Source organism: Mus caroli, unplaced genomic scaffold (assembly GCF_978045245.1).
Source record: "Mus caroli unplaced genomic scaffold, Mus_caroli_1 scaffold_5, whole genome shotgun sequence".
Taxonomy (NCBI): domain Eukaryota; kingdom Metazoa; phylum Chordata; class Mammalia; order Rodentia; family Muridae; genus Mus; species Mus caroli.
This window is the reverse complement of record NW_028227260.1, coordinates 120,760,857-120,905,035: the sequence shown is the minus strand read 5'-3', so window position 1 is coordinate 120,905,035 and position 144,179 is coordinate 120,760,857. Positions and strand designations below refer to the sequence as shown.

Below are 144,179 nucleotides of genomic sequence, written 5' to 3'. Positions count from 1 at the left end.
GAGCCATCTCTCTAGCCTTCTTGATTCTTTTTCAATGAATTCATGAAGAAAAGAAAGTGAGAATGTAAATTTATAGCTAATGGTAGTATGTACAAGGTGATTATGAGAGAGTAATGACTGGATGTGAAAAAGGTTCATTTTTGGCCTGCTTCTAGTCTAAGGGTTTTACTTGACTTAAGGGACTGATAAAAGCTTGTATTTTATGTAGTCAAATTTTGCTATCAGTAGGCAGGCAGACTTGTATTTAGTCAACAATTTTTCTTAACCCTGCTGTGTTTGCTATTTGGCCTTCCTGTGTTCAGAGATGCTCAAGTTCCACATATTTAGAAGACAGCATCTTTTTTTTTTTTTTTTTTTTTTTTGCTTTAGAAGATGGAGTGGAACACTAATCAGAGAAGTGGATGGACTCTTGATATCTAATTGGTTGGCAGAAAGACTTGAAATCAGTTTAATTGCTTTCTATAACATATAACATTCCTGCTTTCTGTGGTACTTAGTGCCTCTAAGACATGAAATTTAATTTTTCCTATAGGAAAAACTCTTTTGCCCACTCTACAAAACATCATCCCACTCTATAGAATATTAGATTGCAGCATCTTCCATTCTTCTGTATTACTACTTCATCTTAATTTTCAGTCTTCCAAAATTTCTTTTTTTTTTCAGTCTTCCCAAATTTCATTGGCATATCTAGTCAACTGTCTCTATTGATATCTCTCTGAGTGTACTTTCTTTTGAAAGCTTGTTTGCTGAAATTATAGTTGAGTTTTTTAAGGAAAGGCGACCAGTGTGTGATCAATCTTCTATTTTTAGAAACACATCTATTTTCTAGGATCTTTTAAATAGAAATGCCCTCATTAATATTATTCCAATCTCTCTGTGTGTAAATGTTGCTTTCATTTGCCAGATGATGTGATTATCATCTTGGAGGCTTTTGAACAAGCTTACTCTTTCTAGTTCTTTCTGAACTCTGGCTGGCTTATTCAACTTTGCTGTTCTGGCTTAAACTTTTATCTAAGCTGATTGATTCAAATTGGCTTCTCTTGGCTTCTGACTGGATTACTCTGCCTCTGAAGTCCCTGAACTGAACTGCTTTAAACTGAACTCTCTCTCTCCCTCTCCCCCTCCCTCCCTCCCTCCCTCCCTCCCTCCCTCCCTCCCTCCCTCCCTCCCTCCCTCCCTCCCTCCTTCCCTCCTTCCCTCCCTCCCCCCCCCTCTCTCTCTCTGTCCCTCTCTCTGTAATCCCCCTCTTCTCTCTCTGATCTTGAAGTAGCCTCTCTTTTCACTCTGTTCTCCTGAGAGTTGGGCATATCTTGTCTCTGACTTATTCTGTCAAGTCTTTCTCTTATTTGTTACTTTGTCCTTCAATTACATATCATTGTTTGAAATTAAAGATGTGCACTAAAGGAATGTCTGTATTCCAGCCAGAGGGACAGTATATAGCATGTCTACATTCCAGTCAGATCACACAGACTTAGAAGGTGTTTTTATGTGATCCCTTGCCAGAGCAGGATGTTGCTGGATTAAAATTCCTCTGCATGTGTGAAAACATTATCAGTAATATTAGTTACTATGAAATTCTCGTATCCAGCAACTGATGTAATTTTGTTTTTCCTTACAGCTGACTAAAAATCCATCATCCACATTCTCTTCATTCAGTCATCTTGTATTTGATATCCCACTTGAATCTATAAGTTGCCTACCGTTAAAGCTGTAGAAATGCAGAGATACATAGGTATTTCCGCAGTAAGCTTACTTTAATTTTTAAAGCCCAGGGACACCCCAGTACAATAAGTGTACACCTACAGTGAATTAGTGTTAAGTATATTCACCATATACTAGAAGTTACCTTCCCATCCAACTGTGTTTTTGTACTGGTTAACCAACATATTATTACTGTAATCAGATTTCCCCTTGTCTTTCCTTTTTTTTTTTTTTTTTTTTGAGTTAAGATTCTTTACTAGATATTAGTTCAGGCAGATGCCCTGGTTCTGCTTAGTAGGGGGCACCTGCCAGGGCCACAGTCAGGAGGCATTCCCCGCTGCTCTGCTCCCCTGGAACCCCAGGGTTGTGGGAGGTGGTAACATTGAGGCCAGCCTCTTTCACCAGTAGCTTAGCATTCACCAAGTTCACGCCTGCCTGCTTAGATGCTTCTCTCAGAAGGCCAACAATGACTGCAGGGCTCAGACAGGTCCCAGCATTCTTCAGAGATGTTCCTTGTGTAACCACCTGGATGATCCCTTTAGGGGAGCCATCAGTGTGACCAATGCTTCTGCCTGACCAATCTAAGGCTTGGTGTGTGGAGAGAAGGCACTGGTGAGGGCCTGGGCATTCACGACGCCTGTTAGAAATTTCCCCTTCACTATGTTCACAAACTGAACTACGATTTCCTCCCCACAGTGGCTCTGGGCTTCCTTGGCACCCAGATGGGGACAGCTGATCACATTCTTATGGTCCACTAAGACCCGGTCCTGTGGTGGCTCTTCTGTAAACACGTGCAGTGCAGCCCCAGCACATTGACCAGACTGCAGGGCTCAGAGCAGGGCACCTTTATCCACAATGCCTCCTCGAGCACAGTTCACCACTCTGCACGCCTTTCTTGCACTGAGCAAAGGAGCTGTAATGCAGCAAGCCTGTGGTGGAAGGCAGGAGTGGGGTATGGACAGTTATGAAGTCACAGAGAGGCCAGATCTCCTCCAGCGGCAGCTGCTGAACACCAAAGGAGGCCGCGACTTCAGGAGAGATGATGGGGTCATAGCCTACAGTCTTCATTCCAAAGGACTGCATTCAGGTGGCCACCTCTCTTCCAATTCTGCTGAGGCCAAGAATTCCCAGTGTATTCCTGTTCAGTTCTGTCCCCATGAACTACTTCCGGTCCCATTTGCCATCTTTCATCAAAGCCTTTGCCTGGGGAATCTCTCTGGCCAGGCACATGATCATCCCACAGTTGAGTTCCACAGCACCGAGGCTGTTCCCTTTGGGGGTTTTCATGACTAGGATGCCCTTCCTCGTGGCAGCCTTCAGATCCACATTGTCCACGCCTGTGCCAGCCCTGCCCACCACCTGGAGCTTCTCTGCTGCGTTTATGACATCAGCAGTGACCTTAGTAGCTGACCAGATAATGAGGTCTTCACAGTCCTGGAGTTCAGCTATCAGCTCCTCGTTACTCAAGTTCTGCTTCTCCACCACCTGCAGCCCTCAATCTTGCAGGATCTTCCAGCAGGAGGGGTCCAGGCTGTCACTGATGAGTAGTTTGCACAGATTTGTGACGGCCATTGCTAGAGTCAGGCCTTAGACTCAGTTGCTCTGGGTGGGCAGAAGCACTTAGTTCAGGAAACTGCAGGCAGGGCTAGCTGGCTCCAGTGACTGGGCCTTGTCTTTCTTTCTTTTTGGTATTTTTTCTTCTTTTTTCTTTTTTTAATAGGTATTTTCTTCATTTACATTTCCAATGCTATACCAAAAGCCCCCCCCCTCACCCACCCACTCCCACTTCTTGGCCCTGGCGATCTCCTATACTGAGGCATATAAAGTTTCCAAGACCAATGGGCTTCTCTTTCCACTGATGGCCGACTAGGCCATCTTGTGATACATATGCAGCTAGAGACACGAGCTCCAGGGGGTACTGGTTAGTTCATATTTTTGTTCCACCTATAGGGTTTCAGACCCCTTTAGCAAATTGGGTAATTTCTCTAGCTCCTCCATTGGGGGCTCTGTGATCCATCCAATAGCTGACTGTGAGCATCCATTTCTGTATTTGCTAGGCCCCAGCATAGCCTCACAAGAGACAGCTATATCAGGGTCGTTTCAGCAAAATCTTGCTAGTGTATGCAATGGTGCCAGTGTTTGGAGGCTGATTATGGGATGGATCCCCAGGGATGGCAGTCTCTAGATGGTCCATCCTTTCGTCTCAGCTCCAAACTTTGTCTCTTTAACTCCTTCCATGGGTGTTTTGTTCCCAATTCTAAAAAGGGGCAAAGTATCCACACTTTGGTCTTCATTCTTCTTCAGTTTCATGAGTTTCACAAATTGTATCTTATATCTTGGGTATTCTAAGTTTCTGGGCTAATTTCCACTTATCAGTGAGTACATATCATGTGAGTTCTTTTGTGATTGTGTTACCTCACTCAGGATGATGCCCTCCAGGTCCATCCATTTGCCTAGGAATTTCAAAAATTCATTCCTTTTAATAGCTGAGTAATACACTATTGTGTAAATATACCACATTTTCTGTATCTATTCCTCTGTTGAGGGGCATCTGGGTTCTTTCCAGCTTCTGGCTATTATAAATAAGGCTGCTATGAACATAGTGGAGCATGTGTCCTTCTTACTAGTTGGAACATCTTCTGGATATATGCCCAGGAGAGGTATTGTGGGATCCTCCAGTAGTACTATGTCCAGTTTTCTGAGGAACTGCCAGACTGATTTCCAGAGTGGTTGTACAAGCTTGCAATCCCACCAACAATGGAGGAGTGTTCCTCTTTCTCCACATCCTTGCCAGCATCTGCTGTCACCTGAATTTTTGATCTTAGCCATTCTGACTGGTGTGAGATGGAATCTCAGGGTTGTTTAGATTTGCATTTCCCTGATGATTAAGGATGTTGAACATTTTTTCAGGTGCTTCTCAGCCATTCGGTATTCCTCAGGTGAGAATTCTTTGTTCAGCTCTGAGCCCTACTTTTTAATGGGGTTATTTGATTTTCTGGAGTCTACCTTCTTGAATTCTTTATATATATTGGATATTAGTCCCCTATCTGATTTAGGATAGGTAAAGATCCTTTCCCAATCTGTTGGTGGCCTTTTTGTCTTATTGACAGTGTCTTTTGCCTTACAGAAGCTTTGCAATTTTATGAGGTCCCATTTGTCGATTCTTGATCTTACAGCACAAACCATTGCTGTTTTATTCAGGAATTTTTCCCCTGTGCCCGTATCTTCGAGGCTTTTCCCCACTTTCTCCTCTATAAGTTTCAGTGTCTCTGGTTTTATGTGGAGTTCCTTGATCCACTTAGATTTGACCTTAGTACTAGGAGATAGGAATGGATCAATTAGCATTCTTCTACATGATAACCGCCAGTTGTACCAGCACCATTTGTTGAAAATTCTGTCATTTTTCCCCTGGATGGTTTTTGCTACCTTGTCAAAAATCAAGTGACCATGGGTGTGTGGGTTCATTTCTGGGTCTTCAATTCTATTCCATTGGTCTACTTGTCTGTCCCTATACCAGTACATGCAGTTTTTATCCCAACAGCTCTGTAGGACAGCTTTAGGTCAGGCATTTTAATTATGTTCTTCTCCCTTTCAGACAACTCTGGCTTATTTCAAGTTCTTAGTTGTTCTTAACAGATAACTAAGCCAAACAATAACAAATAAAAGCACATTAAAAAACAAACAAACCAACCAACAAAAAACATGAAATTTGATTTGTTTTGGCCAACTATGCCTGAACTTCAGGGCTTTCCATCCTATTTCTATCTCTTTCCCTGTGGTCGTTCCAGTCATTGTGAATTACTACCTTACTCTATTTTTATGAAATAAACATTATTTAGTTTCCACATTTGAGTGAAAATACTTGGTATTTGTCTTTCAGTGCTTGGCATATTTCATTTGATATAATGTCTTTCAGGATCATCCATGGTATTTTAAATATTCTTGTTTAAATTTTAAGGCTGAATATTTTTCTATTATATATGTATAACATATGAGCTACCTGTTCTCTCTGTCCTCATTTGTATTTATTAGTTTTTTGTGGTTTTGATGATAGAGAAGTAGGGTGTTGATAAGAAAGATTAATAATTACCAAGTTGATTCATGGTATATTCATACAGAAAGTAGTCTCTGCCCAAACTTTCTATCAATGAAAACAATTCTCTTCCTGAGCCATCTATACTGGTTAAAGAACTTAGAAAATAAAAGAACTTACTTAAATATCCAGGGATACCATAAGCTGTTGGAATGGTTGTTTACAAGCTTTTCTTCTTAGAACACATGTCTCATGAAGCACAAGTCATGAGTTTATGAAAGCATTTACTTTTGAAATGGCCTATAATAATTGTACAAGTATAGGACACATAATATGAGGAATGACTACAAGAATCGGTGATGGATATAAGGAAAGGAATACAGGTTGATTGTATTATATTTCAGGCTTTTTAGCCTTTAAAGAAACCTAATCAGAACTTGATAAGCTATAGTAATTCTTTATTCCATTAATGGTAGCTGGGCATACTACAAAAGTTTTCCTAGTAACAAGTTACTCCACTTTGCATTTTTAAAGAAAACTTTTAAACTGACATTTTACATGCAGAGGGAAAAAGCATACTAATTATAAATGGGCAACATAATGAAAAATTTCAAAATGTGCACATCTGTGTAACCACCACCCAGATAATGAGATAAAATATTGTAGGACCCCATAAGCTGCATGTGGGCAACTTCCCTGCAATTACCCTACCTCCCAGAGCTAACTACTATCACGGTGTTTACCAGCATCGATAATTTTTGTCTGTTTTTTTAAATTAATGCATGCTATATTTTCTTGTATTTGGTTTCCCTCATTTTTATGCTTAGGAGATTGATGTGCACTTGTTGCATGCAATCAGTAATCCTTTCACTTCAATGTTGCATTGCTCCCAATGTGGGAGTGCATGAATATTTATTTTTCCTAATGTTGATGGCATTTTGAGTCATTCCCACATTTTATCTATTATTAATTGTACTGCTCTAAACATCCTTGTGTAATTTTGTGTGTATGCACATATTTATATATTTCTACTACACACAAACATAGTCTATTGCTATTGCTGTTTCTTTCAATCTTGGCTTTGATATGCCTAATAGTTTCATACAGAAGAATTTAAAAAATTATAAGCTTTAAATGAGTTGCTTTTCTTCAAGGAGAATTTTTACCTTCTGTGAGGAAGCTGGACTAGTAATGGTTCATTTATCTACAGATTAAGCTCACTTATGATTAAGTTTCATGAAATGTATGTAACATTGGGCATTTATGATCTGCTCTGACTACTAGAACAAAACTCTTCAGAAGTCCTATTAATATACTGGAATGTTTATTTATAATAATCTCTCATCCTTGGCAGGCTTTGAAATCTATTTTAAAAATATTTTTCTAAACCTGCCTAGTCCTAAGAGATTGCTGAGAGCTATGCATGAATTTTGGAGCTGATAGGACCAGGTGTCTGGTGAATTAGCAAGTGTTTCAAGGAGTTTGACAGCATAGAAATAAGATTGCCCCAATGAGACCCTGGTTGTTTTGCATTGTTCCCTCAATTCCTAGTTATTTGATCAAATCATCACTTAAAAAATCAAGGTCAATTTTATAGAATGTGACACTAACCATTTTATAATGAAAAATTCAGAAATATTTACTATATTCATAATGTGAAGCCACTACTTCATGTTTTAAAAACATTTATACTACCTTAAAAAGAAACATGTAGCAAATATGCTTCGAATTATGTTTATGTTTTTAAAAAAATCTAATTATTTGAGACATTCAGGGATGAAAAATTTATGGATGACAAAGTCTAAAAAAGGCAAAAGTAGAAGTTTATTTTAAAATCATTTTTCTTCCATTAATAAATATTAATCATACATAATCATGTGCTTCAGTGTGACATATAAATCATACATGCATATAAATATTTTGATCACATTTATACTCCATTGTTCTCTCTTTCCCCTCTCTACTGCTGCTGATCTCTTTCCCCTTCCCATATATATATATGTATATGTATATATATATATATTTTTTTTTTGGGTGACTCAATGAGTTTCCTTAAGATTGCTTATAGGAACATGGATACCTTATCAATGGCTATACCTCTTTCATTAGCCATTAACCTACCATAGATCCTCAGGGATTGATTAGAGCTCAGTGAGATCTCCAACTTCATGAAGGAATGTTGTCATGCAGATAGTCACAGTCAGGATAAGCTCAAGAGTGCAATGGCTCTATCATTCCTGGATGACAGCATCCTACAGCATCCTATCTGATCTTCTAGTTCCCAATATTCTTGCCAGATCCCTCCTCTAAATTCTACAAAACTGTAGAAAGCCTGATATAGAAGTCTCATTTAGGGCTGAGCACATATCAGGTACTTATTTTCAGCACCAATAATGAGTTATTCTGCCTACATTAATCAGAAGCTTCTCTGACAAAAGGTGACAACAGCATTAATTGTTCAGACAGGCACATGATGTCTATTTGTATAGACTATGACTTTAGATTGAGGCTTTTAACCTGAGTGTAAGTAATTTGTGTTTTATTTGGGGATTGTGAGTATTCAATTTGTTTTAAAATTCAGAAAATTAGAGAAATAATTAAAAACTCAATTTTTGTATATAAACATTGCTGATAGTTTTGTAAAAACTGCAGAATTTTAAAAGTGCAAACACAATGAAAATTATGGAGAGTATTAACCTTTAAGAAGTGACTATTGTGCTTATTATAAAATTATGATATAAGTGTATGTACTTTCTGATATTTTTTGAGAATTGAAACAAAAGACTCCATTTTTAGTGCCTGATTTTTTATTGAAATTCTTTAAAGAGTTTTCAATGTTTATTTTTGTATGCAGTATTTTAATGGTAATCACTTTAGAGATATATAAATTATCTGTTATTACATCCACAGGCTTTTGTTTTGAAACCTTGACCTTACAAAAAGATAATCATAATAGTTTTATCACAATTTCTGTTCCAAATTATTCTAATAGGAATGAGTTTTCTAGGTTAAATTTATGAATATAATTTCAAAAGCTTTTAAATATATTTTTCTAAAGTATTTTTCATAGATTTTTAGAAAAATGATTCTTACACTAAGTGAAGGTTGCCTCCAGTTGTTCTCCATGAACTTGCATTCACTCATAAAACTCTAGATCAGATCTAAGGAACATTGCCAATAAGCGTGCATGTAAATATTATATAATTTAATGTGGATGATTAAGATTTTCCTATTTTCTTCTTTTTACTTATACAGAAAAGGCAAACAGTGAGCATTCTGTATATAGTCCTATCAAATGGGAAGACCATGAACTGTTTTGCACCTAAAAAGTCTGCAAAGGCTTTAAGAGTGAATGAGAGAATATAATTAAATTCATTTTATAAGTATCAATGTATTGGACAAGTTGTAACTATATTGCATTCACTTTTTTATTAGATATTTTCTTCATTTACATTTCAAATGTTATCCCTAAAGTCCTCTATAACCCTCCCACCTGCCCTGCTCCCCACTCCCACTTCCTGGCCCTAGCATTCCCCTGTATTAGGGCATATAATCTTCACAAGACCAAGGGCCTTTCCTCCCATTGATGGCCTACTCTGCTACATATGCAACTAGAGACACAAGCTCTGGGGAGGGGGATAACTGGTTATTTCATACTGTCCTTCCTCCTACAGGGTTGCAGACCCCTTCAGCTATTTGGGTACTTTTTCTAGCTCCTTCATTGGGGACCCTGTGTTCCATCTAATAGGTGACTGTCAGCATCCCCTTCTGTATTTGCCAGGCACTGGCATAGCCTCACAAGAGAGAGCTATATCAGGGTCCTGTCAGCAAAATCTTGCTGGCATATGCAATAGTGTTTGGGTTTGGTGGTTGTTTATGGAATGGATCCCCGGGTAGGGCAGTCTCTGGATGGTTCTTCCTTCCATCTCAGCTCTGAACTTTTTGTCTGTAACTCCTTCCATGGGTATTTTGTTCCCCGTTCTAAGAAGGAACGAAGTATACACACTTTGGTCTTCCTTCTTCTTGAGTTTCATGTGCTTTGCAAATTGTATCTTGGGTATTCTAAGTTTCTGGGCTAATATCCACTTATCAGTGAGTGCATATCACGTGTGTTCTTTTGTGATTGGGTTACCTCACTCAGGATGATATCCTCCAGATCCATCCATTTGCCTAAGAGTTTCATAAATTCATTGTTTTTAATAGCTGAGTAGTACTCCATTGTGTAAATGTACCATATTTTCTGTATCCATTCCTCTGTTGAGGGACATCTGGGTTCTTTCCAGCTTCTGGCTATTATAAAGAAGGCTGCTATGAACATAGTAGAGCATGTATCCTTATTAAAAGTTGGAACATCATCTGGGTATATGCCCAGCAGAAGTATTGTTGGATCTTCAGGTAGTACTATGTTCAATTTTCTGAGGAACCGCCAGAGTGATTTCCAGAATGGTTGTACCAGCACATTCACTTTTTATATTCATTCTTAGGTTTCCTTTCTCTAAAATCATATTCTTATGGTTGACTTAAAAACTTTGATAGTTCACTATTCAACTGGATTCTTTTTTTTTTCATTTAAGTTTTATTACATTATGATGAGAAAAGATACATAATTTCAATTTATCTGAATTTGTTAACATTTAAAAACATATTTTGAGTAAATGGACTTATATCACATTCTTCTTTCCCTTTTTTACCCCAACTCCTCCCAGATACCCCCTCCTTCAAAATATGCCATACCTTTTATTTTTATAATATTCTTTAAATTTATAAAATATTGTAACAATAAAAATGAATATTATAAAAGTTGTTTGATATAAAACAACAATCAATTGAACAGTCTATGTAGATGTTTGTCTGCAGCAATACTGAAAATACATACGTTTTTCTCAATATAAATTTTAAATAGCTCCAAATATATTAACTGTATGGTATTTTAAAATAATATATCACTATTAGTTTTTTTAATGAATATAAATAGACAAAGTCTTTTTGTTTGTTTTGTTTTAGGTAGAGCTTAAAATCTTGGCTTACTGTGGTACAAACACAAAATAAGAACAGCTTTTGGACATTGGCGTTGATTGTAATAAGGCTGTACTTGAATGTCCCTCACATCACCAAAGGATTTTACATCCATAGTAGGTAAGGTAAGAGTTGACAGTTCTGCTGCACCAAGAAATGTAGGCATGATTTTGGGATACAGATTTCCTGCTATGGTCAAAGCTATTTGACTTGAGTGATTGTTGTCATTCTCAGCCCGCAGGGAACAGACTACATTCATTTAAGAAATGGTGTGTGTATTAAGATGATCTATCCATGAAGTCATTCATCAGTTGTCTCAATGATCAATGTTTCTGCTTGGAGGGTGGCACAGACATTTGGTGAGGGTAAGATTCTGGTTCATTGGCTGTGATGATTTTGAAAAGCATTCATCTCAGAATAAGAGTAACTTATAAAGTCCTCTTTTTCAAAATTGATACAATAATTATAAATATCAAGCAAAGCATTCAGTCTCTCTCTCTCTCTTTTTTTTTTCTGTAATCTTACAAGTCACCTCCCATATTGTCTACATTTCTTTTGGTTGTATAAATAATTGCGAAATATGTAAGCTGTTCTGAAACCATAGTATAGTGTAAAAACATCAAATAAACAATCCTACTAATAGAGAGGCTGAGATAGGAGAAGCATGATTTCAAGACCATTATGTGGCAGACAGCAAGACCCTGTCATGTGCAACCAAGCAGAAAGTCTATATGGATTGTACAATATTGGGCCTATTTCACCTATTACCAAATTAGAGAAACCACAGGATGACAGTCGATAAATTTCTAATTCCTCATATATTTGAATTTCAATTGATTAGGATATGTTGGTAATATTAATTTTCATATTAAGAGGTATTAAGGAAAAGTGATTGTTACTTCCTATTAATTTTCTTGTTAGAGGTGGAATTATGTTTGTGTGCGTTTGTTGAAAGATTACTTCTTGCTTCTTCTAGGGTGTAGTTTCACTCCTTGTGTTGGTGTTTTCCATCTATTATCCTTTGTAGGGCTGGATTTGTGGGAAGATACTTGGCATGTTAGAGCTCCTGGGAGTGGAGCTGCCTCTGGGTGTTGTGGGGCTGGTTGCAGAGTTTATGCAGAAGGTATGCTTAGGGCACCAGTCCAGACAGACTGGAAGGAACCTGTGCCACTGGTTTGGTGGAATTCCTGGGTGCCTGGGTCCTGCCGGTACCAGTTACTTCTGGTGTTGGGGACAGATGTTGTGTCCTCCTCACTTCTGATCCTCTGCTCAACTCAATTCTTAATTTACATACAACATAATATTTTGTACATTGATCCTCTGTAAATACTCAAAACACACTAAGAACTCATAAATAATTACTAAGTTTTTACCTGGGGGATGAGGATAGTAGTTTCCAGGAAGATTAGTGTGTGTGTGTGTGTGTGTGTGTGTGTGCATGAGCATGGGGGGATGTTGAGCCAAGATGCTGATACCTTATCCCCAAAATGTTAAAACTGAGATTTATGTCCAAAGATTAGGTTTGCTATCAGCACTAGTCAAAGAAAGTTTCTTTCTGCAGTGGGCAACAGTGACTGCAGAGAATCAATACCCATTTCCCTCTTTAGATCCTTGCTTCTGTCTTTAGTCAACATAGTTTTTCTTCATTTGTATAGTTCACATTAGAGGCAACTTTGCCTTCCAGTTTCTGTTGGGTATCAACAAGTAGGTCAAAATCATGACTTGAGTGAGATGTAGTTTGTATTTAACTGATGGCTAATTAATTCTTTTAATAGTAAGCTTGCAAGTCTAATGTCTTGCTTATGTGTTAACAGTAAACGTATAAGGCTAATAGCTTGCTTATGGGTTATTGGAGATAAAATTGAAGTTCAAAGAAGTTAAGTAACTTATCCAACATGACTGTTAAGGAAATGCCATACAAAACCTGATGGTTCTTAGTGCTCACATACATTGGCATCATTTGTGCACCTTTTAACAATCTGCATCCCAAGGCTCCCCAGTGCATTTTGATTTAGTTGCTGTTTGGTGGAGCTCAGGAAGATGCAACTTAGATATACTCCATGAGACATTTTGGTGTGAAGTTATAGTAGTCACTAGGAACAGCAATGTTGAACAGAGAACACTGCTCTAGATATCTTTTTCTATGTAGTGGCATTGTCAATTTGTGCATATCATTGTCTCTAAATGTCAATTTTATTTATCTCCTAAATTTATCCTAAATTTTTCTGATATTGTGCAGATTCAAAAACATATATGTACTAGACATCCCCCTTTAGATTTCTTGCCTCTGTCTTAATTTGGCTTGTAAGGTTCACACCAAAAGGCAACTTTGTTTTCAGATTCTCAGGGGATACAACAAACAGAAGGTCAGCAGTTAGAAGTGAAGTACAGATATTTATTTCTCCAGCTCCCTCTCTGCTAGTCTGCCATGAATTGACAATGACTATTCCTAAGACAAAGGTCACAGCTCCTGTCAGATAGCAGTCTCCTATTTTAACAACCTGAAAATTTTCTTCAGTCCAGTAAATGTCCCACATTTTTGATTCCTCAGCAAAGAGGTGAAAGATGTCCAGCGATTGCTCTCTTTGATATAAGATGCCATTCTTTACTTAACATTAATCCCCCTTTTGTGAATAGTTTATTCATTAAACTTTCAATTGCCCTCTTCTATCATGCCATCCCTTTCCTCTTTGTATCTTAATGGGTAGATCCAAGCTAGAATCTTTAGTATTTCCCAGCATATAGTAGATTCTCTATTAGTATTTGTCATTAAATATCATTAAATATATTATATAATATATCCTTCAAATGTATTCATTCTGTTACCTATTTTGGCGTTTATCTGTACAACATATAATTCTTTCCTAGTAGATTTTGCTTTTTATGAAAGATAAGCAATGACAGTAGGGAAAACTTGAAAAGAGAAAACATGTTTTAGAGAATGTCCTGGAATAAGTATACGTTTCATCAATATGAAATGGACCTAGTATAGTACACTGGGTATATTTGTATTAGGTCAATTTATGGAATTACTGTGTTTTTTCCTGGTAATCATATGAGATAAAATTATGTGAAATGCTTACTGCAACTGAAACATAAGTGATCTCATGCTCCCCTCCTCTAAGTTTTCATCCCTGCTTTGATATAGGGGTGGTTCAAAGTTCCTACATCATAATCAGTTAACCATTGGTTTCATTTGTTCTCTAGATGAGATTTATTAGGCAGGAAAGGAGACAATATCTTCTCAAATGATTATCAAACACTAGTACAATGACTCAGCATGTAACAGAACGAACAGATAACGATAGCCTGCTGCTAAGACTGAAGAAATGAGTTCAATAACTGGAACCCACATGGTGAAAGGAAAGACCCTATTCTCAAAAATTGTTCTTTCATGTTCACACATTTATTATGGTATAGATATCTACCAATACCATAAGCACGTGAATAAATTGACAAATCATTCAATAATATTAAAAAATGATACAGATATAGAATATGTGATGGAGCTTCATCAGTTTTTAGGGAATATATGCTAAATATGCAACCTGTATTTTCTTCCATTGTATGATAGGACAGATAAATAAAATGATGCAAGATATATTTTCTAAATATGATTAATTTTTGTATTATGTAAAATGAAACTTGAAGACACTGACTAATTGGTGATATGGTATTTTAATTAATTTTATTATGAAGTCAATATTATATTTTTATATACCTATCTTTTCTTGATGGCTTTGATCTAATGACTAGGTCAAATTGATAGGATATGTAAATTTATCAACATTGATATAGAGCCAGTACTTCTATTAGTTCTAATTTCATGTCATACCTCATGTTTATTCTTTGAAATAAGAATATAAGTTTTTAGGTATATATTAATGATATAAAGAAAATTGTTTACTCTGCATATCAAAAAATATTCACTGTACAAAATGATTCATTAAAAAGTAGCCATTGCTCTAGGAGTTTGATTAGTGGGTCTCTGTAGAAGCTAAATGTAAAGCTAAACTTCTAAGAGTTACCACCTTTGAGTATCTACTCTATGAAAACCAATGGGAAGTAGAATTGTAGTAGACAAGTTATTACAAAACCCAAGTTTTATAATTACAAGTTATTACAAGGCATTCACTTGTAATAAAAATAATACATTTTAACTCACATTTTTGCAGTTCCAGTTCCTGATTGGGTCACTAGGCTGATTTGGGTCTATGGAAAGAAACATGTTAAGGTAGGAGCATTTGGTGGAGTAAAAGTTCTTATCTTGTGGCAGTAAATAAAAGGAATTGAGGAGATGTCTAGGTTCACAATCTTCCTCAATTACCTGAAGACTTACTGGAGTTTACTTTTTAAACCTTTCCCTTTCTCCAATTTATGCTATCACAGTGACAAACTGTTTAACACTTCAGCCCCTGGGAGACAGGAGATGGTAAGAGAAAGGATAGAAAAAGGAGAGAATGATAAAATATATATGCCATGAAATGAGGAGAATCATTTTGAGGGGAAGAAGTCAATCAATAAGCCAAGGGCTTAAAGGAGGAAAGAGAACATTAGAATAGGAGAAAAAATAAAAATGAAGTAAAGTTACATACTGTAATGGGTCCTACCATCTTATATGCAAGCATAAAAAAGGAAAAAGGAAATTCACTACACTTTAATAAAAATAATAAAAATGAAACAAAATTTGAAAATTTTTGTACAAGCTAGTAGTCTCAACCACTCAACAGTTTGATGTGTGATGCAAGAAAATCAAAATTGAGGTCATCCTAGATTACACAGGAGACTGCCTCAGTAAAATAGAAAGATGTATTCATCCTTCCTGACTCTTTGTGTTTATTTCAGTCACTCTCAGACATCCAAACTCCAGTTGATCCCTCATTTGCTTTATTTCTTTTATCTGAAAAACATTCCAATCCTTCTTGACTATATATTCTTACACCATTCTCATGTACTTACTACAACTCATTGTCTACATCACCAATATCTTAAAATCTTCCACTGTTTTAATCAATACTCTTTTCAGCCTTATCCTTAGCGAAAACGACGCAACCTTACAAATGGCAACCCGTATACTTTTTTTTAATTAGGTATTTTCTTCATTTACATTTCCAATGCTATCCCAAAAGTCCCCCATACCCTCCCCCCCACTCCCCTCCCCACCCACTCCCACTTCTTGGCCCTGGCGTTCCCCTGTACTGAGGCATATAAAGTTTGCAAGACCAAGGGGCCTCTCTTCCCAATGATGGCCGACTAGGCCATCTTCTGCTACATATGCAGCTAGAGACATGAACTCTGGGGGTACTGGTTAGTTCATATTGTTGTTCCACCTATAGGGTTGCAGATCTCTTTACCTCCTTGGATACTTTCTCTAGCTCCTCCATTGGGGGCCCTGTGATCCATCCAATAGCTGACTGTGAGCATCCACTTCTGTGTTTGCTAGGGCCTGGCATAGCCTCACAAGAGACAGCTATATCAGGGTCCTTTCAGCAAAATCTTGCTGGCATATGCAACGGTGTTAGCATATTCTTATCTGTCCTATATTTGTTGTGTTTCTTTCTGCTCCTCTTCCAAACACCCAATTTTTGTTGAACTAGTAACCAAATATGCCACCCTCTTTCTTAGAGTAATGTTGAAAACCCTGACTGCTTCTAAAGTTAGTACAATTATTTGTCTTTTCTCTCCTTACAAATCTCCAATAACTCCCTTGTCTCTCAACATGAGTAATAAAATTGGAACAACTTGCATGAAACTCTTTCCTTTTCCAACAATGAATTTACCAACTGACTTCCAATAACTTCTAACAATAAATGACGTATATTTATTCAAGCATCTACATAGATACTAGGTGTTACCTTCTATTATGTAGGCATGCACCTTCACATCTATTTTTAATAGAAATTAGCTCTTATTTCTCTTGAAAAATGAAATTTATCTTTCTCAGAGATAAGTTCTATCATTGTTCAAACATGCAGTGATTTATGCCATGTGAAAAGATGTGCAATATTAACTCAGCATCCTCTTCCAGCCTCCACTCCAGTTCTCTGCTTTCTTTTATTGCAGAATTCCTAAAATAGGCACTTCTAGTCAGTGACTTTATCTTCTAGTCATTTTTGAAAAAACTCCAATTAGAGCCTTATTTGTAACATTTATTTTTAAATTTTAAAAAGATTTCAAAATACATTTATGCATTTTTGTGTGGGGAAGGAGGTCACGCAGAACACACATGTGTCACAATGCCTGTGTAGAGGTAAGATAGTTGGTTTATTCTTCCTACTGTGAAGGTCCTATGGATGCAACTTGGGTTGTCAGGCTTGGCAGCAGGCATCTTTATTCTACTAAGCCATCTTGCCAACATGGATATTATTTTTAAAGCTACATGTTATATATTGTACAGTTTGATTTTATAAAACCTAAATATGCCTAGCAGTGGTGGTTCATGCCTTTTTTCCCAGAACTGGGGAAGCAGAGCCAGGCAGATTTCTGAATTCGAGGCCAACCTGGTATACAGAGTGAGTTCTAAGACAGCCAGGGCTACACAGAGAAACCCTGTCTCGAAAAATGAAAACAAAACAAAACCCCCACCTGAATATGATGAATGGTTACCATTTATAAATTAATATGAACATCACTTCACATAGTTATCCTCCTGTGGCAAGATCAGCCCTAATTTACTTAACTTACAGAAAATATTGACTATTAACTATAGTGGTTATGGTTAAGATAAGCTCCTTTGAGTTGTTAGTTTCCCTTATCTGCTACTTTGTATACTTTGATCTATCTCTCCTCATTTTACTCCCCAGCAATATCTTTTGTGCATACAGAATCAAAGAAAAAAAACTCACTCATCGGAGATATATCATTCTCATCTTTGGTCTTGCAAACTTTATATGCCCCAGTACAGGGGAACACCAGGGCCAAGAAGTGGGAGTGGGTGGGTAGGGGAGCAGGGCGGAGGAGGGTATAAGGGGACTTTTGGGATAGCATTTGAAATGTAATTGAAGAAAATACCTAATAAAAATTGGGAAAAAACACAAACTTTTGTTGTTGTTGTTGGTAAAAATACATGGTCATAATCTTGTTTGAGCCAATGGTCACATCTTTACTTCTTCATTCTCTGTTTAATTCTTCTCAGTGTTATGAATAAAGCTATGTACATAGCTGAGTGTCTTTGCGGCAGAATGGAACACACTTTGGGTATATGCCTAGGAATAGTATAGCTGGGTCTTGAGTTAGATCAATTTGTTATTTTCTGAGGAACCTTCATATTGATTTCCAAAGTGGTTGTACAAATTTGTACTCCCACCAGCAGTGAAAGCGTGTTTCTCCTTGCTCTGCAACTTTACCAACATGAGCTGTCACTTGTGTTTTTGATCTTACCCATTCTGACAGAAATAAGATAGAATATCAAAGTGGTTTGATTTGCATTTCCCTGATAGCTAAGGGTGTTCAACATTTCTTTAAGTGTTTCTCAGCCATTTGAGATTCCTCTGTTGAGAATTCTCTGTTTCTCTCTGTACCCACATTTTAATTGGATTATTTAGTTTCGTGAGTTATTTATATATTTTGTTTATTAGCCCACTGACAGATGTGGAGTTGGTGAAAATATTTTCCCATTCTCTGGGCTACCATTTTGTCCTATTGATGGTGCCCTCTGCTTTATAGAAGCTTTTCAGTTTCATGAGGTTCCATTTATTAGTTGTTGATTTTAGCGCCTGTGCTGTTGGTATTCTATTTAGGAAGTTTTCTCCTTTGCCAATGTGTTCAAGGCGGTTCCTCATGTTCTCTTTTATCAGGATCAGTCAACCTTGTTTTATTTTGAGGTAATTGAGCCACTTTGACATGATTTTTGTTGGGGTGATAAATATGGATCTATTTGCATTCTTCTATATGCAGAATCTAGTTAGACCCAGTACCATTCGATGAAGATACTTTCTTTTTTCTATTGTATACTTCTGGCTTCATTATAAGAATGTTAGTCAGGTGTTCTTAAGTGTTTGGATTTACATCCGGGTCTTTGATTCAATTATATTGATCAAAGGGTCTGTTTTTAATGCCAGCACCATGTGTTTTTTATTACTACTGCTCTGTAGTACAGCTTGAGATCAGGGATGGTGATTCCTCTGGGAGTTATTTTATTGTATAGGATTGTTTCAACTATCTTTGGATTTTTTCCCATATGACATTGAGTAGAATTGTTTGACTTTTGATGGAGATTGCATTAAATCTGTTGATTGCTTTTGGTAGGATGGCATTTTTTACTATGTTAATCCTCCTGATCCAAAACATGGGAGATCTTTTCATCTTCTGATATCATCTTTAATTTCTTCTTTCAGAGACTTTGAGTACTTGTCATACAAGTCTTTCACTTGCTTGGTTAGAGTTACACCAAGATATTTTATATTATTTGTGGCTCTTGTGCAGGGTGTTTTTTTCCCGATTTCTTTTTCAGTGTGTGTGTGTGTGTGTGTGTGTGTGTGTGTGTGTATGTACATGTATAAACATGTAAATTATGTATCCAGCAACTTCACTGCTTTTGGAATTGTTTATGTCCTATCATATCATCTGAAAATAGCTGTACTTTGACTTCTTCCCTTCCAATTTGTATTCATTTAGTCTTCTTAGTTCTCTTATTTCTTTACTCAGAGCTTCAAGTACTTTGTTGAATAGATATGGAGAGAGTAGACAGCATTGTCTTGTTCCTGATTTTAGTGGAACTGCTTTGGATTTCTCTCAATCTAATTTAATGTTGGCAATTGTCTTGCAGTAAACTGTTTTTGTTTATGTTTAGGTATGTCCTTTCTATCCATGATTTCTCCAAATCTTTTATTATGATGGGGTGTTGGATTTTTTCAGTATCTAATGAGATAATCATGTATTTTTTATTTCAGTTGTTTGTACGATGCTCTATATTGATCAATTTTCATATGTTGAATCATCTATGCATGTCTGGGATTAAGCCTACTTGATCATAATTGATTTTTTTATGTTTATAGGAATCTCTCTCTTTTTTTTTAGGTTGGGAAAATTTTCTTCTATGCTTTTGTTAAGAATACTTTCTGGGCCTTGGGGCTGGAACTCTTCACATTCTTCTACTCCTATTATTCTTAGGTTAGGTATTTTCATTGTATCCCAGATTTCCTGGATGTTTTGTGTCAGGAATATTTTAGAGTTAACAGTTTCTTTGACTGATACATCAATTTCTTCTATTGGGTCTTCTACATCTGAGATTCTCTCTTCCATCTCCTGTATTCTGTTGGTGATGCTTGCATCTGTTGTTCCTGTTCTTTTCGTTAGGTTTTCCATCTTCAGGATTTCCTCAGTGTGTGTTTTCTTTATTGCTTTTGTTCCTACCTTGGTCTTTCACGGTTTTATTTATTTCCTTCACCTGTTTAATTGTATTTTCCTGTATGTCTTTAAGGGATTGTTTTCTCTTTAAAGAACCTTGTTTGTATTTCCTGTATTTCATCATTATCTCTTTAAAGTTCTCCATCATCTTTATAAAATTGGATTTAAGGTCATTTTCCTGACCTTTGGTTGTGTTAGGACATTCAGGGCTTGCTGTAGTGGGATAGCTGTGCTTTGGAGGTATCATATTGCCCTGGCTTTTGTTGATGGTGTTTTTTGAGGGTCTTTATCCATCTGGATGGTTTTGGTCCCTGGTTGTTCTTATTGGTATAGTAGGTATTGGGAGGGGATGAACCTTGATGGTCCTGGTCTGACTGACCTCTGGTGGGTATACTTGAGATGTATGTTTCTGGACCCGCAGTTATGTATTGTTCAGGAACCTCAGGTCAAATCAAGGTGGACAGAGAGGTGGCAAGAGAATGGAAGTCTGCCACTCAATCCAACATCACTTTTAAACATGGGTACTTCCTTCTACAAACTCACTTTACTATAATTGTTTGGGATTAAAAATGTGCTCTAAGGGTGTGTCTGTATTTCAGCCAGGGGGATAAAGGTGTGTGCCAAAGGCTGAGCCACACCACAATTAGAAACAATTTTTGTTCAGCAAGTAACAAAATCTTGGTGATTACAGTGTGATCAAATATCCTCCAACACACACAAAACCCCACCCACCCCATACATATAAGTATACATATATGATAAATGTAAAAGAACATTTCTCTATATATGCTTCAAACATCCTTGGTATTATTACTTTTTCACCCTTTTTTGATATTGTCCTCCTGCCTCCACAATTAAAGCCTCTATCCATTTTCCCATTCTCTATTCATGTCACTTATATCCTGCTAATTTGCTACCTAGAACTTCTTGCTGCCTTTCTTCCCATGGCTGCATTTTACATTCCTGGCTTCTGCAGTTATTCAAGGTTATATACTCAAATCTAAAGAATTGGATCTAGGAACTATAGATGAGATAGAACATGTACTTGTCTTTCTGAGTTTGGGTAAAATCACCCAACATAATATTTTAAAATTTCCATCCATTTACCCACAATTTTCATGATTTCATTTCTCTTTACAGCTGAGTAGTATTCCACTGTGTATATGCACTACATTTTCATTATCAAATATTCAGTTAAAGGACCTCTAGTTTTTCCATTTTCTAGCTAATGTGAATACAGAAACAATGAGCATTGCTGAGCAAGTGTCTATGAAATAAGATGTTGACTCTTTAGAGCATATACTAAAGCATGGTATCTTTAGGTTATATGCTACATTTATTTTTATACCTTTGAGAATTCTCCACACTAATTTCCTGAGTGGCCAGACCAGTTTGAAATCCCAGTAGCAGTGTAGAAGGTTTGCTGTTTCCCATAAGGTTGCCAGCATTTGTTTTCAGTTGTTTTGTGATCTTAGTTATTCTGGTTAAGGTGAGATGAAATCTCAAAGTAGTTTTAATTTACATTTCTATAGTTACTAATGATGATGATAGTTTTAGAGATATTTGTCATTTTTATTTCTTGTTTTTGAGAATTGTGTTCAGATTCATAATCCAACTTCCATCTTAGATTATTTGTTTTCTTGAGTCTTTTTTGAATTATTTATATATTCTGGATATTAATTCTATCAGATGTATATCTGGCAAATATTTTTCCTACTCTATTGGTTTTCACTTCACTCAATAATTATTTCTTTAGCTTTGTAGAAGTTTTAAATTTTATGAGTACTTACTTTTAAATGTTAGTCCCAATTCCTGAGCAAATGGAATCCTATTCATATTTTCATTTCTTGTACCTATATCATGTCAAATACTGCCTATACTTTCTTCTAACAGTTTCAGAATTTCAAATTTAACATTGAGGCCTTTGATCCATTTAGATTTTAGTTTTGGGCAAGTTTACAGATTTTTAATTTAATTATTCTATATGCAGACATCCAGTTTTCAATGCATAGTTTGTTAAAATTCTTCTCTTGTTCATCCTGTGTTTGGGATATCTGTGTCATACATTTATGGTTTTAATGTTTCCTTGGGTGGTTTCCTTAAGTATTCTTTTTTTCTGTCTTCTGAATACTTTTAATTTGAAGTCTAGTTTGCCATAGATTAGGATAGCAATACCTGCTCACATGACCCCATTTGCTTGGAACATCTTTTTCTTCCTTTTACTTCAAAGCAGCTTATCTTTAAAGGGAAGATGACTTTCTTGTCGATAGCATAAAGGTCTTTGTTTCTTAATCCATTCAGCTATCCTGTGTCTTTTGATTAATGAGTTGGTGTTATTAATATTTAAAGCTATTATTGAAAATTTTATGATGATTGCAGTTATTTTGCTGGTTTCTTGCTGTTTGTGTTCTTAGTTGTGCTTTATTTTGGTAATTATAGTAATTTATTTTCCTTCTAGAGTCTATTAGCTATGAATAGTATTTTTATTCTCTTTATTCTGAAGTATTACTTCTAGTATTTTCCGCAGAGCTGATGGATATGAATTATTTTGCCTTGTTTGTATCAATGAATTATTTTCTTTCTTCTTAAACTATGGCTGATAGTTTTTCTAGGTACAGAATTCTGGGTTGATATCCCACGTACATTACTCTAGGTCTTCTGGACATTCATGTCAGTAAAGCTCAATGTGCTTCCATGTCTTGCTGAATGTCTCATAGTAACGCAAAGCAGAGTTTGACCGCTAGACCAGTTTGTAGTTCTATTAAGAGCATAATCCATCATTATGATCTCAAAACCTGTTATGTGTAGAAACTCTGAGAAAAGTCTTGAGAAGTTGCAAGTAAATCAAGAAATATTTGTGTTGCATAGATGAAGTAGTTATATCCAAATGAGAAGTTAGATCAAGCATTTTCCATAGTAGATATTAAAAAGGTTTGTTCTTTGCAACTAAATGAATCCCTAACTTTTTGGATGATCTTCTGAAGGCAAATCAGGCATCACTAACCCTTGGAGCAATACTACTCCCATGTATTTATTAAGTGGAACTTTTATGGTGACATCCACCTTAGTTACTGAGGTCTAAACTTTCTTGAATATTCAAAGGAAACATCAGACATATTTGGAGAGTGAGATTCTGTTATCTCAGTCTTGAAGATCCAAAGGCTACAGATATTATCTTCTCTGAAGCCCTGAATCCATTTCACCTCACTTGAATTTATTCTGAATAAACTTATGTAGCCTCCATGACCTTATTAGCATCCATACTACCATCTTGCTTTTTCTCAGGATTTAGCAAGTTCTGGTAGAAGGAAATTTAAATTGTAGTATTGCTAGATTGCTATCAGTTCTCAAAGTTATTTTTTGCAATATTTTAAACTGTAGTATCTCAGCTAATTATAGAAGTAAATCGCAAATGCCTTTGTCAGGTTTGTATTATTTCATCATCGGTTTATTGATAGAGGATTTATTAGCATTCTCAAGGTTATTTTAATTTTCCCTCCAAATGAAATAATACAAAATTCAACAATATTAACTGCTGATGGCATGATAATCAAATGATAGTTTTGTCTGATATCGTATACTTCTTCACAGAGCAATATGTAGCTTGTTATTTGTTGGTACCAGGACTATGGATTATTAAATAATAAATTAGAGACAGAGTTCCTAAATCTATCTTAGTGGTAAGGATTATATCTACATATTTTCAAATCTTTTTGTTAGAAAATTTTAAATTTTTTTTCTGTGAAATTCAATATAATTAGAATCAAATGGAGTTTGTTTAATTGAAGCTCTTCTAAGTGAGATACCCTTATCTATTACCCCTAAACCTTCCTTTTACAAAATAAGGTCTTGAGAGTACCTTAGTAGAGCCACTAAATTCTTTTTTACTTTGCAAAACACGGAGTATAGAACATTTTGTCCTATACAAGACTCCACAGACTTTTAGGTGGAACTTAAAAATCTAAGATGAAGAATGAAGCTGGGGAAAGGAATATTGGCAACCTTCTAAAACAGAAACTTGAGGGAAGTATGATTATATCTAAGAATCATTCTCACATCAAATATTAATACTTTCTTGAAAATAGGAGTTGAGGGTAGGTGATAACTTTAAGAATTCCAGTCACATCAAACGGAGAGGACAAATGTCTTTGGAAAGAGATAAAGGAAGATCATTGCAGGTTGTTAAACACAAGACTCAAAACTAAAGATCTTAAAAAAAAACAAATAGGGAATGGTAAGTACATAGATAGAAAACCAGAGTTAAAATCTGCACGTGTGTGTGTGTGTGTGTGTGTGTGTGTGTGTGTGTGAGAGAGAGAGAGAGAGAGAGAGAGAGAGAGAGAGAGAGAGAGAGAGAGAGAGAAAGAGAGAGAGAGAGATACAGAGAGAGAGATACAGAGAGAGACAGAGAGAGAGAGAGACAGACAGACAGAGACAGAGACAGACAGACAGACAGAGACAGAAACAGAGAGACACAGAGAAAGACAAAGACAGAGAGACTATGACCCAGGTTGAGAACTTCCATTAATAAACAGGAACAGACAATACTTCTCTAGAATATAAGAACATATACATTGTTTAAAATGAAATCTGAACATACAGTGGTATCAACTGAAGTGTCGAATCCCACAGAACTGCAAAGAAAAAATGATCTTCAGAATTAAACCATCTTTAGTGAGGTAGCAGACAGGATAAAGTTAAACAAATGAAATATGCTGAGAAGAGTCTAATGTGGAGACAAACCATCTGGCAAAAGCTCCACTGTGCCTACCTTCTCTCTCAGTGTCCTTCCTCAGGGGATTTGAAACAGCTGTGTTGAGAAACTAGACCCATAGTTTTCACATTCATCTCTGAAGTAAAACCTAAAATATCTCCAGTACTGCTGATTAGAGAGCATTTGGGTGGTTCAGCTTTGAAAAGATGTGCCACGCACTAGATTGCTTTGCTTTGAAACAACCAGCTTGTTGTAGCTTTTTTTCCCACTGCTTCTTGGCCCAGATTTTACTTTCAGAATTCCTTGTCTTACTGCTACATTGTTTCTACTGTCGATAAACATGGAATTTCAAGGAAATTTTTTTCTTAGACATTCTGTTGAGAGGTTTCAATGTTGCACTAGATGGTGAAATGAGCTTTATGTTTAGAAAATATGTACTAGTTTTTCATGTAGATGGGAAAAGCAATCCATTTAACTTTGTTGACTTGGATTTTATCATCTCTAAATTGGGAATATTCATACTTGTCTGGTGTGGTTCTGTGGACAATAAGTGATACATGCAAGATGAAGCACCTGCTATGGTTCTTAGTGTTACAGTCTTTCCTCAGTAAGCTGTAGTTGTTCTTACTGATATTTTTTTGTCCTCTTTTAATGGATATAAAATTTTTGAACATGCAGTCATACAAACTTGTATCTGTGTATAAAGCACACTTGAATTTTTGATTATACTCACTTGTGTATTTTATCTGAATTAAACCTAGCAGTAGGCCTTCTAATACTGTTTCTACATCACTGAGAACTATTCTGAGAACATGTGTTCCTCTATTTCACAGTGTCCAATAGAGGGTGTAGGGACTATACCGAATTCTTATCAGGAAGATGAATGGGAAGTTTAAAAGCACATGATTCAGAGGTATCCATTTTACCTTTTCATTTAGAGAAAGTAATATTTACCTGGAAAACTATTAAATTTTATGCTAGAGGGTTAGTTATAAATGTCTTCCAAGTAGGAGGAATCACCAACCATTTGGAACATTATGATTATTTAAATAACACTACAAGAAAATGTGGGGCTTAAAAAATATCTCTGGATTTTTGTAGAAGAGGTAAAAATGAAAAGTATTAGTGATTTAATAGACCTGACCCAAAGTGTTGAGGATAATATCCCAAATGTTTGGACAATGTGTGCTCAGAACTTATTTATAAATAGCCATAGCTAGGACCAAGAATTGAGGATGGAGGATGAACTTGTGATCCAACTCTCTGTAGATATTGAGGGCCATTGTTTTCCCTCATTTATATGGAGAGATAAATTAAACACTATCAAATGACCAAAAGGTATTAACCAAAGGAAAAATCTTGGTGGAAAGTTAAAGAGTGGAAAAGATAACATGGAAGATCATTAGCTGGTAAGAGAATTAGGTGAGAGATCAAACAACTTCTTAAATATTAACCAAACCATTCTAATACATGCCACAGTAGAAACTTTTGTAGTATGCTGGAACTTAAAATAGTCAAGAAATAATATTACAGACATGCTAACATGGAATGGGGAAATATCACAAGGTACTGCAATAGATAGAACTACTAGTAGTGAATGCAGAGGGTGGGAGAAATTCTTCCCCAGAGAGGGACTCCCCAATGGGCTATCCAATATCACATGGTCAGCTCTGAAAACATATGTATATCAGTAACATTACACAGACTAAGCAGATTGTATTTATGTACTTAGAGGTGTGTGTGTGTGTGTGTGTGTGTGTGTGTGTGTGTGTGTGTGTGTGCGTGCGCGATTATATGTGTTTGAGAGAGTGTAACAACAATTGAGGAAAAGAGGCCAGGAATTTGAGAGAGCAAGGAAGAGTATGTGGGAGGAGATCTAGGGAAAAAAGGAGAAGAAGGAAAATGATGCATTTATAATCTGTTTAGAAAAAATAAAAATATAATTAGGTTAGATACTAAAAAGATATGAGATTATGGTAATGAGATAGAAGAAAACAGTTTCTTAAACAAATATGAAGGTTAGTTAAGTACCAACTGAATGGAGACCAGGGATGGAGATGAAACATGTAAATTAGCTTTTGTGATTCCTAAGTCTGTATGCAATTCCAATGTGTGGCCATTATCTTTCTAATGAATACATTATCAAATACTGTTTTCAAAACTTGTTTCTTACATGTGATTTTACCTTCAACAAACATATAGTCTATTGGAAATAATAAGACAGAATTGAAGCAAGATGTAATTACAGTTATTCTTCCAGTCATTTTAATGAGATTTTCCTACCTGGCTTTACTGTCAAAAGTAAACAATACTTTACTTCTGCTTAATGGATGCTATGGTACTCCAAGTTACTGTTTTAGAATCCATATGACAAAATTTCTAGCATTAGTGATAGTTAATGACCTCTGTTGAAAACTAATATACCCATGTTGCTTTTCATCATGGCTAGCTGACTAGTTACATTGGACTTACTTTGAAGCAATGCAGTAAATGTGAAGTTAAAGGCTTCCAGATGAACCAATTCAGAATGTCTGAAGATAATGTCTGGAAAATTCAGAATTGAATTGAATTATTTTTAAATAATTTTCTATAAATCTGAGAACCACTAACATAGGCGATCACTGATTGTTCTTCACTAAGGTTAGTCTTGAGATATAATAAATGTGATCAAGTTAGAGTTTTTCCATGTAATGTATCATGCACACATATGACATCCTAATGCAGAATTACTTCTTCAACTGAAAGTGGAGAAGTTCAAGTTACTGCTAATGAATTGCACCCTAGTTTCTTGATTTTTCTTAATAGCATTCATGAACCCATGACTTTCATTCTCAGTTTGTTTAATGATTTTTCTGGATACAAAAGTCAGGGTGGTGATTTTATATCCCATCTCCAATGAGCTAGAAACTGAGGAAATAGACTCCAAATGTCTTTGATCTCAACATTTTATTGCCTGAGCTTTTCAGAAATATACTGTAAAAGACATTAGATAGAACTAGGAAAGTTGACATCTAAATGATATACAAGCACTAAATAACAAAAATGTTGACCTCTGTATGGCTAGGATTGATTTCACAACAGTGGAGAAGAACAAAAACTGTCATTATCATAAAGGTGATTTAGGGATAGAAATCTGACCTTTCTTCATTCTGCAATAGTTACATTATTAAAGACCTGTTAAATTATGGCTCTCCTGAAATGAAATACTGGCATTATATTCCTTGGTGGTTTTCTTCCAGAAAAAAAAGTCTATTTTTTATTTGATGAAGTTTAATAGATAACCTAACAGGAAAGTGCTGACATATGAAATACTAAGTGGCTGAACTCAGGTAGAGGAAATCAAATATTTTTAGGAACAACAACAGTAAACCAAACACAAGATTACTTTGACTCCTTCTAAATATGGTGAAGCCTTTCCCTGTAGAGATAGTAGAATAGGAGCGGTAAGTGATGTGAAAGTTGCCTATAATTTTCAAGAGGTATTTTGACATGTTAACCAGTCAACAATTATTTCCAAATGCCTCTAATATGCTCAGTATTTTGATAAAGGCTATATCACCATTACCACAATATATTCCATTCTGTTATTTTACCCTTTGAAAGAAAATCATAATATGGGCATTAATTATGCTCATACTTCATCAAATCAAATGTTCCATTAGATCAACAATTGAGTCAAATTGTATTTTGGGCATATGTGAAAACTATCTCTACTACTTTCTATTCATAACATTACGTTGGTAGAATTCGGTCTGCTAGTACTCTAATTTTAGTTAGCCTCGTTTGTGCATGTTAACATAGCGTTTGATATTTGAAACAACAACGACAAAAAAAAAACCTTGACAAAATACCCATAGCTACCTAATTTCAACTGAATTACTTAAATCATTTTAAGCAAGCAAAGTAGGAAACAGGACAAGCTTTACTTTGCTTCATTCAGCTCAAGAATTCAACTCCCAGACAATATCAGTGCCAATAAAATATGAGCCTAGATAAAACACATCGTGAAAGGATTAGTTTGAGGACTGATCAAGTATTTGAAGGTGCTCTTTAGTGCTATTGAGATTTCAAGGCAGAACAGACTAATAGTTGGGAGTTACCATGAAGCAGGTGTGACTTCAGGGTCACAAATAAATAAAGATGATTACCATCTGTATACCCAGACACAGTATAGTCCTTGAAGTCAGAAAATCCCCATTAGGCCCATCCAGCCCATCCTTATTACAGGTCAATAAGTAAGAAGGAAAGAGCTATTGTAGCTGGTAGTCTGAAACAGAAGAAAAGGAACATGGCTGCATTTAATTCTGCTGTTCCTGTTGTGTTTGACTTTAAGTTTGCATTCAGTTAATGATAATTGGTTTCTTAAACATGCTCTAGGTCTTTCTTCATAACAGACTCTTCAATCTCCTTACTCAGAGGGCATTTCAGTGCTTAACTATCTCACTACAGTGGTCTCCTGAGAGGTAATAGCAATAAAGCTAAAACAAGGAAATCATGAGTTGCAAGCTTTGGTCATTGACTATAAGTTTTCTCTGATGTTAAACTTAAGATGCTGATTAATGAGCAATCCATCAGTCAGCTTGATACACAGGCACATCCATCCCTTCTTGCTCAGTCTACAGATGGACCTTACCTACTACCTCTGGAGCCTGACGGCACACTGGGTGATAGCAAACTGACTATTATGTATGACTCCTTATTTTTTTGTTCTAGAGAAATAGGAATTGATGCAGGAACGTTTGACCTCAGAATGAATTCAACCAACTTAATGTTATGAATAAAAAGTAGTAGAGATAGTTTTCATACATGCCAAAAATACAATTTGACTCAATTGTTGATGTAATGGAACATTTGATTTGATACAGATTTGCACAATTAATGACCATATTATATTTTTCTTTCAAAGGGCAAAATAACAGGAAGCAGAAAAAGCAGTTGTAGAAAAGAATAATGAGGCTTCTTATTGTCACAGACATGGTTATAGATAGTAGGTAGGATAAGGATATTTGGAGAATTGTTACCTTGTGTGAACATGGAAATGTGTATCTGAAGACACCTCCCATTGGCTATTGTCATAGAGTACTGGATCCCTAATAATTATAATGGTGGAAAAATAAGGAATGTAACATAATGTCTTCAACACAAAATTGTCAAGTCAGAACTTTCCTGCTACTGCTGGAATTCCTAGTGCAGTGATTCTCAACCTTCCTAAAGCTACTGCCCTTTAATATAGTTCTTCATGTTGTGGTGACCTCTAACCATAAAATTATTTTCATTGCTACTTCATAACTATAATTTTGCTAGTTACAAATTCCAGTGGTCTTAGGTGACCCTTGTGAAAGGGTATTTTGATCCTCAAAGGGATTGTGACTCACAGACTGAGAACCACAGTCCTAAAGGATGGAGGCTCAGTTACCAGTGACATTTACCTACTAGGTGTATTAAAGTGAGGAAACAATTATGGTATTCTCATGGCAGATCCAGAACTCTGTTATTCAAAGCATATAATCTGAGCTATTAAATAATTAGCAAAATTTCTTGTGCAAAGGACATATATATATATGATATAAAAATATTATATATTATTTGTAATATTATATATAATATATTTTGGAAAATGTTTCCCTAAGAACTTTAAAAACATCTAATTTAATCCAGTATTAGATGCTTAAATATTTATAGGTCATACCCATCAAGAGGTTGATAACATTTTTTGAATATCTATAGTGATACAGATAATATCTATAGCGATACATTAATTCTGGTAGTTTTCCAGACAGCAAACTTCACAAGTCAAAGATAATTTTTGTAGGCCTCCAGTCTTCTTTGCAGGAGTGACTACCAAGTTCTCACAGAGACCATGCTTCTCAAGTATATTGTCTCCTTCTACATGATACTACACATACCAGCAGTGTCTCAGAGAATTCTCTATACTTAATTTTCAAAGGATGTATCTTATTGGTTTGACAATGATGTCCTAAAATTGTCTATAATTCAACACAAAGTGTATGATATAGTCATTAGCATAGAAGTTAACAGGAAGGAAAAATTAGTTTCAGTGGTTAAGAAAAAAATTGGTTGGGGTAGCTGAATTCATTTACCTATATGTTTCCTTTTTCTTTGTAAAGGCAAATTCTTCATCTTATTAGGCATTATCTTTTAAGAACATCATATCTAGCAACTAGTAGGAGCACAATCAAAATAGAATAATTTAGAGACAACATTTTAAGAAATGGTTCCTTGTTTGATCTGTCTTACCAGAAGATAATGTAAAAAATGAAACCTAAAACAAACCTGAATGTATTTGCTGAAATGACCTTTTACTCAAATCAGGAAGAATGTCTAGAAAAATTTATTAATGTATGATCTTAATCATTCATATTAATTTAAGCTCTTTACAGGTTCAATAGCTGCCAGTATCTGCTACTGCAGGTTTTTTTTTTCTTTTTCTTTTTTGTCTATCTATGGAGTCCAAGGCAGTTTGAAGTGGATTCACTGAATAGCTCACCAGGTCCACTGTTTTCTCACTTTCTGTCCCATTTTGTTATTATTCTAAATTGTTTTTGAATGGAAAAGATACAAATACTTTTCATTGTGCACATGGGGCTTTCTCCCACTGAGCACAAAGTAATTGCTGTATTTACCTAGATAGCCTCTGCTGCAGCAGTTATAATGACTATTACTGCTCACTGGGAATCCATTCTGCGTAATATATTAGGCCAAATTCTATGTCTTGGTCCATTTAGAAGCACACTTCCTTTTCTTATAGATAATTAATATCATTCTACCACTTGAAAAACATTCTAAGCTGGTCAGTATAGATGTAGAAAGAACAATTTATTTTTCCTTGTGTTAGGTATTCTGCGTAGCACATGCTGGGTTTTATGCACTGCTGGCATTTAGATAATGATTAATTAAGAAAACACAAAATATATCCATCAGGACAACCTCCTCCTGCTTCACAAATGCTTCATGGTTTTGGACAATTTCACAGTGCCCCTTCAATCTCAAAGCAGCATTTTACTTTGCCTTAACCAGAGGGAATTTTATTTTTCATAAAAAAGGCTGAGGTTCACACAGTTCTCGAACATTATGGAGCTTTAGGAGGATCTGTAGCACTGGGGAGAAGATGGAGAGTGTGACAGTGCCTTGAAGATATAGAAAATGTTTAAGAAAAGAAGTTGATTTGCATATGAGTGACCAGATTGATATCATTGTAGTCACTACATTGAAAACTAAAGTTTTTCATCTTTATTATTCATGAGGCAATAAAAATGAGCTATATAAGGTGTCATCAACTCATTTTTTACATCATTTTAAATCTATATTACCATATTATCAGAATCGGTGCAGAAAAAAAATCAAAGTAGTGTATGCCCTTAATTCTTTGCCATTTATTCCTTTGTTTTCAATTTCTATACTTCTCACATCATTTCCTTGTTGCTGATTTCGCCTCAGTTACATCTTAAATCACCTGCCATATATCTGTGAGCATGCCATTACTTAGATTCTATCCCCCCAAGTTTTCTTCTTCTGTTTTTCCACTTACAATGGGACTTCTTTAAATCACCAAGAAACTCCTGAAATAAGTCTCTGTTCAGCGTGTCTGCCTTCCATAGCATTTTAATGATTTTAATGATTTAATTTCATGATTTAATGATTTTAATGATTGTTACCCACCCTGCTTTATTCCAAAAGAACTCTCATGTTGGAATTTGAAGAACTCTGGTATGTAGCAACGAAGATTATCTTCAGACCCAATTATGTCACATTTAGCTTGCTATAGACTGAGGCTATAAACCATGCCAGGTCATGTTATGTACATAATGCCAGCCATTATGGGCATGGCAACCAAGGAGAAGGTCATAGTGATAGTTAATTTTAGATATTAACTATCAAACATTGTCATGTGTTATGTTGTGTCATAGAGTGCCTAGACATTTAGTTAAGCATTTATTATGAATATATCTGTGAGATTGTTTCTAGATGAAATTAATATTTGAATGGGTATATTGAATAAGCCAAAATCATCTCTCTCTAAAGTGTTAGAGACCTGAGGTTTAGTTTATTTGGTTTTTGTTTCTTTTTAAAAGCCTGGCTAAGAGGTAACACTTCTTCCGCTTGTGCTAAGACAGTGGTCCTTTCTGGCTTTACGCTCGGAAGCATTCGCTCCATTATTATTATTATTATTTTTTTTGTATTCTAGACTTCATGTTTCTTTCTTTCTTTCTTTCTTTCTTTCTTTCTTTCTTTCTTTCTTTCTTTCTTTCTTTTTTAATTAGATATTTTCTTTATATACATTTCAAATGCTATCCCAAAAGTCCCCCACACGCTCACACGCTTCCCTACCCACTCCCCCACCCACCCACTCCCACTTCTTGGCCCTGGCATTCCCCTGTACTGGGGCATATAAAGTTTGCAAGTCCAATGGGCCTCTCTTCCCACTGATGGCCAACTAGGCCATCTTCTGATACATATGCAGCTAGAGACACGAGCTCCGGGGGTAGTTGGTAGTTCATATTGTTGCTCCACCTATAGGGTTGCAGACCCCTTTAGCTCCTTGGGTACTTTCTCTAGCTCCTCCATTGGGGGCCCTGTGGTCCATCTTATCCACTTCTGTATTTGCCAGGCACTGGCATAGCCTCATACGAGACAGCTATACCAGGGTCCCTTCAGCAAAATCTTGCTGGCATATGCAATAGTGTCTGGGTTTGGTGGCTGATTATGGGATGGATCCCCTGGTGGGGTAATCTCTGTATAGTCCATCCTTTTGTCTTAGCTCCAAACTTTGTCTCTGTAACTCCTTTCATGGGTATTTTGTTCCCTTTTCTAAGGAGGAATGAGTTATCCACCCATTGGTCTTCCCTCTTGATAGTCTTGTGTTTTGCAAATTGTATCTTGAGTATTTTAAGTTTCTGGGCTAATATCCACTTATCAGTGAGTGCTTATCTGATGAATTCTTTTGTGATTGGGTTACCTCAATAAGGATATCCTCCAGTACCTCTCCTGGGCATATACCCAGAAGAGGTTACAACTGGTAAGAAGGACACATGCTCCACTATGTTCATAGCAGCCTTGTTTATAATAGCAGAAGCTGGAAAGAACCCAGATGTCCCTCAACAGAGGAATGGATACAGAAAATGTGGTACATTACACAATGGAGTGCTACTCAACTATTAAAAAGAATGAATTTATGAAATTCTTGGACAAATGGATGTATCTGGAGCATTCACTCTTCTTGAGACTTTAGCCTAACTGGAACTTCTACCACTTATTCTTCTGCTTCTCAGACTTTCAATCTCCTTCAGAATTTATATTCTCTCAGGGGTTTCCAGCTTGATTATTGAAAATCTTGACAATGTTTCTGCCTCTCTATTGCTCTTTCCATTTGTCCTTCTCTTATTGGTTCTTTTGCTCTGGTAAACTTTGACAGTTTTTTTTTACAATAAATAATAAAATGTGTACCTGTTAGAATTCAATAAATTATTTTCAGAATTTCCTATCTGTCCTATTTATTTCAACTTATATTGACTTGACTGATCAGTTTTTGCAAGTAACTAATTGATGTGGTCAAGGGAAATGCAGGCAAGGTAGTCATCTTGATAAAAAACACTATTTATTTGTATTCTTACTACCTAAAATCTTCTTCAGGCAAGACACTCAAGCCTAGACAGAAGTTTTACAGGAAGGAACTACATAATGTAGTTCATGATAAAACTTCACCAGAGGAAAAAGCAGGTCAACTTTTGACTATCAAGCAAATCAAAGCACTTTGTCAATTTATGTCCAAGTTTCTTCAGATTCTGGATATGTTTAATCAACCTTTTACTTTGATTCACTTTGAATTTTGATCTCCTATTTGATATCATGTCAGCAACTGTTTTCATGGCTTCATAAAAAATACTCATTTCAAGTGGATGGTAATTTTCAGTTTCAATGTAATTTTGAATCATACATACAGGAAGGAATATACCAGTGAGTTTATGAACCTGGAAAATCATCCATAGACATTAAATGATTGAACCAAATGGAGTAACAAATGTGATCTGGTACGATCTGTTGTTCAAACTAAAAGAATAATCTGCTGAATAGAAATCTACACAACACGGTGGGATTATCTAGAGTGCTTGGTGGTTCATCAGTCAGTATAAAGCCAAATATTCTAAGCAACATATTATAAAAAGTAATAAAAGAAAAAATGGCTACAACTTCTTACCTGATCTCAAAAGATTTTATTCATAAGAAGAGAATCTCGTGCCCTAAAGAAATATTAATGCAATTCATGTTCAATTCCTTTGAGGATTACAATATATATTCTTCCCCATTGCCTTGCTCTTGCTCTGAATAAATTTCAAAGATGTTTCCCCTCAAAGACAAGTAAATTAATATTTTCACTTTCTGCCTCAAAAGCTACCCATGTCATTGTGGTCCAGAACATTGTCGGAAGGCATGTTGACTACTGAAGGCAGGCTAAAAAAAATGTAGAGCAAAATAAAGCAAAATGAAAATAACAGCTTCTCAAAGAGGCATTCAAGTGTGGTGAAGAAAGCCACGTAGAGCATATAAGAAAGAAAATAGTTGAGTTTCAGGGTGAGCCAATGTAGTCTTGCACTTTGATGCTTTGGAAATTTCCATTGCTGATTGTTATACCTAGGGTGACACTTTTTATCATTGTGTACTCTGTACAATAGTATACTATATTGAAATATTTGTCAAACTGCCAGGCAAGAGTTGTGAAATTAAATTGGTAATAAAGATTGATCTCATTTGACCTTTCCTCTTGAGTTTTATTGAATAAAACTTGCATGTGAGTTAATGTGCAAATTCTGTAATCTATTATTCACCTCTATCTATCTATTGTTGTATCGCTCTATCTATCTATCTATCTATCTATCTATCTATCTATCTATCTATCTATCTATCTATCTATCTAAACTATCTTCATTTTATGGTCATGCACAGGATAATAATGACAAATATATATTTTTTTTTCTGAAGGCTCTGGTCATAATGGTTAAATGATACTGCTCTAATTGTCAGATTATGGCATTAAGTCAAAAAGATATGGATACTAGAAGTTCACCTAGGACTGGAGCTGGGAAGGACATTAATAGGATGATATGCTTTGGCAGTGAAAGAGAAATAATTTCTCTGATGTTATATTAGTTCTTTGTCTGTCTGCTGCAAAAATTAAATGTATTATAACAGCTACTTCAGGATTATTTTGTCTTACAGTTTGAGTCTACAGTGGCAGAGATGACATGGTGGTAGGATCATGATGTAACTGATTACACTGAATTCTCCGCCAGAAAGCTGAGAGAGAAGAATGATGGTGCTTCTCTTCATTTTTCCCTTTCTATTCAGTCCAGGCTTTATCCTATGGAATAAAGTCATACACATTTAATGTGCTTCATCCTATGGATTATAATGCATTAGTGATTAGCTCCAAGTTACCAATAATGCCTTAGTGTTGCATTAAGGAAAGAAATAAAAGCATTTGAGGTCATTTAACCAAGAATACATTCAGATTGAATTCTCTACTTGATGATTCCCTTGTCTCCCTTCTCTGTGTGTGTGTCTCTCTCTCTCTGATAAAAGGCTCCATTCTGTGTTTGACAGCATAGAAGGCATTACATGGAGGAAGGAATGGAACATTTTACCGGAATCTTTAGGAGAGTTCTGTAAGGGATTAAGTCACTGGCTTTAAATGATCCAGAGAACAAACATCTTTGTTTATCAACCAATAAGCATAGATGAATGCTTTCAACTTTTATGCCAGATTTTAGGAAGCTGCTTTCAGCTTCTGTATTTACTGCTTTCAGTGACTGATGCATATGCATTACTCTGAGTCTGGATCATGAAAGAGTTCATAATTAAAAATAGTAGTTATGTATTATCTTAGATTGTCAAAGCTGATTACTGGGGAAACCTATGCAAGTAGGGTTGATTGTAATGCAACATAGCTATCCTAAAGGTAGCTTAAGAAAACAGTTTGAGTACATAGTAGGCTAGCAGTCTTAAGTGACCTCAAGTTGTATTATCAACTTTTAATGTGAAGTCTAGCCAAAGTTCTAGTCTCTTAGAATGTAAGAGTTGTTTTCAGGCTATTGTATCACTATACCTCAATTAGCCTAAACTCAGTACTCCCTCTCACAGGTGCTCAGAGACCTGTGTTTGGTGAATCAAGATTTTGTCAAGTTGACCATCAATATAAACCTTCACTGGCAACTGTAAAACCACCAGCTAATGCTTACAATAAAAACTAAGATGGGTAAAATCAATGTCATTTCCATTTTTAAAGTATTTACTTATACTATACTTCCTTATTGATTATATCTAGGACATAGTACTTGCTGATGCTTGGTGGATGTGCAAAAATTATTTTGAAGTAGATATTCCTATGATTTCTTTCCACTTTTGCCAGATGTATAATTTGTGTTTGCATTGATATAGTGTGTTGAACACAGAATTCTAACATTTGTATGTGAATTTCTGGAATGTTATCTCTCATTTTGGCTTTGTTCCTTTGTTTTTGAATCCACGAAATAAAACTTTTAATTTGAGTCAGTTGGTTTTGCTTTTTTGTATCTTAAGGAATAATCTGAATATTAATACTTTCACACCTTTCTTTCCTATCTTTAGGGACCCTGGGGAAAATAGTGAAACATCACCACCAACAAAACAAAAATAATCACTGACAGTAAAAATACCTGAGTTAAATCAAGTCTAACAAAGTATTCTATATATTATTATCCCAATTGATGCAAAACTATTTTAATCTAAACAAAATCAAGGGGATGCGCTGCAAAATTATATGAATTATTAATAAGTTTACTTGGGCTTCTGCAACAATCCTACAAACCAAGTGGCTTATGAACATCATAAATATATTACTTCATTTTTCCCCCTGGAAGCTAGCAAGTTCATGATCAAAGCACTGGAAGATCTGGTGACAAGCAAGGGGCTTCTCAGACTGCCATCTTTGCTTTAATCTCTATGTTGCAGAAGGTTAAGGAGGTCTCTCGGGTCTCTTCTAAAGACATTGATCTCAATCATGAAGGGTCCTTCCATCATAGTCACCTCTTAACCTACTTTTGGAGCATTGTCAACTTGGGGGCTAGGGTTTCAATGCATAGATTTTGGGGTAACAAACCTTCAGGTTTAATCCACAATATTCTCCAACAATTATATTTGCTTCTGGTAAGGTAGATTTTTTCAAAGACTCAAGATAAAACTTTTTTACTTAAACTGTCACTCAAATGTTCACTCTCAATTATAAAGGGCATCCCTATCTCAGTATCGTCAACCTTACTACAAAGCAATCAACCCTAGGCACTATTAATGGGAACCAAAAGGTCATAGGTTGGGGAGAATTCCTTAGAATATTGCCAGAGGTTTAAGAATACACAATTTTTAAAAATACTTAGGCTTTGATGACATATAATTTGGGACTCATCAGCCTTCATTTCTAGCTACACTTACCTAATCATCTTGCTGACTTCTGCTCTATTCAAACTTTCAGTTCAGAAAAAGAAATTCCCTATAATTATTCTACATTTCCCTCAGCTTTTCCTTGTGTCTGATCAGCACTAGCTAAGTTATTACACTCTTACTTCCAGCAGAAGTAGATTCAGGTTCTGATTTTGTGTTTGTCTGACAAAGGAAACATTGAGCAAGAAAGGAAGGAAAGGGTTGTAAGAGCCAAATGATCAGGACACCTGCCTGCTACAAGGTAGTGTCTTCTAAACATGATAGGTGTGCTGGATCCATGGATTCTCTACAGCATAGTTGATTAGACAAGACCTGCATAATGGCCACATCAATCCACATGCCAGTAGGGATGAAGGAAATGTTTCATGGGCCTTAGGCATATGGACTATGTTGCATATTCACCAGAATGGAGGTTTATTACCCATGATCACTTATTGTCTTCAAATGACCAGTTGAAGATCTCAGTGGTAGCCTTCATCTTTTGTAATAAGAAACTTCTTTGATGATAGGTAAGAGGTTCAGCTATGTATAAGTATATGGCTAAATATTTAGAATATAATATATTAATTACTCTTGTATTGCTGTGATAACATGACCAAGACAAATTATATAAGAGAGAGTTTATTTTGGCATTAAGTTCCCATTGGACCAGTGTCCTTTGTGGTGAGGCATAGCAAACAAAGAAACAAGCAAACAAACAAAAATGGCAGGTATTGTTCTAGGAATAGGAACTTGACAACTCATGTCTTCAAACTCAAGCGTAAAGCAGAGAACACAAAGGAAGGTTATAAACTTTCAAGGCCTACTCCAAAGTGGCACATTTCCTCCAAAAATGCTGTACCTTCCAGACCTCACTTACAGTGCCAACAACTGGGGGCCAAGTGTTTAAATACCCAAGACTATGGTGAGCTTTCCTCATTCAAACCACCATATACAGTTAGAAGTTATATTGATTTAGGCAAATTGTAGTGTAGGTTCTTCTTTAGGGATTTTGATCTCTCCAGCCATGGGTTCTTAGCTATGTTTATTATACAAGGCATGAATTCACTCCTTTTAAGTGGATCTTAATTTCAGTTAGATAGTTGTTATTACCTCCAACATAAAAGTGCCTTTATTACACCATTGGGAGTATATTACCATGCTGGTCATTGTTGCTCATATACTTCATAGCTTGTTAGGACTGTTTATCAGTTTTCCTCATCACAGTATATATCACAATTTCCAAACACTATAAGGATGGGGATTCCAAATTAGTACATGCTTGATACCTCCATTTATTTCTGGTTTTTTAAAAAATGATTTTAATTTAAATCCTGATCAATGCCCTCTCCTGTTTCCCCCTCACACAGTCTCTCTTATCCCCCCTTCTCCTCTGAGAGGATGGGGGTTCCTCTTGGGTTTCCCCTCACCCTGGCACATCAAGTCTCTGATGGGCCAGGTGCATCCTCTCCAACTGAAGCCAGACAAGGCAGCCAAGTTAGTTGAACAGATTCCAGACAGGCAAAAGCTTTAGGGACAGCTCCCACTCCAGTTATGGAGAGCTCACATGAAGACTTAGCTATATATGTGCTACATATGTGCCAGAGGTCAAGCTCCATCCCATGTATGCTCTTTGGATAGTGGCTCAGTCTGTGAGACCCCCCAAGGATATAGGTCAGTTGACTCTGTTGTTGTTGTTCCTGTGCAATTCCTATTTTTTGTATTTCTTCTTTTAAATTTATTTTTATTTGTAGTTCATGTTTTACACTCCATATCCATTCCCTGCCCCTCCCCTCCCACCCTCCAACTGCTCCACATCCCACACTTCCTCCCCACCACACCCTGTAAGATATTAGGCTGTGGGTCTCTGCATCTTTTTTCAGTAAGCTTCTAGGTAGAGCCTCTCAGAGGACAGTTATACTAGGGTCCTGTCTACAAGCATAACAGAGTACCATTAATAGTGTCAGGGATTGATGCTTGCTTATGGGATGGGTCTCAAGTTGAGGTGGTTAGTAGTTGACTGTTTCCTCAGTCTCTTCTCCATATTTGTCCTTTCATTTCTTGTAGACAGGACACATTTTGGGTCAAAAGGTTTGTGGCTGGGTGGGTGTCCTTATCCCTCTCCAGGGGTTCATGCCTGGCTAGAGGAGGTGGCCTCTTCAGGTTCCACTGCTATTTGTTTCAGCTAAGGTAATCCCCATTACCTTACACCCCAGGTCTCTGGAATGTCCTAGAGATGCCCCCCCCCATCTCTCCCCCACCAGTTGTAAATCTCTATTCCTTCTCCTGCCCCCCTGGCCATCTCTCCTATCCTCCCGGCACCTGATCCTGAAAGCTACATTACCCTCCCCATCCTTTATTTCAACCCAGTTACTTCCCTCCATTTGACTCCTATGGCTATTTTAATCCCCATTTTAAGTGATATTCAAGCATGTTATTTTGGGCCTTTCTTCTTGTTTTGCTTTGGGTCTTTGGACTGTATTGTGGTTATCATATATTTTATGGCTAATATACACTTATCAGTGCCTGCCTTTTGGCATCTGGGTTGCCACCTCAGGATAATATTTTCTAGTTCCATCCATTTGCCTGCAAAATTCATGACATCCTTGTTTTTAATAGTTGGATAAAATTCCATTGTGCAAGTCAACTACATTTTCTGTATCTATTCTTTGGTTGAAGGACATCTGGGTTGTTTCCAGTTTCTGGCTATTACAAATAAAGCTGCTGTAGTGGGGCACATATCCTTGTAATATGGTGGAGCATCTTTTGGGTATATGCCCATGTATATAGGTGAATTGGTAGTCGTATTTCCAATTTTCTGAGAAACCACAAGATTGATTTCCAGAGTGGTTGTATTGTCCAAGTTTGCACTTCCACTAACAATGGAGGAGTGCTCTCATTTTTCTGCCTCCTTGCCAGCATGTGCTGTTGCTTGAGTTTTTATTCTTAGCCATTCTGATAGTTGTATGGTAGAATTTCAGCATCACTTTATTTGCATTTCCTTGATGACTAAGGAAATTGAACATTTTCTTAAGTGCTTCTTGGCCATTCAAGATTCCTTTGTTGAGAATCCACTGCTTAGCTTTGATTATTTGTTTTTTTTTTTCTTTTGGAGTCTAACTTCTTGAGTTCTTTATAAGTTTTGACTGAGAAAGAAATTAGAAAAACAACACCTTTCACAATATCCACAAAGAATATAAAATATGTTGGTGAAAGTCAATGGAGCAAGTGAAAGACCTGCATGACAAGAACCTCAAATCCCTGAAAAAAGAAACCGAAGAACATATCAGAAGATGGACAGATCTCTCATGATCATGGACCAGTAGGATTAATGTAATGAAGTAGCCATCTCACCAAAAGCAATCCCTGTCAACATTCTTAAACAATGTATTTTTATAGATCTTGAAAGACCAATTCTTAATTTTGTATGGAAAAATGAAACAAAACAAAACAAACAAACAAACAACAACAACAAACCAGGATAGCTAAAATAATTCTGGACAATAATAGAACTTCTGGAGGAATCACCATCCCTGATCTCAAGCTGTACACAGAGCAACAATAATAAAAACTGCTTTATATTGGTATATAAACAGAAAGGTTAATCAATGGAATAGAATAGAAGACCCAGAAAAAAGCCCACATACCTATGGATGGACACTTAATGTTTGTAAAAAAGCCAAAAAAAAAAAAAAGCATTGTCTACAAATGATGCTGGTCTAACAGAATGCCAGCATGTATAAGAGTGAAAACAGATCCACATTTATCACTCTGTATAAAATTCAAGTCCAAGGCGATCAAAAACCTCAACATAGAACTTGATACACTAAATCTCATAGAAAAGAAATTGAGAAACACCCTTGAACGTTTTTGTAAAGAAGACAATCTCCTGAACAGAGCACCCATGACTCAGGTTCTAAGATCAACAATTGATAAATGGGACCTCATGAAACTGAAAGGCTTCTGTAAGGCAAAAGACACTGTTAATTAGGACAAAGCAGCTGCCTACAAATTGGGAACAATCTTCATGGACCCTACCTCTGAGTGATAATATCCAAGATGCCTCCAAGTTTTGATCAAAGTGTGTGTGATCTTCAGCAACAGTCTTACCTGTAAGCTCTGAGTAGCAGCCTGGGGGAGAGTTGATCTGCAACTCGGGGCGGGGGGAGGGGGGCAGTTCGATCTGCCACTGGTGTGTGTGCAGTGTGGGATCAGATCTCTGCTCCCAGCTGGCACAGGTGGGGCCAGAAGGTGCCGGGGTCTCCAGCTAGGCAGGAATCTGCTTCCCCAGGTCACAGGTGTCCTTGTATACCTGGTCTCTGGGCCGGGTTTAAGGTCTCAACTGTGAAGGTGGATGTGTCTGAATACCAGGGGGGTCAAGCTGCAGCTGGGGTGTGCACTGTAAGGGATTGAGTCCAGCACTGGGTCTCTGCATCAGTTCTTACCTCCAGGATTCTATCCTGTTTGAGTTTCTTCCTGCATGTTCGTCAGTTACAGGCTATGCTGTAGAATTCTAAGCTGAAATAAACCCTTTCCTCCTCAAGTTGCTTTTGATCATGGTATTTTCTCAGAGCAACAGATGTATTAATTTAAATACTGATATTGTAATTTAGAATCCTTCCTTGATTTACTTCTCAGTATATTTGTTATATATAGGAAAGTTACTGTTTTTTTTTTCTATGTAATTTTGTAAACCTCTGCTTTTCTGAAAGAGTTAATTAGTTAGAGGAGTTTTCTGATGGCATTTTTAGGGTCTTTCATGCTCAGAATCATACCATCTATAAATAGGAATAATTTGACTCCTTTCTTGTTCATATTTCCTTTTTAAAACTTCTCTTGTATTATTGTTCTAACACTTCAAGCACTATACTTGATATGAGTGAGGATAGAGAATACCCTTGTGTTTTTCCAAATAGGAAGAGTGGGTTCTCTTAACTTGTTCCTCTGTGGAAGTGGCTCAAGATTTTATCCATTTGTCATGATGGTGTCGATAGGTACGCCATAAATAGCCTTTAATTCTTGTGTTTTGCAAATTGTATCTTGGGTATTCTAGGTTTCTGGACTAATATCCACTTATCAGTGAGTGCATATCAAGTGACTTCTTTTGTGATTTGGTTACCTCACTAAGGATGATATCCTCCCTACACATCCATTTGCCCAAGAATTTCATAAATTCATTGTTTTTAATACCTGAGTAGTATTCCATTATGTAAATGCACCACATTTTCTGTATTCATTCCTTTGTTGAGGGACATCTGGGATCTTTCCAGCTTCTGGCTATTATAAATAAGGGTGCTATGAACATAGTGGAGCATGTGTCCTTATTACCAGTTGGAACATCATTTGGGTATATGCCCAGGAGAGGCATTGGTGAATCTTCTGGTAGTAGTATGTCCAATTTTCTGAGAAACCGCCAGACTGATTTCCAGAGTGGTTGTACAAGTTGTAATCCCACCAGCGATGGAGGAGTGTTCCTCTTTCTCCACATCCTAGTCAGCAGACTAACCCACCAGAGGATCCATCCCATCAGTCATCAAACCCAGACATTATTGCATATGCCAGCAAGATTTTGAGAAAGGACCTTGATATAGCTATCTTGAGTGAGCCTATGCAAGTGCCTGGCAAACACAGAAGTGGATGCACACAGTCAGCTATTGGATGGATCACAGGGCCCCCAATGGAGGAGCTAGAGAAAGCACCCAAGAGCTAAAGGGATCTGCGACCCTATAGGTGGAACAACAATATGAACTAACCAGTATCCCCAGAGCTCATATCTCTAGCTGCATATGTAGCAGAAGATGACCTAGTTGGCCATCATTGTGAAGAGAGGACACTTGGTCTTGCAAAATTTATATACCCTAGTACAGGGGAATGCCAGGGCCAAGAAGTGAGAGTGGGTGGGTAGGGGAAGAAGGCAGGGGGAGGGTTTGGGAACTTTCAGGATAGCATTTGAAATGTAAATAAAGAAAATATCTAAAAATAAAAAAAGCTAACTCTAGAAGTACAGGATTCCAGGTCCATTGTTAAGAATTTAGACTGAAGTGTTTAGAACTTGGCACAATGATATTAATCAACATAACCAGTTAGTGCAAGTTTTAAACAATAAACTTAGGTTTAATGTGAAAAATAGATAAATAGCCTTTATTAAGTTGAGATATATTCTGGGACACTCACCAGCTACGCACAATACCCGCCACAGGATCTTAAGACTTCTGGTGAGTGGAACACAGCTTCTGCTCCTATCCAAATGCACGAGGGACCTGAGACTGCATTAGTTAGGGAAGCAGAAAACCAGCCTGAGTAGGGCCACAAGCCTCATCGGGTCTGACCAGCACCTGGGTAGCTAGAGCGCAGGGTCTGCTGACACCTGCCAGCTACCCACGACACCCACCACAGGATTTTGAGACTTCTGGTGAGTGGAACACAGCTTCTGCTCCTATCCAAATGCACGAGGGACCTGAGACTGCTTTAGTTGGGGAGGCAGAAATCCGGCCTGAGTAGGGCCACAAGCCTCTTCGGGTCTGAACAGCACCTGGGTAGCTAGAGCACAGGGTCTGCTGACACCTGCCAGCTACCCACTACACCCACCACAGGATTTTGAGACTTCTGGTGAGTGGAACACAGAGTCTGCTCCAATCTTTAAAGAGTAACAACAATAACAACTAATCCCAGAGATTACCAGATGGCGAAAGGTAAACGTAAGAATCTTACTAACAGAAACCAAGACCACTCACCATCATCAGAACCCAGCACTCCAACTTCGCCCAGTCCAGGGCACCCCAACACACCGGAAAAGCTAGACCCGGTTCTAAAAGCATATCTCACGATGATGGTAGAGGACATCAAGAAGGACTTTAATAACACACTTAAAGAAATACAAAAGAACACTGGTAAACAGGTAGAAGACATTAAAGAGGAAGCACAAAAATCCCTTAAAGAATTGCAGGAGAACACTGCTAAACAGGTAGAAGACATTAAAGAGGAAGTACAAAAATCCCTTAAAGAATTGCAGGAGAACACTGCTAAACAGGTAGAAGACATTAAAGAGGAAGCACAAAAATCCCTTAAAGAATTGCAGGAGAACACTGCTAAACAGGTAGAAGACATTAAAGAGGAAGGACAAAAATCCATTAAAGAATTGCAGGAAAACCAGACCAAACAGGTGATAGAATTGAATAAAACCATCCAAGACCTAAAAAAGGGAAGTAGAAACAATGAAGAAAACCCAAATTGAGGCAACACTGGAGATAGAAACACTAGGAAAGAAATCTGGAACCATAGATACGAGCATCAGCAACAGAATACAAGAGATGGAAGAGAGAATCTCAGGTGCAGAAGACTCCATAGAGAACATCTGCACGACAATCAAAAAAATACAAAATCCAAAAAGATCCTAACTCAAAATATCCAGGAAATCCAGGACAAAATGAGAAGACCAAAACTACGGATAATAAGAGTAGATGAGAATGAAGATTTTCAACTCAAAGGACCAGCAAATATATTCAACAAAATTATAGAAGAAAACTTCCCAAACCTAAAGAAAGAGATGCCCATGAATATACAAGAAGCTTACAGAACTCCAAATACACTGGACCAGAAAAGAAATTCCTTCCGACACATAATAATCAGAACAACAAATGCACTAAATAAAGATAGAATACTAAAAGCAGTAAGGGAAAAAGATCAAGTAACATATAAAGGCAAGCCTATCAGAATTACACCGGATTTTCACCAGAGATTATGAAAGCCAGAAGGGCCTGGACAGATGTTATACAGAAACTAAGAGAACACAATTTCCAGCCCAGGCTACTATACCCAGCCAAACTCTCAATTACCATAGATGGAGAAACCAAAGTATTCCACGATAAAACCAAATTCACACATTATCTTTCCACGAATCCAGCACTTCAAAGGATAATAACAGAAAAAAACCAATACAAGGATGGAAACCATGTCATAGAAAAAGCAAGAAGGTAATCCCTCAACAAACCTAAAAGAAGACAGCCACAAAAACAGAACACCAAATCTAACAACAAAAATAAAAGGAAGCAACAATTACTTCTCCCTAATATCTCTTAATATCAATGAACTCAACTCCCCAATAAAAAGACATTGACTAACAGGCTGGCTACAGAAACAGGACCCAACATTTTGCTGCTTACAGGAAACTCATCTCAGAGAAAAAGATAGACACTACCTCAGAATGAAAGGCTGGAAAACAATTTTCCAAGCAAATGGTAGAAAGAAACAAGCTGGAGTAGCCATTATAATATCTGATAAGATTGACTTCCAACCCAAAGTCATCAAAAAAGACAAGGAAGGGCACTTCATTCTCATCAAAGGTAAAATCCTCCCAGAGGAACTATCAATTCTGAATATCTATGCGCCAAATACAAGGGCAGCCTCATTCATTAAAGATACTTTAGTGAAGCTCCAAGCACACATTGCACCTCACACAATAATAGTGGGAGACTTCAACACACCACTTTCACCAATGGACAGATCATGGAAACAGAAACTAAACAGGGACACAGTGAAACTAACAGAGGTTATGAAACAAATGGATCTGACAGATATCTACAGAACATTTTATCCTAAAACGAAAGGATATAAGTTCTTCTCAGCACCTCACGGTACCTTCTCCAAAACTGACCACATAATTGGTCACAAAACAAGCCTCAATATATACAAAAATATTGAAATTGTCCCATGCACCCTATCAGATCACCATGGACTAAGACTGATCTTCAATAACAAAATAAATAATAGAAAGCCAACACACACGTGGAAACTAAACAACACTCTTCTCAATGATACCTTGGTCAAGGAAGGAATAAAGAAAGAAATTAAGGACTTTCTGGAGTTTAATGAAAATGAAGCCACAACATAACCAAACTTATGGGACACAATGAAAGCATTTCTAAGAGGAAAACTCATAGCTCTGAGTGCCTCCAAAAAGAAACTAGAGAGAGCACACATTAGCAGCTTGACAACACACCTAAAAGCTCTAGAATGAAAGGAAGCAAATTCACCCAAGAGGAGTAGACGACAAGAAATAATCAAACACAGGGGTGAAATCATCCAAGTGGAAACAAGAAGAACAATTCAAAGAATCAACCAATCGAGGAGCTGGTTCTTTGAGAAAATCAACAAGATAGATAAACCCATAGCCAGACTCACTAGAGGGCATAGGGAAAGTACTCTAATTAACAAAATCAGAAATGAAAAGGGAGACATAACAACAGACCCTGAAGAAATCCAAAACACCATCAGATCATTCTACAAAAGGCTATACTCAACAAAACTGGAGATCCTGGATGAAATGGACATGTTTCTAGACAAATACCAGTTACCAAAGTTAAATCAAGATCAGGTTAATGATCTAAACAGTCCCATATCCCCTAAAGAAATAGAAGCAGTCATTAATAGTCTCCCAACCAAGAAAAGCCCAGGACCAGATGGGTTTAGTGCAGAGTTCTATCAAACCTTCAAAGAAGAACTAATCCCAGTTCTTCACAAACTATTCCACAAAATAGAATCAGAAGGTACTCTACCCAACTCATTCTATGAAGCCACAATTACTCTGATACCTAAACCACATAAAGACCCAACAAAAATAGAGAACTTCAGACCAATTTCCCTTATGAATATTGATGCAAAAATCCTCAATAAAGTTCTCGCTAACCGAATTCAAGAACACATCAAAACAATCATCCATCCTGACCAAGTAGGATTCATCCCAGGGATGCAAGGATGGTTCAATATACGAAAATCCATCAATGTAATCCATTATATAAACAAACTCAAAGACAAAAACCACATGATCATCTCGTTAGATGCTGAAAAAGCATTTGACAAAATCCAACACCCATTCATGATAAAAGTCTTGGAAAGATCAGGAATTCAAGGCCCATACCTAACCATGATAAAAGCAATATACAGCAAACCAGTAGCCAACATCTAAGTAAATGGTGAGAAGCTGGAAGCAATCCCACTAAAATCAGGGACTAGACAAGGCTGCCCACTCTCTCCCTACCTATTCAACATTGTACTTGAAGTCCTAGCCAGAGCAATTAGACAACAAAAGGAGATCAAGGGGATACAAATCGGAAAAGAAGAAGTCAAAATATCGCTTTTAGCAGATGATATGATTGTATATGTAAGTGACCCTAAAAATTCCACCAGAGAACTCCTAAGCCTGATAAATAGCTTCAGTGAAGTAGCTGGATATAAAATTAACTCAAGCAAGTCAATGGCCTTTCTGTACACAAAGGATAAACAAGCAGAGAAGGAAATTAGGGAAACAACACCCTTCTCAATAGTCACAAACAATATAAAATACCTTGGCGTGACTCTAACCAAGGAAGTGAAAGATCTGTATGACAAGAACTTCAAGTCCCTGAAGAAAGAAATTAAAGAAGATCTCAGAAGATGGAAAAACCTCCCATGCTCATGGATTGATAGGATCAACATTGTAAAAATGGCTATCTTGCCAAAAGCAATCTACAGATTCAATGCAATCCCCATCAAAATTCCAACTCAATTCTTCAACGAATTGGAAAGGGCAATCTGCAAATTCATCTGGAACAACAAAAAAACCTAGGATAGCAAAAACTCTTCTCAAGGATAAGAGAACCTCTGGAGGAATCTCCATGCCTGACCTAAAGCTGTACTACGGAGCAATTGTGATAAAAACTGCATGGTAATGGTATAAGGACAGACAAGTAGACCAATGGAACAGAATTGAAGACCCAGAGATCAACCCACATACCTATGGTCACTTGATCTTTGACAAGGGAGCTAAAACCATCCAGTAGAAAAAAATGACAGCATTTTCAACAAATGGTGCTGGCACAACTGGCGGTTATCATGTAGAAGAATGCGAATTGATCCATTCCTATCTCCTTGTACCAAGGTCAAATCTATGTGGATTAAGGAACTCCACATAAAACCAGAGACACTGAAACTTATAGAGGAGAAGTTAGGGAAAAGCCTCGAAGATATGGGTACAGGGGAAAAATTCCTGAATAGAACAGCAAAGGCTTGCACTGTAAGATGGAGAATCGATAAATGGGACTTCATAAAGTTGCAAAGCTTCTGCAAGGCGAAAGACACCATCAATAATACAAAAAGACACCCAACAGATTGGGAAAGGATCTTTACCTATCCTAAATCAGATAGGGGACTAATATCCAATATATATAAGGAACTCAAGAAGGTGGACTCCAGAAAATCAAATAACCCCGTTAAAAAATGGGGCTCAGAACTGAACAAAGAATTTTCACCTGAGGAATACCGAATGGCAGAGAAGCACCTGAAAAAATGTTCAACATCCTTAATCATCAGGGAAATGAAAATCAAAACAACCCTGAGATTCTACCTCACACCAGTCAGAATGGCTAAGATCAAAAATTCAGGTGACAGCAGATGCTGGCGAGGATGTGGAGAAAGAGGAACACTCCTTCATTATTGGTGGGATTGCATGCTGGTACAACCACTCTGGAAATCAGTTTGGCGGTTCCTCAGAAAATTGGACATAATACTACCAGAGGATCCAGCAATACCTCTCCTGGGCATATATCCAGAAGATGTTCCAACCGGTAAGAAGGACACATGCTCTACTATGTTCATAGCAGCCTTATTTATAATAGCCAGAAGCTGGAAAGAACCCAGATGCCCCTCAACAGAGGAATGGATACAGAAAATGTCGTACATTTACACAATGGAGTACTACTCAGCTATTAAAAGGAATGAATTTATGAAATTCCTAGGCAAATGGATGGATCTGGAGGGCATCATCCTGAGTGAGGTAACATATTCACAAAGGAACTCACACAATATGTACTCACTGATAAGTGGATATTAGCCCCAAAACTTAGGATACCCAAGATATAAGATACAATTTGTTAAACACATGAAACTCAAGAAGAATGAAGACCAAAGTGTGGACACTGTGCCCCTTCTTGGAATTGGGAACAAAACACTCATGGAAAGAGTTACAGAGATAAAGTTTGGAGCTATGAAGAAAGGATGGACCATCTAAAGACTGCCATATCCAGGGATCCATCCCATAATCAGCTTCCAAACGCTGACACCATTGCATACACTAGCAAGATTTTGCTGAAAGGGCCCAGATATAGCTGTTTCTTGTGAGACAATGCTGGGGCCTAGCAAACACAGAAGTGGATGCTCACAGTCAGCTATTGGATGGATCACAGGGCCCCCAATGGAGGAGCTAGAGAAAGTACCCAAGGAGCTAAAGGGAACTGCAACCCCATAGGTGGATCATTATTATGAACTAACCAGTACCCCAGACCTCTTGACTCTAGCTGCATTTGTATCAAAAGATGGCCTAGTAGGCCATCACTGGAAAGAGAGGCCCATTGGACTTGCAAACTTTATATGCCCCAGTACAGGGGAATGCCAGGGCCAAGGGGTGGGGGTGGGTGGGTGGGGGACTGGGGGGGGGAGTGTATTGGGGACTTTTTGGATAGCATTGGAAATGTAATTGAGGAAATTACCTAATTAAAAAAAAAAAGAAAAGTGAAGCATAAAAAAAAAAACAAGTCAAATTTCATTCAAAAGATGTTAAAGTAAATGCTCAATAACATTTATGAAATTTAAGATTTTTGTATCCTGATAATTTATAGTGTTTTCTGTTGTTAAACATTTTGGTTCCTTGAGGAAAGTAAATCTCAATAAAAAGTTATTATTGGTATCTTAAAAAAAAAAAGAGATATATTCTGAATAGCCTTGACCGATGTTCCTCTCTTTCCAAGGATGGCCTACTAGGCCATTTTCTGATATATATGCAGCTAGAAACCCGAGCTCTGGGGGTTGGGGTACTGCTTAGTTCATATTGTTGTTCCACCTATAGGGTTGCAGACCCCTTTAGCTCCTTGAGTACTTTCTCTAGCTCCTCCATTGGGGGCCCTATGATCCATCAAATAGCTGACTGTGAGCATCCACATCTGTGTTTGCTAGGCCCCTCCCATAGCCTCACAAGAGACAGCTCTATCTGGGTCCTTTCAGCAAAATCTTGCTGGTGTATGCAATCGTGTCAGCTTTTGGAGGCTGATTATAGGATGGATCCCCGGGTATGGCAGTCTTGGTCTGACTCTAAGGAAGTGAAATATCTGTATGATAAGAACTTTAAGTCTCTGAAGAAAGAAATTAAAGAAGATCTCAGAAGATGGAAAGATCTCCCATGCTCATGGATTGGCAGGATCAATATAATAAAAATGACTATCTTGCCAAAAGCAATCTACAGATTCAATGCAATCCCTACCAAAATTCCAACTCAATTCTTTAAAGAATTAGAAAGGAAAATCTGCAAATTTATCTGGAATAACAAAAAACCTAGGATAGTAAAAACTCTTCTCAGTGATAAAGGAACCTCTGGGGGAATCACCATGCCAGACCTAAAGCTCTACTACAGAGCAATTGTGATAAAACTGCATGGTACTGGTATAGTGACAGACAAGTAGACCAATGGAATAGAACTGAAGACCCAGAAATAAACCCACACACCTATGGTCACTTGATCTTTGACAAGGGAGCTAAAACCATCCAGTGGAAAAAAGACAGCATTTTCAACAAATGGTGCTGGCACAACTGGCCATTATCATGTACAAGAATGCAAATTGATCCATTCCTATTTCCTTGTAAGAAGGTCAAATCTAAGTGGATCAAGGAACTCCACATAAAACCAGAGACAGTGAAACTTATAGAGGAGAAAGTGGGAAAAAGCCTTGAAGATATGGGCACAGGGGAAAAATTCCTGAATAGAACAGCAATGGCTTTTGCTGTAAGATCAAGAATCGACAAATGGGACCTCATAAAATTGCAAAGCTTCTGTAAGGTAAAAGACACCATCAATAAGACAAAAAGGCCACCAACAGATTGGGAAAGGATCTTTACCTATCCTAAATCAGATAGGGGACTAATATCCAATATATATAAAGAACTCAAGAAGGTAGACTCTAGAAAATCAAATACCCCCATTAAAAATGGGACTCAGATCTAAACAAAGAATTCTCACCTGAGGAATACTGAATGGCAGAGAAGCACCTGAAAAAATGTTCAGAATCCTTAATCATCAGGGAAATGGAAATCAAAGCAACTCTGAGATTCCACCTCACACCAGTCAGAATGGCTAAGATCAAAAACTCAGGTGACAGCAGATGCTGGCGAGGATGTGGAGAAAGAGGAACACTCCTCCATTGTTGGTCGGAATGCAAGCTTGTGCAAGCACTCTGGAAATCAGTCTGGCGGTTTCTCAGAAAATTGGACATAGTACTACTGGAGTATCCAGCAATACCTCTCCTGGGCATATATCCAGAAGATGTTCCAACTGGTAAGAAGGAAAAATGCTCCACTATGTTCATAGCACCCTTATTTATAATAGCCAGAAGCTAGAAAGGACCCAGATGTCCCTCAACAGAGGAATGGATACAGAAAATGTGGTACATTTACACCATGGAGTACTACTCAGCTATTAAAAAGGATGAATTTATGAAATTCCTAGGCAAATGGATGGACCTGGAGGGCATAATTCTGGGTGAGGTAACCCAATTACAAAAGTAGTCACTTGATATGTACTCACTGATAAGTAGATATTAGCCCAGATACTTAGAATACCCAAGATATAAGATACAATTTGTGAAACTCATGAAACTCAAGGAGAATGAAGACCAAAATGTGGACACTTTGCCCCTTCTTAGACTTGGGAACAAAACACACATAGAAGGAGTTACAGAGACAAAGTTCGGAGCTGAGACACAGTTTGGAGCTGAGAAGAAAGGATGGACCATCTAGGGACTGCCATATCCGGGGAAACATCCCATAATCAGCCTCCAAATGGTGACAAGATTTTGCTGAAAGGACCCTGATATAACTGTCTCTTGTGAGACTATGCTGGGGCCTAGCAAACACAGAAGTGGATACTCACAGTTAGCTATTGGATGGATCACAGGGCCCCCAATGTAGGAGCTAGAGAAAGTACTCAAGGAGCTAAAGGTATCTGCAACCCTATAGGTGGAACAACAATATGAACTAACCAGTATCCCCCCGTAGCTCGTGTCTCTAGCTGCATATGTATCAGAAGATGGCCTTGTAGGCTGTCAGTGGAAAGAGAGGCCCATTGGCCGTGCAAACTTTATATTCCTCAGTATAGGTGAACTCCAGGGGCAAGAAGTGGGAGTGGGTGGGTAGGGGAGTGGGCTGGGAGGGTACGGGGGACTTTGGGATAGTACTGGAAGTGTAAATGAAGAAAATACCTAATTTAAAAAATCAAAAAAAAAAAAAAAGAAGCAGAAGAAGAAGAAGGTGTACGAAGACCAAAATGTGGACACTTTTCCCCTTCTTAGAATTGGGAACAAAACACCCATGGAAGGGGTTACAGAGACAATGTTTGGACCTGAGACAATAGGTGTATATTTTTAAAAAGGTTTTTTTCTTAATTTGTTGAGGTTATTGTGTGATTTCTGTCCCTGGATCATTTCTGGAATGAATTACATTTATGAACCATCCCTGAATGTATGAAAGAAAGCCAGCTTGTTCATGAGTGATATTTTGGATGTTGTCTTGCTTTTAGTGTGCAAGTATTTACTGAGAATTTCTATGTCTATGTTCATCAAGAACAACATAATTTCTTTCTTTCTTTCTTTCTTTCTTTCTTTCTTTCTTTCTTTCTTTCTTTCTTTCTTTTTCTTTCTTTCTTCTTTCTTTCTTTCTTTCTTTTTCTTTCTTTCTTTCTTTCTTCTTTCTTTCTTTCTTTCTTTCTTTCTTTCTTTCTTTCTTCCTTCCTTCCTTCCTTCCTTCCTTCCTTCCTTCCTTCCTTCCTTCCTTTCTTTCTTTCTTTCTTTCTTTCTTTCTTTCTTTCTTTCTTTCTTTCTTTCTTCTCTCTCTCTCCCCCTCTCCCTCTTTGTATATATCTTTGTCTGGTTTTAGAGTCTATATAATACTTGTTTTAAGAGCGAGAATGCCAGGAAGGCTGCTGTATAACACTCTCTTTTAGAAATAGCTAGCTGAACAAGACCATAACAATGGAGAATTTATATCATTGGACATATTAATGTCAAAGGGGGAAATTTCTTGATTTTTCACCCCTAGACAAAGAACTACAGTAACAAATAACTGCTGAGAGAATCCTCTTCCAAGGATGAGCCTGGTTATCCAAATTAGAGTGATCAGTCTGGAAACCAAATACATGCAAACAACTAAAATGAACTCATATGTGCATACATATATGTAACAAAAGTAATAGAAGAAAAAGAAGCTGTCAGTTTGAGAATGGGGTACATGAGAAGAGTGTGATGGAGAGTGGCTGGGAGGGACTGGAGGGAGGAAAGGGAGGGAAAGAGTGATACAATTTTATTTTAATTAAAATCATAAAAAGATAATACCAATTTGGTAAAAAAATTAGAAGCAATCTTTGGTTTAATTTTTATGGAATATTTTCAGAATTGTTAGGATTAGTCTTTCTTTGTTGTCCTGGTAAGATTTTGCACTAAACCCATATGAACCTAGATTTATTTTAGTAATAAATAATTTTAAGGGTTGTTTCAATCTTGTTGCTTCTTGCAGATATGTTTAAATAATTTGTGATTTAACTTTTGAGGATTATATGCAGCTTAATATTTATCCATTTCATTTCGATTTTCTAGTTTCATGGAGTGTAAGTATTAGGATATGACCTGATGATATTCTGGATTTCACAATTGTCTATTGTAATGGCTTACTTTTCATATCTAATTTTATACATTTTGGTCTTTTCTTTCCTTTGGTTAATTTGTCTAAGAATTTGTAACTCTGTTTGTCTTGCAAAGAGCACTTCCTTTGCTTCACTGATTCATTTTTTTCATTCCTTTCTTGTCTTAACTTAGTTGTTTCTTCCTCTCTACTAATTTGAGGTTTGCTTTGTTATTACCATTAACTTTCCAATGCCTCATTGTACATGGTTAGTTTGTTTATTTGAGATTTATATGCTTTTTGCACTTTTGGTGATTAAAAATATGAATTTTCCTCTTCAGACTGTCTTTATAGTATTTTCTAGGTCTTGTTATGTCATGTTTTCATGTAGTTCTAGGATTAAAATCAAATCTCCCTTTTTTCTTCATTGGATATATATATTGGGTGGGATTGGGTGGGATGAGATATGGGAATCTTCATTAAAGGTTGACTGAAAAGAAGAGAGTAAAGTTATATACTTAAATGATGCAAAGATTCGTCTCTCAGGACATTAAAACCCAGGTGCTGTAAACTAGGGCAGCTTGTGTCCTTTAATAGAAGTGTAAAAGAAAGATGATAAGATATAAAGACAACAGGAAAAGAGTCATAGTGAATGACAGATGTGAGCTCTTCTGTATTGTATATATAGAGAAAAATGAGCACTGTGTGCATTTGGTACCAAGATCTAGGCTGACTCTCAGATCATATAGAAGAACCTAGAATGGAGACTGAAGTCTCCAAGTACTACCAAATTTCAAATGATAACGAAAAGCTGAGACAAAAGTTTGCATAGGCCTGAAATAGAGACAACCAGAACTGGTCCCACACCTTCATTTTTGTTATAAGGTGTATCTTTTATATTATTGAAATTCTTAAAATATCTGACATCATGCTAGATGCTCTTGATTACATTGTGACTGAGAAGTTTAATGTGGGAAAACCTTAATGAAAATAAACACATATTAAATACAGTTATTTGAAGTGTTCTTTCAACATGAGAAATTCCATTGAGAGATGAAGAACCTACAGAGAGTTTCTTACTTATTGTACAGTATTTGACAGTGGTCAGGATGAAATCTTGCTGCTGAAACAGAACAAAGAGAGGCAGATTTTATAGCACAATGACTGTCAGTTTCCCAACACCTAAATATTGAAACCATTGTGTAGAGGAGAATGACATGGAGTATCCAAGGTATCTGGAAAATAATATCACTCTTCCTTTTCAGTTATGTGCTGCTCCTCATGGTTCCAACACATATCACAGAGAAAATCATATAGAAAGGACACAACAAACATTTTTTGAATGATGGTTTCACATGAAAGGTAGAATACGAGTGTGGCTATGAACATATTCAACACCAAAATTGCCTTAGTTCAGTTACCAGCACTTATCTGTCATATGTCCACAAGAATTTTTTTTATTTTGTACCTCAGTGTCATTTTCTTCAGAATCGATATAGTAATGAAAACTGTGTTGAACTGTTTCATTTATATTAGCTAATAAATTCATATTATATATTAATAAATAAATTCAGTAGCTGGTACATACTTTTTATTATTTTTTTTGTTTTTGTTTTTGAAGACATCTCTGTTAGCTACTTGGTCATTTGTTCCATGTCCATATGACTTGTAAAAATATTACCAGTTTTTACACACTATCTTCTCACTGTGTATCACATCTTGTCTCTCATTGTGATATTTTCTCAGTGTGCTGAATCTTTAATATCTAAAATTACTATAGAATCAACTGTTCAAATGCACTCTCATGCAGCAGTGTGAATATGCAGCTTAATGTTGGATCATTAGGAAAACAGTGCAGAGAAAATAATGAAATTGCATAGATTTGCATTCTTCAACTGTCATCCTCAATATCTTTAAGAGCTCCATTTATTTGGTTTAGTACACTCAGAGCAAGGTTGATATGTTGCCTGGATGTTAGTGATTTTTCTAACTTTAACCGTTCTCTAAATCTTCCTTTGCAGCTGCCACTTGAAGCAGGTGTAATACATTCATTGATGGGTATCCAACTAAGTCATTTTCCTGACTGGAGAACTCCCAAAGAGCCCTGTATTAAAAACAGATTTTCTCTCCCCTTTTGAGTGAAATATTTGGATGACAGATAGTATGTATGTGCTCACTGTATCATCTATCTCAATTTAGGTGAGTTAATGTACTTTCTCCTTTACTTCCCATGATTGTAATAGAAATTTGTGTGGTCTAGTGAGCTAAGAATGTTTTGAAAAATGTGTTTTAACCATTATTCACATTTACTCAGTTGTTCTGACAAATCCTATTGTGGTGATGCCAATGGTACATCATTGCATAAACTAACTTTTGTTTCCTAATGAAAGAATAAAGCTCTTTAAGTCTATAATTATATTTTCCTCTTTTGACCTATACAATTTTTGATAGACTTAGCTCTTGTGAGTTAGGGAGAGCAAGTATATATGGATACTATAACATAACAATTAAGCCTATGTACTTGAAAGCTAGTGTTTTTGGAAAAACCTCAGTAGTGTCTTATCTATGTGACCTTTGGCAAACTACTTAACCTCTCAGTTTCTACATGTGTAAGTAAGCAGAGCATTGACAAGCGTATGTGACATATAAGAAGTGTGAAGGAAATGGCACTAACATGCCTTATAGGTCACATATGGACTCCTGTTGATAAGAGAAAATTATGTAGAGAAACTTTCAAGAGAAGCTACTAACAAACTCTTACATCTCTGCTCAACTGGGTTTTACATCTCTGCTCAACTGGGTCAGAATCAATTTGTATAGTCATAATCTGATCACATTACTTATACAATTGGAAATTTCTTAACACAGTGTTGTGGTTAGACTACAGAGGATTTTTCTTCGTGGATATTTTCTCTGTTTGACTTTGCTGATAAGAAGTTGCTTAGTTTGGACCTTCAGATCCTGGTGACACTATCGAGCTTTTCATCAACCTGTTGATGCTACTGTTGATATTGTTAGACTTAGAAGTTGCAGGCTCTCACCTGTCCTTTGGCTAAACATCCCTATATGTCTTACCCATGACTGACCACCACAGCACTGGAATGAGTATAGTTTATGAGAGAGAGTTTTCCTAGATTAACCTCAAAGAGTATCAAACATACTGCTTAGGAAACCAGAAGAGAGATATGGCAGACTTGTCCCAAGCTTCTAATTACAGGAATCACAGCACAAGTTCTACCAGTATAGAATTTGTGTTATTGCTGGATTAATTATAAACAATAAGAATGGTTTAATTCCAAACCTCACATTATACCAATCACAAGCTTTTTGCTTTAACTGTCATTAACAGGTATGCTTTTCAGAAGAGCATCAGGGTGAAGAAAGTTCCCCAAGCCTTGATTCCTCCAGAATGTAGTTGTTATAACTGGAGCAGGACCCCTTGAAACAGAAGTTTATGCCTTAATAAACATCATGGTTATATATTTCCTTGACTTTGAATGTAATTTCTTCAATATATTTTTCAGATATTCAAAATACCCAAGATGACATTATAATTGTCTGGCTGGTGAACAAAAGAAGAACTGTTTGATGACTGTTTCCTGTTCAAGGCACCATTATACAAGGGAAAAGTTTAATAGGTGCATATCAAAGGATTAAATAAGGCTGATATTCAATAGCTCAGCTTATTGGAAGAAAACATTGAAAAGAGCTTTCAGTGAAAACTCATCCATATTATAATATTCTTAACATTATATGTGTCTAACTTCAGACAAACACACCTAGGAAAATTTTGATTTCCCTACTCATTTTATATTTTACTTTATTTTATTTTTTGTTTTTGTTCATTTTTAAAATTGGAAATAGACTTCTTCCCAAGCGATGTTTTTATTTTGTCTCCTTTTCCCCTGAACTCCTCCTACATCATCCCAACCACCCCATCCACCCAAATCCATATTCTTTCACATTAGAAAATATATAGACATCTAAAACAGAAGAAAAGTAATAGTAAAATAAAATCAAACCTGAATAAGAAAAAAACAAAGAAGTGGAAAAAGAAAAATCCAGAGGAAAAGCACAAGAAAAACACAGATGTAGAGCCACCAACAAATACAGAAATCCCATAAAAGCACAAAGTCTGAAACCATGATATGTAAGTGAAAGACCTATAGGTAGGAAAAAAATTTAAATGCCCAGATACAACATTATAAGATAAAACCAAAGCAAAACAACAAACAAAAACATCCAACCAACCAACAAAAACAAAAAGACAATACAAAACAACAATCCTTCCCCAAATACCATTGCACCATTGAGTTCATTTTCTGTTTTTCTGTTCCCCATCAACTTTTGGGCATGAGAACTGGCCTTAAGAATGATTTATATATCCATTGAGCTCAGTTGGGGAAAACTAATTTTAAATTTTCAAGCAATTATGAATTGGAAATAGCTTCTGGGTTAAGAGTGTGGTATTGTGTCCACTTACCCAACTCAGCACTGTGACCCCATCTGTATTAGGACTGCCCAGGCCCTGTGCATGCTGCCACAGATAGTGCGAGTTCACATGCATTTCAGTCTTGCTGTGTCTAGAAGGCCTTGCTTTTTCCCTTGGTATAGTCCATACCTCTGGCTCTTAATTTTTTTTTGCCTCGTCTTCTATAGGTTTCCCTGAGCAGTGAGGGGAAGGGATTGATAGAGACATTACAATTTGACTGAGTGTTACAAGGTGTCTCATTCTTTGAACATTGCCCAGCTGTGGATCTCTCTATTCCCATATATTGCAGGCAGATTCCCTGATGTTGGCTGAGAAATACACTGTATAGTAGAATGTGGTTAGGAGTTATTGGGTTGCTACATTCCTTAAACAGAATAGTATTATTTGGTTTTCCCTCAATTCCTTGGTCATCTAGTTTCAAGTTCTTGACCACCCAAGTAGTGTTAGGAAGGGGTTCAATCTCATGGAGTGGGTCCTAAAACCCAACTAGATATTGGCTAGTCACTTCCATAAACTTTGTATCATTATTTCACTAGTATATCTTGCATACAGGTCACATATTTCATATCAAAGGGTTTGTAGCTAGATTACTGTTGATGTACTTGGGGAATGTACACAGTACCTTCCAGTACCAAAAACACTAGTCAGTAAGAGTGAAGACTTTAAGTAGGCACCATCTCAATTTGTCCACTTCAATGATCTGTCTAGGTGCTGTCTTCAACACCAGAGCCTTAATGTCAGTTTGGAAAGAACAACTAATTGCCTTGGCAATAGCCTAGAATTTTTTGAGTTGCCTATGAGGATCCTTTGGCCAACAACTTAATTATATTTATCCCTATTTCTTGGAATGGAGTATTCTTTTGTTAATGATAGATGTCCAGTGTATTTCTGTCTCCCCTGTTATTTGGAGATACTATTTAAGCCATCTTTACATTTGTATATATTTTAGAACGCTTCTACTGTGTTAAATTTCCATACAACACCTTAAATGTCCTTTAGTTTTAACTGTCCCTTCCTATATTTCCCCCTTCCCTCCTCCCCCCTCCCCCATTTGATCCTCCTGTGTCAGTCCCTCCCCATTCATCTATAACTATCTATCTTCCCTTCCTACAGATATCCAATTCTCCCCTCTGTCCATTACTATATGTCTTAGTCAGGGTTTCTATTCCTGCTTAAACATCATGACCAAGAAGCAAGTTGGGGAGGAAAGGGTTTATTTGGCTTACACTTCCACATTGTTGTTCATCACCAAGGAAGTCAGGACTGGAACTCAAGCAGGTCAGGAAGCAGGAGCTGACTCAGAAGCCATGGAGGGATGTTCTTTAGTGGCTTGCTTCCCCTGGCTTGCTCAGCCTGCTCTCTTATAGGACCAAGACTACCAGCCCAGAGATGGCACCACCCACAAGGGGACCTCCCCCTTGATCACTAATTGAGAAAATGCCTTACAGCTGGATCTCATAGAGGCATTTCCCCAACTGAAACTCCTTTCTCTGTGATAACTCCAGCCGTGTCAAGTTGACAAAAAACTAGCCAGTACACTATATAACCTTTGTGGCTATATAGATTGTAGCCTGCTTATTGAAGACTTAACAGCTAACATCTACATATATAAAAAAAAACTATAGTTATTATTTTGGATCTAAGCTTCATCATTCATGATGATTTTTTTTTCTATCTCTATCCATTAACCTGCAGATTTCATCATTTAATTCTTTAGAAGTCACTAAGAAGTATTTAACTGTATAAATATATCACTTTTTCTTTATTCCTTCATCTATTGACTGACATCTAGGCTGTTTCTAAATTTCTGGCTATTATGAATAGAATAATAATAAACATGGTTGAACAAGTGTCACTATAGCAGAATGTAGAGTCCTTTGGGTGTATATATGCCCAAGAGTGATATCGGATCTTGAGGTAGATGTATCACCAGTTTCTGAGGAACTTTTACACTGATTTCTATAGTGGAAGCAAAAGTTTGAACTTCCACAATCAGTGCATGAGTGTCCCACTTACTCCATATCCTAACTAGCATGAGCTATCATCTGTTTACTTGGTCTTGGCCATTCTGACTAGTGTAAGGTGAAATTTCCAAGTAGTTTTGATTTACTTTTGCTTTATGAACATTGATGAACAGGATGTTGAATATTTAAGTGTTTCTTAGCAATTTATGTTTTCCTTTCATAAGAATATTCTCTTTAGGTCTGTACCTCATCTTTAAATTGTGTTGCTTTCTTCATATTCAGGTTTTTAATTTTTTAAAATATATTTTAGATATTAATCATCAATTATTAAATTTATAGTTGGAAGAAAACAATTTTCATTCTGTAGTCTGCTGCTTTGTCCAAATGACAGTGGTTTTTTTTGTGATTTAGAAGCTTTTCTGTTTCATGAGGTCCAACTTACTAATTGTTCTGAGTGCTTGTGCTATAGTGTTTGGCTCATAAGCCTTTGACTCTGCTAATGAGTTTAAGACCATTTCCCATTTTCTATTCTGCCAGACTCATTGTACCTGGCCATATGTTGTTGTCTTTGATCCATTTGGAGTTGAGTTTTGTGCAGGGTTATAAGTATGGATCTATTTGGAGTCTTCAACATGCAGCCATTTTGTTTGATAAGCAGCAATTGTTGAAGATGCTCTCTTTTCCCCCATTGTGTATTTCTGGCTTATTTATCAAAATCCAGGTATCTATAGGTATGTGAATCTATGTCTGGGTATTGAAATAAATTCCATTGATAATATGTATATTTTTATTCCAGTATCGTGCCATTTTTATTACTATAGCTCTATAGTACAATTCCAGGTACAGTAGATTTTCAAGTCTGAAAAAAACATTTCCTGAGGCCGAAGTTAAAGATGAAATATAATTCAGAGTGGTATTCCATGAGTTGCCATAGGTATACCCATTTGTATCCATAGTTAATTTAAGTTCAGCCATGTTGACAAGGAACATCAGCCATCTCAGTGGGCATAAAGTAGGAAAGACATCTAAAGGAGAGGCTACTATAGTTTCTTTAGGGCAAAATCTTCATAACATATGAATCCCCCCCCCCGATATTTACAACTGTGCTGTGAGTCAAACTCTATGATGCTGTATTTATTTATTTATTTATTTACTTTCAAGGATATTTCCTTTATTTTAATGGAGTTAAAAGTTCATTATTCTCCTGGTAGTAAAATTACAGTTCTAGTAAACCTCTTGAAAATGAATGTTAATTGAAATATTAGTACTCTAAGTTGAGATTGTTCCTAACTGGGGCTTTCCACTTCCCTTATGTCCTAATCTTAATGCACAAAGTCATCATACAATAGATAGGCCTCATAGAGTGGTCTGGTTTCCATTTGCAACACTTGCTAAGGCTTGTGAATTTGTATATAGCTATTTCACAAATCAATGTATTTCACATAATGGCACAATCCTTGTGAGAATAAATTTGTTTATAAGCTCACAACTGAGATCTCAGAGTATAACAGAGCACATGACACTTAGTAGGTACTAAATATTTATTGGGGAAAGGAGTTGCAAAATAGTTAAATATATTTTCTTATTTGTTATTATAATGTATCGTTCACTGCTCTATATTGAACATGAATGTCAAGTGATAGAGAATTTCTTGTTTTGTATTTTCTATTTTTTTCCAAAGAAAACATTGTTTCCCGCAGACAATCAAGAGACACAATAATATTCACATATCTCTTTGCTTTATCCTTCTTCAATGGTATATTGTCAGCACAGAAGACAGAGAATTTCTTGACAAAATGTAAATTAAACCATGTTATTTAGTTCTTAAAACTCTTGATAACCTCTAGGTGATAGAATGTTGCTTACAAAGAACTACAGAAATTTCTGTCCTTTCTAGTGTGTCTGATTGAATCGTAGTCCATCTTTTCCATAACAAATTACTAAACACTGAAATAATCATGAAGAAATCATGATATTTAACTAAAATTTTGCATGTACCTGACTGTCTTATTATCATCTCATTGGCTTCTTTTGAGGGTCTTATGCTTCTCCAAAGAGTAAATATTTGGATCTCTTTTATTTATTATGTTTTCAGGATATATTTTTATTTTATTTTATTAATATTTTCTTTATTTACATTTCAAATGCTATCCTGAAAGTCCCCCATACCCTACTCCCCTCTCCCCGCTCCCCTCCCCACCCACTCCCACTTCTTGGCCCTGGCGTTCCCCTGTACTGAGACATATAAAGTTTGCAATACCAAGGGGCCTCTCTTCAGAATGATGGCTGACTAGGCCATCTTCTGCTACATATGTGGCTAGAGATATGAGCTCTGGGGGTACTGCTTAGTTCATATTGTTGTTCCACCTATAGGGTTCCACCTAAGGGTTGATCCCTTTAGCTCCTTGGGTACTTTCTCTAACTCCTCCACTGGGGGCCCTGTGTTCCATCCTATAGATGACTGTGAGCATCCACTTCTGTATTTATAAAACAGATTGACAATGTATCAAATACTCATGAAATATATTGCACTAATAATGACGATTTTCTAGCTTTATATCCAGAGGATTATAAGAATTTTACCTTCTTTTCCTTTATTGTTATTACATGTATACATATACAAGTATAACATGTGGAGTCCACGTAGAGTCATTCATACAGATAAGTTTTTTAGAGATGACATTTCTTACAGGATAAATAGGGTACTCCTTTTTAGAGAAAGCTGATTCTCAGTAAACCTTAATTGTTGTTATCCTTCATCTTGGGATGGAGCCTCATGAGCTTTTCACTGTACACACTAGCATATGGACTGGTATTCTGATTGCTCTTGTCTTATTTTTCAGGTTTCATAGGTGTAGCTTTTCCCATCATAAAGTAAATGGAAGAAACAACCTCACAGTAGACGTCTTGGTCCTTGGCTCTTACAATCTTTTAAAAAAAATTTTTTAGTCATATATATATATATATATATATATATATATATATATATTCATTCCAGATTTTATACCCTCCCAGGCCACCTTTTGACTGTTCTACATCCCATGCCTCCTTACCCCCAACTCATCTCCATGAGGATGTCCCCACCCCTCCACCTCCCACCCTAACAGAACTCTTCACTTCCTGTGTCCTCCAATCTCTTGAGGGTTAGGTGCATCTTCTCTGACTGAGTCCAGACCCGACAGTCCTCTGCTGTATATATGTTGGAGGCCTCATATTAATTGATGTATTACTGCCTAGTAAGTAGTCCAGTGTCTGAAAGATCTCCGGGGTCCAGGTTAATTGAGACTGCTGGTCCTCCTACTGGGTTGCCCTCCTCCTCAGTTTCTTCCAGCTTTACCCTAATTCAACCACAGGGGTCAGAAACTTCTGTTCATTGGTTGGGTGTAAATATCTGCATCTGACTCTTTCAGCTGCTTGTTGGGTGTTTCAGAGGGCAGTCATTGTAGGTCTCTTTTTTGTGAGCATTCCATAGCCTCAGTAATAGTGTCAGGCCTTGGGACCTCCCCTTGAGCTGGATCCAACTTTGGGCCTGTCACTGGACCCCCTTTTTCTCAGTTCCCACTCTTCTGTGATTTTTCCTGAACCTTAGTTGTAGAAATTGCATTATATTAATTGGAACTAGACACACCACAGTAAGTTGTTCTCTACATTTTGACCACTTTTGATTTTAATTGTCTCCGTATGCTGCCATAGCCAGTCATTTTGACCCCTTTTGTATTTCTTTTTCTTTGTTTGCTTGAAAAAGAAGGGTCTTTGATGATGGCTAAAAGCTATAGTTACTTGTGGGTATATGGGTAAGTATTTAGAATGCATTTAGAGAATATACAGGTATAGGAAATTGGCAGTAGGAGGTTCTCCTCTCAAGTTCATGGTCTCACTACTATGGAAAGTTCAAGGCATAAATTCCTTTCTAGTTAGAAGATCTGTGTAAACTTCCAAAGGAGAAAAGTAATCAATAGTCTGATCCAGATTTGATGTTTATGGACCATAATGATAAGTAAGGAAAGATATCTTCAAAGGTACAATAGATGAGTTTATATCTTAAGGGTAGCCATAAGTTGCCCAATTGCAAAGAATACTGTTTTAAGGCAGCAGTTGTACCAATATTTCCTTGTTATTTATCCCTAGTACTTTGAAGGAAGTGCAGAATATAGAGTCTGCTATTATGAGCAAATGATGAATCAAATCTAATCATTTCTACTGATTTCTCGATTAGCTGGGTTTTTGGTTCATTTTTAACATTGCTTAAAGGAAAAGATCTGTACAAAAGCCCTAAAAATTGAACAAAACTATAGATGCTTAATTCTTAACTAGTACACAAATTATAATTAATTCTTTCTTCTACCACACCTTTGACACTCCCTTTGATTGCTCCTACCTAATATTAGTCATTTCCAAGCTAAATAGATTTTATTTTTGGATCACTCATTCTTTTTTACTCCCACTGACACTTTGTACAGAGCATTATCATCCTTTCTCTGGATTATCCAGAAAGCTTCTAACCTTTTTTCTGCTTCTTGTTTTTCTTTCCTCCTTAGCCATTCAGTGTACAGGATGCCATATTAATCCATTGGGGGTTTGCATCTACTCATATTAATCCCTTAGTCAGTAAAGTCAAAATCTCCATGATAGGTGGTATGACCTTGTATAATTAAAACCTCTCTTTGCCAAATTAAGTGTAGCATTTTCATCCTAGAATAAGGTTTCTCTTTGTTCTTTTGTTAGTTGGCTTTCAGTTCATTAAAAATAACACAAATATGAAATAACTAGGTTGTGAAGAGTAAACATTTATTTTGACTAGCTTTTTTAAAATTTTCATTAGAATATATTAATTAGCTGGGCAGTGGTGACACATGCCTTTAATCCCAGCTCTTGGGAGGCATAGAGAGGCAGATCTTTCAGTTTGAGGCCAGCCTGGTCTACATAGATATTTCCTAGATATCTAAGGCTACCAAAAGAAACCATGTCTCAAAAAACAAACAAGCAAGCAAGCAAACAAACAGAATATATTCATTAGATAGAAAAATGGACTCATTATGGTACTCTATACATATATGTAAAGTATTTCAACATGTATGTGATATATTTCAATCATACTCACTACACTCACTTGTTCCCTCTCACTCTTTCTCTTCACAACTAATTCTCCTCTTACTTTGGTACCTTATTTTAGTGACACAATGAGTTTCATTAGGATTATTTATAGTAACATGGATAAGGAGTTATTCACAGAAGTTTGGTCAACTTACCAATGGCAACACAAATAACAAAAATGCCCCCCTGTCACCATTAAATACCTATAGATCTTCAGAGAGGTGTGTGGTCTTGTGACCCTGTCCTTAGCACATTTAACTGCTTATAAATCCTCATGGAGGGGGAATGTCCTTATGAACTCATACCCTTCTGTGATTGAATGCTGATAAGCCCAATCTTCTGCAGCTCTTGTTGGCTCATCATTTTGGAGGTTTCAAGACGTAATTTATTGGTCCTATTGCTTTAAGCTTGTGCTGAGTCAACCTACCATAGTAAGTGCTTATGCTAGAGTAAAATTTACTCAACTCATGGCCAGAATAAAAAAGGATGATGAAGAAATTGGAGGTACGGAATCCTCTTTATGAGTATCCCTATAAGGACCACTTACTAGGCCTTATCTTTCTAAGATTTTACTACATTCCAAGAGTACCACCCTAGAGACCAAGCCTTTAACACATTCTAGATTCTAACTACAGAAGATATTCTTCCAATCTTAGTTACCAGTTTTGAATTTATTGCTTATCTCATGAAATGTGTACAGTATTTAGAAAATTATTTGTATATATCAGACTCATCTATAACTCTTGACATGCTGTTTGTTTCTGAATAAGATGTGTCTTTTCCATGCTTATTTGGTGATTATTTTCAACCTAATGTCCAATGTCCTACACTACTGAATAATTAAGGAAAATACAAGAGATTATTCAAATAAGTAGTTTTCACTCTAAGTAAACTAAGACAAGCTATGCCTTACAGTAAAATAAGCCACAAATGTCTGTGGAATGAATAGTTCACTAAGGTCAGGCAATATGCCTGTCTTTCCTCTCACTTAACTAATACCTAACATAGTTTTTGAATAGTACATCTTAAAAGAGAATGTTTTAAATGAGTATTGAATGATGTGTCAGAATGTCTTAGGCTTCTATTGCTCTGAAAACCTTAACAATAAAGGAACTTGTGTTGGAAGTGGTTTATTTCATCTGACAACTCTCTTTTAGGTTAGAATCTATCACTGGAGGACATCAGGCCAAGAACTCAAGACAAGAACCTGGAGATGGGAAATAAAGTAGAAGCCATGAGGGAACGTTGCTTACTAGCTTGTTCTCCAAGATTTGTTCAGCTTTCTTTCTTATACAACTGAGGTAACACCAACCACAATGGACTGGACCCTTTCATATTCATGTTTAATCAAGAAAGAGGCATTTTCTCAGCTGAAGGTTTTCATCATAAATATGCCTATGTTTGTATCAAGTTGACAAAAAATACAGGAAAAGAGAGAAAGATTATATTCCTCATTACATGGTTTGTGAAGACAAATTTATTTTTAAAATTATTCCTGTGTCTCCCAGGCCCATAAATGTTTATTAAATCTATTAGAAAACATACTTTGTGGTGGCTTTTCTATTGTTTTTGATAGAGCACTATGAGCAATACATCTTATAGAAAACATTATTTGGAAAGTACAGTTACAAACGATTAGAGTCGCAAGTACATAGTGTCACGAATCTGAGAGTTTGTTATGAAGGATAAAAGAAGGAGAGAGAGAGAGAGAGAGAGAGAGAGAGAGAGAGAGAGAGAGAGAGAGGAGAGAGAACTGGGAATATCATAAGTTGTTTAAAAAGAAACCCACAAGTCCCACTAAAAGTGTCATACCTGCTCCAATTTCACCTATTTCTTTTCAAACAGTCACATTGAGTGGAACTTTTGCTATCCATTCTCATTCAAATCACCAATTGTCTTCTGTAGACAGTATCATTACTTGAATGCTGATTGTCTTTTAACCCAGTTTGTATTATACCAGTGTCATTAACAAGATGTAAGACTATGAAAAAATGATGCATTGTATTCTACTGACAGATTCAGGTAGGATGGAGTCAAAGAGGCCAATCAGAGGTCTTTATTGAGTCAATTAAAATCTCCACATAAAGATGATTGACTGGAAAATACTCAAAGGCCAAATAAAGTTTCAGATAAACAAGAAGCCCAATGAAATATTACTTTTCATTATCATCCATGAATCATTCCAATCAGTTGTTTGTGATGGTAGTTAAAAGAGCTTCAATTTGGTGTTTTTATCTGTATCTTGGACAAGTCACACTGAGACAATGAAACAACAAAAATACGATAGTTTAGGAGTCAACATTTTTCATTTTGTTGAAATATCATTGTTCAATGCCCATTTTTATATCATCTTGTTTCCTCAACAGATGCATGGGGTCGATGTATTGACTCTTTCTGTGGGTTTCCATTTCAGGCTGCAGATAATCCATTATTTGGGACTTACCCAAAATATAACTTTTTTTCCAAATCCAAGATGACATGATCCCAAATCTATAGAATCTAGTGTGCAGAAAAATAAACTAGGATGTTAAGTGATTGCTTTTAGTTTTAGATATAGCATTTTTAGATTTTAATGGTCTTCTAAAAGCAAAAATCTTACCTAACAGTAAATATTAATTAGGTGTTTTAAGTTTCAAGGCAGGTTAGAACAATTTATGAGAATATAAAGTAGCCATACAACCTGTAATCCCTTAAGAATCAAGTGCATCAATATTCATAAGGGAAATTGGTCTGAAGTTTTCTATCTTTGTTGGATCTTTCTGTGGTTTAGGTATCAGAGTAATTGTGGCTTCATAGAATGAGTTGGGTAGAGTACCTTCTGATTCTATTTTGTGGAATAGCTTGTGCAGAACTGGAATTAGATCTTTGAAGGTCTGATAGAACTCTGCACTAAACCCATCTGGTCCTGGGCTTTTTTTGGCTGGGAGACTGTTAATGACTGCTTCTATTTCTTTAGGGGATATGGGACTGTTTAGTTCTTTAACTTGATCCTGATTTAACTTTGGTACCTGGTATCTGTCTAGAAATTTGTCCATTTCACCCAGGTTTTCCAGTTTTCTTGAGTATAGCCTTTTGTAGAAGGATCTGATGGTGTTTTGGATTTCTTCAGGATCTGTTGTTATGCCTCCCTTTTGATGTCTGATTTTGTTAATTAGGATGTTGTCCCTGTGTCCTCTAGTGAGTCTAGCTAAGGGTTTATCTATCGTGTTGATTTTCTCAAAGAACCAACTCCGAGTTTGGTTAATTCTTTGAATAGTTCTTGTTTCCACTTGGTTGATTTCAACCCTGAGTTTGATTATTTCCTGCCGTTTTCTCCTCTTTTGAATTTTCTTCCTTTTTTTCTAGAGTTTTTAGATGTGTTGTCAAACTGCCAGTGTGTGCTCTCTCCAGGTTCTTTTTGGAGGCACTCAGATCTATGAGTTTCCCTCTTAGAAATGCTTTCATTGTGTCCCATAGGTTTGGGTATGTTGTGGCTTCATTTTCATTAAACTCTAAAAAAGTCTTTAATTTCTTTCTTTATTCCTTCCTTGACCAAGGTATCATTGAGAAGAGTGTTCAGTTTCCACGTGAATGTTGGCTTTCCATTATTTATGTTGTTATTGAAGATCAGCCTTAGTCCATCGTTATCTGGTAGGATGCATGGGATAATTGCAATATTTTTGTATCTGTTGAGGCCTGTATTGTGACCAATTATATGGTCAATTTTAGAGAAGGGCCCCTGAGGTGCTGAGAAGAAGGTATATCCTTTTGTTTTAGGGTAAAATGCTCTGTAGATATCTGTTAGATCCATTTGTTTAATAACTTCTGTTAGTTTCACTGTGTCCCTGTTTATTTTCTGTTTCCATGATCTGTCCATTGATGAAAGTGGTGTGTTGAAGTCCCACTATTATTGTGTGAGGTGCAATGTGTGCTTTGAGCTTTACTAAAGTGTCTTTAATGAATGTGGCTACCCTTGCATTTGGAGCATAGATATTCAGGATTGAGAGTTCCTCTTGGAGGATTTTACCTTTGTGAGTATGAAGTGTCCCTCCTTGTCTTTTTTGATAACTTTGGGTTGGAAGTCAATTTTATTCGATATTAGAATGGCTACTCCAGATTGTTTCTTCAGACCATTTGCTTGGGAAATTGTTTTCCAGCCTTTCATTCTGAGTTAGTGTCTGTGTTTTTCCCTGAGATGGGTTTCCTGTAAGCAGCATAATGTTGGGTCCTGTATGTGTAGCCAGTCTGTTAGTCTATGTCTTTTTATTGGGGAATTGAGTCCATTGATATTAAGAGATATTAAGGAAAAGTAATTGTTGCTTCCTTTTATTTTTGTTGTTAGAGTTGGCATTCTGTTCTTGTGGCTGTCTTCTTTTTGGTTTGTTGAGAGATTACTTTCTTGCTTTTTCAAGGGCATGATTTATGTCCTTGTATTGGTTTTGTTCTGTTATTATCCTTGCAAGGGCTGGATTCGTGGAAAGTTAATGTGTGAATTTGGTTTTGTCATGGGATACTTTGGTTTCTCCATCTACTGTAATTGAGAGTTTGGCCGGGTATAGTAGCCTGGGCTGGCATTTGTGTTCTCTTAGTGTCTGTATAACATCTGTCCAAGCTCTTCTGGCTTTCATAGTCTCTGGTGAAAAGTCTGGTGTAATTCTTATAGGCCTGCCTTTATATGTTACTTGACATTTCTCCCTTACTGCTTTTAATATTCTATCTTTATTTAGTGCATTTGTTGTTCTGATTATTATATGTCGGGAGGAATTTCTTTTCTGGTCCAGTCTATTTGGAGTTCTGTAGGCTTCATGTATGATCATGGGCATGTCTTTCTTTAGGTTTGGGAAGTTTTCTTCTATAATTTTGTTGAAGATATTTGCTGGCCCTTTGAGTTGAAACTCTTCATTCTCATCAACTCCTATTATCCGTAGGTTTGGTCTTCTCATTGTGTCCTGGATTTCCTGGATGTTTTGAGTTAGGATCCTTTTGCATTTTATATTTTCTTTGATTGTTGTGCCGATGTTCTCTATGGAATCTTCTGCACCTGAAATTCTCTCTTCCATTTCTTGTATTCTGTTGCTGATGCTCGAGTCTATGGTTCCAGATTTCTTTCCTAGGGTTTCTATCACCAGTGTTGCCTCACTTTGGGTTTTCTTTATTGTGTCTACTTCCCTTTTTATGTCTAGTATGGTTTTGTTCATTTCCATCACCTGTTTGTTGTATGTTTTCCTGTTTTTCTTTAAGGTCTTGTAACTCTTTACCAGTGTTCGCCTGTATTTCTTTAAGTGAGTTATTAAAGTCCTTCTTGATGTCCTCTACCATCATCATGAGATATGCTTTTAAATCTGGGTCTAGCTTTTTCCTTGTGTTGGGATGCCCAGGATTAGGTGGGGTGGGAGTGCTGCGTTCTGATGATGGTGAGTGGTCTTGATTTCTGTTAGTAGGATTCTTACATTTGCCTTTCACCCTTTGGTAATCTCTGGAGCTAGTTGTTATAGTTGTCTCTGGTTAGAGCTTGTTCCTCAGGTGATTATGTTAGCCTCTATCAGCAGATCTGGGAGACTAGCTCTCTCCTTAGTTTCAGTGGTCAGAGTATTCTCTGCAGGCAAGCTCTCCTCTTGCAGGGAAGGTGCACATATATCTGGTTTTCGAACCTGCCTCCTGGCAAAAGTTGTGTTCCACTCACCAGAGTTCTTAAGATCCCATGGAGGGTCCTGTGAAGACCTTGGGGGTGTCCAGAAACTTTGAGCACAAGGAACCCCGGTGCTGGAGTGGCATCCACAATATTGTCTGCACTTTGTGACCGTATATGGGATGGATCCCCAGGTGGGGCAGTTTCTGGATGATCTTTACTTCAGTCTCTGCTCCAAATTTTTTTCCATATTTCCTCCATTGAGTATTTTGTTCCTCCTTCTAAGAAGGACTGAAGCACCCACACTTTGGTCTTCCTGCTTCTTGAGCTTCATGTGATCTGTGAATTATTTTTGTGTAGTTTGAGTTTTTGGGCTAATATCCATTTATCAGTGAGTGTATACTATGTGTGTTCTTTTATGACTTGGTTATCTCAATCAGGATGATACTGTCTAATTCTAACCATTTGCTAAAATTTTCATGAATTCATTGTTTTTAATAGTTGAGTAGCACTCCATTGTGTAAATGTATCACATTTTCTGTATCCCTTCCTCTGCTGAAGGACATCTGGATTATTTGGAGCTTCTGGCTATTATAAATAAGGCTGCTATGAACATAGTGGAGCTTGTGTCCATATTACATGTTGGAGCATCTTCTGGGTAAATGTCCAGGAGTGGCATTGCTGGGCCCTCAGTTATACTATGTCCAATTTTCTGTGGAACCATCAAAGTCATTTCCATTGTGGTTGTACAAGCTTGCAATCTGAACAGCAATGGAGGAGTGTTCCTCTTTCTCCACATCTTCGCCAGCATCTGCTGTTATGTGAGATTTTGATTTTAATCATTCTGACTGATATGAGGTGGAATCTCAGTTTCATTTAGATTTGCATTTCCCTAATGACTAAGAAGGTTGACCATTTCTTTAGGTGATTCTCAGATATTTGGTATTTCTCAGTTGAGAGTTCTTTTGTTTTGATATGCACCCCATTTTTCGTAGGGTTATTTGGTTCTTTGGAGTCTAATTTCTTGATTTCTTTGTATATATTGGATATTAGCCCTCAACTGGGTGTAGGATTGGGAAAGATCTTTTCCCAATCTGTTGATTGATGTTTTGTACTATTGAGAGTGTCCTTTGCCTTACAGAAGCTTTGCAATTTTATGAGGTCCCACTTGTCAATTCTTGATCTTATAGCATAAGCCATTGGTGTTCTATCCAGGAAATTTTTTCCTATGCCCATGTGTTTGGTGATCTTTCCCACTGTCTCTTCTATTAGTTTCAGCAGATCGGGTTTTATATGTAGGTTCTTGATGCACTTGGAATTGAGCTTTGTACAAGGAGATAAGAATGGATCGATCTGCTGGTGAGTGGAACACAGCTTCTGCTCCAATCCAATTGCGCGCGAGACCTGAGACTGCATTAGTTAGGGAAGCAGAAAACCAGCCTGAGTAGGGCCACAAGCCTCTTCGGGTCTGACCAGCAGCTGGGTAGCTAGAGCACAGGGTCTGATGACACCCGCCAGCTACCCACGACACCCGCCACAGGATTTTGAGACTTCTGGTGAGTGGTACACAGCTTCTGCTCCAGTCCAATCATGCGGGACCTGAGACTGCTTTGGTTGGGGAGGCAGAAATCCGGCCTGAGTAGGGCCACAAGCCTCTTCCGGTCTGAACAGCACCTGGGTAGCTAGAGCATAGGGTCTGCTGACACCCGCCAGCTACCCACAACACCCACCACAGGATCTTAAGACTTCTGGTGAGTGGAACACAGAGTCTGCTCCAATCTTTAAACAGTGACAATAATAACAACTAACCCCAGAGATTACCAGATGGCGAAAGGTAAACGTAAGAATCTTACTAACAGAAACCAAGACCACTCACCATCATCAGAACCCAGCACTCCAAATTCGCCCAGTCCAGGGCACCCCAACACACTGGAAAAGCTAGACCCGGTTCTAAAAGCATATCTCACGATGATGGTAGAGGACATCAAGAAGGACTTTAATAACACACTTAAAGAAATACAAAAGAACACTGGTAAACAGGTAGAAGACATTAAAGAGGAAGCCCAAAAATCCCTTAAGAATTGCAGGAGAACACTGCTAAACAGGTAGAAGACATTAAAGAGGAAGTACAAAAATCCCTTAAAGAATTGCAGGAGAACACTGCTAAACAGGTAGAAGACATTAAAGAGGAAGCACAAAAATCCCTTAAAGAATTGCAGGAGAACACTGCTAAACAGGTAGAAGACATTAAAGAGGAAGCACAAAAATCCATTAAAGAATTGCAGGAAAACCAGACCAAACAGGTGATGGAATTGAATAAAACCATCCAAGACCTAAAAAAGGGAAGTAGAAACAATGAAGAAAACCCAAATTGAGGCAACACTGGAGATAGAAACACTAGGAAAGAAATCTGGAACCATAGATACGAGCATCAGCAACAGAATACAAGAGATGGAAGAGAGAATCTCAGGTGCAGAAGACTCCATAGAGAACATCTGCACGACAATCAAAGAAAATACAAAATCCAAAAAGATCCTAACTCAAAATATCCAGGAAATTCAGGACAAAATGAGAAGACCAAACCTACGGATAATAGGAGTAGATGAGAATGAAGATTTTCAACTCAAAGGACCAGCAAATATATTCAACAAAATTATAGAAGAAAACTTCCCAAACCTAAAGAAAGAGATGCCCATGAACATACAAGAAGCTTACAGAACTCCAAATAGACTGAACCAGAAAAGAAATTCCTTCCGACACATAATAATCAGAACAACAAATGCACTAAATAAAGATAGAATACTAAAAGCAGTAAGGGAAAAAGGTCAAGAAACATATAAAGGCAAGCCTATCAGAATTACACCGGATTTTTCACCAGAGATTATGAAAGCCAGAAGGGCCTGGACAGATGTTATACATAAACTAAGAGAACACAATTTCCAGCCCAGCCTACTATACCCAGCCAAACTCTCAATTACCATAGATGGAGAAACCAAAGTATTCCACGATAAAACCAAATTCACACATTATCTTTCCACGAATCCAGCACTTCAAAGGATAAAAACAGAAAAAAACCAATACAAGGACGGAAACCACGTCATAGAAAAAGCAAGAAGGTAATCCCTCAACAAACCTAAAAGAAGACAGCCACAAAAACAGAACACCAACTCTAACAACAAAAATAAAAGGAAGCAACAATTACTTCTCCCTAATATCTCTTAATATCAATGGACTCAACTCCCCGATAAAAAGACATAGACTAATAGGCTGGCTACAGAAACAGGACCCAACATTTTGCTGCTTACAGGAAACTCATCTCAGAGAAAAAGATAGACACTACCTCAGAATGAAAAGCTGGAAAACAATTTTCCAAGCAAATGGTAGGAAGAAACAAGCTGGAGTAGCCATTATAATATCTGATAAGATTGACTTCCAACCCAAAGTCATCAAAAAAGACAAGGAAGGGCACTTCATTCTCATCAAAGGTAAAATCCTCCAAGAGGAACTATCAATTCTGAATATCTATGCGCCAAATACAAGGGCAGCCTCATTTATTAAAGATACTTTAGTAAAGCTCAAAGCACACATTGCACCTCACACAATAATAGTGGGAGACTTCAACACACCACTTTCACCAATGGACAGATCATGGAAACAGAAACTAAACAGGGACACAGTGAAACTAACAGAGGTTATGAAACAAATGGATCTGACAGATATCTACAGAACATTTTATCCTAAAACGAAAGGATATACCTTCTTCTCAGCACCTCACGGTACCTTCTCCAAAATTGACCACATAATTGGTCACAAAACAAGCCTCAATATATACAAAAATATTAAAATTGTCCCATACACCCTATCAGATCACCATGGACTAAGACTGATCTTCAATAACAAAATAAATAATAGAAAGCCAACACACACATGGAAACTAAACAACACTCTTCTCAATGATACCTTGGTCAAGGAAGGAATAAAGAAAGAAATTAAGGACTTTCTGGAGTTTAATGAAAATGAAGCCACAACATACCCAAACTTATGGGACACACTGAAAGCATTTCTAAGAGGAAAACTCATAGCTCTGAGTGCCTCCAAAAAGAAACTAGAGAGAACACACATTAGCAGCTTGACCACACACCTAAAAGCTCTAGAACAAAAGGAAGCAAATTCACGCAAGAGGAGTAGATGGCAAGAAATAATCAAACTCAGGGGTGAAATCAACCAAGTGGAAACAAGAAGAACAATTCAAAGAATCAACCAATCGAGGAGCTGGTTCTTTGAGAAAATCAACAAGATAGATAAACCCTTAGCCAGACTCACTAGAGGGCATAGGGAAAGTACTCTAATTAACAAAATCAGAAATGAAAAGGGAGACATAACAACAGACCCTGAAGAAATCCAAAACACCATCAGATCACTTTACAAAAGTCTATACTCAACAAAACTGGAGATCCTGGATGAAATGGACATGTTTCTAGACAGATACCAGGTACCAAAGTTGAATCAAGATCAGGTTAATGATCTAAACAGTCCCATATCCCCTAAAGAAATAGAAGCAGTCATTAATAGTCTCCCAACCAAGAAAAGCCCAGGACCAGATGGGTTTAGTGCAGAGTTCTATCAAACCTTCAAAGAAGAATTAATCCCAGTTCTTCACAAAATATTCCACAAAATAGAATCAGAAGGTACTCTACCCAACTCATTTTATGAAGCCACAATTACTCTGATACCTAAACCACATAAAGACCCAACAAAATTAGAGAACTTCAGACCAATTTCCCTTATGAATATTGATGCAAAAATCCTCAATAAAGTTCTTGCTAACCGAATTCAAGAACACATCAAAACAATCATCCATCCTGACCAAGTAGGATTCATCCCAGGGATGCAAGGATGGTTCAATATACGAAAATCCATCAATGTAATCCATTATATAAACAAACTCAAAGACAAAAACCACATGATCATCTCGTTAGATGCTGAAAAAGCATTTGACAAAATCCAACACCCATTCATGATAAAAGTCTTGGAAAGATCAGGAATTCAAGGCCCATACATAACCATGATAAAAGCAATATACAGCAAACCAGTAGCCAACATCAAAGTAAATGGTGAGAAGCTGGAAGCAATCCCACTAAAATCAGGCACTAGACAAGGCTGCCCACTCTCTCCCTACCTATTCAACATTGTACTTGAAGTCCTAGCCAGAGCAATTAGACAACAAAAGGAGATCAAGGGGATACAAATCAGAAAAAAGAAGTCAAAATATTGCTTTTTGCAGATGATATGATAGTATACCTAAGTGACCCTAAAAATTCCACCAGAGAACTCCTAAGCCTGATAAATAGCTTCAGTGAAGTAGCTGGATATAAAATTAACTCAAGCAAGTCAATGACCTTTCTGTACACAAAGGATAAACAAGCAGAGAAGGAAATTAGGGAAACAACACACTTCTCAATAGTCAAAAACAATATAAAATACCTTGGCGTGGCTTTAACTAAAGAGGTGAAAGATCTGTATGACAAGAACTTCAAGTCCCTGAAGAAAGAAATTAAAGAAGATCTCAGAAGATGGAAAAACCTCCCATGCTCATGGATTGGCAGGATCAACATTGTAAAAATGGCTATCTTGCCAAAAGCAATCTACAGATTCAATGCAATCCCCATCAAAATTCCAACTCAATTCCTCAACGAATTGGAAAGGGCAATCTGCAAATTCATCTGGAACAACAAAAAACCTAGGATAGCAAAAACTCTTCTCAAGGATAAAAGAACCTCTGGAGGATTCACCATGCCTGACCTAAAGCTGTACTACAGAGCAATTGTGATAAAAACCGCATGGTACTGGTATAATGACAGACAAGTAGACCAATGGAACAGAATTGAAGACCCTGAGATCAAACCACATACCTATGGTCACTTGATCTTTGACAAGGGAGCTAAAACCATCCAGTGGAAAAAAGACAGCATTTTCAACAAATGGTGCTGGCATAACTGGCGGTTATCATGTAGAAGAATGCGAATTGATCCATTCCTATCTCCTTGTACCAAGGTCAAATCTAAGTGGATTAAGGAACTCCACATAAAACCAGAGACACTGAAACTTATAGAGGACAAGGTAGGGAAAAGCCTCGAAGATATGGGTACAGGGGAAAAATTCCTGAATAGAACAGCAAAGGCTTGCGCTGTAAGATCGAGAATCGATAAATGGGATCTCATAAAGTTGCAAAGGTTCTGCAAGGCAAAAGACACCGTCAATAAGACAAAAAGACCACCAACAGATTGGGAAAGGATCTTTACCTATCCTAAATCAGATAGGGGACTAATATCCAATATATATAAGGAACTCAATAAGGTGGACTCCAGAAAATCAAATAACCCCGTTAAAAAATGGGGCTCAGAACTGAACAAAGAATTCTCACCTGAGGAATACCGAATGGCAGAGAAGCACCTGAAAAAATGTTCAACATACTTAATCATCAGGGAAATGCAACTCAAAACAACCCTGAGGTTCTACCTCACACCAGTCAGAATGGCTAAGATCAAAAATTCAGGTGACAGCAGATGCTGGCGAGGATGTGGAGAAAGAGGAACACTCCTTCATTGTTGGTGGGATTTCAAGCTGGTACAACCACTCTGGAAATCAGTCTGGCGGTTCCTCAGAAAATTGGACATAATACTACCAGAGGATCCAGCAATACCTCTCCTGGGCATATATCCAGAAGATGTTCCAACCGGTAAGAAGGACACATGCTCCACTATGTTCATAGCAGCCTTAATTATAATAGCCACAAGCTGGAAAGAACCCAGATGCCCCTCAACAGAGGAATGGATACAGAAAATGTGGTACATTTACACAATGGAGTACTACTCAGCTATTAAAAGGAATGAATTTATGAAATTCCTTGGCAAGTGGATGGATCTGGAGGGCATAATTCTGAGTGAGGTAACATATTCACAAAGGAACTCACACAATATTTACTCACTGATAAGTGGATATTAGCCCAAAAACTTAGGATACCCAAGATATAAGATACAATTTGTTAAACGCATGAAACTCAAGAAGAACGAAGACCAAAGTGTGGACACTGTGCCCCTTTTTGGAATTGGGAACAAAGCACCCATGGAAAGAGTTACAGAGATAAAGTTTGGAGCTGTGAAGAAAGGATGGACCATCTAAAGCCTGTCATATCCAGGGATCCATCCCATAATCAGCTTCCAAACGCTGACACCATTGCATACACTAGCAAGATTTTGCTGAAAGGACCCAGCTATAGCTGTCTCTTGTGAGAAAATGCTGGGGCCTAGCAAACACCGAAGTGTATGCCCACAGTCAGCTATTGGATGGATCACCGGGCCCCCAATGGAGGAGCTAGAGAAAGTACCCAAGCAGCTAAAGGGAACTGCAACCCCATAGGTCGATCATTATTATGAACTAACCAGTACCCCAGAGCTCTTTCTCTAGCTGCATTTGTATCAAAAGATGGTCTAGTAGGCCATCACTGGAAAGAGAGGCCCATTGGACTTGCCAACTTTATATGCCCCAGTACAGGGGAATGCCAGAGCCAACGGGTGTTGGTGCGTGGGTGGGGGACTGGGGGGGAGTGTATTGGGGACTTTTTGGATAGCATTGGGAATGTAATTGAGGAAATTACCTAATTAAAAAAAAAAAGAATGGATTGATCTGCCTTCTTCTACATGCTGAGCTTGAGTTGAATCAGCACCGTTTGTTAAAAATACTGTCTTTTCACTGTCAATAAGACAAATAGGCCACCAACAGATTGGGCAAGAATCTTTACCTATCCTAAATCAGATAGAGGACTAATATCCAATATATATAAAGAACTCAAGAAGGTAGACTACAGAAAATCAAATAACCCCATTAAAATGGGGCTCAGAGCTAAACAAAGAATTTTTACCTGAAGAATACCGAATGGCTGAGAAGCACCTGAAAAAATGTTCAGCATCCTTAATCATCAGGGAAATGCAAATCAAAACAACCCTTGATTTCAGCTCACAGCAGTCAGAATGGCTAAGATAAAAAAATCAGGTGACAACAGATGCTGGTGAGGATGTGGAGAAAGAGGAACACCCTTCCATTGTTGGTGGGATTGCAAGCTTGTACAACCACTCTGGAAATCAGTCTTGCGGTTCCTCAGAAAATTGGACATGGTACTACTGGAGGATCCCTCAATACCTCTCCAGGGCATATATCCAGATGATGCTCCAACTAGTAAGAAAGAAACATGCTCCACTATGTTCATAGCAGCCTTATTTATAATAGCCAGAAGCTGGAAAGAACCCAGATGCCCCTCAACAGAGGAATGGATACAAAAAATGTGGTACATTTACACAATGGAGTACTACTCAGCTATTAAAAAGAATGAATTTTTGAAATTCCTAGGCAAATGGTTGGACTTGCAGGGCATTATCCTGAGTGAGGTAACCCAATCACAAAAGAACTCAAATGATATGTACTCACTGATAAGTGGATATTAGCCCAGAAACTTAGAATACCCAAGATATAATTTACAATGTGCAAAACACATGAAACTGAATAAGAATGAACACCAAAGTGTGGACACTGTGCCCCTTCTTGGAATTGGGAACAAAACACCCATGGAAGTAGTTACAGAGACAAAGTTTGGAGCTGAGAGGAAAGGACGGACCATCTCGAGACTGCCATAACCAGAGATGCATCCCATAATCAGTCTCCAAACTCTGACACCATTGTATACAGTAGCAAGATTTTGCTGAAAGGACTGAGATATAGCTGTCTCTTGTGAGACTATGCTGGGGCCTAGCAAACACAGAAGTTGATGCTCACAGTCAGCTATTGGATGGATCACAGGGCCCCCAATGGAGGAGCTAGAGAAAGTACCCAAGGAGCTACAGGGATCTGCAACCCTATAGGTGGAACAACATTATGAACTAACCAGTACCCTGGAGCTCTTGACTCTAGCTGCATATGTATCAAAAGATGGCCTATTTGGCCATCACTGGAAAGAGAGGCCCATTGGACTTGCAAACTTTATATGCCCTAGTACAGGGGAAGGCCAGGGCCAAAATGTGGGAGTGGTTGGGTAGGGGAATGGGGGGGGAGTGTATCGGGGACTTTTGGGATAGCATTGGAAATGTAAATGAGGAAAATACCTAATAAAAAAATTCTGTGTTTTTTTTTCACTGGATGATTTTAGCTCCTTTGCCAAAGATCAAGTGACCATAGGCTTGTGGGTTCATTTCTGGGTATTCACTTTTACCTGCTTGTCTCTGAACCAATACCATGCAGTTTTTAATCACTATTGCTCTGTAGTACATCTTGAAGTCAGGGATGGTAATTCCCCCATAAGTTCTATTATTGTTGAGAATAGTCTACACTATACTGTGTTTTTTTTTTTTTTTTTTTTTGTTATTCCATATTGCTCTTTCTAACTCTATGAAGAATTGAGTTGGATTTTTGATGCAGATTGTATTGAATCTGTAGATTACTTTTGGCAGGATGGTCATTTTTACTATGTTAATCCTGCCAATTCATGAGCATGGGAGATCTTTCCATCTTCTGAGATCTTCTTTTATTTCTTTCTTCAGAGACTTGAAGTTCTTGTCATACAGATCTTTCACTTGCTTGTTTAGAGTCACACCAAGGTATTTTATATTATTTGTGAATTTTGTGAAGGCTGTTGCTTCCCTAATTTCTTTCTCAGACAGTTTATCCTTTGAGTAGGGGACCGCCACTGATTTGTTTGAGTGAATTTTTTTAATTGGGTATTTATTTCATTTACTTTTCCAATGGTATTCCAAAAGTCCCCCACATGCTCCCTTCACCCACTCCCCCACCCACCCATTTCCACTTCTTGGCCCTGGCGTTCCCCTGTACTGAGGCATATAAAGTTTGCACGACCAATGGGCCTCTATTTCCACTGATGGCCGACTAGGCCATCTTCTGATTCATATGCAGCTAGAGACACAAGCTCGGGGGTGGTGCTGGGGGTGGGTAATGGTTATTTCATATTGTTGTTCCACCTGTAGGATTGCAGATCCCTTTAGCTCCTTGGGTACTTTCTGTAGCTCCTCCATGGGTTCCAGGACTCCACCAAAAGCAGTCTGCATAGCTGAGAGTGTGGACTACAGAAGCTAACAGCTTCTGGGACAGGCAGGAGCCACAGAACTTCTGAGGCAGGCCCTTTTTTGGTCTACAGACATCCGGGCACCTTCACAGCCAGAGGATACGTGGCTGCCCAGCCCAGGAGGGCTTTGCAGGAGCACCTGGGGGAGCCATCTTGGTTCCCGGATCCCTCTGAGTCTTGTCTGTGCAGGTGACAGTGTGGATTGCAGAATCTAACAGCTTCTGTGACCTGCCAAAGCAACACAGCTTCTGGGACAGGTCCTGTTTTGAGCCTTCATTTTCATCCAGGAGGGAGGTCTGAATGCCAGATATCTGTGCACCTTCCCTGTAAGAGGAGAGTTTGCCTGCAGAGAGTGCTCTGACCACTGAAACTCAGAGGAGAGAGCTAGTCTCCAATGTCTGCTGATAGAGGCTAACAGAATGAGGAGAGGAACAATCTCTAACAAGAGACAACTATAGCAACTAACTCCAGAGATTACCAGATGGCAAAAGGTAAATGTAAGAATCTTACTAACATAAACCAAGACCACTCACCATCATCAGAACCCAGCACACCCACCTTGCCCAGCCCAGGGCACTTCAACACACCCGAAAAGCTAGACCCGGATTTAAAACATATCTAATGATGATGGTAGAGGACATCAAGAAAGACTTTAATAACTCACTTAAAGAAATACAGGAGAACACTGCCAAACAGGTAGAAGAGGAAGCATAAAACCCCTTAAAGAATTGCAGGAAAACACGATCAAACAGGTGATGGAATTGATAAAACCATCCAAGACTTAAAAAGGGAAGTAGACACAATAAAGAAAACCCAAAGTGAGTTAACACTGGAGATAGAAACCCTAGGAAAGAAATCTGGAACTATAGATGTGAGCATGAGCAACAGAATATAAGAAATGGAAGAGAGAATCTCAGGTGCAGAAGATTCCATAGAGAACATTGGCACAACAATCAAAGAAAACACAAAATGCAAAAAGATCCTAACTCAAAACATCCAGGAAATTCAGGACACAATGAGAAGACCAAACCTACGGATAATAGGAGTAGATGAGAATGAAGATTTTCAACTCAAAGGACCAGCAAATATATTCAACAAAATTATAGAAGAAAACTTCCCAAACCTAAAGAAAGAGATGCCCATGAACATACAAGAAGCTTACAGAACTCCAAATAGACTGAACCAGAAAAGAAATTCCTTCCGACACATAATAATCAGAACAACAAATGCACTAAATAAAGATAGAATACTAAAAGCAGTAAGGGAAAAAGGTCAAGAAACATATAAAGGCAAGCCTATCAGAATTACACCGGATTTTTCACCAGAGATTATGAAAGCCAGAAGGGCCTGGACAGATGTTATACATAAACTAAGAGAACACAATTTCCAGCCCAGCCTACTATACCCAGCCAAACTCTCAATTACCATAGATGGAGAAACCAAAGTATTCCACGATAAAACCAAATTCACACATTATCTTCCCACGAATCCAGCACTTCAAAGGATAAAAACAGAAAAAAACCAATACAAGGACGGAAACCACGTCATAGAAAAAGCAAGAAGGTAATCCCTCAACAAACCTAAAAGAAGACAGCCACAAAAACAGAACACCAACTCTAACAACAAAAATAAAAGGAAGCAACAATTACTTCTCCCTAATATCTCTTAATATCAATGGACTCAACTCCCCGATAAAAAGACATAGACTAATAGGCTGGCTACAGAAACAGGACCCAACATTTTGCTGCTTACAGGAAACTCATCTCAGAGAAAAAGATAGACACTACCTCAGAATGAAAAGCTGGAAAACAATTTTCCAAGCAAATGGTAGGAAGAAACAAGCTGGAGTAGCCATTATAATATCTGATAAGATTGACTTCCAACCCAAAGTCATCAAAAAAGACAAGGAAGGGCACTTCATTCTCATCAAAGGTAAAATCCTCCAAGAGGAACTATCAATTCTGAATATCTATGCGCCAAATACAAGGGCAGCCTCATTTATTAAAGATACTTTAGTAAAGCTCAAAGCACACATTGCACCTCACACAATAATAGTGGGAGACTTCAACACACCACTTTCACCAATGGACAGATCATGGAAACAGAAACTAAACAGGGACACAGTGAAACTAACAGAGGTTATGAAACAAATGGATCTGACAGATATCTACAGAACATTTTATCCTAAAACGAAAGGATATACCTTCTTCTCAGCACCTCACGGTACCTTCTCCAAAATTGACCACATAATTGGTCACAAAACAAGCCTCAATATATACAAAAATATTAAAATTGTCCCATACACCCTATCAGATCACCATGGACTAAGACTGATCTTCAATAACAAAATAAATAATAGAAAGCCAACACACACATGGAAACTAAACAACACTCTTCTCAATATAAGTCTTTAGACACACCAGAAGAGGGCTTAAAAATCTCATTACAGATGGTTGTGAGCCACCATGTGGTTGCTGGGATTTGAACTCTGGACCTCTGGAATAGCCTTCAGTGTTCTTAACTGCTGAGCCATCTCTCCAGCCCTGTTTGAGTGAATTTTATATCCAACTATTTACTGAAGTTTTTAAATCAGGTATAGGAGTTCTCTGGTGGAATTTTTGGGGATATATATATATATATATATATATATATATATATATTATCATATCATCTGAAAATAGTGATATTTTGACTTCTTCCTTTCCAATTTATATCCCTTGACATCGTTTTCTTGACTTATTGCTCTGGCTAGGACTTAGAGTACTATATTGAATACGTTGGAAGAGTAAGCAACCTTGTCTATGCCCTCTATTTAGTGGAATTGCTTCAATTTTCTCTCCATTTAGCTTGATATTGGCTACCGGTTTGCTGTACATTGCTTTTACTATGTTTAAGTATCGGCTTTGAATTCCTGATCTTTCTAAGACCTTTATCATTAAAGGGTGTTGAATTTTTCCAATGCTTTCTCAGCATCTAATGAAAAGATCATGTGTTTTTCCCTTTGAGTTTATTTATTAAGTGGATTACATAGATGGATTTCCATATATTGAACCATAACTGCATCCCTGGGATGAAGCCTACTTGATCTTGTTGAATGACAGTTTCGATGTATTCTTGGATTTGTTTTGCAAGAATTTTGTTGAGTAGTTTTGTATCTATATTCCTAAGTGAAATGGGTCTGAAGTTCTCTTTCTTTGTTGGGTCTTTTTTTTCTTTTTTTTTCCTTAGGTATTTTCTTCAATTACATTTCCAATGCTATCCCAAAAGTCCCCCACACCCCCCCCCCACTCCTCCACTCCCCCACTCCCACTTCTTGGCTCTAGCATTCCCCTGTACTGAGGCATATAAAGTTTGCACGACCAATGGGCCTCTCTTTCCACTGATGGCCGACTAGGCCATCTTCTGAAACATATGCAGCTAGAGACACGAGCTCTGGGGCACTGGTTAGTTCATAATGTTGTTCCACCTATAGGGTTTCAGATCCCTTCAGTTCCTTGGGTACTTTCTCTAGCTTCTCCATTGGGGGCCCTGTGATCCATCCAATAGCTGACTGTGAGCATCCACTTCTCACTTTTTTGGGGCTTTATGTGGTTTAGGTAACAGTATAACTGTGGATTCATAGAATGAATTAGGTAGTGTTCCTTCTGTTTCTATTTTGTGGAATAGTTTGAAGAGTATAGTATTAGATCTTTGAAGGTCTGATAGAATTCTGCACTAAACCCATTGGTTCCTGGGCATTTTTGGTTTGGGAGACTTTTAATGAGTGCTTCTATTTCTTTAGGGGTTAGGGGACTGTTTAGATGGTTTATCTGATCGTGATTTAAATTTGTTATTTGGTATCTGTCTAGAAAATTGTCCATTTTTTCCCAGATTTTCCAGTTTTGTTGAGTATAGGCTTTTGTAGTAGGATCAGATGATTTTTAGGATTTCCTTGGTTTCTGTTGTTATGTCTCCCTTTTCATCTCTTATTTTTTTAATTTGGATAGTGTCTCAGTGCCCTCTGTTTAGTCTGCCTAAAGGATTATCTATCTACTTGATTTTCTCAAAGAACCATCTCCTGGTTTTGTTAATTCTTTGCATAGTTCTTTTTGTTTTAACTTGGTTGATTTCAGCCCTGAGATTTATTATTTCCTGATGTATACTTCTCTTGGGTGTATTTGCTTCTTTTTGTTCTAGAGCTTTCAGTTGTTTTGTCAAGCTCCTAGTGTATTCTATCTTTAGTTTCTTTTTGGAGGCATTCAGAGCTATTAGTTTTTCTCTTAGCACTACTTTCATTGTGTCCCATAAGTTTCGATATGCTGTACCTTCATTTTCATTATATTCTAAAAAGTCCTTAATTTCTTTCATTATTTCTTCCTTGACCAAGTTATTGAGTGGGGCGTCATTCATCTTCCATGTGTATGTGGCCTTTCTGTTGTTTTTGTTGCTATTGAAGACCAGCCTTATTCCATGGTGATCTGATAGGATACATGGGCTTATTTCAATCTTCTTGTATTTGTTGAGGCCTCTTTTATGACCAATTATGTGGTCAATTTTGGAGAAGGTTCCTTGAGTTGTTAATAAGCATATTCTTTTGTTTTAGGATGAAATGTCCTATAGATATCTGTTAAATCAATTTGTTTCATAACTTTTGTTAGATTCACTGCATCTCTCTTTAGTTTCTGTTTCCATGATCTGTTGTCCATTGATGAGATTGGGGTGTTGAAGTCTCCCACTATTCTTGTGTGAGGTGCAATGTGTGCTTTGAGCTTTAGTAAAGTTTCTTTTATAAATCTGGGTGCCCTTGCATTTGGAAAATAGATGTTCAGAATTGAGAGTTCATCTTGATCTTAGGTGTGTAGGCATTCCTGGGAAGACCAGCTCTCTCCTGGGTGGGATTTGATTATGGAGGGCTGTGGGATACCTTGAGCTCAGGGTTGCAGATGTAGACATCAAAGTTCCTAATCCCAGATGCTCTGCTGTTCCCCTGCCCTGTGTGCTCCTGGCAGATCCATCTTTGGACAGTTATTGGATCAAAACTGGCGATCTCACCTGTTGGCTTAGGAATGAGAGCACTCCTGGGAGAGCAGCTCTCTCTAGGTGGGATTTGGTATGGAGGGCGGTGGAGCCTTAGCTGTGGGGTGCAGAAGGAGAACAGAAACTGTCCTAAAATTTTGAATTTCTGCAGTCTTTTCGTCCAATTAAAACTAGAAATAAATTTCTGGATTGGAACCTGGAACCCAGTTCTGACTTCAAATCTATGTATTTTAGTTCTCAGTTACACCAATTCTTCCTTCATTCTTTCAAGTTAATATTGTCTTCATCATTCTTGTATCTCATGAAGAAGAAATGGCACTGTTGATGGAAAGATACTGGTACTGATTATATTGGGAACTCCAGATACTGAACATAAACACCCTTCTCCCACCTATTTTTTAACTTTATCCTTTTACATATCTTTCTTTTCTTTCTTATAAAAATGCATACTATAATAAATAATCAGGAGGGTGAGTGGGTGGGAGAGCCCCCTTATAGAAGCAGGGGGAGGAGAGGTGGGTTAGGGGGCTTATGGAGGGGAAACTGGGAAGCAGGATAACATTTGAAATGTACATTAATAAAATAACCAATAAAAAAGAAATCATTTTGAACAAGAAGACTGGAAGCTCTAGTAAATAAGCAGACAGAGTTATTCTAATCTTTACAAAATAAACTTCCAACAAACACCATTCACTTTACACTCAGGAAAGTAACACTGTATCAAGGTTGTATTGCACATAAATATCAAACATAAGTGTGCCTAACTCTATAAAACATACAAATAAATATATAAATATAAAGCTATAACCTGATAAAAAGAAATAATCAGGAATTATTAGTTAATTTTTTTCATGACATGTGGTGTCATATAACCTAGGCTTACTCCAAGATTGACCTTAGCCTTACGACCTTTTATTTTTTAAGTGGTAGGATTATAGACATGTATAGTAGTTCCAAGTTAAAGGTACATCATGCTGGCTAATGAGTACTGGAGATTGAACTTAGGCCTTTTGCCCACTAGGCAAGCACTGTACTAACTAAACTGCATTCTCAGTCCTACTGATTGATGTCTTAAAGTAAAACATACAAACACACACACACACACACACACACACACACACACACACACACACACATTAGGTCTCAGACCAATGACTTTATCTTTCTTGCTTTTCTTTGAGCAAATACTGAGAAGCCCAGATGTAAAGGTATCTTGACACCTAACAGCAGTGCTTCAGAGTAGAAACTGCATTATTTCATAAGTTAATTCTGCCATCTCTAAAATCAACCTAATTTTATGACTTAATAAGGAACCTTGCCTAAAAGATAGGGCAAAGCCTTATGATTTTACCTTCATCCATCTATTTGTATTCATCTGTAGTTTAATCGCATTCTCAAACTTATCATATAACTGTATAATGTATATACTACCCACAGATTTATCTTAATCAGTATTTTCTAAACTGGTATATACCATAGGAACAAACACTTTTAGTAATAAAATGTGCTTGAAAACTAGTAAATTAAAAATGCTAAGCAGTCTTCAAGGTGGGACTCTTCAAATTTTCAATGTATGTGGAACTAAGCCACTTTTGTAAAATGATTTATTCTTTACCAAGATTTACAAATTCCCATCAGCTGGCTCCTACCTTTCTTTTCAGCATCATCTGACACCATTCTTATAAGATCCTACTTTAGCCATATTGGATCTCATACTTTCCTCAAACAGAATGCATTCTTTCTAATCTCCAGATGAGCATTCCATGTTTTCTATGCCTAAATCTGCCTTGCTCTTATAATGAAATAGTCTGTAGTTTCAGATTACAGATAACTTCCTTGGAAAACTCCCTCCTGGTGACTCTAGCTGAAGTCATTCCAACTTTTTCCCCAGGCATGCTCAGGCTTATGACCTCTGTTTAGTTTTGTGCAAATCATTTTTTACTATCGAAAATTATTGTCTGTTTAGTCATTAAATTAGGTATTTTCTGGCTTCCTAACTCAGAAGTATATCAGAGTTATGAGGGCAGGGGCCATATCTCCATTATTTATCATTATATATCCAGAATTTTGTGATAGTGCCTGAAGACCAATGAGTGCTTTATAAACATGGGCTTAAATTGCAACTATGAAAAATTAAAATTGTGAATAATTGAAATAATTAAAATTGATTAAATAAGAAATGTTAAGTTAAATATAATATTTTGTAAATATTTGTCTAATAGTATTTTAAGTATATAGTTTTCCTCCTAAAACATATACAAAACATGAAATAGGAATGCATAACTTTTAGTACACAAGATAAAAATAATAGTTTATTTTTACATTTTCAATTTTTAAAGTTGATAATTATCATAACATTATTATTAATACAGATGTGAGCAGTTTTGGTCAAAAAATATGGTTTATACCAAGAAAGCCAAGCTAGCTATTTATTTCCTTTTTATCTTCTCCCACCTCCCACCCAATCATGTATTCACATAAACTTACTCCATGGAAACTTAGCAAAATATCTTAACAATAAAAAGAAATAGAAAAAAAATAGCTTCCTCTAGATATAAAATTATAGCAGACCATAATACGAATAAGGGAAGAAATCAGAAGGGTTGCTTAACTTGCTCAATATGTCAGTGAGATGAAATAGCACTTCAGAACATCTCTACCTGTGGGAAAATAGGAGACTTTAGCTAACAGGAATAGCAAGTTGGCACACCGACAGAGTTAATTTCATCTTGTGAACAGAAGGTGGCTAGACAGATGCGTGGTCCGATGTGATAATTACAAGTGTCTGCTTTGAATATAAACTTTCTTCTGCTTCATTTTCTCTCCTAGCGAATGAGTTTAAAGAGCTTTTCTTGAAATTTTTGGTTAGGGTTCTGCTTTTCTGCCAAGGATACTTACTTATTAAATATTTGGTGGAATTCTGGAAGTTGACTTTTAATTATTGTGTGCAAGCAGTCTGCTTAGTCATAGATCATAAAATATCATAGTAATATAATTAAAGGGGTCTCTGTCTGAATTTAATTACAAAAGTACTGATAATTTAATATTTTAAAAGGAGATGTCTGATCCTAGAAATGGTAAGCCACTGATTTTTCACAAAAATCTTTTTGGAATTCTTAGAAGAGTCATAAAGAAATAAAAGGCAAGTACTGAGAAAAATCTAGTGTTGGTTCCCAGAGCCCCAGCATGGATGCATCGAAGATTATGTATATCAAATGAATTCTGCTTCATTTGTCTAATAATATGAAAAGGAATTGAATAGTTCCTGATTTGGGTCTTTATGCACTAGACTTCTTGGTTTATAATTATAGTTCTACCACTTGGAAGTTGAAAAAACTCACAATTGACATCTTGTTACTTCAGTTTTCTGATCTATAAAATTAGGATCAACACAGAACCTATTTTATAAATTATTACAAAGTTGTGGTTGTTGTAAAAATGCTATTAATAACTCTATTATGACCCTGCCAGATGATCAGGACAGAATTTTATTAATTTAATTAATCAGCTTTAGCACAATTACTGGGTGATTACCCCTAAACTATTTTTCTACACTAGAATGGCTATTTCCCATCTGAGTTCCCCAAGTTACTTGCTGTTTGAGTCTTCCCTGGTTTGTTTCTGCTCCATCAGTCTGTCCTCAGGGAATACTTCTCCAGTCATGTTCTTCTGGTCCATCTCATTTAATGGTAACCTCCTGTTCTCTCTGTCTTCTTTATTTTTGTCTATTTTCCCTCTCTTTTGCTCTCTATCTGTGACCTTCAGCTCAGTATCTGAAGCCATCCTATCTTTGTTCTCCCCATTAATTGGCTGTAGTCAATTTTATTTAACCAATAGCTATAAATTGGTGAGCAGGATTTATAAAACAAAGACCAGTGTGTGGAGGCAGCCAGATATTGGGGTTCAGAATGTAGCTCCAGACCAATTCCCCAACAGCATGGCATTTTAATAAATGTGATATTTTTAAAACCTTATCTATAGACAGTAACTAATAATGGTTCAATGCATGTTGAGAATTTTTTTAGTATCTGGAATTTGAAGTTTGTGGGCAATATTTTTGTTGATTGTATAACTGGTTGAATAACTCCAATATGTTATCAATATCCAATATGTTATCAATAAATTCAAATCAGTCAGAAGGAAAATTATACTAGTAATTTGTTCATCATTTCAATCTCAATGCATTAACTGAAAATGTAGTCTACAATTTCTGTAAACATCAGAAGAGTTGTCCTTAAGTTTTAAATGAAATACACTCACATCACTTTTCCTTTCCCTCCCTTTCCTTCTTCCTGGCCCTCTCAGCCCTCTCCAATACTTCACATGTTCTCCACACTCAAGTTGGTAACATATTTTTATTTATTATGTTATATATATATGTGTGTGTGTGTGTGTGTGTGTATGTATGTATATACATATAAACATATATAAATACAACATGTTAAGTCTGTTTTTTTTTGTTTGTGTATATATACTTCTAGAATTTCCACTGTACATTGAATAAGGAGGCTAATCCCTGGAAAAGAATAATTCTCCTTCTATTGGTAGTCATTATTATCTGTAATTCTTTGTCTAGGGATGACACTGTGCAACATTTCCCTCGTCCATGTTGACATATCTATTGATATTGCCATTGTGCCGGTCCTTTTTATACAGACATTTTAGAGGAGATCGTTTCACATTAGTCTTATTGGTACTCTGGCTCTTACAACCCTTCTGCTCCCTCTTTCACAGTATTTGTTGAGCCATAGATGAAGGAGTTGTGATAAAGATATATTTTGAGGGACTGTGCTTCCCACAACCCACTGATGTCTGTAGTGTGTCTAGTTATTGTTTGATTTGGTGGCCTCCATTTGCTATAAAGAGGGTCTTCTTTGATGAGAAGTAAGTAAGTAGCTATACTTATCTATAGGTATATATAATAAGATATAGAATATATCAATAAATTATTATGGTCTAGAAAAGTGTCAGTAATCAATTCTTTTCTAAAGTTCATGGCCTCACCAGTTGTGGAAGCGTGTTATATTTCTAGTACCTGGCATGATTTTCCCTTCTATTGAGTGGGACTTAAATATAGTTAGGCAGCTACTGGTCACCACTATTGGTTGGAAATCAATAAGTAAGTGCCACTTATTGAAAATTATGGATATCTTGCCATTCTTGCATTGTGCATAGGTGTTACTACTAGGTAGGACTGTTTATTTGTTTTTCTTCCTTGTCCACTTACACAGTATTTTCTGGAACCACAGAAAAATGGTTTTTCAGGTCAGACACAGCTTGAATCATCTAAGTCTGGTGTTCTGAGTATGTATGTAGTATCTCTAGCAAAATGGACCATATGGGCCTACCTTCAACCCCTGGGAAGCAACCAAGAACTACATCGATAGTCTATATTGTTTTGGGAATCTCCTGGACTATCCTGTCAAATATATGTAAAGAGGTTTCTCATGTGCCGCCTCTTATTCCGACCAGCAGAAAAGAGCAACAACACTACGTTCTTCTCAAAGCAGTTTATTCAGGAACCTTTCAATATCATGCATGAATCTCTCTCCAGAAATCAATCTCTCCAGGAAAAAACAAAAACCCCTCGCCCCCAATTGCAATTCCTTATATATCCTCTCAACCACGCCCCATCAGCCCAGTCCACGTAACAGCAGTCCATTGGCCAGAATCATTACTCATCATATGGTTCGATCTTGCATCATGGTGCACTTGCGCAGTTCTCACGATGGTTGTGGCTTATTTTCAGGTGTATGAGGAAGTCAGGTGCAAGTCATAAGACTTGGCTGCAGTCCCAGGTGCCATCTTGGGACTGCTGCCACACCCGCGCCTCACACTCATGCCCGGTACTAGGGATTTTTGTTGTTGTTGTTGTAAATCTATGGCTCTTATGCAGAGAACTAGAACAGTAAGTAAGACAAATATGACAAAACCAAAACCAACATTATTCTAAAAGGAAAAATGCTTGAATCAATTCCATTAAAATCTGGAATTAAATACGAACCACTACCCCAACTCCTTTTCAATGTGGTCCTAGAAGCACTAGCTGGAGCAAAAAGGCCAAACAAGGAAATTGAAGCAGATACAAATATGAAAAGAGGTCAAATTTCCCTCTTTGCATATGATATGGTATTATACACGAGTGTTGTGTGTCAAAACTTTTCCTAAGGAAGTATCACACACATGTATATTCATTACAGACAGCTAGCCCCTGACAGACAAAAGTATGTATATAACCAAAATACAACTTGGTAAACCAATGAATTTGGTAGAAGTTACTTACAGGGATATGGGTAAGCAGAAATTACTCAAAGATAGCTTCATTACCAAAGTGCAAACCATCATAGATGGCAGCTCTCAGAGCTTGGAACTGGAGCACACTGCACAGCACATAGGCAACTCAACAAGTTAGAGAATGTCCTTTCAGGCACCTATGTTGGTCTAAATCTCTTCCAGGCAGCTCAACTGCTTTCTGCTTCTTCCAAGTATCTGCTCTGGATTCAGAATCTGCTTTGCAGTTTGTTTTGTCTGATGGTCTTCTTTCAAGCTTTATTGTTTACTCTGGGAGGTAAGGGGCTACTGAATCAGATTAGTTTTGGAGTTTCTGAAGCTATTTTCAGTTGTTTACCTCTTTGTTTAAGGAGCTTCTTTGCAAGATGGAATATTTCAATATTGGGGAACACTGTTACATAACAGAGAAATCCCAAAAATTACAATAAAAATTTTCTAGAAACAATTTCAGCAAAGGGCCAGAGGGAAAAAAATCAACTTGTAAAAATCATTAGCATTTTATATGCGAACAGCCAAACACATTGAGAAAGAGATTATGGACACACTAATTAAAATAATATGATGCACACCTTGGTCTTCATGTGGGTCCCCCAACTACTGGAACAGGGACTATCCCTGAATCTGTTGCCTGCCCATGGATCTTTTTCCTCTAACTGGGCCACCTTGTCTGGAATCAGTGGGAGAGGATGCACCTGGTCCTGCAGTGATTTGATGTGCCTTCAGGGAAGGGAGGGTGATAACCCAGAGTGGGGATCTGGTTTTTAGAAGAAACTGGAGGGAGGAATGGGGAGAGGATCTATGTGAGGGGGTACTGAGAAAAGAGGGGGGCTGATATTGGGATGTTAAATAAATAAATAAATAAATAAATAAATAAATAAATTTAAAAATAGCACCAAAGACAAAGACATACCTTTGAATAAAGCCAAATGAAGGAGGTGAAGACTTGTACAGTGAAGATCTCTCTCAGACATCCATATCTTCACTATGACATCAGGGAGTTCAGCACTCTGAAATGGTAAGCCCAATTAAGCTTTTAATGTTGAAAAAAATCTCTGAAAGAAAGACTATATAATTGAAAGACATTTTGTGCTCATGAGTTGGTAGAGATAATATTGTAAAAATGACCATCCAAGCTGGGTGGTGGTAGTACATAACCAACACTCTGGAGGCAGAGGCAGGTAAACCTCTGAGGCCAGCCTGGTCTACAGAGTGAATTTCAGGACACACAAAAACCCTTACCAAAAAAAAAAAAAAAAAACAAAAACAAAAACAAAAAAACAAAAAGAAACCAATCAACCAACCAACCAAACAAAAAACCCAAACCACTAGCAGCACTAACAACAACAAAAACCATAAGCAATTTACAGATTCAATGCAATCCAAGTAAAAATATCCAGAGAATTTGTTACAAAAATGTAATAAAACCATCCTAAAATTCATATGGAAACAGAAAACACCCAGGATTGAATTCTGGGCTAAAAGAAGGTTCTGGGGGAACAGCAATTCTAGACTTCAAGATACATAGTTATAATAATAAAAACAATATGGTAATGGTATAAAATAGACATATTGATCAATGAAATAAAATATTATAAAACAAAAAGGTTTTATTTTCATCATAGATAGTCAAAAATAATAGAAGATTTAGTACTCTAAATTTCAATAAATATTTATTTGGAACATATATATATACATATATATACTGAGTTAAATTTACAGCAAGCATTTTAACCTATTATACTATAAATCAGTAATACCTGACAAAAATATTGTATTTAATACGTGCCAAAGACATTGTGCATGCTAACTCATTTATATATCAATATATTAGTTAATGTTTTTATTAATTATTTTATTTATTTACAGCCACAATGTTGTCCCCCCCCATACTTCCTCGCAAATTCTACCCCAATTCCTCTTCCCCTTTGCCTCTTAGCGAGTGTATTCGCCCACCCTGGGTATTACCACACCCTGGGGCATCAAATCTACAGGATTAGGCATACTCTTCTCCCATGTAGGAGAGATAAATCAGTTCTCTGCTACTAAGTGTTCAGGGCCTTGGACTAGCAGGTGGTGTATGCTATTTGGTTGATGGTTCAATCTCTGGGAGCTCTCAAAGGTCCAGGATAGTTGATATTGTTGGTCTTCTTATGTGGTTGCCACCCCTTTCAGTTCATTTAGTCCCTCCCTTAACTTTTCCATAAGGGTCCCTTGACCTCCTTCCAGTTCTTGGCTGGATTATCTGCATCTGGCTCAGTCAGCTGCTGGTAGAGCCTCTCAGAGGACAGCCATGCAAGCACAATATAGCATTAGTAATAGTGTCAGGGATTGGTGGCCCCCTATGAAGTGGATTCCAAGTTGTACAGGTTACCAATCAGCCATTTGTTCAGTCTTTCTCTGCTCTATTTTTGTCCCTGCATTTCTTTTAGACAGGAGCAATTTGGGGTCAAAAGTCTTGTAGGTGGGTTGATGTCCCCATCCCTCCATTGAGAGTCCTTTCTGACTACTGAGGGGGTCTATTCAATTTTCATATCCCCACTGTTGGAATTTCAGCTGAAGTCAAAGAATTTTGATGGGAATTGCACTGATTCTGTAGAATGCTTTTGGTAAGAGGGTCATTTTACTATGTTAATCTTACTGATTCATGACCATGGGAGATCATTCTATATTTCTGAAGTCTTCTTTGAACTCCTTTTTCAGGGACTTGAAGTTCTTTTCATACAGATCTTTCACTTGCTTGGTTAAGAGTTACACCAAGATATTTTATATTATTTGTGGCTATTTTGAAGGTTGGTGTTTCAGTAATTTTTTTCTCAGACCATTTATCATTTCTATAAATGAAAGCTAATGTTATGGTTGAGTTAATTTTACATCCAGCCACTTTGCTAAAGTTATTTATCAGCTGTAGGTATTCTCTGGTAGAATTTGTGATATCACTTATGTATACTATCATATCACCTGCAAATGGTGGTACCATAATTTCTTCCTTTTCAATTTGTATCCCCTATATCTGCTTTTGTTGTATAATTGCTCTAGCTAAACTTCAAGTACTATACTGAATAAGTAGGGAGAGAGTGGGCTGCCTTGTTCTGTCCCTGATTTTAGTGGGATTGCTTCAAGTTTCACTGCATTTAGTTTGATGTTGGCTACTATTTTTTTTTTGTATATTGCTTTTACAATGTTTAGGTATGTGTCATGAATTTATGATCTCTTCAAGACTTACAGCATCAAGGGGTAATGGATTTTGTCAATGGCTTTTTCAGCATCTAATGAGATGATCATGTGACTTTTTCCTTTGAGTTTGTTTATATAGTAGATTGCATTGATAGATTTTCCTATATTGAACCATCCCTGCATCCCTGGGATGAAGCCTATGAGCCTGATAAATGATGGTTTTGATGTGTTCTTGGATTTGGTTTCTGAGAATTTTGAGTATTTTTGCACCAATATTAATAAGAAAAATGGTCTGAAGTTCACTTTCTTTGTTGGTACTTTGTGTGGTGTAGATAGCAGAGTAACTGTGACTTCATATAATGAATTAGGTAATGTACCTTCTGTTGCTATTTTGTGGAATAGTCTGAGAAGTCTTGGTATTAGCTCTTCTTCGAGGAACTTGTAGACTTCTGGATGATAGCCACCTGGCCCTGGCCTGTTTTTGTTTGAGAGGATTTTAAATAACTGCTTTTATTTCTTTAGGAGTTATAGGATTGTTTAGATAGTTTACCTGATCTTGATTTATCTTTTGCAAGTGATATCTGTCTAGAAAATCATCCATTTTATCTATATTTTCCAGTTTTATAAAGTATCGTCTTTTATAGTAGGATCTGTTGATTTTTTTTAATTTCCTCAGGTTCTGTTGTTATGTCTCCCCATTAATTTCAGATTTTCTTAATGTTGACATAGCCTTTGTGCCCTTTAGTTAGTTTGGCTAAGGGTTTATCTATCGTGTTGATTTTCTCAAATAATCTGCTCTTAGTTTTGTTAATTCTTTGTATTGTTTTCTTTGTTTCTTTTTTTTTTTTTTTTTGGTTTTTCAAGACAGGGTTTCTCTGTATAGCTCTGGCTGTCCTGGAACTCACTTTGTAGACCAGGCTGGCCTCGAACTCAGAAATCCGCCTGCCTCTGCCTCCCGAGTGCTGGGATTAAAGGCGTGCGCCACCACGCCCGGCTGTTTTCTTTGTTTCTAATTGGTTGGTTTTAATCCTGAGTTTGACTATATCCTGCCATCAACTCCTCTTGGATTAGTTTGCTTCCTTTTCTTCTAGAGCTCTCAGGAGTATTATTATATTGCAAGTATAGAATCTTTTCAATTTCTTTTTAAATACACTTAGTGCTATAAATTTTCCTCTTAGCACTGCTTTCATTGTGTCCTATAAGTTTGGGGATGCTGTGTTATCATTTTCATTGAATTCAGGGCAGTCTTTTTTTTTTTTAAATACTTTTTTAGTACGTACTTTCCTCAATTACATTTCCAATGCTCTCCCAAAAGTCCCCCATACCCTCCCCCCCACTTCCCTACCCACCCATTCCCATTTTTTGGCCTTGGCGTTCCCGTGTACTGGGGCATATAAAGTTTGTGTGTCCACTGGGCCTCTCTTTTCAGTGATGGCCGACTAGGCCATCTTTCGATACATATGCAGCTATAGTCAAGAGCTCCGGGGTACTGGTTAGTTCAAAATATTGTTCCACTTATAGGGTTGCAGATCCCTTTAGCTCCTTGGGTACTTTCTCTAGCTCATCCATTGGGAACCCTGTGATCCATCCAATAGCTGACTTTGAGCATCCACTTCTGTGTTTGCTAGGCCCCAGCATAGTCTCAGAAGAGACAGCTATATCTGGGACCTTTCAGCAAAATCTTGCTAGTGTATGCAATGGTGTCAGCGTTTGGAAGCAGATTATGGGATGGATCCCTGGATATGGCAGTCTCTAGATGGTCCATTCTTTCGTCACAGCTCCAAACTTTGTCTCTGTAACTCCTTCCATGGGTGTTTTGTTCCCAATTCTAAGAAGGGGCACAGTGTCCACACTTTGGTCTTCATTCTTCTTGAGTTTCATGCGTTTAATAAATTGTATCTTATATCTTGGGTATCCTAAGTTTTGAGCTAATATCCACTTATCAGTGAGTACATATTGTGTGAGTTCCTTTGTGATTGTGTTACCTCACTCAGGATGATGCCCTCCAGGTCCATCCATTTGGCTAGGAATTTCATAAATTCATTATTTTTAATAGCTGAGTAGTACTCCATTGTGTAAATGTACCACATTTTTTGTATCCATTCCTCTGTTGAGGGGCATCTGGGTTGTTAACAGGTTCTGGTTATTATAAATAAGGCTGCAATGAACATAGTGGAGCATAGTGTCCTTCTTACCTGTTGGAACATCTTCTGGATATATTCCCAGGAGAGGTATTGCTGGATCCACTGGTAGTACTATGCCCAATTTTCTAAGGAACCACCAGACTGATTTCCAGAGTGGTTGTACAAGCTTGCAATCCCACCAACAATGGAGGAGTGTTCCTCTTTCTCCACATCCTCGCCAGCATGTGCTGTCACCTGAATTTTTGATCATAGCCATTCTGAATGGTTTGAGGTGGAATCTCAGGGTTGTTTTGATTTACATTTCCCCAATGATTAAGGATGTTGAACATTTTTTCCGGTGCTTCTCTGCCATTCGGTATTCCTCAGGTGAGAATTCTTTGTTCAGTTCTGAGCCCCATTTTTAAATGGGGTTATTAGATTTTCTGGAGTCCACCTTCTTGAGTTCTTTATATATATTGGATATTAGTCCCCTATCTGATTTAGGATAGGTAAAGATACTTTCCCAATCTGTTGGTGGTCTTTTTGTCTTATTGACAGTGTATTTTGCCTTACAGAAGCTTTGTAGTTTCATGAGGTCCCATTTGTCAATTCTCCATCTTACTGTGCAAGCCATTGCTGTTCTATTCAGGAATTTTCCCCCTGTGCCCATATCTTCGAGGCTTTTTCCCACTTTCTCCTCTATAAGTTTCAGTGTCTCTGGTTTTATGTGAAGTTCCTTGATCCACTTAGACTTGACCTTAGTACAAGGAGATAGGAATGGATCGATTCGCATTCTTCTACATGTTAACAACCAGTTGTGCCAGCACCATTTGTTGAAAATGCTGTCTTTCTTCCACTGGATGTTTTTAGCTCCCTTGTCGAAGATCAAGTGACTGTAGGTGTGTGGGTACATTTCTGGGTCTTCAATTCTATTCCATTGGTCTATTTGTCTGTCACTATACCAGTACCATGCAGTTTTTATCACAATTGCTCTGTAGTAGAGCTTTAGGTCCGGCATGGTGATTCCACCAGAGGTTCTCTTATCCTTGAGAAGAGAATTTGCTATCCTAGGTTTTTTGTTATTCCAGATGAATTTTCAGATTGCACTTTCTAATTCGTTGAAGAATTGAGTTGGAATTTTGATGGGGATTGCATTGAATCTGAAGATTGCTTTTGGCAAGATAGCCATTTTTACAATGTTAATCCTGCCAATCCATGAGCATTGGGAGATCTTTCCATCTTCTGAGATCTTCTTTAATTTTTTTCTTCAGAAACTTGAAGTTTTTAATATACAGATCTTTCACTTCCTTACTTAGAGTTATGTCAAGATATTTTATATTATTTGTGACAATTTTTTTTTTGGTTTTTTGAGACAGGGTTTCTCTGTGTAGCCCTGGCTGTCCTGGAGCTCACTCTGTATACCAGGCTTGCCTGGAACTCAGAAATCCACCTGTCTCTGCCTCCCGAGTGCTGGGATCAAAGGCGTGTGCCACCATGCCGGGCTCTATTTGTGACTATTGAGAAGGGTGTTGTTTCCCTAATTTCTTTCTCAGCCTGTTTATTCTTGGCATAGTGAAAGGCCATTTACTTGTTTGAGTTAATTATATACCCAGCTACTTCACTGAAGCGGTTTATCAGGTTTAGGAGTTCTCTGGTGGAATTTTTAGGGTCACTTATATATACTATCATATCTGCAAGAAGTGATATTTTGACTTCATCTTTTCCAATTTGTATCCCCTTTCTCTCCTTTTGTTGTCGAATTGCTCTGGCTAGGACTTCAAGTACAATGTTGAATAGGTATGGAGAAAGTGGACAGCCTTGTCTAGTCCCTGATTTTAGAGGGATTGCTTCAAGCTTCTCACCATTTACTTTGATGTTGGCTACTGGTTTGCTGTAGATTGCTTTTATCATGTTTAGGTATGGGCCTTGAATTCCTGATCTTTCCAAGACTTTTATCTTGAATGGGTGTTGGATCTTGTCGAATGCTTTTTCCACATCTAAAGAGATGATCATGTGTTTTTTGTCTTTGAGTTTGATTGTATAATGGATTACTCTGATGGATTTCTGTATTTTAAATCATCCCTGCATCTCTGGAATGAAACCTACTTAGTCAGGATGGATGATTGCTTTAATGTGTTCTTGGATTAGGTTAGTGAGAATTTTATTGAGAATTTTTGCATTTATATTCATAAGGGAAATTGGTCTGAAGTTCTCTGTCTTTGTTGGATCTTTCTGTAGTTTAGGTATCAGAGTAACTGTGGCTTCATAGAATGAGTTGGGTCACGTTCATTCTACTTCTATTTTGTGGAATAATTTGTGCAGAACTGGAATTAGTTCTTCTTTGAAGGTCTGGTAGAACTGTGCACTAAAGCCATGTGGTCCTGGGCTTTTTTTGGCTGGGAGAATCTTAATGACTGCTTCTATTTCTTTAGGGGATATGGGATTGTTTAGATCATTAACTTGATCCTGATTTAACTTTGGTACCTGGTATCTGTCTAGAAATTTGTCCTTTTCCTCCAGGTTTTCCAGTTTTGTTGAGTATAGCCTTTTGTAGAAGGATCTGATGGTGTTTTGGATTTCTTCAGGATCTGTTGTTATGTCTCCCTTTTCATTTCTGATTTTGTTAATTAGGATGTTGTTCCTGTGCCCTCTAGTGTGTCTAGCAAAGTGTTTATCTATCTTGTTGATTTTCTCAAAGAACCAACTCCGAGTTTGGTTAATTCATTGAATAGTTCTTCTTGTTTCCACTTGATGGATTTCACCCCTGAGTTTGATTATTTCCTGCTGTCTACTCCTCTTGGGTGAATTTGCTTCCTTTTTTTCTAGGGCTTTTAGATGTGTTGTCAGGCTGCTAGTGTGTGCTCTCTCCAGTTTCTTTTTGGAGGCACTCAGAGCTATAAGTTTCCCTCTTAGAAATGCTTTCATTGTGTCCCATAGGTTTGGGTATGTTGTGTCTTCATTTTCATTAAATTCTAAAAAAGTCTTTAATTTCTTTCTTTATTCCTTCCTTGACCAAGGTATCATTGAGAAGTGTGTTGTTCAGTTTCCACGTGAATGTTGGCTTTCCATTATTTCTGTTGTTATTGAAGATCAGCCTTAGTCCATGGTTGTCTGATAGGATGCATGGGACAATTTCAATATTTTTATATCTGTTGAGGCCTGTATTGTGACCAATTAGATGGTCAGTTTTGGAGAATGTCCCGTGAGGTGCTGAGAAGAATGTATATCCTTTTCTTTTAGGATAAAATGTTCTGTAGATATCTGTTAAGTCCATTTGTTTCATAACTTCTCTTAGTTTCACTGTGTCCATGTTTAGTTTCTGTTTCCATGATCTGTCCATTGATGAAAGTGGTATGTTGAAGTCTCCCACTACTATTGTGTGAGGTGCAATGTGTGCTTTGAGCTTTACTAAAGTGTCTTTAATGAATGTGGCTGCCCTTGCATTTGGAGAATAGATATTCAGAATTGAGAGTTCCTCTTGAAGGATTTTAACTTTGATGAGTATGAAGTGTCCCTTCTTGTCTTTTTTGATAACTTAGGGTTGGAAGTCAATTTTATTCGATATTAGAATGGCTACTCCAGATTGTTTCTTCAGACCATTTGCTTGGAAAATTGTTTTCCAGCCTTTCACTCTGAGGTAGTGTCTGTCTTTTTCCCTGAGATGGGTTTCCTGTAAGCAGCATAATGTTGGGTCCTGTTTGTGTAGCCAGTCTGTTAGTCTATGTCTTTTTATTGGGGAATTCAGTCCATTGATATTAAGAGATATTAAGGAAAAGTAATTGTTGCTTCCTTTTATTTTTGTTGTTAGAGTTGGCATTCTGTTCTTGTGGCTGTCTTCTTTTTGGTTTGTTGAGGGATTACTTTCTTGCTTTTTCTAGGTCTTGATTTCCGTCCTTGTATTGTTTTTTTTTTTTTTTTTTCTTTTTTTCTGTTATTATCCTTTGAAGGGCTGGATTCGTGGAAAGATAATGTGTGAATTTGGTTTATCATGGAATACTTTGGTTTCTCCATCTATGGTAATTGAGAGTTTGGCCGGGTATAGTAGCCTGGGCTGGCATTTGTGTTCTCTTAGTGTCTGTATAACACCTGTCCAGGCTCTTCTTGCTTTCATAGTCTCTGGTGAAAAGTCTGGTGTAATTCTGATAGGCCTATCTTTATATGTTACTTGACCTTTCTTCCTTACTGTTTTTAATATTCTATCTTTATTTAGTGCATTTGTTGTTCTGATTATTATGTGTCTTGAGGAATTTCTTTTCTGATCCAGTCTATTTGGAGTTCTGTAGGCTTCTTGTATGTTCATGGGCATCTCTTTCTTTAGGTTTGGGAAGTTTTCTTCTATAATTTTTTGAAGATATTTGCTGGCCCTTTAAGTTGAAAATCTTCATTCTCATCAACTCTTATTATCCGTAGGTTTGATCTTCTCATTGTGTCCTGAATTTCCTGAATGTTTTGAGTTAGGTTCCTTTTGGTTTCGTATTTTCTTTGATTGTTGTGCTGATGTTCTCTATGGAATCTTCTGCACCTGAGATTCTCTCTTCCATCTCTTGTATTCTGTTGGTGATGCTCGCATCTATGGTTCCAGATTTCTTTCCTAGGGTTTCTATCTCCAGTGTTGCCTCACTTTGGGTTTTCTTTATTGTGTTTACTTCCCTTTTTAGGTCTAGTATAGTTTTGTTCATTTCCATCACCTGTTTGGATGTGTTTTCCTGTTTTTCTTTGAGGACTTCTATCTGTTTGATTGTGTTTTCCTGTTTTTCTTTAAGGACTTGTAACTCTTTAGCAGTGTTCTCCTGTATTTCTTTAAGTGAGTTATTAAAGTTCTACTTGATGTCCTCTACCATCATCATGAGATATGCTTTTAAATATGGGTCTAGCTTTTTGGTTGTGTTGGGGTGCCCAGGACTAGGTGGGGTGGGAGTGTTGTGTTCTGATGATAGTGAGTGGTCTTGATTTCTGTTAGTAGGATTCTTGCATTTGCCTTTCGACATCTGGTAATCTCTGGGGCTGTGCAGAATATGCTCGGGTCCTGGAACCAGGATATCTGCTGCAGATGCTCAGGCAAAGGTTCATGGGCCAGTCGGATCCCTATCCTGTGGCCGGGAAAGTGGCCAGCTGTCTGGGGCCTGTGCATAATACACTTGGTGGGACCCGGAACCAAGATGTCTGCTGCTGATGCTCAGGCAATGCTCTCCCTCTCTGCTCGGACCCCCTTCCTTTGGCTCGGAAGGTGGCCAGATGTCTGGGGCCTGTGTAGAATACACTCGGTGGGGTCCCGGAACCAGGATGTCTGCTGCAGATGCTCAGGCAAAGCATTCCCGGGCCAGTGGGATCCCTAACCTCTGGCCGGGAAAGTGGCCAGCTGTCTGGGGCCCGAAAAGGGAGCTGCCTTAGAAGCTCTGTGGCTCCCCCCTGTCCCGGAAGCTTTTAGCTTCTGTATTCCTTACTCTCACCTGTGCAGAATACACTTGGTGGGGTTCCAGAACCAAGATGTCTGCTGCCAATGCTCAGGCAAAGTGCTCCCTCTCCGTTTGGACCCCTTTCCTCTGGCTCCCAGGCAGTCTTTAATTTCTTTTTTTCTTCCCCGACAAAGTTATCACTGAGAAATGAGTTGTTCAGCTTCCATGAGTATGTGGGCTTTCTGTTGTTTTTGTTGTTATTGGGTTCCAGCCTTAGTCCATGGTGGATGCATGGGATGATTTCTATCTTCTCTTATCTGTTGAGGCTTGTTTTGAGTCTTATTATATGATCACTGTTGGAGAAGGTTTCATGAGGTGCTATGACAAAGGTATATTCTTTAGTTTTGGGTTTAATGATCTGTTGATATCTGTTAAATTCTATTGTTTTATAAATTCTGTTAGTTTCACTGTGTCTCTGTTAAGTTTGTTGCAATGACCTGTCCATTGGTGAAAGTGAGGTGTTAACTATTTTATGAGGTTCAACATGTGTTTTGAACTTTACTAAAGTTTGTTTTTAAAAATATATCCTTGTATCTGGGGCATAGATTTTCAGAACTGATGGTGGTTTTATCCTTTGATAAGTATGAATTGTCCTTCCCCTTCTATTTTGATAACTTTTGGTTGTAAGTCTCTTTTAATGGATATTAGAATTGTTGCTCAAGCTTATTTGGGGGGACCATTTGTTTGGAAAATTTTTTCAAGCCCTTTACTCTGAGGTAGTGTCGGTCTTTGCTAATAAAGTATGTTTTTTATTTGCATCACAATGATGGATCCTGTTCAGTCTGTTAGCCTGTGTCTGATTTTTTTTTTTTCTGGAGAATTGAGCCCATTGATATTCAGGATTTAGGGAGACAGGCACCCTGATCTGCCACAGATGTAGGTATAGGTGGAGACTGGAAGGACAAGAGGGATCCTGATTGATTGATCAGAGATGACATTCATGTAGAAAGTTGACTCTTCTTAATCAGTCCTTGACATGGGTTGGCAATTTTTGCTCAGATCCTCTCTAGATTTTGCAATTCCATCTGGATAGGTGTGCACAGATCTTGTACATGTTATCATAAAAGCTGTGAGCCTATGTGAGTAGATTTCCTGATGTGTCCAGAAAGCTATTTCCTTGTATTAACTTACCACTGCTCGCTCTTACACTCTTTACAACTGTGTTTTACAAAGATAACTGAGCCTTGGAAGAGAGGGATTAAATACATGTTCCACTTAAGGCTGAAAATTCTGCAGTCACTTATTTTCTCTTCTTTGGCCAGTTGTGACTTGGTTTGTTGGTCATTATTGGGTTTTAATCCCAGGGCAGTGTCTGAAGTGCATATTTTTCATCCCAAAGTATATTTGGCCTCCAGGTTCTCCTAGCACCTCACAGTTCCTACTTGCCATAACCTGCCCTTTACTCTGACCTTTCCAGAACCATAGGTATCTTCTTTCTGAGGCAGACTATTCCCTATATAATGCAAACACTTTTGATTCTATGCCCCTTTCTCTTTCTCTCTCTTTGCTAACTCTCTTTCTCTCTTTCTCTTTCCCCTCTTCTCTGTTTTCCTCCCTTCATGACTTCATTAGCCTCCTTTCTTGGGGTCAGTGAGCTTGCACACAGTATCCTAATAAACCTGCATTCATATATATTTTAATCTGGCTCAAATTGGTCTATTGAACTGGCCATTGGGAGAAATAACTTATGAGTCATCATCTACTAAAAATTAGAAATTTATCTGATGAGGCTTGGAAGGTACATTAATCTATGGATATAATGGTTACAGGAAGGCAGCCTGTGGACTCAAGTGGTGATTGCAGGAGCCTAGAGGCTCTCAAGGAACTTGACATGCCAGTAGGCACCAGAGTCTCAAGTTAATGGAGAGCTACAAGTTGCTTTAGCCATAGATAAGGAGAATGACTTATTTTAGCAGGTAAGACCTCTTTCTTCGAGCCCCTGAGGGATTTCTGGCTTTGTCTAAATGCCTGAACTTGAGAAAAATAATTTCTTGGGGTATCTTGCAGTTTCTATTTCATTGAGTTCTGCTCTCAGTTTTGTAATTTCTCCCATTAACAGAGTATGGATTTTGTTTGTTCTTGTTTTTTCCAAATTTTTGAGTTGTATTATTAAGTCATGTTTCTGGGTCTTTTCTGATTTGCTTTTTAATATAGGCAATTAGAGCTACAAATTTCCATTAGAGAACTGTTTAAATACATCTAAGAGGGGTTTTGTGTTTGTTTTTATTTTTTTAATGCTGTGAGTTCACTTTTACTCAGGTCCAGTATTTTTTCTTTCTCAATTTCTTCTTGGACCCATTCAACATTTAATGACTAAGTTATTTAATCTCTATGAGTTTGAGTGTTTAACAGTAATTTGTTCTCTACCCATTTTAAGTTTTATTGTAGAATGACCAGATAAGATACAAGAAGTGTGGAAGCTTGAATGAGAGTGGCATCAAGGCTTGGTCCTTAGTTGATGAACTGTTAGCAAAGGATTAGGAAGTATGGCCTTGATGGAGGAGGTGTGTCATTGAGGGGTAGGCTTTGAAGTTTCCAAATCACAAGACAGGTGTTCTTTCTCTCTGTCTGTCTCTGTCGATTTCTGTCTTTCTCTGTCTGTCTCTGTCTGTCTCTGTCTGTCTCTGTCTGTCTCTGTCTGTCTCTGTCTGCCTTTGTCTGTTTCTGTCTCTCTGTCCTGTCTCTGTCTCTGTCTCTGTCTCTGTCTCTGTCTCTGTCTCTGTCTCTGTCTCTGTCTGTCTGTCTCTCTCTCTCTCTCTCTTTCTGTCTCAGACTACAAATTGTGGATCTTATATGAGCTCTCAGCTATTTCTCCAGCACAATGTCTGCCTGAATGCTGCCATAATCCCTGCAATGACGATAATAAACTGATTCAATGAACCCTAAGCAAGCCTTAATTAAATGTTTTACCTTATAAGCTGCCTTGGTTATCGTGCCTCTCAATAGCAATAGAACAGTAGCTAAAAGGTTATTTCAAAAATTTTAAATTTGTAAAGATTTGTTTTGTGTCCTAGGATGTGGTCTATTTTATAACTGCTTCCATATGTTGCTGAGTAGAATATGTATTCTTTGTTGTTTGGTTGGAATATTCTATGACTATATGCTAAGTCCACATGATATATGTTGTCAATTAATTCTGATATTTCTTTGTTTATTTTTGACCAGATATCCTGTCTATTAGCTACTACTAATAGATAATTGTTATTTGTTGTCTTTATATACAGTAGCAATTTTTTTTTGAATTTTGACATTCCAGAATTTGGTGAATATGTGTTTATGATAGTAATATTTCATTGGTTAACTGTTAGTTGGAATAAAGTGTCCTTCTTTATCTCTTCAGATTAGTTTTATTTTGATGTCTATTTTGTCAGATATTAGGATAGTGACATCTGCTTCCTTTTTCTTGGAGTACTTTTGTCTATCTTTTTACTCTTAGTTACTTAAGGTAAGCAGCTATCTTTGATGCTAAAATGTGTTTCTTGTAGAGAACAGGTAGACAAATTTTATTTCTTAATCTGTTCAGTCAGCCTATTTCTTTTGATTGAAAAATTGTGGCTATTTATATTTAAGATTATTATTAAGTTACATCTGTTAATTTTGTTCATTATACTGTTAATTTTGGTGTTATTTGTATTTTCTTAGTGTTACTTTGAGTTTTAATAAATATTGCTTCATATTTCTTTCCAGAGTGTCTATGATTTGTTCATTCCTCTCTTCATCCAGAAAAAATAAAAAATTTACTTTTTGTTTATATCATGAAAAGTTTTTCTTTCTCCTTTAATCATGGCAGACCATTTAGCTGGATATATTGGTCTAGTCTGGTTATCATGGTCTTTTAGAATTTTGAATGCATTTCTCAGTATCATTTGGCTTTTAATGCCTCCACTAAAAAAATATGTTGTTATTCTGATGGGTTTTCCTTGTATATGACATATATTTTCTCTTGCAGCTTTCAATATCAGTTCTTTGTTGTAAAAACACAGAGTTTTAGCTGTGATATGCAATGAGGATTTTCTTTTCTGTTTAGTGTTCATTATGATTCTTGTATCTGTATGGGTGTTATCTTTCCTTAGTTTCATAAAGTCTTCTTCTGTTACCTTGTTGAAGATCTAGTGCATTTTCTTCCTCATCTATGCCTATAATTTGAAGGTTTTTTTTTATGGTTTCACATATTCTCTTTTTTTTTTTTTTTTTTTTTTTTTTTTTTTTTTTTTTTTTTGGTTTTTCGAGACAGGGTTTCTCTGTACAGCCCTGGCTGTCCTGGAACTCACTTTGTAGACCAGGCTGGCCTCGAACTCAGAAATCCGCCTGCCTCTGCCTCCCGAGTGCTGGGATTAAAGGCGTGCGCCACCACGCCCGGCTCACATATTCTCTTTATGTTCTTTTCTTGTTTGTTTTGCTGTTGTTCACTTTAATTTTTATGTCCCTTGCTTATTTGGTCTAGATACTGTGTTTTATCATCAGTTCCTGATATTTTATCTACTGCTTGAGTCATTCTATTTGTAAGGCTTTCCGGAGACTATGCTAGTTGAGTTTTTCAACTCCAACTTAATTTCGGATTAAGTCTTTTTCAATATTTCTGCCTCCTTATTGAATTCTCATCTCACATCACTGATTATCTTTATCATTTCTATCAGCCTTATGTTTATGTTTTTAAGGCATTACTGATGCATTTATTTTCCTTAAACTAATAATCCTTAATTTTACTGAACTGTTACTTGTGTCTTTTTAAAATTCTTTGGTGAAGTTAATGATTGCTTGTGAAAATTCTTTGCTCTGTAGTCATTCTAGGTAATTCTCATTTGTGGGAATTTTTCACAGTACTGATAGATTTTAGAGAAAAGATACTGGCTTAATATTTTATATTGTTGATGTTTTTGTGATGAGATATAGGTGCATGGACTTATGGTTTTAGTTCTAAGTCTGATATGGATAGAATATGGTGGGGCATGTTAGGAGTATCTTGGGTAGAATGAAGTTAAGACAAGAGTTATAGGTAGAGATTCAGTGGCCTCCAAATGGTACCATGGCCTACAGCTCTAAGATCTTTAGTTTGTATTCTATCAGTGACTCTCTTCTTGTATAGTTATAGATCAAGGAAACTATGTGCCAAGAATTCTAAATATTTCTTCATCATTTTTATTTCATTGACAGTTGTACCACTTCTCAACAATCCACAATAGAAATGGTAATAAATCTTAGTTGGCAGGTATAAGAAAATTAATTAACCCTAAGACTTTATCCTAAATTTGTGGTCTGTACACTCAGATATACTTACTTGATGTAGGGAGTTAAGTGGAATGTGAGTGAGACATGGAGACAGATCTTAAGAAGGGCTTCAAGTTTTTCAACCAACGTACCTTCATAGAGTGATACACAGAAGTTATAGAAAGACAACGAAGTTTGATTCTGAAGTGGTAAGACAAGTAGAAGAAAGTATGGTAGACCACTGAGTCTACCATGCTATGCTATAGAAATTCTATAAACTACTCATAAAAGTGAAGGTGACATAGAAATATGAACATCTCATTAAATAATAACTATACCCAGTTTTCAAATGGGGCATGCTCCATGGTGTACATGTTTGACTAGTTAAGCATAGCAAATCCCCTTGCTTTAGCACACAGAAGTAGGGATTTTTTTTAAATTACAGTGGAATTTCTTTCTGCAGTACTCAAACACTGGAAATTTTTATAGTATAGTGGCAATATGTTTTCTAGCAGATGAACAGAGTTCTGGTAGAAAGCATCAGGAAAGAAACAGGGCAGTAACTTGGGGAAAGTGGACATTGTTTACCAGCAAGTATCTTACTTGTGAAAAAGAAGTCTATCTATGAGGTCTTCAAAATGTATTGCCAGTCTTTAGATTGTACAAGACCGGCCAGTCACATTGTTTCCTGTTTCATCAGATTGGAGTTTTGTGGTTTTATAATCATTTCTATCCAATTCATCCACTTACAAAGCAGGATGGAGTCTTAAGCCAGTGGTTCTTTAGTGCCCTTACAGAAGATGTCCCAATCAGTTCCTTTTACTCTTTGCCATTTATTCATTATAATGAGTCACTCTCTATGACAGAGAAGAGCAGGTCATATGTTTCTTTTATGAATTTGGCTGCAGTTGTTTGGAACTACATCTCAGCTCAAAACTTTAAACCAAATTCCTCCCACAAATTTTCTTTCTTGCGGAAGCAGACTTTTTGATCACAAGCCTGAGAACTGGTGCAGCCTAATCAGCTTGTCATCACTGAGTGCCACCTATTCTTGTCTTTGGCAAGCATTCATTCTGAAGGGCATCATGCAAAGCTCATGATGCCATCTTCATTGAACTTATGCTTATAAGAAGAAAATAAGGGACTATAGAAAACTTATTTTTAAATTGAATTGAAGTAGTTTTGCCACATTTTAAATGTCAGACGGAACTGTTCCATAGCACAAATCTGCCAAGTCTATGCAGGCGGCTGTTTTCAATAGGACTGTTCGTGCCCTATTGTACTAATCTTTTTTTAAATATACACCTTGCTGGAAAAGGCCAAGAACACCCACACAAGCAGTGGGCACTGTTACTTTTTTCTTGCTCCAAGTGGATGAATAGGATCTTATTCCATTTGGTATGTTGCACTGTTAAGTGTTTCCTAATCGTTTTCCTCCCTTGATGGACACTGAGTCTTTTTGGGACACAGCAGGCAACAGTCCTTGTACTCTCCCACATGGCCATATACTCCTCCAGCCATCTGCCCATCTATCTGCCTCCCCTTGATCATGCTTGCCTTTCTCCTCACAGATATTGGATCCTCGGTTAAAGATGATTAGAAATTATAATGCAGTGAATGAGTGTGGGGGTACTTTGATGAACCACAACTCCATTGCCTTCGAAATCATGAATATTGAAATTCTTCTGGATATAGTATATGTACTTTTTCACATTAGCTATGTTACCAAAAGTGACATGACCTTTGAAAATTTGTAGAATTCTTAGCATAGTAGCTTTTCTTTAATAAAATAGACTTACTGCTTCATAAATCAAAGGTGATCTAGGCTTGAATTCTGCCTTCTTGTTCAGTTACTTAACTCTAGAAAAGTTATACACTCTCTCTGAGACAGCTTTTCTTTCAGCAAAATGGAGCTAATAGTACCTGTTGACATGGTGATCTTGTTGCAAAATGATGCTGTATTAGTCCAGTAGCTGAAAGAATGTCTGACACTCACTGTATGTTGTTCTTAGTAATAGTAACTACAATAAAATAATACTTGCAAGGCATTTAATTGTATTACTCTTAATTCCCATTTTATCCTATGAATTATTATTGATTACCTACTTAATAATGTTATATAATCAACAAATATTCTGAAAGATTCCCCTTTGTTTCTAGAAGTTTATCAGGAAGAACACCGAAAGAAATTGACACATCTCTAAATGTGCTTTCAATATGGTTAGGAAGTTAAAATATTTGGGTATATAGTGATGGAGGAAGGGTCTGGGAGGAATTGGGAGAGAAGAATATATGATCAAACTATCCTATGAAAATCTTAGCTATAAACATATATTTTTGTATATATAAATATAATTAATATTATCACTAGACCCATAACATAGATATAAGATACTTTATTATAAAGTAGAAATATGTCTTTGGACTAGACTGGAAATAATACTGAAAAATAATTTAGGGAGATGGATCAGTCAGTAAAGCCATTTAACTATGAGGACCTGAATTTGATCCCTAATGCCAACCTACAAGTTTGGCATTGTAGCTTTAATCTGTAATCACTTTACTGGGGTAGAATGAAGTTAAGTGGATCTTGGGGGTACACTTCTGTGCCCCTCAGTTAATTAGTCCAAAAGGGTTAATTCCTGGTTTAGTAATAGACCCTGTCTCAAAATATAAGATGGATAGAAGTAGAAGAAGATACCAGCTGTCACAAATGCTTGCACAGACATACACATATACACAGGAAAAAGACATTGTTCATAGAAACCAGATGTACAGCTATGTGCCTTACCTTTATAATGCCTTATTATATTGCTCCAAAATAGGTGTCATTTATAGTCTCATGTTTCTGGAGAGATAATCACCATTTGAGAAACTAATCAACATTGATTAAAGGCATATGGATGTTAAATGGCAGGTCAAAAATATTAACAATGCTTTCTTGACTCTAGAATTCATTCTGCTCTCACCATTCTAGCTACCTTCTGCTAATGAAAACAGTTTTGTGCCATCAGGCAGAGCAGATGATGCAAGCAAAGGCATAGAGACATTGATGTTTAGGAACTAATGAGGCTGTTACAAAGCATTATGAGTACAGAAAGAGAGAGAGAGAGAGAGAGAGAGAGAGAGAGAGAGAGAGAGAGAGAGAGAGAGAGAGAGAGAGAGAGAGAGAGAGAGAGAGAGAGAGAGAGAAAGAGGAGTCTGGAAAACTAAATATATAAAGAGAAAACATGTAAACTATGCTAGAGAAAATTGACTGACTGCTGCTCTACAGATACCGAAGACCGAAGACAGAAACAGAAGACAGGGATCACATGTGAAGTACACACACACACACACACACACACACACACACACACGCGCACACACACACACACACACACACACACACACACACACACACACACACACAGAGAGAGAGAGAGAGAGAGAGAGAGAGAGAGAGAGAGAGAGAGAGAGAGTTTGTTGTATACCAAAATTTCCTTCTTCCCTGCCACAGAGATGGTGGTTTGTACCTCTCATTGTATGGTGGTAAAGATAGAAATGATTTTTTTTCTAATTAAAACCAATCTAGATCATCCCTAGGATAATGTTTGAAAAGCTGTGAAACCATCACTTTCCCAACATAGGCAGATCCTTACATGCAAGTGGATTAATTTCCAAAAGTTCATTTATTAAGCAGTTGTTTTAAGACCTTGAATACCTAATGGAAAGATATACTATATAAAATATGGGTACTTGATTTTTTTGCCCTGTTTTGTGTGTGTGTGTGTGTGTGTAGATGGCAGAATATTAAAGATTTGAAACTCAATGTATGACTGTTATTGTTCTTTCAAGAGAGAATGAGCTGGAACATCCTAATTATCAAGTTGGAAAATCTATATTCTTTTATGTGCAATTTGACAGTGTCCACTTACTTAAAGAAAAAAATATCATGATTAGAGAGAAACTTTAGTTTTCCCATGGATTTGTTGCAATCTTTAGACTATTTCTACAAAGCCAGTCTTAGTGGGTCAATGTTAGCTTGTTCTTTTTTAGAATAGTGCCTTTTCTGCACTAAAAGTACTACTGGTACTTTTAATAAGTAGAGCAGGAGACCACCTATAGTGTAGATTAGAGAACACTACTATTATATATCCTTACATCTCAAGTAAAATTCCCACTATTCTACCAGAGTGCCAGAACATTTTACCATTGCTATGCACTTTGTAGAGTGGCATTTTTATCTTTAGTAACTAAACTGGGGACAATTTTATACAGAACATATGATCAAAATATTCCAAGCAATCAACAACTCACCATGAGTTAATTTATCAGGTAGAAAGTATTGAGGAAACTGGATAGGAAAATGGTAAGTTTGATAGTAGATGTAGGGAGTTAGAAATAATGTGTTCAAGTTCATAGAAAGTCTATGCAGTGCACACATAGGTAAGGTTAGAAAAATGAGTCTTTGTGCCAGAACACTGGTTTCTTGATAGATGTGAAGAAGATGTGAAGAATTTGTTCAGAGTTCAAGAGCATTTTCACTCTATAGCATATGTGTCGCCATACCAGGTCATGAACAGGAGGAATTAAAACTTATGATTTGCTTAGAAAAAGTAAAATCAACCTAGGTGTGGTGGCTCCTGACTATAATGCCAATGCTTGGAATGTAAAGGTAAGGGATTAAACAAAATTAAAATAAAAAAATAAAAAGAGGGAATCAGCAATATTTTTTTGTGTGTGTGGACGAGCAAATGAGTTAAGAAAAACCACATTGACCTTGCTAATAACTTAACCAACAGTATTAAGAAGTGTTATATGTTAGCCCAAAAGGAACAGAGATCACTAATTGTTATCTCCGTAAGGATAAAAAGGAAGAATTAAGGTGATCCATGTAGGTCCAAGGTCTACAAAACTTCTCATCACCACATTAGTGAGCAGTAAATACTAAAGTGAGCTATTTACTATTGGGTGGCAAGTATTATTTTAGTCTTTTTTCCAGTGAGTACAGCTTTGTTTTCCGAGGTGTTAATTTTGCATGGTGCAGACTCAGAGGCCTGTGGTTTTATCTGACCTATGGCACAGAAAAAAAAAAAACTCATTAAACTTATTAACCATTAAACTCATTAACCATTCCAACTTCTCAGTATAACCCATTCTTTGCCTATAAAATTATCTTAAAGGAACAGATCTGAATTTCAGAATAGATGAACTTCTGTCCTAGCTAAGAAAATTCTGTATGGGTCAGAAAGAGAGTCAGAGGAAGGAAGAAACAGTTTAGTTGTTGTTTCTTTAAAAAGCATTTCTCGAAAAGACTAGTAATTAGAGCAGAAATTAAACTAATAAAAGTCACAGAAGTCCAAATAAATTCCTAACAGGGCTTTTATAATTGCACTTAGTGTCTGATCCTCAATATGAGAACAATTCAATTGAATATGTGTTTTAGTACACGCCAGACTAATCACTGAGAGAGTGGTTACAGATTTTCTTTCCTTTGACATTAGAGACTTTACTAGACTCTCTTCAAATCCTCCACTGCTGCTGTTCAACTCAGCTAATCCTTTTCCATTCAAAGCTGAATGGATTAACTATTCTAACAAATAGAACAAGTCAGAAAGAAAGGGGTGTGGTATTACTTTCTGGATTAGTTAATAAGAAAAGATTCTTTCTTTTGTCATGGGTACTTATTCAATCTCTTTTGCTTACTTACTATGAAGTAGGGTTATATTTGTCTAACCTTTAGGTTAACTTCAGTTTAAAGCTCAGTGAAGTCTCTCTGAATGCATGCTGAGATACCAAACTCAGGGCAGACTGGGAACTCAATATCCCGAGCTAAAGATCTTAGTTGTCCATCCATTTATAGCTCCAATTTAGTGAGCCTAAAGTGTGACGTAATGTTTTCCTCATACTAACTTTTGAACCTCCCAAACAATTCAATAGCAAGTCATTTTCATTGCCCAGATGAAGAAATTATGGTTTAAAATTTTAGTTTACATGCTAAGTTAGGATTCAAGAGAATTCAGACCAAGGCAATGATCTTAAATGACAGGTTAAGCTCTGTCATTTACTAACGATACAGTTTTAAGTACAAGTTGCTTAATATCTTTGAATCAAGTTTGCCACCTATAAATGACAGCATAATCATCTGTCCAATATAGTATTGTGATAATGATAAATACAAAATGTTCATTATGATAATTTATATGTAGTAGTAACTTGATACATGATAGAAACCCTTATCATCAATAATATAACTATATATTATTTTAGTATTATAGTAAGTATACAGATGCTTGAAATATTTTGCTGAGATTTCTAGGATCAAGCAATTTTTAAATGGATACATGTATCTAAGAGGAAGGCAAAAGATGAGTTTGTACCTTAAAATCAGTATACTCAGTTCTGGCTCTTCTCTCTAAAAATTGCTGTTGTGACCTTGGATAGCTTGTTTACTTTGAATCTTATTCTTCATCTGTCAAAGTTGTATCAGTTAGTGTAATTTACACACACACACACACACACACACACATTTAGAGATTTGGTTTGCTTGATTGTGGGTGCTAATACATCTGACATCTGTAGCACTGCTTGGCAGATAGGAAACTTAAGCGGCAGTTGATGCTGTAGTCTTCAGGCAATTGTTTTCTTCTCTAGAAAAAAGTCTTTCCTTTTTATGTCCCTGAGCTGATTGGGTAAGGCTCACCTATATTATTAAGAATAATCTTCTTAAAGCCTACCCAGGCATAACCAACCTCTAGGCCATGTGTGGCTGCATGCTAATGAGGATAGCCATGAATGTTACTGAACATAAAATTGTTAACTTATTTAAGGCATGGGATTTTAAAAACTTGATTACATCATTTTTGAGCATGAATTTGTTAGATGGCCACATTGTGTCACATTGTCAAGTAATTGGGCATACCTTAATGTGAATGACTTGGACAAAATATTATTCAAAGAAAAATAAAAATTTAAAGGTTAATATTCAAAAATTATGTACTGTACACTGGTTGTATTGACACATAAAGTAGCTTTCACAGATGAATAATGATAAATTCTTTCTCTAGTGCCATCTAAAAGTTTACATTAAATAATCTATATAGAAAATTGTACACAATGTTTGCAATGTAACCAGGAGTCAAGACAAAGCTGGGCATGGTGGCACACACCTTTAATCCCAGCACTCGGGAGGCAGAGACAGGCAGATTTCTGAGTTCGAGGCCAGCCTGGTCTACAAAGTGAGTTCCAGGACAGCCCGAGCTATACAGAGAAACCCTGTCTCAAAAAACCATTTAAAAAAAAAAACAAAAACAAACAAAAAAACAACAACAACAACAACAACAAAAAAACAGGAGTCAAGACAATAGTATTACAGGATAACTTGCTTTTGTTTGTTTGTTTGTTTGTTTTGTTTTGTTTTAGTTAGGACTATTGAAGGCGATGGAACTCAGCTTTGTTGATATGCAGGTTGATTTGTGAGTTTCTGTGAACCATAGTCTGATATCTCATGAGTTAGTTTCTGTTTTCTTAGGAAAAATGTTGTTTTGGTCTCCTAGCTAAGAGTACCCCTGAAACATCTCTCAGTAAGATCCAATCCTTGTGTCTACAACAGGGCTACATGTGGTTTGGCAAGAGTATGCTACTGGTAAGGAATCGAACTAGAAACAGCAGCAAAACTAAGCAGTAAGATCTGCAACTGAAGACTCAAGGGACTCTGGTCTGAAGATCTAAAGAAGAATAACATTTGACAACTTACTTCCTGAAGTTCATTTCCTGGTCTGTGCCACTATCATCTTTCACTTTGATCTTCTTGCTTCTTTCATTGTCCAATTAGCCATATATCAGCAAAAAATATATTATTACCTACATCTCTTCTGCCAACATACTACTGAACTCTTCAGCAATATTCCAACATATGGAGTCACTCAATGTAGCTGTGCTGTCTTGACAACTAATTTCTAGTCTGTAGGTCGACGTGGTGACTGTTTTACCAATGGTTCATCACCAGAATTTCTGGAATTAGTTTGGTCATTGTTGGATTTCTTTAAATCTAAAATTATAGCACTGCTTACATTATTGATTCCTAAGTGCTACTTAAAGGAACTGAAGTTCACAAGGTGTGAAGTATACTTGAAAATTATATTTTAAAAATTGCCTTTGTCTGCGGCTGCCTTGCCATGATATGTACAAGAGAGTAACATTGTAGTCAGTTCTCTTCTTCTACCCCCTAAATAGGATCTAGAATTTCAGGATTCATGTCATCAGATTTGCAAGGTAAATAATACCGTTGCCTATTGAGCCTGAAAATTAGATTCAGAAAGTCATGATAATAATTTAGAAGCAACAACTCTTTAATTTAGGTATTTTCCTTCTCTCTCTCTCTCTCTCTCTCTCTCTCTCTCTCTCTCTCTCTGTCTCTCTGTCTGTCTGTCTGTCTGTCTGTCTGTCTGTCTGTCTCTGTCTCTGTCTCTGTCTGTCTCTGTGTCTCTCTCTCTCTGTGTCTGTCTCTCTGTCTCTGTCTGTCTGTCTGTCTGTCTGTCTGTCTGTCTGTCTGTGTGTGTGTGTGTATGTGTGTGTGTGTGTGTGTGTGTGTGTGTGTGTGTGTCTGGGGTGGGTGAGTCTGGCTCTGTTTTGAAATGGCTCATCTGTAGAAATCCCATAGGATGCACTATATGTTTTGCTTGCAAAACGAAGCTATAATAGTATAACCATTATAAAAATTATTGATTTACGGAAAACATGTGACAGTGGCAAACCATTAAAGATGAGTATTATCTGTTTTTAAATTACTTATAAATATATTTAATCCCTTTCTAGAAAAAGTAGAGAAGAAAATAGAAAATTTTCATTCATGCTGAGGAATCCTAGCACATCCAGGATCTAGGAGATGAGGATATAGAACAATTCCAATGTGACAGGAAACCAAAGGAGAAAGCATCACTTTCTGATAAAAACGGATCATCTCACTCTTATCCTTGGATGTTTTTACAAATTTGTTGATTTGGCTAAGTGAGAATTCACCTATTCCCAGCTGAACCCAGATATGTGTTGCAAGGCAAGGCATATGAGTTTGTTTTCCTCTTTGTTTATAATTTAAATAATTACCTACTTCTTAAACACTTTTTTCTCAGCCTTTTTTCAACTTGTGACAAAATAAAATCAAGTGTTTCTGAGATTCCACTATTACTTGTAGGGGGCTAAAGCAATAAATCGCCAGGGAAGGACAGCATTTAATTTGAGATGTTTTGAACTGCTTTGAGAGAGAGCTTCTAGAAGTCCTAGGACTCCATGCTGAGGCCCTTGAGGTAAGAGCTAGCAAAAGCCAGCAGACCCTTCTCTCCACATTCAAATTGTACCTGCTCCAGTTTGCCTCTTCGTGCCATTTATTCTGTAGATTTTTTACAAACACAGGGATGAGTCCGAAGAATTGGTACCCTTTGGTGAAGTAACCTACTTATCTCTACCCTGACTGTGTCAGCCCCCATAGTATCTGGCTTTCTCTTTAGTGTCAAAATACTCTCTTCATGTGTTAAATGAGAAAGCAGCATTTTTAAATAGAATACACAGGTGGACTCTTCATTAAACAAGACCTAAGGTTTACACCTTCTCTGTGCTTCTCTATGTTGTAATGGTGGCACTTGAGACCAGGAATATACACTTTGGAATAAAGTATTCATTTTATTTATTTATTTTTTTTTATCATGAAAATAAAAATAATGAATTTTAATGGACAAATGACAGAGAGCCTTTAATGGATCTTTAAGACTCTGAAGCTGCTAGCAAAGTATAGTAAGAACCACACCAGAAGTTATTGATGAGGACCTAATAGCATGAAATTAGAAAAAGCAAGTGGCTCAAGGAAATGCTTCATATTATCAAGAGTACTGAGTGACAGTCTGGTGGCTTCTTCTTTTTTTTTTTTTTTTTGATGCTCTTTTTTTTTAATATTTTTATTACATATTTTCCTCAATTACGTTTCCAATGCTATCCCAAAAGTCCCCCATAGCGCCCCCCCACTTCCCTATCCACCCATTCCCATTCTTTTGGCCCTGGCATTCCCCTATATTGGGGCATATAAAGTTTGCAAGTCCAATGGGCCTCTCTTTCCATTGATGGCTGACTAGGCCATCTTTCGATACATATAGTAATTAACAAAAATATTTTCAGAGTAGTTTTAGATAGATAAAAAGTTGTATGACTATTAGAATTACTCTATGTCCACTTCTATTGCTAAATTTACTATGGTATATTTTTTAGAGGGTAAGGATAAAACTCAATTACATAATACATGCTTACTATAAATGAGGTACTGGGTTTAATACCCAGCAACTATAGATAACTAATATATTTAAGTAAAGGTTATGTCACATTACTTGTTGATGATGAACTGAAATTGGCATATTATTATTAACTAATCCCATACATGATTCAGATTTCCTTAGCTTTGTCATAATACTATTTTTCTGTTCTCAGAGTCTGTCAAATATCTTATAATATTTTCTTCTCATGGTTTCCTTAAGGATCTCTCTTTAAGACAGGATCTCAATAAGTACAGACTGACCTTGAACATGAGCATGATCCTTCTGCCCCAGATCCTGCACATAGGCTCCACCATGCTCATTATAATTTTTTGCTACTATGAGGAAGACTTTCTTTCTTTTTCTTTCTTTCTTTCTTTCTTTCTTTCTTTCTTTCTTTCTTTCTTTCTTTCTTTCTTTCTTTCTTTCTTTCTTCCTTCCTTCCTTCCTTCCTTCCTTCCTTCCTTCCTTCCTTCCTTCCTTCCTTTCTTTCTTCCTTTCTTTCTTTCTTTCATTCAGACTTTCTTTATATTAAAAATAACTAGTGAAGACTTGATGTCCCAGTGTAGGTGAATTTGATGATGCAGAAGTGGGAGTAGGTGGATGGGTGGGGAAATACCCTCATAGAAGCAAGGGGAGGGGCATGGTATAGGGGATTTCCAGAGGGAAACAGAGAAAGGGAATAACATTTGAAATATACATAAAATATCCAATAAAAAATAAAAAAGAAATAATTAGTGCATAATAGCTATGTATCTTTATGAAGCAGAGAGTGAAATTTTAATATTCGTATCAAATGTACAATGACTTAATTTAGCTAATTATCATATCTATAACTGTAATTATAGTAGAAACATTTAAAATGTACCACACTTAAAAATATACATGTTAGCAATTATGAATGACTCTCAATTGTAGATACAATACTGTGCAAGAGCAAGTATCTGCTGTCTAGGAACTTTGTATCTTTCATTGAAAATCTTTTCAAACTAAAAGGTAGAATGTATAAGTTCTGCTACCAAAATTCAGCTACTGTCAGAATTTTTTCCGAAAAAAATTGTGGGTATGGGTTTTGGGGGAAAACATCACAGAGCACAATGCCATTCTTATCACATCACAGACAGATGCAAATGATGTATGGGACTTAATATTACACATGTTAATATATCTGAAGTAGGGTTTGTTTTCAAATTTCCTCCTGCAGCAGATACAGAGACTCCCAGCAAAACATTATGGAGTGAGAGACCTTGGAACACTCAGCCCTAAATGGGGTGTCTCTATCAAATTCCTCCCATCAGAGCTCAGAAAACTTGAGGAAGAGGAGCTAGAAGAGTTTAAGAGCCTGAGTAGATGGAAGACACCAAGAGAACAAGACTGTTGTGGGTTGAACATGATTGGGTCAGGAGTGGCACTATTAGGAGGTGTGGCCTTGTTGGAAGAATTGTGTCACTGTGAGGGTGAGCTTTGAGATCCTTCTTGAAGTTTCCTGGAAGACACTCTGCTCCTGGTTTCCTTTGAATGAAGATGTAGAACTCTCAGCTCCTCCAGTACCACACCTGCCTGGATGCTGCTGTGCTTCCTACCTTGATGTTAATGGACTGAACCTCAAAAAGAACCAGTAAGTCAGCTCCAATTAAATTATAAGAGATATGAGATTTGCCTTGGCCATGGTGTCTTTTCAGAGCAATGGAACCCTAAATAAAACAAAGAGCTTCTGAATCAACATGGATAAAGCTCATATAGACTCACAGAGACTGAAGCAGCATGCACTGGGCCTTCATAGGTTTGAAGCAGGTCCTGACTTTGCAAATGTGTGAGTATGGTTCTTATGCCTTCTTTTGGGCTCAATTCCTTCTGTTGGTTTGTCTTGTTTAACTTTGATGTGATAGTCTGGGTTTTATTTTATTATACCTAGCCACTAAAGCAGTGGTTCTCAACCTTCTCCTAATGTCATGGCTCTTAAATAAAGTCTCTCATGTTGTGGTGAGTCACAACAATAAAATTATATTTGTTACAACTTAATAACTGTAAATTTGCTACTGCTATGAATCGTAATGTAAATATCTGATATACAGGGAACCTGATATCCAACTCCTGTGAAAAGGTTATTTGACCCCCAAAGGGATAGAAACTGCAAGTTGGGAACTGATGCACTAGGGTAAAGGTTATCAACAGAAATGTCATTTATACCTGCCAAGAGAGAGAAAACAAGTTTTCTTCAATAGAGTAACACTGGATATAGCAACCTTTCCATGACAGAATTCAAATTCAGGACTAGTTGACTAGCGTATAATGAACTCTACAGTATTTCTGTATGCTTTTATTTAGTAAAAGTTTGGTGGTTTATTATTTTTTTCTTTGTGGGTATTATTTTATTTTGTTTTCTTGGTTTGCAGGGGAGTTATTGTTGTATTGGTCTTTTGTTTTCTGAGAAAGAACTTAAAGTTGGATGGGTGGCAAAGTAAAAAGCATCTGGAAGGACTTGTGAGAGGGGAAGATTTTGATCAAAATGTATTTAAATTAAAAATTTTTAAATAATAGAAATATAATAAAAGAAAAAATGTTCTCTTCATCAGTTTTTCATGATATTCTGTTTAAAATGAAGTTACTTTGTACAGCCCCAAAGTTAAGTAGAGAATTTTATGTTCTATTTATTGAGAACTGCCAATTTATTTTTAAAACTTTTGCCTAGAATATTTATCTATTCTCCTCCTTTAAAATAGTTAGTTACTCAACCACTTATTTACATGTGCATGGATTTATTGTTATTCATCTGAGACTTTGGTTTATTATCATTTATGAAGGCAATGAGAACTAAATATCCTGATATATATATATATATATATATATATATATACACTCCAGTTATTAAGCTGTGTCCTATGGTTGTAAGGGTCAATAGCATAATGGGTCAATTCATTTATTGTGTGGTTATATTTGAGCCACATGAATTCATTGTAAGCTCTTTTATTGGTTAGTATACTATTTAGATATACTCCTTTCTGTGCTTATCCATGTGAGGACATCCTTAATCTTTGGTGTTGTAAGATGTCTGGGCTCATTTTCTCCATTTTCCATCACAGATTTTAAGTCACTCATTTTTCTAGTGGACATGTCTCATTTTATTAGATAATGATATTTGAAACTAAGACCAGAGCCGGGCTATGGTGGCACATGCCTTTAATCCCAGCAATTGGGAAGCAGAGGCAGGCAGATTTCTGAGTTCCAGGACAGCCAGGGCAACACAGAAAAACCCTGTCTCAAAAACAAAACAAAACAAAAAAACAACAAAAAAACAACAACAAAAACAAACAAACAAAAAAAAAACAACAAAAAAGAAAAAAGAAAAAAAGAAAAGAAAAGAAACTAAGGTCAGGTTTGTACATCTGATATCCACTGTTTTAGATAATGTTTAGGCCCTTTCAACTAATAGATGTGCCTATACTAATTCATATATGTCTTAGACAGGGTTTCTATTCCTGCACAAACATCATGACCAAGAAGCAAGTTGGGGAGGAAAGGGTTTATTCAGCTTACACTTCCACATTGCTGTTCATCACCAAAGGAAGTCAGGACTGGAACTCAAGCAGGTCAGAAAGCAGGAGCTGATACAGAGGCCTTGGAGGTTGTTCTTTACTGGCTTGCTTCCCCTGGCTTGCTCAGCTTGCTTTCTTACAGAATCCAAGACTACTAGCCCAGAGATGGCACCACCCACAAGCCCCCCCCCCCCCCGCCTTGATCACTAATTGAGAAAATGCCCCACAGTTGGATCTCATGGAGGCACTTTCCCAGCTAAAGCTCCTTTCTCAGTGATAACTCCAGCTGTGTCAAGTTGACACAAAACTAGCCAGTACAATATGTAACATATATTTAATATGTACTTCTCATTTAATATAATGTGATCTTCAATGTGTTCCTGCTATCACTGATTCTTACCTGTTACCATATGATTCATTTGAGCATCCTTTCCTCACTTGTCTGTAGTCTGTCTCTCTAAGAATACGATCCTATGGCACTTTTGTATGCATATACAGAAGTGTTAGAAATGACCCACACTACCATAGGACACACCTTTATAACTAGCCTGCAGTGATATTAGTCTTACAGACCCCATTGATTTCTGAAGGTACTGAGATCAGGGTATATAGCTCTCATACTCTTCCCTGAGGCTCCTGACACATTGCTGCCATTTACACTTTGTGATCCTCATATCCACAAAGTAAGATTTCCTTAATTTATATGCATTGGGATTTACTCTTTATGTTAAAGAATTCTTTGAGTTTTAACAAGTCATATTGTCACACATTCTTTGTTTCAACATCTGACTTCACTACCCTAAAAAATGACTTCTGTTTGCTTATACAACCTTCTCCTGACTGAAAGTAAGTCTCTTGAAACCACTGATCTGTTTTCTGAACATCATAAAAGTGGAGTCATATGAGATATAGACTTTTATGACTTGTTTATTCCAAATTACATGTTTGAGTTTTACCCATAATGTTGTATGGATTTATAGAATACTTCTTTTCATCACTAAGAATTATTTAACTTGAGCATCAGTGGGAGCCATTTGGATCCGGGACTCCGCCGAAAGTAGTCTGCACAGGTGAGAGTGTAGACTACAGAAGCTAACAGCTTCTGGGACAGGCGGGAGCCACAGAGCTTCTGAGGCAGCCCCCTATTCGGGCTCCAGACATCTGGCCACCTTCCTGGCCAGAGGATAGGTGTCCGCCCAGCCCTGGAGGGCTTTGCCTCAGCATCAGTGGGAGACATCTTGGTTCCAAGACTCACCAGAAGTAGTCTGCACAGGTGAGAGTGTGGACTAGAGAAACTAACAGCTTCTGTGACAGGCCAAAGCAACACAGCTTCTGGAACAGGTCCTGTTTTGGGCCTTCATTTTCGGCCAGGAGGGATGTCTAAACGCCAGATATCTGTGCACCTTCCCTGTAAGAGGAGAGCTTGCCTGAAGAGAGTGCTCTGACCACTGAAACTCAGAGGAGAGAGCTAGTCTCCCATGTCTGCTGATAGAGGATAACAGAATCATGAGAGGAACAAGCTCTAAGCAGAGACAGCTATAACAACTGACTCCAGAAATTACCAGATGTCAAAAGGTTAACGTAAGAATCTTACTAACAGAAACCAAGACATTTCACCATAACCAGGACCCAGCTTTCCCACTTCACCCTGTCCAGGGCACCCCAACACATCGGAAAAGCTAGACACAGATTTAAAAGCATATCTCATGATGATGGTGGAGGACATCAAGAAGGACTTTAATAACTCACTTAAAAAATGTAGGAGAACACAGCTAAAAAGGTAGAAGACTTTAAAAGGAAGCATAAAAATCCCTTAAAGAATTGCAGGAAAACATGACCAAACAGGTGATGGAATTGAATAAAACCATCCAAGACCTAAAAAGGGAAATAGACACAATAAAAAAAAAAGCAAAATGAGGCAACTCTGGAGATAGAAACCCTAGGAAAGAAATCTGGAACCATAGATGCGAGCATCAGCAACAGAATACAAGAGATGGAAGAGAGAATCTCAGGTGCAGAAGAGTCCATAGAAAACATCAGCACAACAATCAAAGAAAACACAAAATGCAAAAAGATCCTAACTCAAAACATACAGGAAATTCAGGACACAATGAGAAGAACAAACCTACAGATAACAGGAGTAGATGAAAATGAAGATTTTCAATTCAAAGGGCCTGTAAATATTTTCAACAAAATTATTGAAGAAAACCTCCCAAACCTAAAGAAAGTGATGACCATGAAGATATAAGAAGCCTACAGAACTCCAAAATGACTGGACCAGAAAAGAAATTCCTCTCGACATATAATAATCAGAACAAAAAATGCACTAAATAAAGAAAGAATCTTAAAATCAATAAGGGAAAATGTTCAAGTAACATATCAAGGCAAGCCTATCAGAATTACACCAGATTTTTCACCAGAGACTATGAAAGCCAGAAGAGCCTGGACAGATGTTATACAGACACTAAGAGAAGAAAATGCCAGCCCAGGCTACTATACACAGCCAAACTTCCAATTACCTTAGATGGAGAAACGAAAGTATTCCAGGACAGAACCAAATTCACACATTATCTTTCCACAAATGCAGCCTTTCAAAGGATAATAACAGAAAAAAAATAATACAAGGACGGAAGCCACATCCCAGAAAAAGCAAGAAGGTAATCCTTCAACAAACCTAAAAGAGGACAGCCACAAAAACAGAATGCCAACTTTAAAAACAAAAATAACAGGAAGCAACAATTACTTTTCCTTAATATCTCTTAGTATCAATGGACTCAACTCCCCAATAAAAAGACATAGACTAACAGACTGGCTACACAAACAGGACCCAACATTCTGCTGCTTACAGGAAACACATCTCAGGGAAAAAGATATACACTACCTCAGAGTGAAAGGCTGGAAAACAATTTTCCAAGCAAATTGCCTGAAGAAACAAGCTGGAGTACCCATTCTAATATCTAATAAAATCGACTTCCAACCCAAAGTTATCAAAAAGACAAGGAGGGTCACTTCATACACATAAAAGATAAAATCTTCCAAGAGGAACTCTCAATTCGGAATATCTATGCTCCAAAGGCAATGGTAGCCACATTCATTAAAGAAACTTTAGTAAAGCTCAAAGCACACATTGCACCTCACACAATAATAGTGGGAGACTTCAACATACCACTTTCACCAATGGACAGATCATGGAAACAGAAGCTAAACAGGGACACAGTGAAACTAACAGAAGTTATGAAACAAATGGATCTAACAGATATCTACATAACATTTTATCCTAAAATAAAAGGATATACCTTCTTCTCAGTACCTCATGGTACCTTCTCCAAAATTGACCACATAATTGGTCACAAAACAGGCCTTAACAGATACAAAAATATTGAAATTGTCCCATGCATCCTATCAGATCACCATGGACTAAGGCTGATCTTCAATAACAACATAAATAATAGAAAGCCAACCTTCACGTGGAAACTATACAAAACTCTTCTCAATGATACCTTGGTCAAGGAAGGAATAAAAAAAGAAATGAAGGACTTTTTGGAGTTTAATGAAAATGAAGCCAAAACTTACCCAAACTTATGGGACACAATGAAAGCATTTCTAAGTGGAAAACTCATAACTCTGAGTGCCTCCAAAAAGAAACTAGAGAGAGCACACACTAGTAGCTTAACAACACATCTAAAAGCTCTAGAACAAAAGGAAGCAAATTCACCCAAGAGGAGTAGATGGCAGGAAATAATCAAACTCAAGGGTGAAATCAACCAAGTGGAAACAAGAAGAACTATTCAAAGAATCAAAGAAATGAGGAGCTGGTTCTTTGAGAAAATCAACAAGATAGATAAACCCTTATCCAGATTCACTAGAGGGCACAGGGACAACATCCTAATTAACAAAATCAGAAATGAAATGGGAGACATAACAACAGATCCTGAAGAAATCCAAAACACCATCAGATCCTTCTACAAAAGGCTATACTCAACAAAACTGGAAAACCTGGACGAAAAGGACAAATTTCTAGACAGATACCAGGTACCAAAGTTGAATCAAGATCAGGTTAATGATCTAAACCGCCTTATACCCCCAAAGAAATAGAAGCAGTCATTAATAGTCTCCCAACCCAAAAAAGCCCAGGACCAGATGGGTTTAGGGCAGAGTTCTATCAGACCTTCAAGGAAGATCTAATCCTAGTTCTTCACAAACTATTCCACAAAATAGAAACAGAAGGTACTCTACCCAACTCATTCTATGAAGCCACAATTACTCTGATACCTAAACCACACAAAGACCCCACAAAGATAGAGAACTTCAGACCAATAGCCCTTATGAATATTCATGCAAAAATCCTCAATAAAGTTCTCAGGAAATCAAGGCCCATACCTAAACATGATAAAAGTAATCTACAGCAAACCAGTAGCCAACATCAAAGTAAATGGTGAGAAGTTGGAAACAATCCCACTAAAATCACGGACTAGACAAGGCTGCCCACTTTCCTCCTAACTATTCAACATTGTACTTATCCAGTCCTAGCCAGAGCAATTCGACAACAAAAGGAGATCAAGGGGATACAAATTGGAAAGGAAGAAGTCAAAATATCACTTTTTGCAGATGATATGATAGTATATATAAGCGACCCTAAATAATCCACCAGGAAACTCCTAAACCTGATAAACAGGTAGTGAAGTAGCTGGATATAAAATTCACTCAAACAAGTCAATGGCCTTTCTCTACACAAAGGACAAACAGGCTGAGAAAGAAATTAGGGAAACAACACACTTCTCAATATTCATAAATAATATAAAATAACTTGGCGTGACTCTTTTTTTAGTTTTTTTAATATGTTTTATTACATATTTTCCTCAATTACATTTCCGATGCTATCTCAAAAGTCCCCCATACCCTCCCCCCCACTTCCCTACCCACCCATTCCCATTTTTTTGGCCCTGGCGTTCCCATGTACTGGGGTATATAAAGTTTGTGTATACAATGGGCCTCTCTTTCCAGTGATGGCCGACTAGGCCATCTTCAAATAGATATGCAGCTATAGTCAAGAGCTCTGGGGTACTGGTTAGTTCAGAATGTTGTTCCACCTATAAGGTTGCAGATCCCTTTAGCTCTTTGGGTACTTTCTCTAGCTCCTACATTGGGAGCCCTGTGATCCATCCAATAGCTGACTGTGAGCATTCACTTCTGTGTTTGCTAGGCCCCTGCATATTCTCAGAAGGGACAGCTATATCTGGGACCTTTCAGCACAATCTTGCTAGTGTATGCAATGGTGTCAGCGTTTGGAAGCTGATTATGGGGTGGATCCCTGGATATGGCAGTCTCTAGATGGTCCATTCTTTCGTCACAGCTCCAAACTTTGTCTCTGTAACTCCTTCCATGGGTGTTTTGTTCCCAATTATAAGAAGGGGCAGAGTGTCCACACTTTCGTCTTTATTCTTCTTGAGTTTCATGCGTTTAGCAAATTGTATCGTATATCTTGGGTATCCTAAGTTTTGGGCTAATATCCACTTATCAGTGAGTACATATTGTGTGAGTTCTTTTGTGATTGTGTCACCTCACTCAGGATGATGCCCTCCAGGTCCATCCATTTGGCTAGAAATTTCATAAATTCATTTTTTTTAATAGCTGATTAGTACTCCATTGTGTAAATGTACCACATTTTCTGTATCCATTCCTCTGTTGAGAGGCAACTGGATTGTTTCCAGCTTCTGGCTATTAAAAATAAGGCTGCTATGAACATAGTGGAGCATGTGTCCTTCTTACCTGTTGGGACATCTTCTGGATATATGCCCAGGAGAGGTATTGCTGGATCCTCTGGTAGTACTATGTCCAATTTTCTGAGGAACCAACAGACTGATTTCCAGAGTGGTTGTACAAGCTTGCAATCCCAGGAACAATGGAGGAGTGTTCCTCTTTCTCCACATCCTCGCCAGCATCTCCTGTCACCTGAATTTTTTTTCTTAGCCATTCTGACTGCTGTGAGGTGGAATCTCAGGGTTGTTTTGAGTTGCATTTCCCTCATGATTAAGGATGTTGAACATTTTTTTTTCAGGTGCTTCTCTGCCATTCGGTATTCCTCAGGTGAGAATTCTTTGTTCAGTTCTGAGCCCCATTTTTTAATGGGGTTATTTGATTTTCTTGAGTCCACCTTCTTGAGTTCTTTATGTATATTGGATATTAATCCCCTATCTGGTTTAGGATAGGTAAATATCCCTTCCCAATCTGTTGGTGGTCTTTTTGTCTTAATGACGGTGTCTTTTGCCTTGCAGAAGCTTTGCAGTTTCATGAAGTCCCATTTGTCAATTCTTGATCTTACTGCACAAGCCATGTCTGTTCTATTCAGGAATTTTTCCCCTGTGCCCATATTTTCGAGGCTTTTTCCCACTTTCTCCTCTATAAGTTTCAGTGTCTCTGGTTTTATGTGAAGTTCTTTGATCCATTTAGATTTGACCTTAGTACAAGGAGATAGGAATGGATCAATTCGCATTCTTCTACAGGGTAACAACCAGTTGTGCCAGCACCATTTGTTGAAAAATGTTGTCTTTCTTCCACTGAATGGTTTTAGCTCTCTTGTCGAAGATCAAGTGACCATAGGTGTGTGGGTTCATTTCTAGGTCTTCAATTCTTTTCCATTGCTCTACTTGACTGTCACTATACTAGTACCATGCACTTTTTATCACAATTGCTCTGTAGTAAAGCTTTAGGTCAGGCATGGTGATTCCACCAGAAGTTCTTTTATCTTTGAGAAGAGTTTTTGCTCTCCTAGGTTTTTTGTTATTCAAGATGAATTTGCAGATTGCACTTTCTAATTCGTTGAAGAATTGAGTTGGAATTTTGATGGGGATTGCGTTGAATCTGTAGATTGATTTTGGCAAGATAGACATTTTTACAATGTTAATCCTGCCAATCCATGAGCATGGGAAATCTTTTCATTTTCTGAGATCTTTTTTAATTTCTTTCTTCAGAGACTTGAAGTTTTTATCATACAGATCTTTCACGTCCTTAGTTAGAGTCATGCCAAGATATTTTATATTATTTGTGACTATTGAGAAGGGTGTTGTTTCCCTAATTTCTTTCTCAGCCTGTTTATTCTTGGTGTAGAGAAAGACCATTGACTTGTTTGAGTTAATTTTATATCCAGCTACTTCACGGAAGCTGTTTATCAGATTTAGGAGTTCTCTGGTGGAAGTTTTAGGGTCACTTATCTATACTATCATATCATCTGCAAAAAGTGATATTTTGACTTCATCTTTTCCAATTTGTATCCCCTTTCTCTCCTTTTGTTGTCGAATTGCTCTGGTTAGGACTTCAAGTACAATGTTGAATAGGTATGGAGAGAATGGACAGCCTCATCTAGTCCCTGATTTTAGTGGGATTTCTTCAAGCTTCTCTCCATTTACTTTGATGCTGGCTACTGGTTTGCTGTAGATTGCTTTTATCATGTTTAGGTATGGGCCTTGAATTCCTGATTTTTCCAAGGCTTTTATCATGAATGGTTGTTGGTTTTTGTTAAATGCTTTCTCCCCATCTAAGGAGATGATCTTGTGGTTTTTGGCTTTGAATTTGTTTATATTCTGGATTATGTTGATGGATCTCAGTATATTAAACCGTCACTGCATACCTGGAATGAAACCTATTTGGTCAGGATGGATGATTGTTTTGAAGTGTTCTTGGATTCGGTTAGCGAGAATATTCTTGAGTATTTTTGCATTGATATTCATAAGGGAAATTGGTTTGAAGTTCTCTATCTTTGTTGGGTCTTTCTGTGGTTTAGGTATCAGAGTAATTGTGGCTTCATAGAATGAATTGGGTAGAGTACCTTTTGCTTCTATTGTGTGGAATAGTTTGTGAAGAACTGGAATTAGATCTTCTTTGAAGGTCTGATAGAACTCTGCCCTAAACCCATCTGGTCCTGGGCTTTTTTTGGTTGGGAGACTATTAATGACTGCTTCTATTTCTTTATGGGATATAGGACTGTTTAGATCATTAACCTGATCCTGATTTAACTTTGGTACCTTGTATTTGTCTAGAAATTTTCCAATTTCATCCAGATTCTGTAGTTTTGTTGAGTATATCCTTTTGTAGAAGAATCTGATTGTGTTTTGGATTTCTTCAGGATCTGTTGTTATGTCTCCCTTTTCATTTCTGATTTTGTTAATTAGGATGCTTTCCCTGTGCCCTTTAGTGAATCTGGCTAAAATTTTATCTATCATGATGATTTTCTCATAGAATCAGCTCCTCCTTTGGTTGATTCTTTGAATAGTTCTTCTTATTTCCACTTGGTTCATTTTTGCCCCTGAGTTTGATTATTTCCTGCCGTCTACTCCTCTTGGGTGAATTTTCTTCCTTTTGTTCTAGTGTTTTATTTGTGTTGTCCAGCTGCTAGTGTGTGCTCTCTCTAGTTTCTTTTTGGAGTCACTCAGTGCTATGAGTTTTCCTCTTAGGACATGCTTTCATAGTGTCCCATAATTTTGGATATGTTGTGGCTTCATTTTCATTAAACTCTAAAAAGTCCTTAATTTCTTTCTTTATTCTTTCCTTCACCAATGTTTCATTGAGAAGAGTGTTGTTCAGTTTCCATGTGAATTTTGGCTTTCTATTATTTATGTTCTTATTTAAGATCAGCCTTAGTCCATGGTGATCTGATAGGATGCATGGGACAATTTCAATATTTTTGTATCTGTTGAGGCCTGTTTTGTGAGCAATTATATGGTCAATTTTGGAGAAGGTTCCATGAGGTGCTGAGAAAAGTGTATATCCTTTAGTTTTAGGATAAAATGTTCTGTAGATATCTGTCAGATCCATTTGTTTCATAACTTCTGATAGTTTTCACTGTGTCCCTGTTTAGTTTCTGTTTCCATGATCTGTCCATTGATGAAAGTAGGTTGTTGAAGTCTCCCACTCTTATTGTGTGAGTTGCAATGTGTGCTTTGAGCTTTACTAAAGTTTCTTTAATGAATGTGGCTGCCCTTGTATTTGGAGCATAGATATTCAGAATAGAGTGTTCCTCTTGGAAGATTTTACCTTCTATGAGTATGAAGTGGCCCTCCTTGTCTTTTTTGATGACTTTGGGTTGGAAGTCTATTTTATTACAATTTAGAATGACTACTCCAGCTTGTTTCTTCAGACCATTTGCTTGGAAAGTTGTTTTCCAGCCTTTCACTCTGAGGTAGTGTCTGTCGTTTTCCCTGAGATGGGTTTCCTGTGAGCAGCAGAATATTGGGTCCTGTTTGTGTAGCCAGTCTGTTAGTCTACGTCTTTTTATTGGGGAGTTGAGTCCATTGATATTAAGAGATATTAAGCAAAAGTAATTGTTGCTTCCTATCATTTTTGTTGTTAAAGTTGGCAGTCTGTTCTTGTGGCTGTCTTATTTAGGTTTGTTGAAGGATTACTTTCTTGCTTTTTTTAGTACGTGGTTTTCATCCTTGTATTGGTTTTTTTCTGTTATTAACCTTTAAAGGGCTGGATTCATGGAAAGATAATGTGTGCATTTGGTTCTGTCCTGGAATACACTGTTTTCTCCATCTATGGTAATTGAAAGTTTGCCTTGGTATAGTATCCTGGGCTAGCATTTGTGTTCTCTTAGTATCTTTATAACATCTGTCCAGGACCTTCTGGCTTTCATAGTCTCTGGTGAAAAGTCTGGTGCAATTCTGATAGGCCTGCCTTTATATGTTACTTGACCTTTTTCCCTTACTGCTTTTAATATTCTCTCTTTACTTAGTGCATTTGTTGTTCTGATTATTATTGGTCGGGAGGAATTTCTTTTCTGGTCCAGTCTATCTGGAGTTCTGTAGGCTTCTTGTGTGCTTATGGGCATGTCATTCTTTTGGTTTGGGAAGTTTTATTCTATAATTTTGTTGAAGATATTTGCTGGCCCTTTAAGTTGAAAATCTTCATTCTCATCAACTCCTATTATCTGCAGGTTTGGTCTTCTTATTGTGTCCTGGATTTCCTGGATGTTTTGATTTAGGATATTTTTGCATTTTGTGTTTTCTTTGATTGTTGTGCCAATGTTCTCTATGGAATCTTCTACACCTGAGATTCTCTCTTCCATCTCTTGTATTGTGTTGCTTATGCTGGTATCTATTGTTCCAGATTTCTTTCCTAGGGTTTCTATCTCCAGCTTTGCCTCACTTTGGGTTTTCTTTTTTGTGTTCAGTTCCCTTTTTAGGTCTAGTATGGTTTTGTTCATTTTCAATACCTGTTTGGATGTATTTTCCTCTTTTTCTTTAAGGACTTGTAACTCTTTAGCAGTGTTCTCCTGTATATTTAAGTGAGTTATTAAAGTCTTTCCTGATGTCCTCTACCATCATCATGAGATATGCCTTCAAATGTGGGTCTAGCTTTTCAGGTGTGTTGGGGTACTCAGGACTGGCTGATTTGGGAGTGCTGGGTTCTGATGATGGTGAGTGGTCTTGCTTTCTGTTAGTAAGATTCTTATGTCTGCCTTTTGCCATCTGGTAATCTCTGGAGTCAGTTGTTATAGTTGTCTCTGGTTAGAGCTTGTTCCTTTCTTGATTCTGTTAGCCTCTACCAGCAGACCTGGGAGACTAGCTCTCTCCTGAGTTTCAGTGGTTATAGCACTCTCTAAAGGCAAGCTCTCCTCTTGCAGAGAAGGTGCACAGATATCTGTTGTTCAGATTTGCCTCCTGGCAGAAGATGAAAGCCTGAAACACGGCCTGTCTGAGAAGCTGTTAGCTTCTGTAGTCCACACTCTCACCTGTGCAGACTAGTCTTGGTGGGATCTGGGAAGAAAGTTGTCTCCAGCAGATGCTCTGGCAACAGTCTCCTGGCCCAGGAAGACACCTCTCCTCTGGCAGGGAAGGTGCCCGGATGTCTGGAGCCTGGAATGGGGCCTACCACAGAAGCTCTGTGGCTCCCACCTGACCCAGAAGCTGTTAGCCTCTGCTGTCCACACTCTCACCTGTGCAGACAAGTCTTTGCAGGATCCGGGAACCAAGATGTCTCCAGCAGATGTTCCAGCTATGGCTTTCTGGGCTGGGCAGATACCTCTCCTCTGGCAGGGAAGGTGCCTGGATGTCTAGAGCGTGAAAAGGGGTCTGCCACAGAAGCTCTGTGGCTCCCTCCTGTCCCAGAAGCTGTTAGCTTCTGTAGTCCACACACTTACCTGTGCCGACTAGTCTTGGTGGGATCCGGAAAGGAAGATGACTCCTGTGGTTGCTCTGGCAAAGCCCTCCAGGCACAGACCTTGAAAGAACAATTAGCAACTTCATATGGGAAAACAAAAGATCCAGCATGGCTAAAACAGTCCTGTACAGTAAATGAAGTTCTGGCGGTATCATCATCCCTCAAGCTGTACTACAGAGCAGTAGTAATAAAACCTGCATGGTATTGGCATGAAATCAGACAGGTGGATCAATGAAATCAGACGTGAATTGAAGGCCCAGAAATAAAGCCACACACACACTTTTTGTTTTTCTTATAAAAGAAGCCAAAATTATACAATGAAAAAAAGAATGCATATTCACCAAATGGTGCTGGTCTAACTGAATATCTGCATGTAGAAGAATGCAAATATATCCATATTTATCATTCTGCACAAAACACAAGTTCAAATGGATCAAAGACCTCAACATAAAACCAGAAACATTAAATCTAATAAAAGAGAAAATAGAGAATATCCTTGATTGCATTGGTACAGGAGACAACTTTCTGCACAGAACATCAATAGCTTAGGCAAAAAGATCAACAATTAATAAACAGGACCTCATGAAAAGTATACTTATTTGTAATATTTTAATGCTAGATGTTTTTAGTTTATTATTTTTAAATTTTATTTTATTTTTAATTTATTTTTACACTCCATATTCCATTCCCTGCCCCCCTCTACCGTCCGACTGCTCCACATCCCACACCTTCTCCCCACCCCACCCCATCTCCATTTGGATGCCCCCACCCCCTCCCCACATGACCTCTAAACTCCCTGGGACCTCTAGTCTCTTGAGGGTTAGGTGTGTCATCTCTGAATGAATGCAGACCCGGCAGTCCTCTGCTGTATGTGTCTTGGGGGCTTCTTATCAGCTGGTGTATGCTTCCTGTTTGGTGGTCCAGTGTCTGAGAGATTTTGGGGGGTCCAGATTAATTGAGACTGCTGTCCTCCTACAGGGTCACCCTTCTCCTCAGCTTCTTTCAGCTTTCCCTAATTTAACTACAGGGGTGCTAGATGTTTTTAATATTCTATTGTCTATATCACATGTTTTATCTCTATTTTTACTTTTATTATGTTTAAAATATTTTCAAATAACAGCATTTTTTTTAAAATATTTTTTATTATGTATTTTCCTCAATTACATTTCCAATGCTATCCCAAAAGTCCCCCATACCCTCCCCCCCCACTCCCCTACCCACCCATTCCCACTTTTTGGCCCTGGCATTCCCCTGTACTGGGGTATATAAAGTTTGCAAGTCCAATGGGCCTCTCTTTCCAGTGATGGCTGACTAGGCCATCTTTTGGTACATATGCAGCTAGAGTCAAGAGCTCCGGGGTACTGGTTAGTTTATACTGTTGTTGCACCTACAGGGTTTCAGATCTCTTTAGCTCTTTGGATACTTTCTCTAGCTCCTCCATTGGGGGCCCTGTGATCCATCCAATAGCTGACTGTGAGCATCCACTTATGTGTTTGCTAAGCCCCGGCCTAGTCTCGCAAGAGACAGATATAACAGCATTTTTACTGCGATTTATTCTTTGACTTACAGGCTATGGAGATATGTGTTATTTAATCACCAAGTATTTGGACATTTCTAGTTATATTTCCACAATAGATTTTTAGTTTAATCAAATATATTCTGAGCATACAGTAATGATTTTTATTTTTGAGATATTTTAAAGTATTATTTTATAGCCCAGACTATGTTCTTATTGAACGTTCCATGTAAGCTTATGCAAAGTGTAAATACTTTGATATTGGATATAATATCCTGTAAATATAAGTTTCATCAAAGTGATTAATAGTGCCATTGTGGTAATCTATAAAGTTACTGATCTTTTTGTTTGACTAATCTATCAACTGTGTCCTAGTTAGAGTTTTAATGCTGTGGACAAAGACCATGTCAAAGCAATATATAAGGACACATTTAATTGGGGCTGGCTTACAGGTTCAGCGGTTCAATCTATTATCATCTCTGTGGGAGTATGGCATCATCCAGGCAGGCATGGTTCAGGAGGAGCTGATAGTTCTATATCTTCATCTGAGGGCTGCTAGGAGAAGGCTGGCTTTCAGGCAGCTAGGAAGAGGTTCTTAAACTCCATGACCACAGGGACACATCTAATCCAACATGGCCACACCTGCTAATAGTGCCATTCCCTGCGTCAAACACATACAAAAAAATCAAAATTTGTTTTCAGAGAACTTTTGATGGTTCTTAGTCTGATAATGGGTTTATATATTTTTTCAGTTCTATTACCTTTTAACATATGAATTTTTATATATTTTCCATGAATATTAGCTCCTTTATCAGTACATAATGTCCTTTAAAATTTATTTTATTACTGTATGTTAATTGTACAATATCACGGACTTAATTGTGTTATGTCCACACCAGGTAAGAAATTTCTGTAGTTTCTAATTCAGCTATGTAACATTTTGGTTTATTTATCTTTGTATATTCCTGCCTCTTCAGATTTTGAGGGTGGTGATTGGCTGTGTGACTCTAATTTTTTGTATGAGAATTAAAAATTGTTTTTTTATAGCTTTTTAATTTCATTTTTGAAATTTCAAGTATAAAAGTAGCAAACTCTGTGCATGATTTGAAACTGGAATCAGCACTTGGCACTTTCACTTCTCTATCCCCAGCTTCACCTCATACCTTCACTCTGGTATTTGTGCTATCTTGTAGCCAAGCAGGTTATGATCAACATATCACTGTATATTTGTAATAACTTTATTCCTATAATAAGAGAATGAAAAATAGACTTTGTATCTGGTGGAATACTAATAGGCTCATTAGCTGTAAGTATATAATTTTATTTTCATTAGCCATGCTCAAGTTGAGAATTAGTAAAATCTTAAACTCAATCTATTAGTGGTGTATGTATGTGTATCCATAATTCAAATGCAATGCTGATAGCAAGAAATAAGTGGAATAAAATGATGAATAAAAATAGGAAACATTACTTCTCTAGGAAGGTGGTGGAAGAATGTGAGAAGGGAGACCTTGAAGGTAACTAAGCTTTTGAAAATAACCAGGATAAAAGGCAGGTGAGGATTAGGTAAATGCTTCCTTTTGTTTTATTTTTTGCCAGGTTATCATCCTTGGTGAAAGTATGATAAAAGATGACAATTTTTATTTCCCTTTAAGAGTGTCTACTGCACAACAAAAATTTCTGCTCTTTATGGAGGTCTTTTCTATGAATTGCATTTATCTATAGAACTCATAATTGTTCATGACTAATTTTTTCTACATTTTCTGCCCCTTCATTTCAATATCTTTGATCAGAGAACTTCTATTAAGATCAACAAAATTTGATTCCCAATTTCTTTTTCTTTTGTTTTAATAGAAATTTGTTGGTCTACTGCCACTCTTATAGTACTGGGTTTAATTTTGTGTTATAAGAGAAGAGTTGAAGAGTCACAAATATGGTAGACCTGATGGACCTTTTCTGTGTACATCTTCTTAAATTTAGGCTTTAGACTTTAAGAGTCTCTAGCAGTAAAGACAATTAAAGAATTAACTAACAAGTTTTCCACTGCCAATGTATTTTGATAGAGATCAAAATGCTTTTCAATTTGAAAGACTGAATTTTAAGTATGAAATTTTATGTTTAAATGAGCATATTACTTCAGTCAGTTGATAAATTCCTGGCCACTTCGTGGCTCAGATCACTTACACATGTGATTAGACAGACCCTTGTTTGTAAGAAAAATATAAACAAACAAAAATACCTTTTTTTTTATCTAATTCCTCTAATTCAGAAATTCAAAGTAGATATTAAGTTGGTTTACAGAAAACTTTAACATAGACTTTATTATTTTGTTTTTTTTTCTTTTCTTCCAGTCTTCTCAAAAGCCACCTTAGTCTGTTGCAAAGAGTTTCATTGAAAGTGGGTAGCCCAATCCCAATGGATACATCTGAAAATCCACCTACACCACAGGCTCAAGGAACAGTGATTATGAGAGGGAAGAAATATTGTAAGAGCTAGAGGATCAGGGAATTAGCCATGAGATTGTGTCTCCTAGTAATATTTAGGAGCTACACCCTAAAATTATCACTAACAAGACAGCCCAAATATAAACCGACAAGATCAGTAACAATGGATATGCCAAAGGCTATGGGGGAAAAGCCCATGAGACCCCAATCCTACACAAAGAGCTGCAGGCAACTGAGGAAAGCTGGGGGCAGAAGAGGTGGTCATTACCTAGTAAGACCATGCCAAATGGTTGTATAATGCTGAATTGTCAGCTTTGGAAATATACATAGAAGTAACATATGGATTTGACAGTTTATATTTAGGAATATATGTTCATGCATATATAAAATATATATATATATATATATATATATATATATATATATATATATATATATATATACACACACACACAATAACAATTTGTGGAAGCAACCATGAATTTGAAATATGGTGGGGAAGGAGACAGGGGAGGGTTTGGATGGAGGAAAGGGAGGGAGAAATGTTATTATAAGCTTAAAACAAAAGCATTTCAGTTTCCTAGAAAAAGCAGAAAGATATCAGATGTTCTTTTTGAAGGGACCCAATATGGTGGCTTCCTTACACAAACACTACTCTCCTAATGCTCTTTGCTGAGAGGATCAGAGTAAGCAGTTGTAAACAGTTCCTTGTGCAAACATTCGTGTTCAGTGGGCCAGCAGAGGAACAAACATAGAGTTCATACAATGCCATTTCTCTCTAGTTTAATATTTACACTGCTTACTCATTCATTTGAAAGGCCAGAGGAGCCAGTTGTACCAATAGCTACATAAAGGGCTTATAAAAGGAAGCTCCTCTGACAGAGATGTGTTCAAGGTAGGGCTAAGTGGCCAGCCAGTGGTATTGAGCATCCAGGCTTAGATCTCTATTAGTTCTTTCCAAGGCTCCAGTGTAGCTGACTAAGAATTGATTTTCTTTCTTTTTTTCTTTTCTTTTCTTTTCTTTCTTTCTTTTTTTTTTTTTTTGGACATAGGTTACAAGGATATTGTGAAGCATTTCTGTTGCCTCTCTTCCTCCAGTTTCTCTATTTGCTGCTTCTTATCTCCCTTCTCATCTCATTGTTCCCTGTGAACTTATTATGTATTGTTTGTGTGATGATTTTTTTCAAGTGTTTTTTTTTTCTTATGTAGAATTAGCAAGCTGTGATTAAATAATATGGACTTCAGATAAAGACTTAAAGATACCAGTTCTCTCCACAACTGCCAGTTATACCAATGTCTCCATAAAGGGCTTATAAATGTTCAACAAGGGCTGCATTTTTTATTGTGTACTTTGTAGTATGAACTTGGACCACTCATTTCACATGATGAACTTTAGTTGTGTTATCTGGAAATGAGAAGAAACTGGTATGTATCTAAAGGGATCAATACAGGTAATATGAATAAAATACCTATTTTGTTACATGTAGGTCAGTAATACTGACATGTGAAAGATAATACCTTTTAAGTCCCCCCATTGCTGCTTCTCAATAGGAGATTTCTTAACATTAATTAATTAATTAATTAAATTTGCATCATGATTACCCCCTCCTGATTACTCCTTCCTCCTGGTCTCCCCAATCCATTTCTATCCCCTTCCCCCTCTCCTCTGAGAAAGGGGAGGCTCACCCACTGGATAACATCCAACCCTGGAACATCAAGTCACTGCAGGATTAAGCACATCTTAGACCTCTGAGTCTATTCAATACAGCTCAGTTAGGGGAATCAATTCTGGGACAGCCCTCACTCCAATTGTTGGGAACCTGTGTAAAGATCAAGCTGCACATCTGCTACATATGTGTGGAGGACCTAGGGCCAACCCATGCTTGTCAATGTGAGCTCTTTATCTGGTAGCCTCTGGCTCATCTTGATCTAGGCCCTGTCTTTTGCAGATGTCCTTCCTTCTTGGATTCACATCCTTTTTAATAATGATTTCTATTTTTTTTAAAAAAATATTATTCTACTGTATGTTTATGTGTGTTTTATCTGTATGTATGTCTGTGCACCATATGTATGCCTAGTGCTAGTGGAGGATAGAGGGTGGCTTCAGCAACCCTGGAACTGGATTTATAGGTGGTTGTAGGCCATTATGCATATGCTGGGAATTGAACTCAAGGCATCTGGAAGAGTATCCACTCCTCTTAACCATTTCTAGTGCCCTGTCTTCATGTCTTAGTCTAAAGGATCATAATCTGTAGCTTGAGTAACAAATTATATTTCCTAGAGTCATGGAAAGCTTGCACCTAAGAAAACCCATGTTATTCATTTTGATATGTTGCTGAATCATGTGGTGAATTGCTCATAAATTGTGTCTTGTTTTATTTAGGCACAATAGAAAAGAGAAGCATATGCATGAATGTAAATGCTATTTAAAGATACTGTGATCTTATTTGCTTGTTGCCAAGACTCACCTTACAGATGATTCTTAGAAGACCTCAGGAATAATGCTACAACCACAAAAAATCCTTCACATTATCTTGCTAACATAGTTAAAGGAATTGAGTTTGTATATAAGGGAGTATTTATACAACCTCGAGTTGATTCAGATTCTGCAATTAAGGAAACAAGTAAAGAGATGATAAATTATCCCAATCATTATTTTTGAAAATAAAAAAAAATATGAATAAGGTAGTTTTTGGTCATGTTTATTAACACTTCTCCCTATAATTCATATAATTCTTATATTTATTTTTACACCCATGCCCCTTATATGTACTATTAAAATAGGTTCTAGTTTTTACTACTCTTTCTCAGAAACCATTATTACATTAGAAAGAATTACTTATTATTATAACTTGCTGCTACATTTTAGTATGGTCACACCTTTATGACAGCCCCATGACAGAGATAAGTACATCTCTATTCCTGTGGCTTGTTTGAGTCAATCAAAGCCTGCCTGCTATGCTGCAACAAATGTCCTAAATGTGTGTATCTGCTTGAGATTAGTTATTCTTTCACCTCTGCCATGATCATGAAGGAAATTTGCCCTCAATTATATAATTAGTCCAAGAAGGACAAGACACTTGCTGCAGACCTGCATCCAATCCCCAGTTTAGATTCAAATGTTGCTCATTTTGATACAGAAAATCCAAGTGGCCTAAAGATCTAGTACAGTTAGAATAAAGGATAATTCTTTTGACTTTTGAGTTTGAGGAAGATTTGACTTGTGTCAATAACTAATTAATATATGTATAATATTCATAGTCATGTCTTTCATATAGTCCCCACTGTTGAATACTACCCAGAAGTTTCCTTAGAAATATTCCAGGTGATTTCCTGTAAAATATTTTAACTACTTTGTAATAGTTCTGGATATGGAGATATAATTCTTATAAATTATGGTTTGCAATTATTAATGTACTTTTCTATTAAAATGTGAACTCACTCATAAACATGTTTTCTCATGAACATGTTTCTTATGGCTGTATCTACTCTGACAGTTGTGGGGTTTTGGAATTCCTCCCCTATACATGGTTCTCTTTACTGGATCTTGTGCAGGTCTCTTGGAGGCAACCAAAACAATTAGTACACATGAGCATATTGTGTCCTGAAGCTAACAATTAAAAGCTCTCCTCTGGTTCATAAAATCTTTCCATCTCCTCTTAGAGTGGGTACCCTGGATGGATCTAAGGAGAGAGACTTGATGGTGACATGACATTTTGGGCTGAATGTTTTAAGGTCTGTCACTCTGCACATTGTCTGGCCATTTGTTTCCATCTGCTGTAGGAGAAAGTTTCTCTGATAATGTCTGAGGAAAACCCTGATCTATGGGTATAGCAGAATGTCATTAGGAGTCATTTTATGGTTATCTTCCTTTACTAGGATAATAGTATGCTTTTCTTCTAGGACCCTGGACTACCTGGTCTTATTTTCTTGATCACTCAGAGTTGGGTGTAGGGTTCACCTCATGAAGTGGACCTTAAGTCAAGTCATATATGGTTTGGCTACTCTAACAAGCTTTGTGCCTCCATTGCACTAGCATATTTAACATGCAGAAGACCATTGTAGATTGACATATTTGTAGCTAGGTTGGTGCTTATATTTCTTATTTGACAGCTTGCAGAGTAACTTCCAATACCAAGACCCCTGCTTGCATGGATGATGGCTCTACATAAGCAACAGCTTGACTTCTCCATGTTCAATTAGGAATCTAGGTGTTGCAATGTGGCATTATATTTAGTTTGTGGAGAGCAACCAATAAATAATTTTGCAACAGTCTGGATTGTTTGGGGGTTCCCACTGGACCTCTTAGGCAAACAATTCAATTATATGCAACATATTTTCTATACTAGAGGCTTCGTTTGGTGACGAAAGGTGTCCAGATGGGGCTCTGTCTCACCATTATTTGGCAATTTCAAATACATCGCTATCACACACACACACACACACACACACACACACACACACACACACATTATAAGAATTCCAAGTTTCCATAAAAATGACCATTGGTTTTTAGCTATCTCACCCAGTATTTGCCAATCATCCCCTTTCACCCCCTTCCACTTAGTCCTCCCATTTAATTCCCACATAGCTCTCTTGTCCATCCATAGATATATATTCTATTTCTTCTTTGAGAATTCTATCTTTGTCCTCTTAGTCACTTATTCCATAGCTAACCACTGTGGTTTTTTGGATTATAGCTTGCCTGTGATTGACTTAACAGCCAATAGTTACATATAAATGAATATACACTGTAATTGTCTTCATAGGCATGTGTTATCCCATTCAGGATAATTTTATCTAGTTTCTAGATTTTTTTGGTGAAGTAATATTCCAGTCTTCTGTTGAGGGAGACCTAGGTTGTTTCAAACTTTTGACTATTATGAAGAGTACAGCAATAAACATGGTTTAACAAGTGTCTCAGTGGTAGGATAAAGAGTCCATTTGATGTATTCCCAAGAGTGGTACAGCTGGATCTTGAAGTAGATCAATTCCCATCATCCTGAGGAACTGTCACATTCATTTTCATATTGGCCATACAAGTTTTCAATCTCACTAGGAAAAGCTGAGTGTTCCCCTTCCTTCACATTCATACCACCATGAGTTGTCACTTGTATTATTGATCTTAGCCATTCTGACAGGTATAAGATGAAATCTCAAAGTAGTTTTGATTTGCATTTTTAAGGATGTTGAATATTTCCTCAAGTGTTTTTCAGAGTATTATTTATTTAGAATTCTGTTTTAAGTCCACACTCCATATTTTAATTGCATTATTTGTTTTCTTGATGTCTGTTTTATTTTAGTTCTTTATAGATTTTTAATATTAGCCCTTTAATGAATCTATAGTTGGTAAAATTGTTTTTTCCATTATGTAGCCTGCAGCTTTGTCTAAATGATGTCCTTTGCCATATAAAATATTTTTGGTTTCATTAGGGACCATTGATTAATTGTTGATCTTAGTGCCTGTGGTAATCATGTTCTATTGAGAAAATTATTTCTTGTGCCAAAGAGTTCAGATTATTTCCTACTTTCCCTTCTTTTAGGTTCAGTGTATCTCATTTTTGTTAAGGTCTTTGATACACTTGGAGTTCAGTTTTATGCAGGGTAAAAAGTATGGATCTATTTGGTTTCTTCTTCATACAACCATACAGTTTGACCAGCACTCTTTGTTAAAGATGCCACTTTTTTGTCTAGTGTACATTTTGTTTTTTTTTTTA

General features: G+C 37.2%; 1 pseudogene; it reads right to left on the bottom strand.

Annotated features, from left to right (window-relative positions):
* Nucleotides 1-1,992: 1,992 nt before the first annotated feature.
* Nucleotides 1,993-3,273, bottom strand: LOC110287344 (D-3-phosphoglycerate dehydrogenase pseudogene; annotated as a pseudogene).
* Between the last annotated feature and the right edge of the window lie 140,906 nt (nucleotides 3,274-144,179).